Source organism: Amborella trichopoda, chromosome 8 (assembly GCF_054954075.1).
Source record: "Amborella trichopoda isolate Santa Cruz 75 chromosome 8, AtrichopodaSantaCruz75HAP2 v2.0, whole genome shotgun sequence".
Classification (NCBI taxonomy): Eukaryota; Viridiplantae; Streptophyta; class Magnoliopsida; order Amborellales; family Amborellaceae; genus Amborella; species Amborella trichopoda.
The window spans coordinates 42,410,090-42,554,268 of NC_142343.1; the positions used below are offsets into that span (position 1 = coordinate 42,410,090).

The following is a 144,179-nucleotide window of genomic DNA, read 5'->3' on the forward strand; positions in this document are numbered from 1 at the left end:
CCCAAAAGATTATGTACTCCCGGGGGATCATAGATTGGAGCTCTCTCTCAGGCAAAACCCTACTTAGAAGTAATCCTTTAAGACCTAAAATTTTAAATATGTATTCAATTACTTACGCACGCGATCCAAAACAAAATAGCATTTAAGATTAAATAACGGCTTTGGGACAATCAGGTTGGCATCGATTTTCTTTTTATGAAAATAATCATCAGTTCAATCTAAATTAGATTGTAAAATTTCAGCTCAGAAAAACTCTGCTCAATAGTCTTGTCCTGAGGGAGTAGATGTATAACATGCTTCGGATATAGCACAATCGCTTTCAAGATTTCAGCCACATGGATTGCACGTTCTCGTGGGGTCAGTCATAGGTTAGATAGAGAGAGGTTCGAACCAAAGTGATCCTCGTATATGAAGTAAAACAAGCCAATAAATAAATAAATAAATATATATATATATTTTTTGCAGCATGAAAAGTTCACCTGAAAAGTAAATTAAGAAGCTATTTACTTTTAATATCACAATCACTTCTATCTGATTTTAAATTACGTGATTGTGGGTGTATCATTGACTAGGTTTAAAGTTTAAAAAAAATATCGACCTCTACATCACCACCCAAATCATCCTATTTGACATCTAATAGCTAGTAGCAATTGTAACATCCTTGTATTGACATATAAATATTCTCATAATATGCAATCCCATTAATATTTTTCGTTTTTTAACAAGATTATAAATTTCAAATCATTATGTAAAATAGACATCTCTCACGAAATTCATATTATTAAAAAAACAGTGAAGTATATATTCTCTTTTTTTCAATTATCAAGTATCCAAAAAATAAAACATATACATATACATGGCAAAAGTTTATCTCATGGGCACAATAAATCATCCTGCTCCGGGCGTAAAATTTCAAAAGTACCCATGCCATGGAATCTTTGTGTAAGATGGGTCACCCCTGGTTCACGTAAACCATGTTATAAAATTACCAAAATGCCCCCAAGCTACCCGCCACCGTGTCCACTACCTCGACCTCATGTAGTGTTTTCGAGTTCGAAGGTAGAGGAAGAAACTGAGGATGGTTCCAAGAGAACACACAGAGCCCCAAACGATGAATGTGCCCCTGAAGCAATCGGCACCCATGCATCGGCCGGATACATGGGCTTTCCGGTCGTAAAAGATCGCAGACAGGTATCCGAAGAGGAACGAACCGATCGGGATGTTTGCAACGACAATGTTGTGATTTAGGCCAAAATTCTTTTGCCCAAAGAGATCCGACGTCGTCGAAACTGCGATCGAGCTGATGGCCCCACTTGATATGCCTACTATGGCTGTGCTCATGTATAGACATGTAGTGCTTGAACTCAGGAGTAAGAAGAATGCGCCAGTCATGGGCACCATGAATAGTGTGATGTAAGCTGGTCTTGAACTGTTTTTGCTGCATAAGAGAGAGAAAATTTATCAGTTTGGATTAAGTCTTGGGGTTTCTTGGTAGTAGATACAATTTGTATAGGGGAATTGGAATTAAATGACATGCAGTTTAAGGGATTTAGTATAAAATGACATGCCTGTTGATTTTTTGTAACTTGATTTTGTTTGGATCAGTGTCGTTCGTCAGTCTCTCTCTCTTGATTTTGTTTGGATCAGTGTTGTTGGTCTCTCTCTCTCTCTCTCGATTTTGTTTGTATCAGTATTGTTGGTCTCTCTCTCTCTCTCTTCCATTGAAAGGACGAAAAAGGAATGCACAAGTTGACTAGAATGTGTTCAATATGTGCTGAAAAAATACTCGATGGGACTAGAAGAAATTAAACTTGACCAATATAACACACATCAAATGAATAATATGATCTTACTGAGAAAACCAGTCCAGGATTGATGAGAAAATTCGCCCCAGGAAGCCGAAAGAAGACGCTAAAGAGACCAAGGCTGAAGTCTTGGTGTGACCGCGAGACTCTGCAATTTGCCCAAGATTATTCAAATACACCAACCCAACCGTTGCGCCACAAAAATAAACCCCCAGATACAACCAAAAATCAACACTCGACATCAGCTTTGTCACCCCATAGTCCTCCCTTATGCCACCACCACTTTCTCTCTCTTCCCCACTTTTCTCACCAAACCCACTTCCACTTTCTCTCTCTTCAACCCCCACTTCCTCTTCCCCCACTGTGAACACCTTCATCTCTCTTTGAAAGCACCATTTCTCCTTAAGAACTTCTTTCAAAGACGCCCACAAGGGAACCAGTAACAAAGAAAGCAACAGCAACACCAAACCTGTCGCATACAATCTCGGTCGAAGATACCCGAACTCGGGCCGAATACTACCCACTGTTGTGTATGCACCAGTAGCCACAGTGATAATAAAAATCACTGCTAATTTGCCCTTAATATCATGCACCGGACCCTCGATTACTCGCATAAACGGCATACTCACAATACTGAGCCCTATCGGAATTACGCTATTGAGAAGAAGATAAGTCTTGCTGGAAAATTTCCGTGGCGAAATCGCACCAGCCAAAGCAGTATATATATTTGCACTTAGGCCTTGATAACTAGTAGAAAGCCCAAGAACAATACCACTATAGTGAGAGAAGTTTTTCAAGATCACCAAGTAACATACTGTGTTGAGCCAACATATGCCATTACCTGCTAGCATAAACAGGAAGAAGATTTGGAAGTAAGAGAGAGAATAGATCTTATGTTCTAGTAAGAGGTATTGGAGGCCATAGCCAATTAGGCCGAGCGCCGAGCCTATAAAGATGACTAGAGAGAGAGGGAGGTGTTTTGCTGCTAAGCCTGAGATCCAACCAAAGAGTTTACCAGCATCTGAAGCAGCTGCAAGGTAGTTCAGTTGGACTTGAGAGATGGAGAGATGTTTTTTGAGGAGTGAGGAATAAGCTGGAAAATCTGAGTTTGTGCCATTAATGGATTGAAGCCAAATCGTACAAATTAAGCTGAAGAACTGGAGTGCAGAACCTGAGGACCTGGTAGAGAGAGGCATGGTAAACGAAGGAGACAGAGTGTTTGGGGTTTGTGGGGCTTGTGTTGTATTAATAGGCGGGTATCAAGTTATGGTTGCTGCACTGGAGATGTGGTTTATTGTTGGCCAACTCATTCAAGTAGGAAAAGACTATTTATCGAGCCCCCTCACCCTCTTTGTCTCTCTCTCTCAATATTTATACCTCCTCTCTCTCTCTCTCTCTCTCTCTCTCTAACGATACGTATACATCTCCCTCGACTTCTCTTTCTCAATATCTGAACGTCTCTCCTTCCTTTCCCTTAGTGTCAAACGGTTAAAAATCAATGTTGTCGAATTCGTTTTTGAGTCTTTTCGATTGGGCGAGAAAAATGAAGCAATTTAGTGCTTCGGCTTATGGTGGAGAACATTTCATATATATTTTTTATTTAATATAAATAAATTAAGTATTTATATATAAAATATATAAAAATAATAGGAAAATTAAAATAAAAATTTAAAAAAAATAATAAATAATAATAAATACTTTTATGTAGGTATTTTTTTCTAACTGAAGCAGCTCGAAGTTTCTGCCGAAACAGACCTGAAGCAAGCTGAAACAGCCCGAATCTGATCGAAGAGGCAGCACCACTCTTCTCTTCGCTTTGGTTATGCTTAAAATCCGAAATGAAGGGAATTTGATAATATTGGTTGAAATTTACTAGGTAAGGATGGGTATCTATGAGTAAGCTAACTCATATTGTACATATGTGGGCCTCCACTTAAACTTATCTTAGAGATAGATTTTTAATCTAAAATTAAGTTAGGAGGTACGATCTAGTTCAAGTAAAATGACTGAAAAGAGCAAAGGGTAAGCTCAAAAGAACGTGGTTGGAAGTAATTCGTAAATATATGAGGATTTATGACATCATTGAAGGTATGGCCTTTAATAGAGCAGAAGCGAACCATGATTGTGTAGCCAGCCCCAATTAATTAGAAAAAACTATGAAGATGTTGAAAGGATTCATCATCTAGGTTAAGATGATTGTAAAATTTGAATATATATATATATATATATATATATATATATATATATATATATATATATATATATATATATATATTAAACGTATTTAAAAAAAAACTTACATGGTTGAAATTCGCTTTAGCCGTTTTCTACAACGGCCATCTTAGAGATGGATGTTAGTGAGTCGGGTGGTCTTGCACATGCGGACTCACAGATAACTTTCCCTTTAGGTAAAGCGGGATGGAAAACTCATAGACAGTCATAATCTTGGAAATTACAGCTTTCTCATGGGTTCTGGAAATAAACACAGTTGTGGAATATTTAATATTGAACACAAGATGGTAAATACTAGAACTATAAAGAAACCTCCATCATTTACTAGTTGTTGTCACGGCAAAAGCATTACAGTTACAGTTGAGAGAGAGAGAGTTGTAGTGGTGGTTAAAAGTAGTTTTTGTTTGCTAGCATTAGCAAGGACCGTTTCTCAAAGATGCGTATATTAATTGTTTTGCTGCAAACACAAAGTTAAAATTGATGGTCCTGTAATCCATTTGTAACAACCTAAGTAAGACAAATTTGAGACAAAATTACGTACAGGCATCGTGGGGTTCAATTACAAAATGGGAACAATTGTGTTCCCAAATTACAGGTAGCACTGCCCCTCTGCGTTTTTTTTTTTTTTTTTTCTGTTTTTTCTAGTCCGGTAAACCAAATATCAGACTGGTTTTTTTGTATGTTTAATTGAAAAAAAAGTTGTCTGGTGTTCAAAACACTGGACAATTCTTCAAGTTTTTCTAGTTTTAAAGCTTGTTGTCCGGTTTTATAAATACCGGACAAAGTCTTTTTAACTTACAAAATGAAAACCCTTGTCTAGTGTTTGATATACCAGACAGTTATTTAGCTCCTTTTAAACGAAAAGAGCCCCAATTTCACTATGCTCTATTTGCTCAATAGTGAAGCCCAAGCCCAAGTCAAGCACTTATCGCAATCTGTATTTCTGAATCCAAGCCCTCTGTGTGACATTCGAGCTAGCTTCTCAAACCACAACCGAAGCAGATATGTTTCAGGAATATATTTTTTTTTTAGCCTAAATGAGATTCGGGGCATTAGGGTTTTGGGATAAAATAACCCCAAAATTTGTAAATGGCGGATTAGGGTTTTGGTTCACATATGAATGTTCATTTTCCTATTTGATTGTGATTGAAAATATACATTGTTAGGTCTTGTTGTACATTCAATTGAATCAATAATGAATATTTATTTATAGATAATAAAAAAAAAAAGGATCGGAATGCCTTGAATGTAGAGTTGGGTTACCTTATTTTAAATATATTATTTTATCAAATAATGAACTCAATCTTAGTGTTCAATGGATTTTTATTGATTGAATGTAGTAGGATACCTTCAGTCATGGTATATTATTTTACGTTATTAATAAAAAATATTTTATGCTCCTGTATGCGTGGAGTGTTGGTCATGAAAAAAAAACCCCAATACTGAAGGGTTTTTTGTTTTATCTAGAATATTAAGGGTATGCAATCTTGTAGGAAAAACCCCACATCTTAATTTTAGATTACTTTTATTCGATCTCAGTTATATTATAGCATATTATGTACAAATATTTTTTTTATGATTATGCTAGATCTATTTTATTTTTGCTCTTTATATTTGTTGGTTTTGTTGGAGCTTATGAAGTAAGAAATCTATACCAATTATGTGGACCTTATAATATTAATTCTGCTCACAAGATTCATCCATGGCCACTGATGAAGTTAGATTATTGGTTCACCATGGTGGTTATTTTGAGCGTAACGAGTATGGCAACAGACAATTTATAAAGATGGTAACTTAAAGACATTATTAGAAAGAAATGTATGCAGTAAAACTATTTACCAACCAATATTAATCATAAGATATGAAATTAGATGGCATGGGATATATCATTGACTAGAACAAAAGTCTAAAATACATTTCTTTGAATATTATAACACACCCCCATTCTATCAGATTTAATATCCAATGGCTAAGAATAAGTGTGATCTCTTGATAGGATCATATACATTAAAAAAAACCACCATCATCACATCATAAGCACCAGTGGAATAGAAAACGAACATAGAAGAATTAACTAAGATAAAATCGGTGAATCAGCTAAACACAGGTGAATCAGCTTTATAGATACACAAATATCACATCGTAAATTAATAAAGGGATTGTTTATATAGACATAAAGACATGAAATCAAGAATTACTAAAGTCAATGGCAATTTGTTGATATTAAACATCAATCCATACTTCCCAATGATTGTATACATAAAATCAAATCAAGAAAAATTCATCAATTATTGGAAAAAAAATGTAGGAAAAAAATCAAATAAAAAATACATAAGAGAAATACAACAAAAATTAAAGAAATTTCGAAAATAAATCTCTACTAAATACAACAACAAAAAACACTAATTAATACTTAACCATTTTGGAGATGTAACGTCTTCAACCTAGAGACCAATCTCAAAATATTAATTAATTAAAAAACAAAAATATCAAACCATTAACTTTATATGCTTGAAATAAAAAGCAATCCCAATATTGAATAGGGACTGCTTCATTTTTTGCAGGCAAGATCTTGTAGAGCTCAATATCCTACATTTTAAAAAAAATTGATTATCTAATTATTTTTAAGCAAATCCCAATATTTCATATGAAAAAAGCTTCATGCGGCTTTTTTGCCCAAGGGAGTTAATATACATCACGAGGACAATCTAGTTCCAATTTCCAAATGAAGGAACAAATGAATACTTGATACGAGGAATACCATGCCGCTGGAAACTAACATAACAAAGAACTAATATTACAAATATAATGAACAAAAAATCACCATTGGGTGTTCAGAAAAGAAAAAAAAAAACTCAATACACGATTTGGGGGTATTTTATCCAAAATACCTTAAACACCCAAATCCTATTTTCAAACCCAATCAAAATATCCAAAAATTCTAATCAGATTTTTCACCCATTTTGGGATTATTTTATCCCCAAAACCCTAATTCCTAAATCTTATTTTCCCCAGAAAAAAAATTCTGAAATATACCTGATTCGATTGAGAAGATTGTGCTATGAATTGAGAAGCTTGTGCTTCAAATTGACCAGAGATTGAGCAAAAACAGTGCTGAATTGGCAAAGAGAGAGCAAGAGAAAAAAAGAAAAGGGCACCCATGTCCGGTAGAGCACAGTGAAATGGAGTTTTTTCGGTTTAAAAGAGCCAAACCCCTATCCGGTGTTACGAACACCGGACAGATTCTTTTCAATTAAACGCACAAAAACACATGTCCGGTGTTCGATTTACCGGATAGAGAGTAAACTGGAAAGAAAATGCGGATAGGGAGTAAACTAAAAAAAAAATGCGGATCGGGAGTAAACTGGGAAAAAAAATGCGGGGGATCGGGTTCCCCGAGGCGTGTGAGTAATTTTCTCTGGATTTTAAGGGTCCGATTTTCGGTATGTAACCTCATAGACATAGGAAAGTTTGTAGATCGCACACATGAGAAAAATACCGTTCCAAGATTGTCTATTTTTTTGGACAGCAAGATCTAAGTGTTGAGTAACTAATTTTTTAAAAAAATAAAATAAAATGATTATCCACTGGTTTTCCGCTAGATCCCAAAATTTCAGGAAAAAAAATTCTCCCAAGTATCTTTTTGCTCAAGGAAGTTAATGTACATTGTACTCCTGAGGGAACAATGCTACACAGGTCAATAAAATATTTAGAAAACACCCTCCTCTTGATATGTGGAAAGCCCTAGGGTTTCTTATAAGGAGAAAGTAAAAATTCCAATTGTATTTGCTTCAAAAGGGCAAAGACGGAGATGCCAAAAGTTCATGGTTTCCGTACAGCAATGGACCTGGTCGCTTAGCCTTACTAGTGTTGTCACATTCGCTTCCCTTCGGCCGAAGCAGACCAAACCTTCGGATTTTAAGCCTACACTTAAGCAAAGCGAGGTTTGGTATTGTTGTTTCGGTCCGTTTTGTATTGCTTCCGACCAATTCGATGGAAGCAAAGAAATATATGTATAAAAGTTTTTTATTTTTTTGAATTTTTTTTTTTTATTTTTTATTATTTTTATCAGAAGCGATCTTACAAGACCCTTCTCCACCCATGCGTATAAGACCCTAACTGATCACTATTAAATTTAGCACGGATCTATAAAATAAGACCCTAACTGATCACTATTAAATTTGGTACGGATCTATAAAAAAATTAAGTCTCACACCCATATGATAACTTTTCTAAAGATACGTGTCAATTTTAATGTTATCTTTTGGGGTCCTACTTATATGGGTGGAGACGATCCTAAAATTACTCTATTTTTATATATAAATATCTAATTTATTTATATTAATTTTTTTAAAAAAATATGAAATCTTTTTCCAAAAACACCGAATTGTTTTATTTTTCTCGCCAAACCCATGAAAACTCCAAAGTGAATCTGAATCTTACCCTAAAAATTTTAGGCTTTGACCACAACGTGGGGCTAGAGGGCCTCGCCCTACTTTTCACTTTTATTTCTCTTTGATTGTGTTTGGCCCGGCCTAATGAGACCAAGGCCATTTCAGCTGAGTACAGACCGAGCTAGGGCCAATGCCCAGCCTGTTGCCAGTAATACAGTAGGTATCCAAACCAAATATATTGTTTAATATTTTGAAATTGAATATGCATTTCCTTCAAAACATGGCACAACTATCTTTTCTAGAGGACCTAAATTTAATTAAAACATGAGAAAAATTTCAATCATTTTGTACAAAGGGAGACTTTTTTTAATGATAATTAGGTCTATGTCATTTTTAAAATAAAATAACATATAACTTCAGCTGGAAAAAGGAAATCCCATTGTGATAGACCTCTTCATGTGTAAATTCCTGGCCAAAAAGGACAATGAAAAGCCATGCAGTTAAGAAGGTGGAATGGCCTTCTTGAAACGAACCCAACCTACAAAAGAAACACGATTGATTGTGCCTATATCAAGAAATACCCCATGTTTAAGTTTGCATTTCATTCAGTTGCCCTCTCAAAAAATATATATCATCAATTGTTCCCAATTTGTTTTGTTTAAGGTTGGGAATCCTAAATCACGGGAATTTTAGTAATGTGACCAACCTTTAATTGGCAAGATTTAACCCATAATTTGGTGGGGTATCTTGAGGCAGCAAAATTATTACAATGCCAATGCATGTTTTAGGTTTTCAACCCTGACTAGCACTAATTTTAATATTTTAAAATCTTTTTCAAGGAGGTATTTGAGTGATATGAAAATTGAAAAGCAAACTCTTTATTGTTAATTAAATGAATTCATCTTAGTAGGAAAAAAATGTTACTTAAGACTGTTGTGACCCCCTTACCGTTGAAATTGTTTTAGTTTTAATATATGCACCAATCACTCTCTCTTTTATTTGAATGAAACGTGTGTCTGTACTGTGTATATATATATATATATATATATATATATATATATATATATATATATATATATATATATATATATATTTCCTTCCCCCAACAAATACAAACATATATATATTTCCTTCCCCCAACAAATACAAATTGGAAATGTATACAATAAGATTATTTTTGTAATGCACTTGTCTCTCTGTTTTTTTATTTTAGTGATTAATGCATGCATCTCTCTCCTCTCCCCCAACCCAACTATTACAAATTGGAAATGTATAGAATAAAGTTATTTATGTTTAGTATTTCATAATCTTTATCAACCATTAGAATTGAATTTGGGTGGCAAGGGGTGTACGGTTTACTAACAAAGTTAAAAATAAAAAATTTTAAACTATGTGACACACTTTAACATGTCAGATTTTACACCTATATTTGGGTTGCGGGGAGTCATTGTGTCTCCCCATGTACCACAAATAAATAGTCTTGTAATAAATAATCCCAGACAAACTATAACAAAAAATTGTGGGGGTTATTGTGTCTCCCCATGTACCACAAATAAATAGTCTTATAATAAATAATCACATACAAACTATAACAAAAAAAATTTTCATGTGGCGGGGAACGCATTTCTACATTTGGTGGTCCCCGAGGTATAAAGCATCCATCTATAGGTGAACCATCTAAAAATAATTGAAACTAATGGTCCAAACGTTTTGTTAATTTTTTAAATTTATGTATTTTATCAAATTCATGATTTTCATATTAGAGATTACATGTCTTTAAAAATTAGCTCAAAAAATCCATCTCAAAAATATATTTTTAAGAGGTGACTCATTTCTACATGAACTCTTAGAAACTGGTTCTAACTATAAATACACAAGCTGCACTGCACATGTACACAGAGATTCATCTTAAATAACAGTTCCAAGTCATTTTCTCCTTAAAAATAAAAAAATAATAATAATAATCTGTAGTGAATAAGGCTATTTTTAGGGGCTCCAAATATTTCATATCAATAGACAAAATTGTCTCCGAGTAAAGTTGTTGGGGGTCCCATATTGAGAGTGAGAGAGAGAGAGAGAGTGGGGTTTAACAGAAGCAGTAGGCAAAGGTAGTAACCTATATTGATTTATTAAAAAGCCTGTATTTCTATATATGCGAGTTTAGCAGTAAAGAAACCCGATTCAATAATAAATTTTGTTTTTTAGGTATAATAAAAGAAACAATAAGCTCAATGGCCACGTGATCAAGATGGCAAGATGCCACAATGTCACATCTTTGGTTTCGTTACTACTATCGGTAGGAGACCGATCCCTACTGAATTACCGATAAAAATAAATAAATTAATAAATAATAATAATAATAATAATAAACTCAATATGGGGCCATTTCTTATCCTTCAACAGAGAACATCGTGATTAATACCCTTGCTCGATTCTACTAAGGTATAATGATTGTGTTTGAAAATACGAACACAAAACCATCTTACACACTAAATTAACTATTTAGATTCCCATTCAAGACGACGTTAGAGAGAAGAGGGAAAAAGAAGTAGAGAGAGAAACAAAAAGTAGAGATTTTTATGGAGAAGAGACGAATGACAACAACTCGGAGTGTCTCCTCTGAGTGCGTGCCACTGCTGCCTTTCCTTAACAGTTGCTATTGTTGACTCTTGCCTTCCTCCATGAGTACCATCGATGAAACCCAAAACGTAACCCAACGTTTTGGCGCTAAGTATTAACTGCGTTTACACTTTTGAGTATTGTCTCCATTATTTGAGATACAGTTAAGTTTTGGTCGACTTTTACGTTGGCTGTATACATAACATAACCCAACTCCTTTATCATCGGACCGACGGATTAAGAGAAAGTTTAAAATCTGCATCTAAAAAAAAGTTTAAGAAATTCACCCTTTCACAATATGTTTACGAGATAATATTTCAAAGAAAGGTTTCTAGATTACATATATGCTTCCCCCCCTCCCCCCCCCCTGTCCAATTTAGATCAAGTGAGTCGTTGAATATTTTATCTAGATCCGACGTTTTAGAGTATTTTATTTTTATGTTTTTTTTACAAATTATATGAATATAAAATTTAGTACGTACCATCATTTTAATAGGGCGTACCTAAAAAAATATTAAAAATATTTTTTAATAAATATAATAACCAAAATTTCCTTTGAAATTTTATTTTATTAATAATATTTTTTATATTTGTTTACATGTGCTACTTTAAGAGAGGAGTGGACACCCAAAATTCAGTGTCAAAAATAATTTGTAAAACAATATTTAAAATAAAATAGTGTAGAGACGTGACATTGCGATTGGAACTTTCTCAGCCGTCTATTTAAAATGGACAGTAGGATACAATGAATCATATAAGTCTTATGCACTAGAGGAAGCCTAGAAAGCCTTCCCAATATTCCACAATAAGTTTGCGTATATTTGTTTTTAAATTTGTTTAGAAAAGAGAAAATATCGAGTAAGATCATGTGCCCTTTGTACAGGTTTAGAATCACACTTAGCCATCGATTGTGAAATCGAGTGGCTGCGGTGTGCAAATGATTGGATTCATAATACAAACGATTTTTTCTAGAAATAAAGAAACACTCCGTCATAGTAAAGCTGATATGTAACCTTGAACCAAAATATGACACTCTTACGCTACATAACCTATTCAAAAAATGAGGGAAATAGTGACTCAAACACTTGTGCTCTCATTTCAAAAGTAAAGTAACATTAACCTCATTCCCATTTAATACTAGTCAAAATAGAGGCCGATGGTAGGCACTAGGCACATGCCAACCTATTAAGACTCGAACTAATTTATTCACAAGGCTAAATTGCAACTAAAAGATCAAGACAAGTTATCAAAATATACATAACTTTTCAACAATTCAACCATTTGCCCTTTTTCCACTATTTCAACTTATAGTATGTATTTTGATAATTATTTTAATATTAAATCAAAAAATACATGTTAAATTTAAAAGAAAAAATTTATATAAGATCGACACCTTAATATAGAATTACAGTACACCTCTAAAATCCTTTGGAAAACGTTGTTTTGATGATGAAGAAATATATAATTAATCATCATGACATAAAGATGTATAGATATGGAGAGAAAATCGATTATTATTATTTTTTACAATAATCCAAAATTTTATTGCTCAAAAGAGATTACGACGTTATTAAGCAAAAGCAAAATCAGAGACAAAAAGGATGGAAGAGACACTCCCATCTTCGAATAAGAATGAACAACATCATTATCCTCCCGAAGTACACGTCTAAAAGAAACATATAATTTATTTCCAATATCCATTGCTTCCAACCAATATGCTCTCAACCTCCAAAGTGGTCTCTAGACCTTAGAACACCAGCTAATCACATTCAAATAATCTCTTTCATTAATACAAGGACACTGAATATATTTTTCCTTCAAAAGTTTTAGTCCTTGAAGGACTACTAGCATCTCCGCTTAATTAGATATTGTTTCTCCATATGGTCCAGCAAAAAAAAATAGGATAGCACCATTAGAATCTCTCGCAACCCCCCCTATTCCGGTTGGTCCCGGGTTCCCATATGACCTACCATCAATATTGAGTTTCACATTTCCCACTCCTGGAGCTTCATGGAGAGAAAACGAGATTCCCAAACCTAGAAAATATATCTTGCATCACATTATTTGGACCATACATTTTCAAGACGTTCATATGTTTATAGATCCACTTTACTTGAACTATTTTTAAAGTTTAAAATTTTATAATTAAAAATAAAATAAATTCTTACACCATTATAAGAATTTTTTACTCCAAAAGTATATCTCATGACAAAATTAGGGGGTGCACCTTATTTGGATTGTTTAAGGTTGCAACCTTTTGCAAACCACACCCAAATTTAAAAATAAATAAATAAAAGTGTGTGTTAAGGTAAAAGTGTTTCTTTTGTTTTCCTTGTTGCTTTTTTATTTGTTTGCAAAAGTTTTATCCCAAGGTTTTGGGTTTATAAAAGTTTTGATATTAAGATAAGACCAAGAGGTAGATGGGAGGCACCGGGTATGGGAAATATAAACCTGAATACTGATGGCAACTCCTATAGTAATTCAAGACTGGTAGGCATTGGTGGACAAAATCTTGATTTTTTTTTATTTTTTTTTTTTTTGTCGTTTTTTTTTTTTTTTTTGAAATTGTGAATCAAAGATGATATGAAAATTTTGATATAAAAAAGTCCCCATCTATTATGGACATGAGATTATATCGATGGGGCAGTCTCATAGGACTGCCCTAGCAGCGCCAAATAAATTAACTCAAAAAACCCATTATAGATGATTGAGTAAGAAAGACAAATGCCCAAATCCTTAATAGACCATGGTAGAGAAAAAAGATAATTAAGCAATTGATTTGGAGTGCATTATATCATGAATTCATAATGTTTACGATAAAACTATCAAAAAAAAAAATACCCATGTGAGATGAACTATTTAACATTGTGATCTAATTTTAAAATACCCATAAAAACACACATGATCATGGGTTGGAATGTTATCAAATGTGTAAAATGCTAAATAGTACATCTTTCATGAGTATTTTGATCAGTTTCCATATATAACATAGAACAATATCATCAAATGAAGTTGGGTGTATAATATCCTCACACTATCAAAAATTAAACCGTATTCACTATTTTTTTTCCAAGAACTAGGGTGTATCTGTCTACACAAAAGCTAAAAACACTCCACATCATCCCCATCCCTAGAAAAGTATCACCTGCATGGACCACCCAACTACCAAATACAAAAAGGAAAGGCCCCACCAAAGTAACTAACCCACAAAATTCATTCAAAGAACTATCCCTTCGGCTAACCCTCAATGTATCTATCAAAAACTAGATCATGTAAAGGAAAACCTAGTCCCCAAACAAAATGATTACTAGCTCTTTCAAAAGTAGGGATGGTAACGGGTCAGGTCAACCAGGACCCAAATCCAATTTGAGCCGATTCAAAAATTAAAATATATTTCATATATTGGGATCCGAAAAATATTACCGGACCTAGATCCGATCAGACGATTGGACCCAGACTCAAATAGTGTTCGGTCTAAGATTTGGACCCGGACCCGGATCCGACGTACAGGGTCCAATTTTTGGACCCATACCCAAACCCGGATCGAGTCTACCTCTCGGATCCCAGGTCAGATCCGGGACAGGGTCCATTGGCAACCCTACTTTAGAATCAAAAGCCCTCAAAAGTATCTCCCTCTAATGTGAAACAAAATGCATAGATAATAGTCTCCCTTGTTTTAATGGGATCCATCCTTTAGGAAAATGACTTAACAAGCAATAAGTGCAATGTCTAAAAGTGAGATGTCAATTTATTGATTTGAACTAAGATTAAATTGTTGGGCGTGCCAATTTTCATCATCATCAGTCAAACTTAGAGTTGGGTGAAAAAATATCAAATAAAGCTTGGGTTGGTTGCACTTTTACCGTCCTATGGTGGGCCGGTTCCCCACCCTCACCGGCACGCACATAAATATCATAATTTATTGCCAAAGGGAGGGTACAGTTTGTTTTAAGTTCACGTTTCACATGGAACAACACCAGTTAAGAAGGATAATTTGATGTGAGTGGAAGGTTTTAAAAAGACGAAAAAAATACAAGAACATGAATAGAAGTAGTGAGAAGATATACGATAACCTATAGCTTGATTTAAGATACGGCCCTTGATAAAACGGAACGGTAAAATAGAATTTGTGCAGTCGATCCCAAATGGTAGGGAAGAGACTTGGATGATAGTAATGATGACATTTTAGGAATGTCAAAATAATAATGCCCTACGATTGAATAAAGATTTTCTGAAGTTAGGACGGTCAGAATTATGTGTTTAAGAACTTTAATTCAAAAATGTGTTTTATGAAAATACAAATCTCGTAATTCTAAAGTAGGTCCTAAATTTTCTTTAGCTTAAGAGCATAAATACATAATATGCTCCTGCAGGTACGTTGCACACACTAAGAAACCTCTTTTTCTTTCTTTTCTAGCGCGGTGACAATTCAAAATGAGAGGCCTCACGTGCACGCAAAGTCCAAAAAACACATTCAGAGACCACTATATCGATTTCTTCCTGAAACAAAATCAATGAAGTGTTTGGAAAGAGACCCACTCCCCTCCACCCCCAAAGACATTGTGGGACGGTAATAACTTCATACTCACGTCTGTTATGATCGATAGAGCAGTCGCTGTACCGACAAGGGGTTTGGTCCAGTTAAAATTAGTCTAAGCAGTGGTCGAATCAATTGAACTGGATTTTAACGAAAATAAAAAAAAAAACAAAAACAAATATCATAATTTAAAAAACTTACCAAAAATCATTTTGATGGTTGAATTAGTTAAAACCGGCTTATCTGAATGGCAAAACTATTCAAATATTGATTTTGACTGGTTTTTTTTTAATAGTTTTTATCTTGGACCAAACTGATTAAGGCACCAATCACAATTTGGTCTGATCTTGATAATTATAGTTTTATGGTGATTATATGGGTTGTATTATATATATTTGTTTCGAAAAACTAAGAGCCAGCAATTTTATCGATTTATGATCCTTATGAAGGTCATGTGCGACTTGCTAAACATGGCAACCATAGCAACTTACACTACATGACCACATGTCCATAAGGTCATGTCAACTGCAGAATAATTCTTTCATTTCTTTTACAATTTTGTTTTTTTATTAGGATAATTGCATCAAGCAATGTTTGAAAACACGGCTATTTCCCATCCATATTGCCGATACAAATGGAAATTATTCAAGACCGAATCAATTCTGGGATGGTATGGATCTTGGCCCGGTCTCCTGTAAAAACCTCCTCTTATATATATTTTTTTCCCTTTTTCTTAAGTTTATCTAATATTTTTTTAAGTCCCCACTAAATTCCACCCCATAAACTTAGATTTCATCATTTATTTTATTTCATTCTTTTTAGCATCTTAGGAATCACCAATTCAAACCGATCCAAACCCAATCTGAATCACCTATCCAACAATCTAACACGGATATGTAGGTGAAAGATCTGCCACTCTTATCTGGGTTTTAAAACACTGATATTAAGACTTATGGGCTCGCTTGGATGATAATTGATTTTATATTGAACAGACTATCGTATCTAAATTAATACACTATGAAAAATATTATTCTTTATAGCCGTTTGGTACGTGCCATACATTATTCCAACTACTTGCGATCAGCTACACAAATAATGTTCAGCAATTATTTGTCTATATTACCTTTTGACGATTTTCAGCTATTTTTGCACATGTGATCTTCAATCTTAGGATGAATGATCTCTATCCAGGCTTAGGATGTTATTTTTCTAAACGCATGTTGTTCTTTTTCCTAGCTTGGTATATTTGTATTATGTTTAGTTTCTCTCCTACATGTTGAAAAGCTAAGAGGGAGATCTGCAAGACTTGTAGCCATTATTTTATTTGAAAACAAGATAAAGTGAATAAATGGAAGAAAAAATGAAACTCCTTGTTTGATCCATATTCTCTAATTCTGTTGATTGTTTTTCTTGTACTATTTTTTTTCTATTTTTCTAATTGTCATGGTGAACTTATCAATTACCCTTCTGACCCATTATGTGCAGGCCCCATTCAAGCAGAGCGATGTTACTTGTACACTCCTAAAAGGAGTCTTCTAAATATTTTAGGCGAGTTTCTAAGCATTGCTACCATGTCACTTCCAATCATAAACCTAAATTAGAATCTATGCGAAAGTGTAATTTTGATCTTCTTAGGGATTTTATATTTAAAATCTTTGTTATGTAATGAGATGCAGTGTTATGGATATGATGTAATTTAAGAATAACTTAATATGGGTCGTGTAGGTAGAGAGAGAGGGAGAGAGTATCATAATTTGACCTATAAAACAATCAAAAAACATAATTAGAACCATATAATTTAATTATTGTATTGTTGATAACTTCTTCCCAAAAGATCTTTTTGAGATATCCAGGATTTGCATATCCGTGGACGCAAACGGCCCATAATGGATGATTTCTCCCTCGAGACCATACGATCTTCCAGCGAGAATCTTTTCTTCTGTTTTTGGCCCGGTATATAGTAAAGATTTGGCCTATATCCAATTAAAATTCCATAAAGCCAAGCAATTTTGGATAAAAATGATGACTTTTTTAGGACAACAATGGAATAACATAAGTAAATTTAAAGCGAAAATTGAAGAGATGATTGTCCACTGACATTTTCACTAGATAATGGTTTCTCTAATCGTCTTACAATTCTCTTTCCACAACTACGTACTAGTGTGTCGCTTGTAGAGAAAGGGCATAGGAGGGAGTGTGTGTTGGGAATTATCACGCAGCTGTCTCTAATGGATCTACCAAAAACTGGGATGTTACTTTGGAAGATTATTAGAGGAGTGATAATATGGGAGATCTGGAAGGAGCGTAACCGTGGAACTTTTGAAGGCGAGAGTCGCTTGAAAAAATAAAGCATATGTGGCGCTGGCTGCTTTCTTCTAGGGAGGGCAAGGATATTTCTGCTTGCTTCTAAGGAGGGCACGGGTATCCGAGGTGGATGTGATCATCAATCTTTAGAATATATTGACCTTGGGTTCAGTTAGATCTCGGATCACGAGTGTTTGGACAATGCCCATCTCAAGGTGGTCTTAAGCTGAATAGCTCTTTGGGTAATCCAGGTTTGACAGGTGTGGGAGGGGTAGTTCGAGGCTGGTCTAGCCGAGTTGTTTTTACATTTGCAAGACTCATTGGCGTAGCCACTCTGAATAAAAGTAAAATGCTTGCAATTCTCCATGGATTAAGGATTTTGTGTTTTTGCAATAAAAATCTAGGCAATGTTTATCATTGAAGGTATACTTGTATGCTATTAGATGGTATAACAAAGATTAAAGGGTTCTTTGGGAGTTGAAATCCATTTGGTTACAGATAATAGACTAAGCATTTGGGTTGTCGACTTCGTATCAGCGTGCCTACAGGGAAGCGTATAATATGGCAGAAAACTTGGCTAAAAGAGGTGCTTCTTTGTCTTCTTTTTCCATCCCTGATGAAGTAATCCCATTTGGGCAACTTCTTTCTCAATAATATTTATTAACATCTGTCAAAAAACCAAAAAACAGGGGGAGAGGGATAGAGACAGGGTTAGAGAAAGAGGAACTTGGAGATTAGAGAGTGAGGATAGAGGGGCAACAAACGATTCCTTATATCACATGAGCCTATACGCCTTCCTTATCGCAAAAGAGCCAAATCAAAATGGTCTCCAGCTATTTTTCAGTTAGAAAAACTGGCTTTTAGTTTTCAATTTTATCTTTGCTTCCCTCATTTTTACTAAAAAAAATTAACAGACGAAGACAATCTTCAGAGGGTTGTTAGCGTTCTCTGTGTTACTCGTACTACTGTTTTCCTGATCTTCCACTCTCCAATTTTGACTGAAATATTCACTGCACCCATAAGAAACACCCCCGTAATTGAGCTTTCAAACAAACTGCACGTCCTCCAATATTGGTCTCTCGCCTCTCTCCCACTCACTCCAGAATCTTCTTCCTATGAAAAACCCCCTATTCCTCTCCATTCCTTTTAAAGCCACGAACAATAGTATTGAAACTTGTTGCTCCCTGAAAGATGATCCATTCACCAAAGACATGGACATTAAGGGGTTTAATTCCTTGCCATTGCTACTCTTTAATTCTGTGTTGAGCGAGATGGCATTCAAAGGGCTTAGGCCTAACCTAGCCCTTGTCTCTATAGGGCCCACGCTGCCCCTATTAGGGTCGGGATAGCTGGGCCAAACAGGGCTGGTACAGGTCCGTGTCGAACCCCCGGGCCAAAGTTCAGGCCTACTTTTTTTGGGCCCTCGGCCTAATGCCAGCCCTAAAGGGCTTAGAGGCCTTCCAAAAGATACCCAAAAATCACCAATCATAGTTTTGTTATCCCATGATTACAGCTTAATCAAGTCTAGAGTTTCAAAAGATAAAAAGCACAGAAAATTACGATATTCCATAAGTACGGCCATTACATCTCCTGAATATATTCAAATAAACTCAATAACCAAGTACGACTCTCATATCCTCTCAAAATAATGCACCTACTTCCACAAAATTTTGAGATAACGCAAAATCACCTCACAATCTCAAGAGCAGTTCCTACGGAATACAAAACACCCATACTTTTAACTTGCTGGAAGGAAACAAGGAGAGGACAAAATTGAGACCTAAGCAGCAACCGAAGGCTTTGATGCAGCAGAGAGCCTGGATCTCTTCTTTGCCAAGCTCTCACTCCTCCTCTCCCTCTGCTCCTTGAGCCTCGAGGCAAGGAGCTTCTGATACTCTGCTGCCTCAGCCTTGGCCTTGGCAATCCTCTTCTTCTTCTCCGCCATCCTTGCTCGCTTCCTCTGAATGGTCAATGGGGTGACCAGCCTCTGAATCTTTGGAGCCTTACTAACCTTTTTGCCTGCAACCATAAAGACATTCAACATTGCATCAATTAGTGTCATTTAAAAAGATCAATAAGTAAAACATCATCATAAAAGTTGATCATAAAAATCATGATGTGTCATGATCCATACTGACAAATCTCCTTGAGAATTTCTCAGGACATTCTGATGACATTTCATATGTTTTTTCCTTGGGTAAATCTCAAATAAAAAATAAACAGTTGTGTAAATAGAAGAGAAAAGAAAATTTACTCAAAAAAACAGGAGCAAAGAAAAATTGATTGATGCAACTGTAGCTGCTACCAAAACAATGGAATCAATACCCATTTTCCTGAAAGGATAGGCAACTAAGCTCCAAAATCACACACGCTCTCTCTTCAAGCTCTATCTCCTTTCAAGGAAATAAATAAAAAAGGATTAGGAGCTCTAAAAAGGCTCCATGTCCAATGTGATCATAAAATATGATATGAACAGTCCACTTCAATGGACGGTAAATCAATTGAAGATTTTCGATCTCCAAATCCATTTTTCTGTGAAAGATAATGATCTGCAGATGTTTTCAAACTTTTTTGGATCCTCAATACTAAAAAAAAAAAAAAAGAATTTAAGGTGCAGCTGCATGGATCTGTTATGCAGCAATTGTTGCACCATAAACAGACCAAGAGAAGTAAGGAACGAAACACGTACAGTTTAAATTTTAAGTTTCTACAAGATAGTATTCTTCACAATCATATGACTTGCATGTTTTTATACATATCATTTTTCTTGCAGGCATAGAAAGCAAAGAGAACGCTATATTAAAAACTTGTATTTACATCTAAGCATTTAAATGCCTTCCAGAAAAGTGTCATAGAGGAAACTTTAAAAAGTAAATGAAGAGAAGAACTCGTAATATTTTGAATAAATTTTTCACAATTCATACAAAAAGTTCTTATGAGAATTATCAAGAAATGCCAAATTCAAAAGACCCACCAGCCTTTGTTGTAAAGGTACGTCGATATGTGTTGATATATTTGCGAACATCATCCTCCTTGGAGAGGTTGAAAAGCTTGCGGATCTTCGAAGCCCTCTTTGGACCCCTCATCCTTGGCTTCTCAGTGTCCGTGAGCCCGGGAAGATCGTTCTCACCCTTCTTCACAATCACCAAATTCAAAACCGATAAATCTTGGCTTACAATGCACCCACGCACTGACTTCCTCCTACGCTCCCCATCACGCCTCCCATAGCCACGAAAACAAGGGGTGCCTACTCAAGAAAACCCCAAAGAAGAAGCCTTAGCACCACACCACATAGCATGTAGTAAATACATACACAAACATGAATATAGCATGTAGCAAATACATACACAACCATGAATATGGTAAATCCTCATATCCATTCCAGTTATGACTACCCAAAGAACAATCGATAGACAGGTAAAGATGGGGATCCAGCGGAACAGGATATGAGCCTTATGGTGGGTGGCAATCTCTCGCCATAGGTGTCCCACATTTCAGTGGATGCTGATGGCCCCAATGGACCATTGACATTTTGTAATCGTTATGCTTTTTCAAAATGAAAAGTATATCAAAATGCAATGGATGATCGGCCTGTGGAATACAATACCAAAGGTGCGCCTACCATTCATTCCAATAACATATGGGTAAGATTAAGAGTTACTTGGGTGAATGTCATGGTAGTCCCCAATACAGCTAATCTCCATTACACCTCATCAGAAATGGATGGCAGATGTCCCTTTGGAATACCATATCTTTTACTCCATTGTACAATGGTATACTTGAAATAATTTGAAAACAACACAAAAAAAATCAAAGGATTAAAAAATGCAACCTCTGTGAAGTAGCAGGCGGACACGGCCAGGAGTTAGAACTCCCTGCTTCATTGGGAACCCCTGTTTATCACAGCCTCCCATTATCTTGAATACATAGCCATTGAATTCCTGACAGAAACAAATATACATGAGTGGTAGGATTCTAACAATAATAAGAAGCTTAACTATTAAAAGTTATTACAAATGAGGCTAAACAAAACAAGGTAATAAGGAAATATACCTCTCCCAAAGCATCTCCACTGACCTCCTGAGAGATCCTCTTGTCATAGAAGGCTCGCCTGTACAGATATATGAGATTTTAGTAAAGCACCATTTTTTTTTTTAGCTTCTTTTTTTTTGGGGGGGCTTTCATGATAAACCATGGTAATCTGAGAATGCTATGATAAGACCTCCAGTTGAAATCAACCCAACAAGTGAGTAACTAGCTTTCAAATATCCATTTCCTAAGTCATGATAAAACAAGTGGATACAAGAAAAGTGTAGGACTCTACAGAGTAGAATCATAGCCCCTAACAAACTAACCCGAGAGTGAAACCTTAGATCAAGGAAAATCAACCATTTTGATGTCAATCAAAGATCAGGATGCTTCAAAACCAAGACCTCCCATCACAGTGAACCAGCCAATTGAACCTCAATCAAAGTTCAGGATAAATCTACAGAGATAGAATACAAGCCCCACCCAACCAGAAAATTTATTTCATTAAAATAGGGTTGGAAACCAGCCACTTTCAGGTCAACCAAAGCTCAGGATAAATAAACCAAAATAAAGTACAAGCACCACCCAAACAAACAAAATGTATTTCCATTCACGAAATGATCAGTTCAGGCATTGAAATTAAGGCATGTCCAAACGTGCACTACGGTTAAAACCATAGTTACTAGAATCTTCCATGCCAGGGGGCAATTGCCCTTTGGAATGTTGCTTCAGCACTACAGACAAGGGAAGGATCCCCTTTTCTAATTTAGGATTCTCAATTCCCAAAATTAAAAAATCATGATCTTAAGTTATTTGGGATCCAGATCCACAGCATCAAATCCCAAAGTTCATTGGTGCACTGAACCGTGATTTGATCATCATGTGTTCAAACTTCAAAGTCTTGGCATGACAGAAACAATATTTAAATGCAAATATCTATAGTTAAAGAATTGCATAAAAGGGTTTATAGAATCATACAACAAAGAGGCCTATTTTATGGTTTTATTTAGCTGACCCCAAATACTTGGGAAAAGGCTATGATGATCATGATAATTGTTGCATAAATTAATACAAAGGGTCATAGAATGATAGCGATAATGATATGGAATTCTTGAATTTTTTTTCAAATTTTATTTGAAACATAGTATTGTTTACATTCTATTTTATGGTTTATTAAGGACATCAATAAGACCAGCCATGCATTATGGGATTGAGTGTTGTCGGTCTAGAAATAACATAATTATAGAATGTGTATTAATGAGATGAGGATGTTGAGATGGATGAGTGGAAAGACAAGAAAAGACTGTATTTGGATCAGTGTTCTAAATGCAGGATGCAGCCTCGATGCGGTGGGGGGCCGATGCGGCTTGATGCGGCCCGGATGCGGGTGCATCGCGATGATGCAGTCAATAAATGCAAAAAAATTCTAAAAAATTTAAAAAATAAGTTAATGCATAGAAAAAAATATGAAGGTGATATATGTGATAGTAGGTATTTTAGTTTACTGATTAACTTCAATACTATTAGCTGTCGAAGATTCTGTATCCAGTTATCCACCCATATAAGTATTTCCACAGAGCAAGCATATCACACAATTTCTATCTTTAGGATATTTTAGTTTAGCATATTTTCAAGCCGGATCCTTATTACTAGAAAATTGGGAAGACATTGCCCCCAAAAATATGTATAATAGTAATATTGTACAAGAAGGAAAAAAAATTTATCGACTCTGTGAAGTACTACTCGATTTTTTTGCGACCTCTGAAACCCCCGATTTCTTATCACAAATTCACCCTAACATCTCCAAATCAACAATCAAAGGCATCCAATGAACATCCAAGTATCAAACAACCACCAAATCGAAGATTTTGATGAAAAAAAAATTCAGGCGAAATTTTTTTTTACCTCGATTTGATGCAAAAAAAAAGCCACAAAAGTGGCTAAAAATCTTCGTTTAGGGCCCCTAATACCCCCCCAAACAGTTTCCCTAACATTTGGATGGTCAAAAAGACCATTTTTCCCCCCCGAGGGGCAAAACAGAAAAAAAATTCGGCAGATACTGTAGCAGTGGGATGCAGCCTATGGGGGATGCGGCTACGATACGGCCTGATTTGGCACATATGTGGCCGCATCTGTCAAAAGCGCATATGCGGCTGTTTCTGATGTGGATGCGAGCGCATCCCGCGTGATGTGGCCGCATATGCGGCGATGCGGCCGCATTTTAAAACATTGATTTGGAATGAATACATCCGATGGAACTAAGATACAATAGGCAATAATATGAGGGTAGACTTAGGTGGTCCGGCCATGTGCAGCGATGACCTAGAACATCACCAACTAGGAAGGGCAATTCAGTTCAAGTGGAAGGCTCTAAAGGGCAAAAGGAAAGCCCCAAAGGACAAAAGAGATATTTTGACTTATGATCTGACTAAGGGTATGACCATTGATAAAGCAGAATGACGGAAAAGGATCCATACAATAGATCCCAAATAGTTGGGATAAAGCTCAAAATGATGGTGATGATGATATTATTAAGTACGATAAAAACAGCACCTTCTTTTATTGAACAAAGAAGGATGGGCATCTAGAAACTCTACTTCACCTCAATCCTAAATTCCTAAGGGAACACAAAATAAATGTCTTGTTCTAAGAATGTATTATTAATTAATCAAATGGTTGCACTGTCTTTATTCAACAAAGAAGGATGGCATGTCTATAAACTCTAGTTAACTTCGATTCTTATACTTAGGAAACCCTATTTAAGGGCACTCAAAGACCTTGACTCCAATACTAGTGAGAAGCGCTCATCAAGGGCACTCAAACATTGATTCCAATACCTGGGGATCCCTTGTTTAGGGCAGTTGACGGCCTCAATTCCAACACTAGGGGGGGACCTGGCTAAGGACACTCAATACATCAATTCAAATACTAAGAGATTCTTGGTTAAGGTTACCCTAGAATCCTGAACGTTTTTCCATATAGAAATCACCCCTTTATAGTTTCTTGCTACGTCCAAAATGGTTGGGAGTTGGGAGCACAATTCCCAAAATACTGGGATCTTAATCCCCAAAGAGTTGGATCTCAATCCGTATGGAAGCACTTCCTACCGGGATTGTCTCTAATTGTGATTCCTGGCCTTCGATTCCCAAATCCCTCCCACATCCGCTTCCAACAACTATGAATCAAACTTTTCATAACCATCTAGATTTGAAGCATAAAATTTTCTTGATCAAATCCACTCCTATAGATGATAAAGTTATCATTCTGTATTATCATTTTGTGATCAGTTCCCAGCAAAACAGAAGTCCAAACCATAAAGAGGACAACAAAAATGAGTAAAGGACAAAGAACCAAGGAAAAACTGGTGAAATGCAACCAATTTGTGGGTGCTTGCTTATACATATGTATGTATGTATATATGGAAGCATCTACAAAACGCCTATAGGTGAAGTTCTACAGTAATTCACCGACACCTCATTACCGTCCAAAGTTCTTATCTAAATTTTAGGGCGTGTGTACATATGAACAAATGAACAAGTCACACCAAAATATAATATTAAAAAATTAATATACATAAAATAAAATGACAAAATTACGACTGAAACTTTATAGGGGTATTTTGCATAATTTTTATCATTCAAATTATTTGTTTTATATTTTATTCATGTGCATCTCACTAAGGCGCACACACCTACAAAATTTTAGATTTTTATGATTTGTAAAAAAAAAATTTAAAATTCAAACACTATCAGACATCTGTGACCGTGTGATAAGCTTTGAACGGTGATAAAGCCCCAGGTGAAGTACTGTAGAACTTCACATATAGGCATTTTGTAGTGTTTTCATAGGAATTATTTGTTTACATTTTATTCATGTGCATCTCGCTAAGGCGCACACACCTACAAATTTATTTTCAGATTATTATGATTTGTAAAAAAAAACATTTAAACTCAAACACTATCAGATATCTGTAACCGTGTGATAAGCTTTGACGGTGATAAAGCCGTAGGTGAAGTACTGTAGAACTTCACTTATAGGTGCCTATAGGTGAAGTTAGGTGAAGTTCTACAGTACTTCACCTACGGCTTTATCACCATTCAAAGCTTATCACACGGTCACAGATATCTTATAGTGTTTGAGTTTTAATATTTCTTTTTACAAATCATAATAATCTGAAAATTTGTAGGTGTGTGCGCCTTAGTGAGATGCACATGAATAAAATATAAAACAAATAATTTGAATGATAAAAATTACGCAAAATAACCCTATAAAGTTTTAGGGGTAATTTTGTCATTTTATTTTATGTATATTATTTTTTTTATATTTTATTTTGGTGCGACTTGTTCACATGTACACAATCCCCAAATTTTATATAAATCTGATTAGTACAATAATTATAAAAATTCAAATACTACCAGACAACTGTAACCGTATGATGAACTTTAGACGGTAATGAGGTGTAGATGAAGCCTCGTAAAACTTCACCTATAGGCGTTTTGTAGATGCTTCCATATATATAAAAACATATATATCCTATTCCGGGAGAACTATAGTCAATTGGAATATCGATGGTATGTCGGACCATCAAATTTTGGATACAATAAAACATATGACCATGTATGCCACTGCTTGTAAAGTAGCAGGAAACCATGATCAAGAGGTGGCTAAGGCCATTGTTTATGGTTTCACAGGATGGTTAAGAGGATGGTGGGATTTCCACATGAGTGAAACCGCTAAACAGCAGATATTAAATGCTACAAGACAGTGGACTATAAAAAATGAATATAATCAAGAAGTATCCCAAAGTGAAAGTGATGTCGTAAATACACTTATTTATACTATAACCCTACATTTTGTGAGCAGTACCTCTTTGTTAGATGCTAGGTCAGAAGACCTATTATCCAATCTAAGATGTCTGACTTTATCTCACTATAAATGGTATAAGGGTGTCTTCTTTTCTCGCCTTCTGTCAAGGGAAGACAGTAGTGCAAACCATTGGAAAGAGAAGTTTATAGCAGGCCTACCATACTTATTTGCAGAAAAAGTAAAGACTAGATTAAAGAATAAAATAATGGAATAATACCATATTCTCTTTACACTATAGGAGAACTTTCTGCAGAAATCTATGCAGAAGGACTTGCCCTGTGTACCGATCTAAAGCTTAGAAGACAATTAGACAAACAGAGAATGACGGGCAAGAAAGAACTTGGTGATTTCTGTGAACAGTTCGGTTATAATACTATTCCACTATCTAATAAAACTCATAAAAAGAAATATAAAAAACATAAATCTGGCCAGAAAAATAGTAAATTTAGCAAAAAAGAGAAATTTACTAGAAAGTTTGTCCCAAAAAATAACTTTAAGAAATCAAAGGGCAAAAGGAAACTACCGGTATGTTATAATTGTGGAAAAGTAGGACATTATAAAAATAGTTGTAATATAAAAAAGAAAATTAATACTTTGCAAATAGAAATGAAGTTAAAAATCAATTGTATCAAATTCTGCAATTAGATGAAACATCTGATATAAGCTCATCAAGTTCTGACTCGGAGCCTCTACTTGGAGAAATAGAAGACGAAAGTCTAATATTTAGTAGCTCAGACTCTGAAGAGAAAATGGAAATAGAGGATTGCTTCCGTCAGACTCTTACTGAGGAAGACAATCTAATTATAGACATAATAGATAAAATCACTGAGCCAGAAGCAAAGAAAGAAGCCTTAACCCAATTTATTCAAATAGAAAAAATAAAAAGAAAACCTCCCCCTCTTGTTAAAACTCAAGAAGACTATAGCCTAGCCGAAATACTGAAAAGGATTAATAAAAAAGATAATATCCAAAACGAGCCATCTGTTGCTGAACTTAAGCATGAATTAATAGAAGTAAAAAATGAATTAATAGTGCTTAAAAATAGAATAAGAGTCTTAGAATTAGCATCTAATATGCAAGATATCCCTGAAGAATCGGATGAAGAACTAGAATTTAATAGTATCATAAACAATTATAAAAACTCCCTATCTCCAATAATTGACATGCCAGAATCATCAGACTCAAAACAAGATATTATACAAACTGATGACAACATAAATCTTCTCAATAAAGACATTACACAAAAATGGTTTGTCTTGATAAGAATAGTTGTTGGAAATGAATATAGTTTTCAGTCCCTAGCCTTAATAGATTCAGGCGTTGATCTCAATTGCATAAATGAAAGATTAGTACCGACAAAATACTTTAGTAAGACAACACAAATATTAAATACTGCAGATGGTAGTAGACTGATAATAAATTATAAGTTGCCCAATGCTGCAATATGCAATAATGGTAATTGTCTTGAAATGCCTTTTATAATGGTCAAATGTTTAAGCCAAGCAGTGATCCTTGGAAGACCTTTTTTAAATTTATTATATCCAATAAAAATTGATAGTTCAGGAATTGAATCTAATTTTAATGGACATAATATTAAATTTGAATTTATTGATAAACCAAAAATAAAAGAAATACATAGTGTCAAACAAACCCTAGAAAATAAAGAAAAATTATTATACTATTTAAAAGAAGAAATAAGATATAAACAAATAGATGAGAAACTTGCTCTCCCAAAAAATATTAAAATAATTAATCAAATAAAGACAAAAATAGAAATCGAGATATCCACTTATTTGCCTAGTGCATTCTGGAATATAAAAAAACACATAGTAAGTTTGCCTTATGAAGAAAACTTTCATGAAAGAAATATTCCTACTAAGGCTAGACCCATTCAAATGAATCCGAGACTCCTCGAGATTTGCAAAAAGAAATCGATGAATTACTTGATAAGCAGCTAATCAAAAAGAGTTCGTCGTCGTGGAGTTGTTCTGCTTTTTATGTTGAAAAGGCTTCAGAGAAAGAAAGGGGAGTCCCCAGACTTGTGATAAACTATAAACCGCTAAATAAGGTACTGACATGGGTAAGGTATCCTATTCCAAATAAAAAGGATTTGTTAGATAGACTTGTCAATGCTTGTATATTTTCTAAATTCGATCTTAAGTCAGGATATTGGCAAATACAAATTTCTAAAAAGAATAGATATAAAATTGCTTTCAATGTCCCTTTTGGGCAATACGAATGGAACGTAATGCCCTTTGGGCTCAAAAATGCTCCTTCCGAATTTCAAAATATTATGAATGATGTTTTCAATCCCTATATAAAATTTATGATAGTTTATATAGATGATGTTTTAATATTCTCATAATCTTTTGAACAACACATCAAACACATAAACGCCTTCATAAATGCAATCAAAGCAACAGGCCTAGTAGTATCTGCTAAGAAAATTAGTCTATGCCAAACCAAGATAAGGTTCTTGGGTCACAATACATATCAAGGAAATATCATTCCCATTGATAGAGCTATAGAATTTGCTAGTAAATTTCCAGATATTATTTTAGACAAAACTGATTTACAAAGGTTTTTGGGATGCCTAAATTATATTTCAGATTTTTATAAAAATTTAGCTATTGATGCTAAACCCTTGTTTGATAGACTAAAAAAGAATCCACCTAAATGGACTGAGGAACATACTTCAGCAGTTCGAGAAATAAAAAATAAAGTTTCACTTTCCAATCCTAATGCTTTTAAAATAATAGAATGTGATGCCTCCGAAATTGGATTAGGAAGGATCCTAAAGCAACAACTTGATAAAACAGAACATTTGGTCCGCTATACTTCCAAAGCCTGGAATAAAACGCAGCAAAATTATTCCACGGTCATTGTGTTTCTAAATTCCAAAGTGATATTTTAAATAAAAAATTTCTCATTCGCACTGATTGCAAATCAGCCAAAGATATTTCGCTCAAAGATGTCAAAAATCTGGTTTCCAAACAAATCTTTGCGCGTTGGCAAGCAATTCTTTCTTCCTTTGAATTTGATGTGGAACACATCAAAGGAAACACTAATTTCCTTCCTGATTTTCTCACTCGTGAATTTTTGCAGGGGGGACAGGGACAGGAATAACAGAGACCGCCTTTTAATAATTCATACAAATACAAATACAAATACGAGTAAAACAAACGAGATAGTCCCTTTAAATATGGGAAAAGGGAAAGAAATAGTCCCATCTTTAATTGGAAGCCCTCTTATACACTCTCTTGTCACTCTTAACCACCTCATAACGAGGCAAGAACTCCAGCATCGAAAAAATCAATATTTATAGAAACCACTTTCTTGTTAGATTCAGTAATAGAAGATGAACATATGGACATGGATCCAATTAATTTGGCTAACGTATATTTAATAAACCATATGAGCCCTTCCAATAATAATAAGACTAGAGAATGGTATAAAGCCATTCTTCTTGAAACCGGCTCTATAACCCTAGTCCATTTTTGTCAAAAGAATACAAATACCATTGCTTATTCTAAGTTCCAAATAAGGAAAATTATTTCCTATAAAGAATGGGGAATGGACCCCACAAGAAGCAGAAAGCTCAATGCACCAGAATTCAATAGCAAATATTACAGGTATTCTGAGTACATAGACGCTTGGAACAAAGTATTATATCTCCAAAGCAATACTAATTCCCATACCTGGTTTATACAAATAAAACTTCCAGTGGTCTCTGAACTGCCAAATTGGTTCAAAATATGGTTCAAGATTTGGGAATCTGGATCTGATATATTACCACAAAAAATACTGCTTTCTCAACAAAAGTTTGCTGAATACAACAATAAAAACCCCAAGCTTGATATGCATCTATACTTCATGGCTTTTTACCAAATCCCATGAATAATGAAATGGACATATGCAATAACTGATGACTATACCCAAAATTGGGAATATATTCCTAAATTAGGAAAACAAGTTTATACTAAATGGTGGGACGTATATGAAAATAAAGTTGTAGACCCTGAGAATATAAAATTAAGAAAGATTTCTACTCCAGTCCACAAGAAAAAGGAAGATCATGTTTCTGAATACATAAATAAAATGAAGCAGCAAAACCCAACTGCTTCTAAAGAACAATTAAAAAGAAAGTTATTACAAATGTTTGAAGAAGAAGCTGAAGCCATGTCAACTTCAACAAATGAGGAAGATCTTACCCCTGAAGGAGAAGATTGAGCGCTTATACAACCACAGATCGATTTCCATGAAGGCCAGTTAGCCCGAAAGTAAGCCTGAATAAAAGCCCAAAAGCCGCAAGCTGCTACATTACTTTGTCAACATCAAAAGATACTACCCATCTGCCACCTGTCCATAGTCACTATTCTACCGACACAAAATACCAAAATATTACTATTGCAAGATGCCACCGTACTACCACCTGTCAGACTCACCGACAGAAGTTACTATTCCAAGATGCCACCGTACTACCCCCTGTCAGATTCACCGACAGAAGTTACTATTCTAGATGCCGTCGTACTGCCATTTGTCAGAATCATCAACAAAGGCTACTGTTCCCAGATGCCACCGTCCTACAGTGGCACCTTTTGGTCATCTCCAACCACTGTGCCTCACCTTTTGGTCATCTCCAACTACTGTGCCTCACCTTTGGTCATCTCCAATTACTGTGCCTCTCTTTTGAGCAGGCATCCTAATAATTGAGCCAAGGGTTCCTACATCTATAAAAGGGAGTCATTCCTTGGAAGGAAGGCATCCGGAGTGTGCCTAAGTCTTCTCTTCTTCTCTGCACTACCTCTCTTCTCTTCTTCTCTGCTCTACCTCTCTTCTCTTCTTCTCTGCTCTGCTCTAAGCTTTTCCTCTTTAAGTTACTCATCTTCCTTCTTACTCATCTTCCTTCGTGCCGTAACTCCTGTAAGTTTTTATGTTCTCTATCTCTGGGTGATTGTCTGTTTATTGTTCTATAACTCAGAGCGCTCCTACTCCGAGCGGTTAGCTTCTCGGAGCATTCCTGCTCTATCCGTTTAATCTTTTCGTAACCTCTCTTCTCTTAAACCATATGTTCTTCTTTAAGTCCTCTCTGAACATCTCTGAGCCCTGCTTCTCTCTCTCTTGCAAAAATACTATTCACTCTGATAACTCTGCCAATCTTACTCTACCTCTTTTATTTTCGGTTTTAAAACATGTATATCGGGTGGTGTTCATAATTAAAGCCACACCGACTTTGAGTGATTGTGAGGATTGCATGTGTGATTGTAATTTCGATAGCTTGCCGAGTCAGTGTCCTGAGGAGTGGAAGCTCTTCACCAGTCTTTGTATTTGTAGAAAGTAAGTACTCCTTTATGTTCTAATGATAGTTTGTTTCAATGCAATTAAAGTTTATTGTTAGCATAAAAGTTAGAACAGCTACTCTTATAAATTGAATTGTTATTGATATTTCTTTTCCATTATTATTATTTCTGATAATTGCCTGTCTTTACATTAGATTTATCAAGCCACTATTATCAATATAAGTTCTAAAATAACTTCAAAAATAGATCTTGGGTGTTATGGTATATATATATATATATATATATATATATATATATATATATGGGAAAATGGAAACAAAACTCAAGCCGCTTAATAGGGTAATTTCCAGAATCATAGAAACAATTATTTAATCATCAAGCCTGTTAACAGGAATCCTCATAGTATTCAGAATTTGATATTTTTTTACCAATTAAGGAACCCAAAAGTATGAAATCTATATACTCTAACCAAATCAATGAAAAACAATCACAGGTTTCAATCTCAAACTAAAAAATCAAACTCGCAACTCATCAAGAAGCAGAGCCTCTGAAAATCAATCAAAATCACATATGACAGAATCACATGCATAACGATCACAGCAAGAAATACCCTAAACCCTAGAGAAAGTCGAAACAAACAAATGAAAGGAGGCAAAAAAGGCAGATTTTAGAAAGAGAGAAGCTCACAGCTTCTGGTCATCGTCTATCTCCAGCTTCTTCTGGCAACCAGTGGTTGGGTTAGCGATGTTGAACTGCCAAAATGAAAAAAAAAAAAAAAAAGAGCATCAGAGAGAGAAACACTGCTTGAACTTAGGGCAATTATCTGTGAGAAAACTCGAAAAAAAATTGAACACTGGTTAAAGTTGATTTAGGGCACAAAACAAATACCTTCATTTTTGAAGAGCTTCAAAACCAGACGAGACGAAGCAAAGACAGAAAACAGAAGATGTTAGGGTTTCTCAGCTCAACATTAAAATCGCAATGGTCGGTCAGTGTATGGGGCTTTGCTTCTAAAGGGCTCGAGTCGTTTTCTATCTGCCCTTATGATTTTTGGTTTTCCAATCCAATCCTACGTAAATTTGCGTTACCCCAACTTTATGTTCGCAACGAGTTTGGTTTTTTGGTTTATTTGGTTTTGGGTGCGATTTGTACAGGATTCTAAACAATCAAAGTAAAGCTCACTTTGTCCATAAATGTAGTTCCTGATGAAAATATTTATAATTGTTTTTAAATATATTTTTATTTTTAATTATAAAATTTAAGTCTTAAAAAATAGTGTAGATCAAACATAACTATGAAATATTGAAAATTGATGGCCCAAAACTACATTACAAGATACACTATTTTTAATATTTAAAATCTATTTTCTTTTCATGTCCATGATCTTGACGTCGATATGATCAATTTAAGGAGATTTAGGAATCAAAACAACCTCTTTTAATAAATTTTTGAGGTGGGCTCTAATTTGATTGTTTAGAGCCTCAACTCTATATAAAAATTTTCCTTTAGTCCAATTTGGATAAGAATCGGGACTGAACCAATTTAGTTCTCCTTCAAAATCCCTCTCTCCTAATTTTTTTTTTTAATCTTGCTTGTCTAATATTTTGTTGGGCTTCCTTAAATCCCCCCTCTCGCCGTGCAAAAAAAAAACCCTTAAACCCCTCTTCTAACTTTTCATTTTATTTTAAATATTTTTTGGATCATCAATTTTAACGGATCCGAACCCGACCTAGGTCGCCAATCCAACAATATGATACGGATCTAGTTGAACGATCTGCTCCACTGATCCAAGTTTTAATACACTAGCATAAATCAATAGTATATCGACTACTACCAACATTCAATTGTTAAAAAAAACTACATTTTGAACTTTGAGAAAATATATTTTTAAATTTTTATTTGTAGATTGTTTATCACAATTTATATTCTTCATATATCATTAGGTCTTTTCTAGCTACAAATCATAGGCCTAAAGCACAAACAGATCTACAATTATTTAACAAAGGGAAAAGTTTATATAGAGCCGAAGGCTCTAAACAATCAAATTTGAGCCTATTTCAAAATTTTCACTAGAAGAGGTTGTTTTCATACCCAAATATCTTAAAATTGATCATCACGACACAAGATGCATGGACATGAGAAAAAAATAGATTTAAAGTTTTGAAAATTATGTATTTTGTAATACATTTTTTTATCGTTAATTTTTAATATTTTCAATTTTTCAAAGATCTATCGATCTATACTATTTTTAAAGCTTTATACTCTATAAATAAAGATAAAAATATATTTTAAGGCTATCACAAATATTTTCAGTATTTCTCGACACTATTTGAAAGTAGCTGTTTAGAGCCTAAGCTCTATACAAACCACACCCAATACTAGCAGTAGAACATGTGTGGCACATTTTCGCACATTTAAGCACGTGTACATTTTATAGATTCGAATAATATATTCTTAAAAGTTACTTTTAGATACATGCCTTTTCTTTGTTTAAACTCTAATGCCATGTAAAAATTTCATAAATACCACATACACTCATTAAGAGCATTGTACATAACATTTCATGAATATTTGATAGTCAAAATTTTCCTTGAATGCCTTACAAATATTTGTGTATTATTCTTGCAAATACAATCTCTATTACTTACTGATAAATTTACATATAGATTGAGAAAAAGATGTGGTTTTACTGTATGGTCCAAATTTCTTCCAACTTTTTTGAGTTGTTTTTTTATTTCCATTTTACCTGCTGAAAATATGAAAGAAATTATGTATTTAGGCAGCTTGAGAATCCAATGGTCCTAGTTTTTTGAGTTGTTTTTTTAGTTCCCTTTTACCTGCTGAAAACATGAAAAAAAATTATGTATTTAGGCAGTTTGAGAGTCCAACGCCCATTCCGCTTGAAACATAGGTTTTTTAATTGATTTATTCAGGTGGTTCTACCTAACTTGGTTTTTTTATATTTGGTTCTGGTCGTTTGAAAGTTGGACTATCATATTACCCAAATATGTTTAGTTTTTGTTTTAGAAGGTCCCAAAATCCGACTTTTGAACATGGCTTAAAATGAAAATAAAAAAACAACTCAAAAAAATCAAATATCAACATAAAATTTTGGACCATGGGGTGATACCGCATTTGTTCCCTAGTCTAAGGATAAATATCTCAAGCCTTTGGGATCCAAATGTGTAGATGTGATTAAATAGGTGAATTAAATCATAGTAATGTTAAAAAAAAATTAGTATTTGTTTATGCTTCTCCTCCATAAATAAGATGTAGGCTATAGTGAAGAAGAAATAAATAAACAGATGAGATGAGATTTTTGTAAATTAGTTAACTGTCCATATGCCGTCAAAAGGACTTTTATGGAAGAAATCATTAAATTTTAAGGAAAAAGTTTATAAAAATTTTAAACAGTAAAATTAAAGTGCACCTCAAATATATATTGAAAAAAATATTGTTTAGATGTCGAAAAACCCTTTAATTGATCATGTCGACATCGAGTTACATATAAAAATAGAAAAAAAAAAGGCTTTCGAGTCCCAAAAATAGTTTATTTTATTATATATTATCAAGACTATCTATTTCAAGATTTTTGAGTGTTTATAGATCTACTCGATTTGAATCATTGTTTAAGTTTAGAATTATATAATTAAAGATAAAAATAGATTATTAGGCTACTTGAAGAACTCTTTACACCAATATTACATCTTGTCATAAAAATTTGAGGTACAAACCACACCCTTTATATAATATAATACCTTGCCTGGAGAATATCGTGAAATCATAGGCTAAATTTTAAGGTCGAATTGGAAGTTTTGCCAAAAAAAAAAAAGGCCAACAAATAGTTCAACCCTTGAATGGTTGAACTACACGTCAACTCGATTAGCAGTTCAACCTTTGAAGAGACGAAGCTCAAGATCTGGTTCACTTAAAACCAATAGGAACCCTCTTCACTGTAGGGGCAGTAGGGCTAAAGAAGAGAACAGGAACCAAGGTTTCATTTGAGGTGGAAGAGAGAGACGCTGGCCTTGGGTAGAAGGGGTTAGGAGAGGGAGGGAGGGAGTGTGTGCATGCTGTTTGGAAGGAGTTAGGGGTGACAATGGACCCGACCAAGCCCAAGAGCCGACGGGTAGACCCGACCTCAGTCCAGGTATGGGTCCAAATTTTGGGCCCAAAAGGTCGGGTCCAGGTCCAAAACCTAGAACCGGATACTATTCGGGTCCGGGTCTGGGTCCGGGCCGGATCCGGATCCAACAGGACCAAACTGTTGCCACCCCTAGAAGGAGTAGGGGATATGACGCCTTCTCCCCCCTTAAGACGAAACTTTGTCAAACTTTAGGTGGTGTAGTGGTTTTGACCCTTGATGGGTCGAACTTATTTGGCAATTGTTTTTAAATAAATAATAATAGTTTGAAATTCTAGTTCGATCCTTAAAGGGTCCACTGGACTTTGTATATAATTTTTGGCCCATCGTAAGCTCATCTTAGTTCGACGCGGCATTTTGGTTAATAAAAAAAAAACTGGCGGAAAAAGATATTAGTTTGTATAATAAAACAATTAGAGGACCTCTTCAAAATATATATATATATATATATATATAAAAAGGATCCGTACGGAAACTTCCCTGGATTAAATTGCAGCAAAGACTATTACACACACTGTACAAAAATGAGCGGAAGATAGCCCACATTAGAGATTACAAGGACCAGAACAAGGATGCATTACACGTTATTATTACTACTATTATGTTCATGCTTAACACGCCCTTTCAGGATTCCAGGGACGGGATGTGATGTCGATGGCCTACCATAACTTGAAGTTTGGGGCATGGAATGATGGTGGTGCGTGAAGCCATGATGAAGCATGCTCGAACTTTCAGCCCCCTCAGAAACCCTAACACTTTCTTGGGAGACCGAGGCATTCCCATGTTGTTGTTGTTGTCCTCCCTCACAAAATCTCATTGCCTTGAGAACATATGCATCGTCGTGAAGCTCAAAAGGCGTACTGCCAAAATCATAATTTCAGGAGAAATTTATTAAATTACACCAAAGAAATAACTATTTTTAACATTGTACCTACTTTTGATTTAATTTCAAAACACCCATGACCATGAGTTGGAATAGTTGCAAAAGGATAAGCTGTTAAATTGTTGAAAATTTTCCCTAATTCGAGTGAAGAGTTGCCCCATGCTACATGTGAGTGGAAAGGGACAGAGAGGATTGTTTATGAGCGTGGCATATTGGTGGAGGGAGAGAGGGAGAGATGAGTGTGCAAATGAAAGAGAGATGTGTGCATGCCTGAGAGCGAGAGGAAGAGATGATCATGTGGTGAGAGAGAAAAGAGAGAGGGAGATTGTTCATGTACTTGAGAGAGAGCGGAGGGGTAAGAGTGTGTGCGAGAGAGAGAGAGGGTGAGGAAATGATTATTGCCTGTTAAAGTCAAAGTGCACAAACTGCATGTCTTCTGAAATTTCAACCTCAACAGTTGCATGTGGTCGAGTCTGTCACCCAGAAATATGCCAAAAAAATTATGTTAAAGCTATGAAAACTGATCCATTCAATAAAATACAAAATCTGAGTGGTGCAAATTGGGATCTAGGAAAGGCCCCAACGTACAAAATCAATACTTTGTGGAAAGAATATAGCCAGAGATGCCCACTTGTTTACAGTTCCCACTCAAAGGTTCACAAACAGAATTACTAGCACAGGAACAAGATATCACCGAGCCTCAAAAAACTGCAAAATAGATGACACAGTACAATGAAATGAATAAGGAATCATACCTGAACCAAGATGAATGGTAAAGCCACTCCACTTGAAGGAGCGTTTCCTGATTCATATAACTGCAGATTCCGACGAACCAAGTTTTGAAGACCTACGATCTTTAATACAAGATCAAAATAACAAGCGTGGTGTTGTTAGCTACAACTTCACGTGAGACAGAAAAGAATTAGCATGCCAATAATACCGCACGGCAATATTTGGTAGGAAAACATACTCATGTAAAAAGCTTTCAAAATTTATATAGTGAAATATCTAAATTTCAACCAATGCATAGGGAAGAAGGCCACAAACGATAGGAAGACTCACTTATTGGATTTTTTTGCAAATCTAGGTGGCTTCTATCTTATTTACCCACAACAAATAGTCGTTTCTTTCTTTTTCCTTGACAACTTATGTACTTCCTTCAGTAGATTTATATTTGTTATAAAAAAAAAACAAACAGAAGACAAGAAGCCTTACTTGTTCCTCGAGCTCCTGCAAATAAGCACCTTTCCTTTCTATCCTGCTTCGTAGCGCAATGCGTTCTGACTGCCAAAAGAATTATAAATCATTTACAACTTATAAAGAGTAAAAACTTAAGTTGTAGATAAAATAGAGATGTGTTTTATGGTTGTAGTTTCTCCAGGATACATAAAATAAATGTGTAGTTTAGGAATTTGGCTCCTAAATCAATAGGAACACAAAAGAAAAAGCATCACTAGTCCGAACCTTCAGCTCTTCAATGTCATTCAGGGTAGTACGGGGCAAACCCTTCCACTGTATCTCTTTCTTATCCTTTGATATAATATCCATTGCCATGAGAACATTTAGGGCATCATACACCCTCCTCCGAATATTTTTCTCATCATACTGTTGCTGTTAAAAATAAATAAATACTTACATGAAAAGATTACCACGTAACGCAAACCAGTTGTAATGACCAGGACATCAATAGTTATCAATTGCCATTTGGAAGCATCTTACCTGGTCTGGAGTTGCAAGACTACCACCAAGGTTAGTAAATTCAGCCACAAGTTCATCAGCAACCTGTGAAGGAGGCCCTTATCAGCAAAGAAGAATAGCATCACATAAAAAAAGACAACAACCAGCTTTTGATTTTATAAATGGATAACCAAATCAACGTAATCTACTTGTACCAGTATCACTACATAAAGATAATGAAATTCACATATAAACATCTGTTACTAAACCCAGGACGCCTTGCTAGGTGCTAAGGGCGATCCAATGTGCTGTGCACCTCAATGCGGGTACATCACTTCCAATACAGACAATAAATTTAAAAAATAAAATTAGGGTATTTCATAAATATCCTTTATAATTTGTGGTATTTAAAAAAAAATCCCCAATTGTTCATATTTTATGCTCATGTCCCTTTCTTTCCTAATTGTTTTTAATTTTTCAAATAACCCCAGTTCGAAAAAGTAATTTTTTTCTGCGTGACATACAGGCCTGCAACATTCAAGTTCGAACTAGGTCACTTTTATATTTCTTTTGTGAAAATATGAACTAGGTCACTTGTCTCTGTTTTTTTTTGAAGGAAAGGTCATTTGTCTCTGTTTTAGCGAAAGACCGGTTCGGAAATTGAAGTTCTAGATCAGGTCATTTGTATTTTTTTTTCTTTTTTTTGTGATACACTGGTTCACAACTTCAAGTTCCGCACAGGGTCATACGTTTTCTCTTAGTAAAAAATGGTTAGGAACTGTATCACCTGAATAAAAAATATAACACTTTAGAAAACAGAGAGTATAGAGTGCTCCAATGAGAGCATAGTGTAAACTTAATTCCACGAATAAAAGACTTGGATAGAAAATCCAAACTCCTCTTTTTTTAAATAATCATCTACTGATTCTAAAGTGGATTCTGAAATTTTTAAAAAAGAAAATACATTTTACCCGATGGAGCAAGTGTACAGTGTGAACTTACAATAGCACAATTTAACGAAAAGAAAAAGGAGAGAAGGGTGTGGATTTAGTGAGCCGGTGTCAGCTCACTAAATGCACACACATTCACCTTTTTCCTTAACTTATTCACTATCTCTTCCAGGTGCACACTATATACTTACTCTCTTGGGTAAAATGTTTTTCTAAAAGGGATTTGGATCCACTGTAGAATCACCACATGATTATTTTAGAAAAGAAAAAGTTGGACAGTAGATTTAAATAAGTCTTTTATTCAAGGGAATAAGTTTGCAATTTCCTCCAATAGGAGGACATCATACTTCCTCTTTTGTGAAGTGTTTATTTTTTACTTAGCTGAGACACTTCGAAATTTCAAGGTCCGAGGCGATCTTTGCTAAGAAAAATCTAGCATCTTTATGCCTGCATGTACTTTGGAGAGACATAACTTGTAGAAAATCAAATCATTCCTAGCCCCAAGATCTCACTCCTTTGTATATTCCCTCATCATGCTTATAACTAATGTAACTCGCATAATTTAAGATGAAATGAATTACTATCTTAGCTTTGCCAATTGCCCCTTTAACCCTACGCAATTTCCTAGATCATCAAGCATGATGTCTAGACAACAGCTTGCATAAGAAGTCCAAAACATATGTATACTCTTCAACGTCAATAGATAACCTGCTGCAAAATAATTGGCAACATTGTTTGTGATAATTTATACCATATGTTATGCCCAAACCTCATCAACAATCTAAATCAACAACTCAAACAAGTAATTTGCATCATGTGAATGGCCAGATGGATCAACAGGTTTCAAGAAAAAAGTCCCTAAGGGACAATTGAGCAAATAATATTAATAATTGAGCGAGTGCTTCCATTTGAACATCTGTCATAAAAAATTGTGATCTCATACTTATCCCACCCATCTCTGTGGGAATTCGGTATCTTCTTGGTATCCTTCACTGCATCTCTGAATAGGGGCTCCCTGAGCTCATGAAATGTAGGACGTTTGAGCCAGTGAGCAGTTGCCTTGATCATAAGTCCTAACCTTGACGCTATCAAGGTAGATGATATTGAATAGAATTACGGCTTGGTAAAACCATTGAGTAGTTGTAGACCTTGCTCCTTTCTTTCTTTTTTGAATACGTATCTATTTGTTGTTTGCTCAGGTTTCCATTGTCTATCCCCACCAAAACTTCAGGTTTGGGTTGCAAAATGCAGCCATCCCCTTTTGGCAAGGTCTCTTTTACAAAACACCAACAATACCGATCACTCTCCCCCTCATCATCCTACTAGTGTTCCAACTTCATCACCATCCTCATCTTCTTTTTTATGAGAATCACCATCCTCATCTTCTTTTTTACGAGTAATCATCATCCTCATCTCCATCATCATAGATAAGAACCTCACCCACAAATTATCAAATGCTTCAATGCTCTCTTTTCTTTTGTTTGTTTTTGGCTCTCAATATATGCTTAAATCTCTCTTTAATTTCATCGGTCACTTTTAAGCATGCCCTTACATTCCCTGGAACACCGGCAAGACGTTCCTTTTTCTAGTAAACCAACCCATATAAGTTTTTCCACAAAGTGTACAATAAATGCCATTTCAAGTTTGGAGAATTTCGCATATATCCATGCTGGATCTTTGTTACTTAAAGAAAATCAATACATTGTTTAAGAAGAAAATAAGACAATGGAATTTATCGAGAAAATTGATTTTGTATTCAATCTCAAATCCAAATTCGAAAGAAATTATGAATTCTTTGTTTGATCTTCTTCAAAGATGAAAGCCTCAATAACTCGATAAATCTCCGCCTGGAATTCTTCAAATGGTAGCCACAAAATCAGCCCCATATGTCGCTAGAAAAATCAATAAAGTTGGCTCGAAATTTTAAAATGGAAAAAAAAATTGAAATTTCAATCTTAAAATGGAAAAAAAATAAAAAACTCCCTCCTTTACCCATGCCCATGGGCAATTTAGTTGCCTCCTTTTATCCATTAGCATCGGTCTACTATAATTTGAAGAACATTTCTACTACCATCTCCACAAGTATGCACCCGCAACTCCAACAATTCAAAAATTGTTTACAGTGTTCGCAATATCAGCAGGTTCAACTCGGAACCGGCCGGTACCGGAACTGAGCACTAGCCGGTTCTTATTTTGGCCGGTTTTGGTGATCCATCCGGGTATTTTTTTTTAAAAAAAAAATTATACGAAATCCCAAAAAGTAAGGGATTTGTTTGTAATCCATTTTTTAATGTTTGGAAAAGATTGGAAAGTGCTTTGGCCATGAATACGTATTTTTACATTTTCCCATCTTTTTTGAAAATTTTCTAAAATAACCCTGAGAACAAATCAATTTTTTAAAATCTATCTTTGCACTAATTTTCAACTTCATTTGGATTTGGATTTGTTTTGTTTAATCATGATTTAAATATGCTTTTCATATTGTTTTAGATTTTTTTAAGACCTTTTTGATGAGTCGGGACTTGCCCGGTTCGGCCGGTTGCACCAACCAGTTTACCGGTTACTCAAAACCAACCCTTGGGTTTCCGAGGCCGGTTCAATTTTTTGAACACTGATTGTTTACTTGCAAGATGCATGAGCTGACTTACAAAAATTGTACTTTGAAGCTAACCTACAAAATCCTACCTCTTCACTAATCTAACCATGAAATGGTATGTTTACATCCACTAGTGACACAAGCTTTTGTTGTCCAAACACCCCCACGGAACCCCTTCCCCCTTCTTTCTACCTCCCTCACACCCCACCTCCCCCCCCCCCCCCTTCCCCCTTCTTTCTACCTCCCTCACACCCCACCTCCCCCCCCCCCTTCCTCCCCAACCCAAAAAAAAAAAAAACCCAAATTAGGCTTTTAGTAATATCAACTTCCATTTTGTGACTGCACATGAGAGGCTTATGGACAAAGTTATTGATTAATGATATGATGCATTACATATATTAAAAGCTGAATTAACTCACAACGGAATTGCACTAGAAGACGAGAGGACCTCTATTCCTCTACTTTTCCATGCGAAGTTTGCTATTATTTGTTTTATGAGTATATTCGCTCCTATTGGACCAGAAAATACTCGGATCATCTGCTGCACAGAACTTTAGTGCAGTAGCACCCAGTCAACAACTAGCTCATGTCCCAGTGTCTTTTGATCATAGAGACAGACAACAGGTGACTCCTCTGGAACCAAAATTGTTGCTCGAGGAGGCCTTGGTCATGCCAGTAGAATTTAGCCTTGAAGCTTGACAAAATATCTTAAGAAACATACATACTCGTGCCAGCATTGTGATTCTAGCATGGAATAAATTAGGGATAGCATTGCACTATGTGATTTCATGCCAATATAGGCATCTTCCGCCAATGTTTGTATACACAAAGAGTCAGTTATATAAAGAAAAGTATTTTGTAAAGCCACGGCTTCATATAGACACAAGTCAAATATCACTAGACCATGCAATTTCAACATTTGCAAACCTGCAAATCATTCATTTCCATCTCTATGATCATGGATCTCGGAAAAAAAAAAGGTGGATTTCAAGCCTTATACAATGGTCCATCTTGCAACACATTTTTTGGACCGCTCATTACAAGTTTTCGTAGATCTATTGGGATTTGCACCATTTCTGGAGCTTCAAATTATACCGATAAGGGGGAATGGATTTGCAAGCCATCACAAAGCTTTTTGATTCTTTATAAAAAAGGATTAAGTGCTATTTTATTCTATAAATAAGTCACTTACAGTTTTCCTAGATACTTGCATTTACATGTCACCCTACACACATAGTTGCATAGCATGTAGGAAAATGTAAATATTTAAAAAAAGAACTACAAGAGAGGAAATTAAAGTCGTGTTGAAGATTCTCTTTTATGAGTTGTCCACAAGATAGTGAGAACCTCCATGCACACATGTGCACACACGCATGTGCATGCATGCATAATACATGGACTCAATACATACATATACATTTACATGGACCAAAGAACTAAATATCCAGCTCTAATTGCAATGCATATAATTCAAGTTATTATCTTCCTACAAGTTACCAAGAAATACCAAAAAAAAATCATATTTTCGATATCTTGGGTCGATAATCTAAGAAAATGGGGAGATTGAGGAAAATGTCGCACATAGAATTAGAGTTGGGTTGGTGAAGTGGAGATGTGCAACCAGAGTTTTATGTGATCCCCGTATACCAATGAAGCTGAAGGGAAAGTTCAATAGGACAATTGTAAGGTCAATTTTACTTTATGAGACAGAATGTTGGGGCGGCTAAAAAACAACATACCCATAGAATGAGTGTAGCTAAGCTAAAGATGTTGAGATGGATGAGTGGCAAGACAAGAAGAGATACGATTCAAAATGAATACATTCGAGAGAATTTAACTATGGCACCAATAGGTGATAAGATGACAGAAAATAGACTTAAGTGGGTTGGCCATGTGTGGCGCAGACCCAGTACAACACCTGTTGGGAGGTGCGAGTTAATTCAAGTGTGAGGCTGAAAAAGGGCAAGGGGTAGGCCCAAAAGACCAATTTTACTTTATGAGACAGAATGTTGGGGCAGCCAAAAAACAACATACCCATAGAATAAGTGTAGCTAAGCTAAAGATGTTGAGATGGATGAGTGGCAAAACAAGAAGGGATAGAATTCAAAATGAATACATTCGGGAGAATTTAGGTGTGGCACCAATAGGTGATAAGATGACAAAAAATAGACTTAAGTGGGTTGGCCATGCGTGGCGCAGACCCAGTACAAAACCTGTTGGGAGGTGCAAGTTAGTTCAAGTGTGAGGCTGAAAAAAGGTAAGGGGTAGGCCCAAAAGAACATGATTGAAAGTAGTAAGAAAAGATATAAAGACTTATGGCCTCATTGAGGTTATAGCCCTTAATAGAGCAGAATGACGAACCAGGATTCGTGTAGCCGACCCCCAATTAGTTGGAAATATGCTTTGATGATGATGGTGAACTTTCTAGAAGTAATTATCAAAGGTAAAAAAGCTTCCTACACATGAATTTAAATTAAACCCCATTTGGATATCCTAGTAGCTATATCCAAGCCTTATCTTTAGTTACTACCTTTATGGGCTAGTGAAAATAGGCACTCATCAATGATCACAATCAAGTGGAACGATATCCCACATTTTTTGTGATGCTAACATTATAGAGATGGACGTCTTTTTTATTTCTTTCCCTTTAAGCCAAAACGGGGCCGACTAGAGGCATTTTCAGGATAAGCAGGTTCCATTTTTTATATTGCATCATGAATAGTGTAATACCACCCATTCAAGCTTTAAGAATCAGGCAATTTTAGTGCTATCGCCAAAAAAGTGGAGATCCAAATGGGCCTAAATACATATGTATGCTTGTATTACAAAATGGTAGCTGGACACACCATCTGGGTGGCAAAGCCTATACACATGATATGACAAGCCAGGTTCACTTAATAAAAAATAAAAGACAAAGCAAGCCTTGAACAATATAGAATAGAAACCAAACAAATGGCTTACCTCATTGTATGTGGTTCTGCCTTTGCTCTCTACCTTCTCACAGACTAAGAACAAATAAACTCCAGGTAAGATAATGCTTTCATTAATGATAAAACTCATCTATGAGCAATGCAAATGCCAAAAAAGAATAAGGCCAATTAATGATATGCACTATAGTGAGAAAAGGAATTTTTGTTTATCCAAAGTTTTCCATAGGAGACTAGATAATAGTATGGGGGTACCTAATTATGCAATAACAACATTAATGACTGAATTTACAATTTTTTATTATTCCAAAATTGAAAGTTATCACTACTACCAAGGGAGAAAGTATAGTTACACTAGAAGTAATGGTGATTATATTGTCACACTACCTCTCATGCTGAACTGGCGAAGGCCCCTGCCGGTTTTATCTGGGCCCACTGCTCTTGCACCTCTTTTTTTCTTCTTCCCACTGTTCATATGAAAACGATATATTAACCGCAATTGGTATGGAAAAGTGTGCTATCCCTTTATTTTAAAGGGAAACAAAGAGCTACAAATAGGGACAATTAAAAGTAACATCACTTCACCCTAAAGGCCCAGGAGACGCAACATCCTCTCCTTGAATATCCAGATGGTTTAATCTCATAAATGTGCTTTCAGTTGCAGGAGTGGCTATTGCTGGTTCACTTCGATTAGATGGAGAACCGGCACTTTCACTTGTCGAAAGAGATTGGCCATGACCACTGGAAAATGTTCCCCATGACCTAGTGGTGCCCCTCGAATTTGAAACTGGGGCTTTCTCCATATCCTCTTGAACCAGTGAATTGCTCTCACCAGTACCCATCCCTGCAACCATGATAGACACAGCAATCAAACTATTAAGTCTTCTTTTTATCTTTTCTAATAAGTAGAGAGTAGCAAATCATAAACACATGAAAATATAAGCAGTACAAACTCCAAAGCAGAATGAGGTCTTCAAGAAAGTTTGACTCATTTTGGAATTGCACATCGAAGCAAAGAAAAGTGACGAATAATAGGAAATCTATACAAAGATAAAATGGTGAAAGATGGGAAGCAAATGGTGAAAGATGGGAAGCAAATGGTGAAAGATGGGAAGCACTATGACAACAGTAACAGACCTTACAACGAATAGGCATGCTTTTCAAAGCAGGGGCCAGCAAGAAGAAATCTATTAAAAGTCAACCTAGGGATTTTATATCAGAAAATAAACCCCATAATCCAAGACAGACTCGCACGGAACATTAAAAAGTATGTTCATACACTATGGAGCATACTGACGAAGAACAAAAGATTAATAACATTTCAAGGCAAACTAGAGTAAAGGCTATTTCCCTCTTGCTTGAAAGATGTCCTGCCTAATCTAATCACCCAGACACAAGGAAGATTGCAAAGGCAAACAAAAGAGAGATGTGGCTTTCTTGTAGCATGAGACCTTAGATTCCAAAGCATAAAACAAAGTAAACAGCCTATTCTGCCAATGAAGTTGGACTAAACTAAGGCATCCACCAAAGATGTCGAACTGCGATATGGCATACAACCATATGAAGTTTGTGGAGCGGCCTGGGGCTTGTCTTTAGTGTCAAGGTTGAGAAATTTCAACAATACATTACTCGCTAAATTGGTATCAGCAAGGCAACTAATGTCCGAGAGGGGCTTTTCATCAGAATTGTTGCCATTCATCTTTCACCAAAAAGAAAGAAAATTTGCATCGACATGATCTTGCAAAAATAAATGACATAAGCATTGCCAAGACACATTGCCAAATTGCACGGACAAGATCCTGTAACTTGTTGCCATTTGGTAACTTATATCAAAAGGCGTATATATAAAAAAGGATACACCATTGGTTGCATATAAAAAAAAAGGAAGATTCACCTTCATTATACAAATTCTTCAGCATAAAAAGCTTGAAAATTGTTGCTATTCCCAGAATAAAATTTACAAGTCAAAAAGGAAAGAAAAAAAAGACAATACAAATCAAGAGTAAAATGAAAAATAAATAAAACCAAGCTACAATTTGGAAAAATGGAAAAAGAGTAAATATGCCAGCAATGGGAATAAAAGGAAAGTACATGGAAAAATAAGCAATAAGAGAATATAAAAATATCAAAAATGGCAATTCAAGGAAAAATTAAAAAGAAAAAATAGGAAAGGGCAGAATTATCCCAACAATATACAAATCACTAGCAAAACAAAATATGTTCACCTAGTAATTCAAAACAGAAACACGATAGACGGTAAGAAAAGAGAGAGAGAGAACTCGACCAGTTACCAACCCCAATTGCATAAAACATACAATTACCCCTATCAAGCACATTAAAGTTCAAAAAAATTGAGAATAAAACCAGTCAATCATCAAAACCTTGCGCCTATTTTAATTTCAGTAACAGCTTCAACATCACAATTAATGTCATATTCAACAGAAACAAAAACCTAAAACGAGCTCCAAACCTTAGAAACTAACAGGCACACGCAAATGAAACGCAGATGAAAGAGAACAGAGAATTAAAGCAAATTCTAGAGAGAGAAAGTGCTTCGGCTAAACAGTATTAGGGTTAGCAAATTTGAATTCCAAAAAAAAAACGGGAAACATCGATTTTTAGAGAGAGAAACACTGGGCAGAGTTAGAAATACGATCTGGGAGAAAATTCAAGAAGATTTTTCAGAATTGAGTCACAAATTCAAGCCAATTTAGGGCACAATACCTTCAAGGCCAGGAAACCAGAGCGAAGATTGCAAAACTAAATGGGTGGGAGGGACATTGGTGTTCAAATACATTGGCATGGGTCAATAAATTTCACATCAATGCGACAAATATACGAAAATACCAGCCTAATGGTCTTTCAATGAGGTAGTTAACTTACCTAATTAACCAAGAAATTACTTTTAGAAATTTCACTTACGTACCTCAATATCTTTTAACACTGTCACTTAGGCATCTCTTCTTTAAGATTGGCAATGGGCCGGATGGCTCGAGCTAACCGGAGGCCCAGCCCGGTTAGCCCGGTCCAAGAAAGTTGCTCAACCATGGTTCAAGGGTAGGTGCAGTGGGCCTAGGCCAAAGCCAGGACCCGCCCCAGTCCAACTCTCTTTGTTTTTGTTTTGTTTATATATTTTATTTTACTTGGCCCTACCTAGCCCTCGCCCTAGGTTGGGGCCGCTTTGGCCCAGTCAAGTCCTATAAAGACTAGGGCCATAGCTGGCTAGCCCTACTTTTCGACCATTTTGATAAAAATACCGAAACTTCTCTTGCTTCTGGTTCTTCGTGGTTTGGAATTAAAAAGACTTGTTTCGAGATTGGATGCCGAAATAAGTAGAGGTATTTAGGTCACTGTTGGAAATTCAGGATAAGTGTAATTTAGTAGAAGTTTTATGAGATATATAAAAGATAAAATGCTTTTCAGTAAATTTGTTGATTTAACCACCTCATTTATTTTTTAAGTAGTTTCTGCTAGTATTTTGAAAATTTTGAATTAAACTCAATCAATCACGTGGAGAACCGAGTGGGGTGCACAGTTTCCTGGTTGGATTGGGCAATTTGAGGTGATCCAACTCAAATTGATGCAAACGCAAAAAACTCAAAAAATTTACACTTATATTCCCAATATTGTAACTGAGTGCTTACTAGTGAATCTAATGGGATTGTATATACAGAACCACTCGATTTCACATCTAGTGGTCAATAATGATTGTGAAATTCTTGTATAAAAATAAATGGTCTCATTATATATACATTTCGAAATCTAATTTCAAAATCCTTGCTAGTAAGAAGCTCGTGGTCCATAAAATTTAAACTTTGCTGTTCTCCCTATTTTTTTTTGGTAATGATCCTTGTTATAAGCATGACTCTCCAAAAAAATGAGAAACAGTTATTAAAGAAAGGATTTAAGTTATTTTCCTAAATAGAATGAAGATTGAGTGCAGTTAATTTGAATGCAAAATTTATCAAAAAGTATCTAGTATATGAACTATTTAACATCTCACTTATTTCTTTTGATTTAATTTCAAAAACCATGAATTTGTTTTGATTTAATATAAATCCTACAAGTAAAATGTGACCCTTAGTTAGCATAATTGATATTTAGGTAAGACTTGACAAATATAATTTGATAAATTTCCCTATACCAAATTTTCAGAGTCAAGAAATTAGCAAAGATTTTGGAGCCCACTTCACAGAAAACCTGCATGCTCACAACTTCATAAAAAACGTTCAACTCTAGTAATGATTACCAGAGAGATGATGCGACGGGAGAAATTTGGGAAATCGCATAGGTACCAAGAAAACATGGAATAAAAATTCAAATTTGTGAGAGAGACATAGCCAAATATCTTGTAACTTACTAATCAAGGACTGGGTTTTGAAACCTAGAGGTCACTATAGAAAAAGTTTTCCCATTTACTTTAACTTAGGACATAGTAGAAATGGAACTAAGCATGTCATGTTGTGGCATCCTGCCACCCTGACCCGGATGGCTAGTTCCTTGAGCCGCACCTCCCTGACCACCTTTTCATGTTCCCTAATAGCAAAAAAAAAAAAAAGAAAAATATTTGCATCCTGTGTAGAATAGAGCCTAAAAGACAAAAACTTGATGTGGAAAATTTGAAATTCCAAAGAGAGAGATTGAGCCAAAGAGTGGAGTCTTTTTATTTTGTTGGGGTTGGGGGAGGCTGAAATCGATCTTGAAATATAGGGTTGCTAAAGATCAATTGCTAACCGCTCAAGCTCAAACTTGATTTCTAATACTGCTTCAACACAACCTTTGCGGCCATCTCCCGCCCCCGCCCCCTCCCCCTCCCCCTCGCCCTCGCTCTCGCCCTCGCCCTCCCCCTCCTCCTCCCCTCGACACCATCTCGTACACTTTCTTCCCCTACCTCCCCTCCAACTTCCCACGATCATCAACACCTCCACCAACAACCACCTCTGGTGCTACCACCTCTACTCCTTTGTTTTCACTCTCCTCCTTTGGAAACACCCAACAGATTAAAAAGTGCAATACAATCATCATTCTCTCCACAATTTACATCCTAGTCATATTTCGCCACAAAGTTTATCAAAAAGCACAAAGAGATGAACTATTATCACTCTTTTTTTTTCTTTAATTTCATATAAATCATTGAGTAAAATTATTGACATTTTAGATATATTTAATAAATGAGTAATGATCCTATAAGACCCTTCCCCACCGTATGTAGGACTTCAAAAGATCACTATTAAATTTGACACGGATATTTAGAAAAATTATCACATGGGTGTGAGACTTGATTTTTTTAAAAATCCATGCCAAATTTAATAGTGATCATTTGAGATCTTACACACACATGGGGGTGGGTCCTATGAGATCATTTCTCTTAATAAATATATAAAATGTTAAACAGTTGATACATTAAGTGTGTTTTTGATAAATTTCCTTATTTAACCGTTCACTCTTCTTCTAAGCACAAAATCGAAGCATGAACATCAGATTCTGGCCCAGTTCACATTTTCACCCTCTACTTTCTCTACTATTTCTTGGGAGTCGCATCTCCCTTAACAATTCAATTCCCCTTTCTCTCCCTCTATGAGAGAGAGATAGAGAGAGAGAGAGAGCTGTTCCTGCAAAAGGGTGTTGCGGGCCTAATGAGATGGAACCTCACTAGAAAGTTGGATAGGGAGACGGAGAGCTTGAGGAGTGAGAGTTTGTTTAAAAATATTTTTCATAATAGAGAGCATATTTTAGTCCATATTCCTTTTAAAACCAGTTGGGGGCAGTTTGTAATATTCAGAGTGAAACTTGAGTTTTGGGATTTAGTGCCAAAAATCTCGGGGGTTCAGGCGATGGGTTTGAGGTTCAATGTAAATTTCTTGTCCCTAGCATACAATGCTTTGAGGAAATAACATTGAGTTTGTGAAACAAGATGCCATTTTCGATTATTTGGAAACTAAAGTAGCCAGCTCTTATCTCTCTGCATAATTTGTAACACCAGATTTATTTTCTGCACTTAAAATTATATAGAGAGAGAAATACCCGACACGCTAGCTTAGAGAGAGAAAGGAAAACAGAGAATTAGGGTTGTCAAAGGGTACTTAATGGCTGGCAATCAAGTCCCCACCATGTATTTCAGAAGAATCATGGCAAAAATGATATAAACCATCATATAACATCCACAAATCACTGTACAACATTGGGCAAGCTCAGTCCCCACAAACAATTCCCAATGGCTTCTCCATATTACCCTTTCTTTTCACCATCTAATATTGTGTATCTGTTTTTCTGTTTCATTTTCTCCTTATCGTGACATTGCAATGAAGTTAAAAATCGTCAATTAGACTGTTATGCTACATACATACAATTTTCCATCCATATTGAAGTTTGAAGCAGTAAGCATGCTGAGAAGCACGACGATGAAGCTGTGGGCACCTTTTCGGGGTAATGAATCTTGGATGAAAGAATTTGGATACAGGAGACGGAATGCCATCTCTTGAAGTGTTGCTGAGAGAGGGAGCTCTCTTTGCATAAAAGTGGAGGAGAGAGGAGAGGACAAGAATTCATATTGAACAAGAAGATGAAGGAGATTTACACACATGTGCTGGTTCTATCACATAAGGCAGAGAGAGAGAGAGAGAGAGAGAGAGCAATCAACCTTGGGTAAAAGAATTTAGCTGCAGGAGAGAGTGGAATCTTTTTGAATATGAGAGAGAGAGAGAGAGAGAGAGAGCAATCAACCTTGGGTAAAAGAATTTAGCTGCAGGAGAGAGTGGAATCTTTTTGAATATGAAGCTAACCAATGCAGCACCAAGGAGAGAGGTTTGTAAATAAAATGCAGGATAGAACGTACTGCATCTTGTGTAAGAACAGAGAAGGAGAGAAGAAAAGGGGCGGGGGGTGTTTGGGGTGTTTGTTTACACATCCATTTGGTGGTTCTATTCCTTAATGGTCCTCTTATTTTCAAATCCATAACCATGCTTAAAAGCCAGGCATTGAAGTTGATCATAGCCAGCAAGAACTCCAGCCCCTGCAACTCCAACAAGCATGTTTGCTGTCACTCCTCTAAAAAGTGCACTCACACCCTCTTGCTGAACAATATGTTGCAGGGCATGAAAGGCATTTCGATACTTGAACGGCTGTCCTGAAGTTAGCATCATTCGACGACGCAGAGTATCGAATGGGTATGCACATACACCAGAAATAGTGGTCACACTCCACCCCAATGCAAAGCTAACCAAAAAATTACCCTGTAAAAATAAGGATTTCGTAAGCATGTTATTAGAAATATTTCTTACAATATAGGCATATGACTGGATCCTGACAGCATAGCACAGTCCGGAGCTTCTGACATACACACACAGATCTATACACGCATGTGCACAGAGGGAGAGAGAAGAGAGAGAGAGAGGGGAGAGAGAGAGAGAGAGGAGAGAGAGAGAGAGAGAGAGAGAGAGAGAGAGAGCTTTCCATAACAGGTTTGTTTTGCCTGAATGAGGGGAGATTTTGGCCACTTTGGAAAAGATTATACAATGAAAATTTTGGTTTTTAAAGGAATATCAAGCTTTAAAACTGGATATATGTTGGTAAACATTTTAAAAATGGGTGGCAGCATGATGTTCATTGTGGAAATGTGAAAGGATTTATACAGGAGAGTGATTGACAAGATGATTTCCTGTTGAGATAGCATAAATATTTGCTAGGCTGGTGTTTATTTTGGTGTAAGAATGCTCCACTACTATAAGGATCCTGCAGCAAAGGCTTCACTATCGAATTGAAGCCCAAGAAGAAAAACTCAAGTAACAAATAAGAATGAATACATCTAGACACAAATCCAACAAATCAAAATTAAATTGCAAACCAAAGGACCGGATTAGAGATAACTGCGGTAAACTGAAACCAAATGCCAATAATCGTAAGTTTTAAGGATCTTGTTGAGAGCTTCTTTTAAAGAATAAAAATAAGCTTACCTCTAAGTTTCCAACAAGTACAATGGGTTTCATGGTATCATAGATTCCAAAATACAAGCCTCTATAGAGAGTAATTCCAGCGATCGAAACCGTGAATCCTCTGTATAAACCCACGATTCCATCAGTTGCAAGGGTTTTTCGATACACATCTAACAGTCCTTTGAACTGGCGTTTGGTGTTGGCTTGAGGATCCTTTGAATCAGTGCCCAAACGAGTCCTTGCATAATCCAAATGGTATAACAAAAATGAGGTCATAGCCCCAGCTGCACTACCTGAAGCAAAATTGCTCACTATCCTTTTCTTCGACAGCCCATCTTTCTCTTTTGAGTTGCCAAAGTGTCTTTGGAAGTAACCCCTAAATGCAAAGTTAAAGGCCTGTCAAGAGACAACTTCTCTTCAGTAAAATTTTCAGCATCTTATGTAGACCTATTCTTACTTTCTTCTCAATTTATCTATGTAAACAATAAGGGGGGAAAAAACAGCATTAGAGTGAGAAACAAGGGAAGGTCATACAGTAGCTTCCTAGAACTTTAAAAATTCAATTGTGAAGTATATACTTTGTCATTTAATCAAGAACAGAATACCAGTGGCAAATGCAAAGTGAATCTCTATTGTGTGCCAACTGGGATAGATGTGTTCTACAGGTCTCACAGAACATATAAGGTACATGTTCTTAAGTATAAGATGCTTAGGTATAAGATGCCTCGGATAAGATGCAGATAAGATGCTTTGTGGCATCACAGGCCTTAGTATAAGATGCTTAGTCATTTGGAGCAAACTCTCACTGATTAAGATGGGAGAGTTTCTACACAATAGTAGACAAAATTTGTGCACCATTTGCTGAGTATAGGACAGTTAGTTGTTTGGAACAGGCTGTCACCACTTGAGAGAGAGAGGAGTTAAAAAATATTGCATCCAGCTCAAAAGGATCTAGTGAGAGTAAACCCCAATGCCTTGTTAAATAGGACTTCTCAATTAAATAGTATTTCTTAATTTGGAAATGAAATCGAATGAGGTAAAGTCCAAATTGGTTCCATGATCCTTAAGGAACCAATCCACTCAAAATTTGACATGCATTAAGTTAGCATTTTGGCCACCTTTTAACTTTTTTTATTAAAAAAAGAAGGAAAACAAGATTTTTGTTTTGGAGTAGATCAGCTGTAGGATTTGAACTTGGGATGTGGCATTGTAATACTCAACACTTCAACTAATCAGGGCCAAGCTCAAATCTTAACAACGGTATTTCTGAAATTCTTAATTTTATGTGTGAGAAAAGCTTCGGAAGCAGACATCAGTTCTTTACTTTAGAGTAGATGACTCCTTGTCTATATCGTGACAACATCATCAGTAACATATTTACCCACTTCATTTGCCCAATGCTTCATAGATCATTTCTTTTTAACTTATTTGAACTAGTAACCTGATTCCTCTTTGAAAATAGCATTCCTACCTAAAAATACAAATGACAGAAAGTTATAGTCTCAAGACGTCCTGATGCAAGAATGGGTCAAGCAATGTGTAAGTAGTGTTTGTTCTAACACCAAGTAAGAATTTATGTTAGAATCCATCACAACTTTTCCCTAAAAGAAATTTCATGGGAAGAACTCCTACACAGGACACTTGATAGATAGAAGTTTACAATTTACATAGAACGAATTTTTTGCTGTAACTTGCAAGGAATTCACTTATAGAACATAAAACAGTACAAATATAAAAATTAGATGGTATTCTAACATTCCAAGCAGAAAGCATATGGTTTGAATAATGAAAAATAATCAAGTATTCACCACTCGTGATAATCACATATGAAAATTAATAAAGAATAAAACACAGCAATAGAATCAATTTCTTTTCCTTTTTCCCCTTTCTTGTTCATCACATTAATGGGGGGGGATGGTTAATGTACACTTCAAAACGAACAGAACACCATTAAAGGAATGAGCTTGGAGTGCATTACCATTCCAAAATCCAAATGATAGTTACCCCAAACTGTATTCCCCAAGATCAAGAATGAAGAATTATAGTATTTCTACCCTGAAAACTAACTATCAAATGAAAGAAAGAAAAGAGCACATTTGAAGCAATATTATCAAGGACCTACTGTTTGATTCCAGAAGGAACATCAAAAGACATTAAATATCCAAGAAAAGAATACAAAAGATCATACTCCCAAAGAAAAATCATAATGCAATATGAAATCTAATTGCCATTTCAATGGTTATACAGATAATATTTCCAGTATAGAAACATAGGAAGATTTGCAATCGCCTCTCCGAACAAAAAGATTATTATAAGGAACACAAAGTCAACCAAATAGACTTTAAATATCAATAATCCAATAATTGCTACCATTTTAAGGTTGTGAACATCTGAATCAAAAGAACCCAAAAAAACAAAGAAAGCCATTCTCAAATTGCCGTTGAGAGCGAAAGAATTCGAAATATTCAAAGCCATAACAATGAAATTGGAGAGAGAGAGAGAGAGAGAGAGAGAGAGAGAGAGCATTAGCCTGAGTGGGAAAATAGCGAATGACATTGGCTTGATTCCCTCTCCACAGAGAGAGAAAGCCCTCCTCTCTCAACACTCTAGTGAAGCAATCTCCAATCCCAGTATATGGGGTCTTGAGAGAACCCCTTCTGAGCAATTCTCCCTGGTTTTGAAGCAAAAGCTTCACTCTTTCAATGGGAGCTGCAACGCTCTTAGAAATGGCAGCTGCAGCACCACCCATCACAAAATCAGCCACCATTCTCTCAGCTGGGCTGCGAAACGCAGCCCCCCTTGTGTTCTCAGAACCCATCTAAGACGCCCAACATGAGAGAACTAGAGAGAGAAAGTCTTGTGGGGTAGCAGAATTAGAGAGAGAAATAAACATAGATTTCTCAGAATCCGAGCACCCATATAAGCCCATTTAGAGAGAGGTCTTATGGGATAGAAAAACTAGAGAGAGAGCAATACAGGTGTGAAAGTTAGAGAGAGAAACTCTCACGTACACCAGTCCATAATAAATAGTTGATTGTGATTCATGTGAAAAGAGGTTGGGACTCCAGGAATCTGTGCCCGAAGAGATTGAGGTTCCATCTTTCATGTGTGGTTCATGAACCGCGTAGGGGATTGGAGAGAGGGCGAGAGAAAAGTACAGGCGAGGGGCTTAGAGAAAGAAGGGAGAAAGGACTGGACAAAGAGGACAGAGAAACATTAGCAAATATCACAAGTTTCCGATGATTTTGGGGAGTTGGATGAAAACCTTTTGGATCGAACATAACGAGAAAAATGGTCCAACCAGGTAACACAGAGAAAATCAGTGGTGAACTCTTTCAACAATTTTACCATTTTAAGTTAGGCCAAGATGAAGCTTAGGCCTATTGTTTTTTTTGGGTGCAGTTTGCATACGGATGCACCCATGTAATTGTAAGATGCACCTTCAAAATTTTTCGTGGCATATAATTTTGGAGTAATGATACGATTAGATCTTCCTACATCCATTCCAGGAGTAGTATTCAAAATGATCGCCGTCAAATTCAAGTCCACAGCCATATAATAACTTTTTTCAGAGATCTATGTTAAATTTAATAGTTATCTTTTAAAGTCCCATTCATATAGATGTGAAAGGGTCTCAGTGTTATTTTTCATAATTTTGATGTAAAAATGTTCTTCGGATTATCTCAAAATATATTTATATCTAATTAAAAATGAATAGTATAGATAATATGTTGTAACATGTACTATTTATGAGACTTAAAATCTTTTTATTTTTCATAGTCATATATCTCGATGTCGAGACGATTAATCAAAGGGTTTTTCAACATTAAAACTATCTTTTCTGATGGATTTTTAAGGGGCATCCGTAGTTCTACAAGGTAGCATCCTTATATAAATTTTTTTTTTTTTTTTTTAACAAAAGATGAAGCTCAGGCTTTGTAGGAAAAGACAAAGCCTTATCTTTAAAACTCATGGAAAATTGCAATTTTGGTGTCAAAAAACTTTCTACTCTGATCATCTTGACCTTGAACATTATAATTGTGAAAAAAAAATTAAGATTTGAAGCCTTAAAAATAATACATATTGTAACTTATGATCTGGATGGTCTATTTTCTAAATGTTCATGGATCCACAAAATTTATACTATTTTTTGAGTTGAAAGTTTTATAATCAAATATTAAATTTAGAGCTAGCATAGAGATTACTCACCTCCAAAGTATTTTTTAGATAAAATTTCGAGGTGAGACCTTATTATTATTATTTTTCATATGGCCTAGGTCTTAAAAATTGTATCCTTCAAAGAAATACCTAGTAAGACTTTATAAAACTTATCCAGATTGTCATTGTATAATCGGTGATTTGGCGAGTTGAATTTTAAAGTATATATTTTATTATAATTTAAAGAAATTCATGCGCATACCCCTCAAATTTTCATTTGAAAAAGTTTCACTTAAATTTATTTTTTAAATTTCATATCTTATCTTCAATTTTTCCTTTAGACCAGATTACTTTGGACCTTGACCGTGTAAAGTTTCGATATGGGACCTTCGAAATATTTCTAGATCGAGTTTTACACAAGTGAGTAAATGGACAGTCAACTCCCCTGCTAGAGCATGAATTGTTTTTGGCAAAAGAGTAATAAGGTAACGACGCGCCCTTAAATAGCTAAACAAACATGCAAAAGCGTTTATTTGGTACTCCTCAATCCAATGATCAGAGGAGTATATGTGCTAATTCGTGAATGATAGGACTGTCTAAATAGGAAGAGAGAAAAAAAAAACATAGGCTAAAGAGAGAGGAAGGGAAAATAATAGGGGTTTATAAGCCTAGACAGATATCACAGGCTTCGTCTTCTCTCCATTTCAGTTCGGGTACTCCTTTTTACAGTGAGAGAGGAAAAGAGAGGGGGAGAGAGAGAGAGAGAGAGATGGGGAAGAAGGCAAAGAGCTCTAGAAAGGGGAAGAAGGAATGGCGGAGCAATATTAGCAGCGCAGACGTTGATGAGTACTTTGAGAAGGCAACAAAGGATGCACTCAGTGGAGGCTCCCTCACCCATCTCCCTGACCAATCCCTTTTCTTCATCGACAAAGACAAAGGTACAAAAAAACCCTAATTTTCTCTCTCTAGAACACTTTTTTCTCTCTCTCTTCCCTTTTCTCTCTGAATCCTGTCCTTTTTTTTTTTTTAACCCTCCTGTAGACATGAATTTAAGTATCTTTTTTAAGACGATTTTCACTTTTTATCCTCTATTTGGATCGATCTCTATTTTCTGAATTAGATTTTGATTCTTTTTTAGTAATTAAATGTTGCCATTTTTATTTGCCTTGTACTTGTTTTTGCTGGGTACGGTTTGCCTTTTCGCTAACCGGTAGAATTTATCTATTTAATTTTTTTTCATTTATGAACTATTATTGCTTGACCTGTTTCTCATCAAATTGATTCATAAGATAAGCTGGTGATGTGTATCCAAAGCCATCGAAAGCGATTTCTTATTACTTATTTGGCGTATTATAATTTTCATTTCTTTTAGTGTAACTGTTAGAGGCTTTGCTTTTCAGTTTTTTATTTTTTATTTTTTCTGGATAATTTTTCATAAGTTCCCTGAAATTTCTGGTCTTAAATTTTTTCCTAAAGCTTAGACTTTTTTTTTAAAAGTCTTTCACAATATCTTTTTTCCCCTCTGGTACTCCTTTGAGTTAATCTCTAGGATTGTGCCACTTCTTGTTGACTTTGAACTGTTTTTATTCTTATATTTTGTATTTAAGATAGCTAACAATTTCAAAAAATTGTTTGCGTCAAGGAATAGGTAAATACAATCATAGTGCATAATAACATTGGCAAGAGAAAGATGAATAAAATAGAATGAACAAAATATAAGTTGGGAAGTAGGGATAAGTTTTCCCAGTTGAGAGAAGAGACTTATATATTTATTTTTTGACAGGTAATTCAGAGGAGAATGAAAGGCAAACCAAAATAATTTTCATGATCATAGGAACTCTGTGGTTGTGGTATAGTGGTGATGGAGAAAGAGTGGAACCCATCATCCAAAGAGCTCGCTGGATATCAGGGCATATTTTGGTTATTGATGTGTTTATCTGAGTCTCAAGCAAATCCATCTATGTGTTTCTGAAAATCCTAATGTTCCTTTCCCTTGTATTCATTGGAAACTGGCTAGGAGAGAGCACATGCTCTATAGTTAGCAAGCCTTATTCAGGCAGCCTTTCATGGGACCAGTGACTTGTGAGGTTCTCCAATGATCTAGGAATGATGAAAGAAACTTCAAACATTCTCCGAAAGTATTTCCATATTTTTAATATCAATGGACATCATATAGATGGTTGTAAGACCAGCTCCCTATATGATGTCCATTGATATTCCATGCTTTGTGGGACGGAATGTTGTGGGCCATACATATCAATGGACATCGTATATCGATTGACATCGTATAGTTGTGGGCCATAGTATTCTATGCTTTCCGGGAAAAGAAGCATGTATGGTTTACATTGTGAAAGATCTAGTATCTTAATGCATTTTATTTCTCCTTTACCTTTTTAAATTAGGAATTATTGCATTACTTTACAGCAGCTGTTAAAATTTTGTTATCTTTTCTACTCCTTCTACTTTTGTTTTATACGACTTATGATTCTATTCAGTCTTTGGTCCTCTTCCCCCTTTTGTCTCCTATAATTTTGTTTGAATTTACTTTTCCTTATTAATCATATTTCCCACGAGTTTTTGCCCTTTTTTAAATTGTTTTTTGTCCTTTCTCTCACTCTGCATTGATAATTGAAATGTGCCCTAGATTTCTCAATCAAGCGTAAAATTGAGAAGCACAGAGAGAAGGTCCTCCGATGTGACAGTATCTTACAGAGGAGCACCCTTGTGCAGAAAGTGCCGTCATCCAAGAGGAAGCCAAAAAAGTCGAAGGCCAAGGTTCTACCCAAGGAGAAGCTCAACACCATTAAAACAACTGAGGTGACTTTTTTTAAATTTCATTTCATTCAGGTCTTAATTTAAAACTCATGTACAACATTGATAAAGCCATGACAGGATTGGTTCTTCTATATGTAATGTGTATACTTCTAGTCATGATTATTTATGGATGGGGTATTTTTCCACACTTTTGTTTGCCACATCTTGGTATGCATTTTATATTAACCCAAAAAAAAAAGAGGAAACATTGTAAGGTTGAGTCAACTTCTAGTATGTATGATGTATTAATATAACGGTTGTGGGAAGTGCAATTAACCAAAATTTGAAGGTTAGCCCTATTAAAATCCGTGACACCTTTGAGAATGTGAAGAAAATTACCTTTTTTGTTGCTTTTAGAGGAAAATGTTTATACTAGTGAATGGTGAGAGAACTTAGAAATGTGTATTATACATCTCATGTCTGCACATGAGTTGTTTCATATGCAATTTCTTAATATTAGCTGTTTGTAACCATAATTGCAAACATTTTGATATTGGAGTAAGTCACTGTTATATTTTGGTAGTTTTCAAATTTGTCATCTAATCATGTTACTGAATTGAAGCATGCTTCTTTCTTTATTTAAAATGCTAGCTGTTTTTATAATGTTGCTTTCGCTCATGTTTATTTTCTCTATGATCAATTTGAACAGGCTGACCAAGATTCAAATGCTACAGTGCTTGACATATGGGATAACAAAGGTTCGGGAATACTAACCTTTTTTTATATTTCTGGTCAATTGAGTTGATGGACCTATTATTGAATGTTTTTTCCATGTACGTGCAGAAGGGGATACAAAGGCGAAAAAGGTGAAGAGCTTCAAAATTTACAACAAATTCTTTTCTATGATAGATATATAGAAAAAGCTCATGTCAGCCCATGGGCTGATGGAACAGTGTAAGCCCAACGGGCCAGATTGAATCTGGGCCGATCCAATAATCACAGTTGTATTTCATAATTGAATTTTAATTTTTTTTCTACAAATCCAAATCACTTGAAATTTGGAGCATCTATTCTTCGAAAATATTGGAATTGAATAAAAATATCAAAAAAATAATTCGCATAAAATAAGTTGACCAAAATAACCTTGAAAGTTTTCAGGGTATTTTGGTCAATTTATTTTATGTGAATTATTTTTTAATATTTTTATTAGGTGCGCCTTGAAGAGAAGAGTTGATGCTCCAAATTTCATATTATTTGGATTTATATAAAAAATATTAAAATTATACTCCCGAAATACATCCTTAACCGTCAGATCAGCTCAGATTTATGCTGGGCCGTTGGGTTTATACTATTCCATCAGCTAGTGGGCTGACTTTAGCAACTTCCATATATATATATATATATGAGCAATGATCCAATGCAACGGTTGTATCATTGTATAATGCAACGACACTTCTAGAAAACCATGTTTGTGGTATTTATATGACCCCAATTTTTGCACACACACTCTCTTCATCTCAATAATGCATCCCCCAAAAAAAAAGTTCAATTTGAACCTTAGATATAGTTAAATTGAGTCCCATCCAAAAACGAATTTAGACCATTCATTTTGTGAATTTCAAGATCTTAGCCTTTATAAACTCAAAATCATTTTTATTTTTATTTTTTAACATTGTTCATCTACTGATAATAAAGCCATCCAAAAAAATTGAAAATAAAAAAATTCTGTTAGGGCTTAGATCTAAGCATCTCACCAAAATGAACGGCCTATGTTAATTGGGCTAAAACAATACTTTCTAGGTTGTGTTTTCACTTTTTTCTTTTTTGTGATTGTTCATTAGAATGAAAAGAGTGTATATTTCAAAATTTGGATCAAACAAATGGCCATATAAGATGGTTTTTTAAGGTCGTTGCATCATATTACTATATGACGGTTGCATGAAATTGAGATGATCTATTAAAGGATTTTTCAGTATCAAAACAACATTCTCCAATGGATTTTTTAAGTGCATCTATAATTCTACATTTTAAGGTCGCAACCTTATATAATCATTGCAACATATTATCTAGACCATCCATTTTGAAGATTTCCATATGTTTATAGATCTACTTGATTTTCACCATTTTTGAAGTTCAAAATTTTAGAGATTTTTAGATAATCCTAAGAATTTTTTACATCAAAATTGCATGTTATGATAAAATTTGAAGGTGCGTCTTAATTGGATTGTTTAAGGTTGCAACCTTATAGAAACCACACCTATATATATATATATATATATATATATATATATATATATATATATATATAGGGAAATGTTAGCAGCTACATACGAGCCCAACGTGAATCTGGGCCGATCTGACGGACACGACCTCATTTCATATTTGAATTTTAATTTTTTTTCTACAAATCCAAATCACATGAAATTTTAGAAGTCTATTTTTCTCATCAAGGCGCACCTAATAAAAATATTTAAAAATAATTTGCAAGGTATAAATTGACCAAAATACCCCTGAAAAGTTTTGGGGCTATTTTGATCAATTTATTTCTCACGAAATATATTTTTGATATTTTTATTGGATTTTCCTAATTTTAAAGAACACGCGTCCCAAAATTTCAAGTGATTTGGATTTATAGAAAAAAATTAAAATTCAAATACGAAATGCAATTGTGATCATTAGATCGGCCCAGATTCAATCTGGGCCGTTGGGCTCATAAGTAGCTATAGGCCCACTGGCCTACGCTAGCCTTTCCCATATATATATATATATATATATATATATATGAGAAAACTGTCAATAGGTTGTCACCTGTGATGAACACTAATTTTTGTTATGCTTCTAGTCGTCAGATCTTTACAGACTTAAAGGGTTTATGTTACTATGTGAGTTAGATCGTCAGTTCGAGATGATTGAGTGTGCCTTATATATATGAGGATTTACGGAAAAAACTAGAACAAATATTTTATCAAAACTTCAAATGACCAAAATCCCCCTGGACTATGTCAGGGTGTTTTTTTTGTCATTTTACATTTTTTGAAATATATCTTTCATATTTTTTGCTAGTGTGTGATGTTGTCAAGTAGATACTCTTAAAATTTCTGCTTAATCTTATTTGCAGAAAAACGATTAAGATTCAAATAGTAATATGCATTCTCAACCCTCAGGTTAGGATCTGATGGTTGGAAGCATAACCGAAATTGCTATTTGTTTAGGTGCCAACACATTGGTAGATTTTTCCCTACACACCCACACACACACACACATACACATAAATGTAGAGTTTGCATTTACTTAGAAACCCCCTAAAAGTACAAGTGCTAATGTTAGAATGGGTTGTGATGGGTGTTTTCTTCTAAAAAGATATTGTCTTTTTGGTTAAAAATTGCTTTCTATTGGTGGTTTAACCATTAATTGTACATTCAAAATTTCCACATTACAATGGAATTTCAAAAGGAAATATCCTTGAACTTTATTAGTGCAGAATGCCCTTGGTCTCTAGTGAAAACTTCAAATATGGCCCTTTCAAGATGATAAAATTACCCCTCATGGAGGCTAATCTCTAAAAGTAATTTTTTAGTAAAGGAAACGATACATTTAGAGCCACCCTTCACAATCCATTCTCATATTAACTTTTGTATTTTAAAAGGTCTTTAGGTTGTTTCAATAAAAGATAGGGTTGGTTGCTAAGGATAGATTATCCGAGGATATTTGGAAAGGCAATTCTACACGTTAAATAAATTTGATGAACTTTGAGAAATTCTTGATGAGATGGATACCGTTAAGTATATTAAGACTCACTATATTCTGATTATGTCCTTTTAGAAGTCAAAGAGATCTGTTATTCCAGCAGTGGAGATAGAGCCACCAGGTTGCTCTTTCAATCCATCTACTGATGACCACCAGGTATGTGGCATTGACTGTGATGATCTTTCAAGTTATAAGTAAAGCAAATATGAGTTATATGTCACATTCATGCTTTGCTTTATTGCCAAACTAGGATTCTCTGGCTGTTGCTGTTGCTGATGAAATGCAAAAAGTGTACCGAGCTGAATTGGGTCCTCAACCTGTTCCTCGAAGGGTTCATGGGACCAAAATAGATGAAGAAGATGTAAGTATTTTATGTTTCGGTCATGTATGCTTCTCTTATTTTTTTCTATATCCTTTTCCTGACTTGGATAGAGTTATTTTAAGTCAAGAAACTAATTCTCAGACTTCTTACGATCTGCATTATTCACAAGGTCTTGTTAGTTTATCCTGACTATACCAATAAATAATTCGAATAATATATTTGTAATACACTGATTTCATGGTACTGTCAAAATATTGTATGACTTTCAAGTACCTTTGCATTATTGAAATGGTGTAAATATGCTCATCATGATGTCCTCCATAAAGGATGCTTCATACTTCTTTCCTGATATAAGTTACGCACATGATCTTCCACATATATAATCTGTGATGATGTCGAAAGCATGTCATGGATCCTTATCCATTCTACCCACAGCTTAGCATATATAAAGATGGAAAGGTATGCAATAAAACCATTTACTTTAAGTACTAGGAGGTCAAATAAACCGAGGCCTTTAGATGTAAAATTTGATGGTTAGGAAAGTGCTGTTTGCTGGTTTAGAAGTCCAAAAAAGTTTTTTTCAAACTTTGTGGCAAGCCACTAGCCACCTGATTTCAGATCTGACCACTAGGAGTAATTGTGACCTTCTTGTACCAATATGTTCTTATTGTATACAATTACTATGAAGATTACCCCATTGAATATCTGAATGGCAAGGTAATTCCATGTTTAGTACGTTTTTACTTTGTTGTATATTACTTGTTAGGCTCAAGATTCAGACTACCCTGTGAACTAGTTGCATCTAATGTTTATATAATAGCTGGATCATGATTTTCTTACCTGGAAAGAGAGAATAATATGCCTGATAGGATGGAACTATCCTTGTACCGGTTCTTTGATTATTTAGGAAAGCACAACAGAAGCAAGTTTGAACAAAAATTGTCTAAGGGATGCCCATACATGTGGGAAGGAGTGCCATCCTTGGAGAAGGTCTTAACTTCCAGGCTTGGAGCTCTGCTTAATCAGGGATTGTGTTTCTACGGCCTTGAGTGTTTCTTTTGGTTGGTTTTGTTGTGTGTGTTTTTTTTGCAACCATTGTTTGAAGTATTCCAAAACTATTTTTTTGCTACCATTGTTTGAAGTATTCCAAAACTATTTTCTTGCTACCATTGTTTGAAGTATTCCAAAACTATTTTTTTGCTACCATTGTTTAAAGTATTCCAAAACTATTCACTGAGTTTCCTTGTCTTTGATTAGTATCAATTTTGCTTCTTTTTTTTACCACTTTCTGTCGATACCATTTTCTTCATTTTTCCATCCTTAGCCATCCCAGCCCATTCTGAAATTTCATCTCTCAATTTAACTTAAATCTGCCCACCTTTTAACCCCCTTCTATCTGTAATTTCTAACCCAAAATTTTCCCATTTCTCAGCCGTTTTGAAATTTCATTTTTCTAAAGAAAAAATCTGTCAATCCTTGAAAACACCGTCTCCCTCCATTGAGGAACCCTCCCAATGCATATCCATACCCCACCTTTTCTATCTTTCTCTCTAGCCCTTGTCTTTTGTGTTTGGTGTAATCAAAGATTTAAGAAGATCCTTTCCTCAGACCTCTGTAAGAAAACTCAACCCAGTCAACTCGGACTTGGTCAAGTTCATAGTTATCGGAATCTCTCCACCGACCTCTCGTTTCTGGTTCCCAAACCTAATTTCGCGTTTCCGTTAAGGAATCTCTATGGAAACCATTTTTCGGAACCAAGGAAACTCGATTCTTTAATTTTGGAATCTCGATTCGACACATCTTTAGATACCATTTTTCGAAACCAAGGAAACTCGATTCGTTAATTTCAGAATCTCGATTCAACACATCTTTAGAAACCATTTATCGGAACGAAGAAAACTCGATTCCTTAATTTCAGAATCTTGATCCAACACATCTTTAGAAACTTGAACCCATTAACTGTGGGTAGACGTTCCCAAATATATCGATTTTGGATTCCAGCAAGGATTAAATCTTGATTCCACGTCAATTGGAGTAGAAATCTTCCTTTGAATGCTTCTAGTGGTTGCAGGGTTTCATTATTTTACTTGTGCCACCTTGGATGGCCTTTACTTTTAATTTAAAATATAACTGGTAAATACAATACATACAATTAAAGTAAAACCATGGTGTAGACATAATCCTATTTTATCTTTATAATAATGAAGTCAAAATCACAATTTAAAAGTACTTGTCTTTTCTATATAATGATCGTAAGTTCAATACTCAACACAATCACTTTAAAATTTGGGAAACCTTTTAATATGAGACATCCAATATAGGTTCTAAAGCCAATATAGGTTCTAAAGTTGATGTGGCTCAAGATGTGCTTGTGGCTTCCTTCTCCATAAAAATGAAATCTCGATTCCTGGTAAGGGTCGTCAAACACATTCCATAGTCCATATTATTGTAAATCTCGATCTCAAACTGGCATGGATCTTTGATCCATATACTTTAGAAACTTGATTCCAAATATGTTAGAATCACGATTCGAAACAACAACATATCTCTGTTCCACATATGTCAAAAACTCGATTCCGTAGATATCGGAAACTCGATTCCGCATATTAGTAAATCTTGACTCTTGGAGTGTCGAATCCAGGGGGATGGGAATCTCGATTCCTGGGAGGATGGAATCTCGATTTCATATGTAGATGAAACTTGGATTTATTTCGATCGAAACACGATTCTCAAAAACTAGGAATCTCGTTCCCAATTATTCCTATTGTACGGACAACGATTCCTAGGACATGAATCTTCTAGCCGGCCCGATTCCAGTTCCTAAAACGATTCGGGTTCCTAGGCGTTTCCAACAACTCAAGTCGCTTGCTGAGCCCTGAACAAGGTACATAGGTATACCCTGTAGTTTACTCAGGTGAATATTTTAGAGTCCTGAATATGGTGAAACTCAGTCTGACTTAAGCAAGTATTCTCGAGACCCAAATACTATGAAACTTTGGCTGACTCACCTAAGTAATGCAGTACTCAAGTGAGTTGGTACAATACACGTCAACTTTTTTTTTTTTGGTTTTTGTTTTTTTGGGGTAGGGATCGCGGTGGGGGTCGAGTAAATTTGTTTTGTCACCCCCAAAAAAGTAAATGTTAGGATTTGAAAGATTTCAAATTCGGATTTACTATTTATCCAAATCCTCAAGAGCTCGGATTACCTATATCTGAACTCAAAACTCAAATCTAGTTTGCGGATTATGATTGGCATTCTAGGAGGAAGCCTTTTACAAGGGTTTGAGGCATCCATTCGCACCAAGAGTGAAGATCAAGGGATAGGCCTTGAAATTTTGGGTTTCAGTATTTTCATTTAATTGATATGTTTTCACTATATCAATTACATCTGATTTATAATTATTTTTGTATAAGCTTTTTTTTTTTTTATTTACATTTTCTGTTTTTGGTTATTCTTTTTCCCACCCTTTTTTCAAGGCAATAACATCAATTGTTTTTCGTATTCCATGTTTTATATACTCTTTTTTAATTTTCAATAGTGTTTTGGATATTTTTTGGGGATTTTGCAAATTTTGCTTTTTTGTCGCAAGAGGAAGGGAGGGAGGTGGCCTATAGTTTATAGAGTATGGCCTATAGTTTATAGAGTATGGTAGACAGTGCTTATTATTGTGGGGGTGGAGGTTCAGCCCTAACAGGATTGAGTTTGGCCAATGGGCAAAACTAAAAATGGCAATGGGCAAAACTAAAAACTATAAGCAGTGGGGTTGGGTACTGCTTTGTAATTGTAGCATAAACAGACGGTGATTTTGGAATAATGAAACAAAGTGGCATTTATGAAAGATTACGAAGATAGTAGAAATTATGGAGGCAAAACAGAAGATTTCTCGTTTATTTTTCTACTATTTTTTTCTGCCCTTGGGTTGGATGCTACTTGGTTCTGTCCACTTTTAGGGAAGAGAATAGGGCAGCGGCATACTTTTTAGGAGTTTTTATCAGTTCTCTAAAAATGCTTTATGAAGTGCTACAGTTGCTTAATGCATTTTTTTATATAATTGCTACTTTGTTCATCTTCTTAGTCTCTTAGAGATTGCCTAGTTGTGACAGATTTAGAAGCCTTGCATTCTAAGATTGATATGCTCATCAATTTATTGCCAAAAAAATTGCTTACTGACTGCTGCCTGATTACTCGTAGCAACTGTCTCTTTATAGATGTATTTTCTTGATGTGGATGATACGAATGACGAGGATTTGAAGAATGATGAGGATTTGGAAAATGATGATAATGTTGCACATGAGCACAGGTTTGCTTCATTTTTTTTTGGCTGCTCAATATTATTTGCCTATCAGCTTAGGAAAAGTATGCATGTTCCAACAGGCATATAGAAAAATGATAGTCCTTGGGGTCTTCACCATCCATTGAAATGATGAACGGTGATGAAAAGAGAGTGGGACCCTGTATGGGGGGGTGATGTCTTGATTTGGTGTGTTCTGGCCTCTCTCTATCACCATTTATCTATTCAATGGATGGCAGTGATCCCTACAGTTTAAAAAGAAAAATAGAAAGGAAAAAAGGATGGCTGATGACCAATGGGCTATGGTTTCTCATAGTCTATTAGAATGTAACACACTTCTACCATTCGACGTTTAAGGATGATAATTGATTTCTCCAGAATATGTAATAAGAGAGATATTTATAACCTAGTGACATAGACAGATGTGCTGTCTTTTATACACATCATTTGCATATCATGTTACCGGTATTGTTTTCTCCTGTATTTTGAAGTTTAAACATTTTATGGTGGTTCAAATTTTAGAGGAATTCTCAGTTATTACTTGGTTTCTTGTTGCTTTTTAATCTTAAGAATAAGAACATGATTCGATATTGTTTTATATGCTGCTTCTGATGTTGATATTTGTTGCATGTAAAATAACCAGAGTAATTATAGAAGATTTACAAAAGCTACGGAATGCTTCTTCTAGCAGCTTTTGCATTTCTGCAATATTTGTAGTCTTTCTCCAAAAAGGGGAGCAAATTCATGTTATTTTCATCTGCTTAAAACTTTATGTTCTTTTGCATAAAAATTTTCATTTATATGGTATTTTTTTTATAAGTAAATATGAAAACTTTTATACTTCTATTTAGCAATTTTGAAAATTCAAATCTGACAGGTTCCGATGATTATAAATGACAGATGACATTATTTACTAATAATGTATGTGCTCATTTGCAGAAATACAACGGGATAAAGCATATAGAAACTAAGCTCTGGTTGGGTTGAGCTAAGGAAACATTGTATTGGTTGGTTAAGTTGTGCTCTCCCTTTGTTGAACTTTACTAAATAAAGCTTTAAGATTTGAGCAGTCCCATTGAGCTAAGGTGACCATCTTCTAAATTTTTGAGTTTAGAGTGGTGTGTAGTTTTTGGGCATTAGGAAACAATTGGTAGGGCCTGGCCTTAGGTATCTAAGTTCGTAGTCTGCAAGTGCAGTTCACAAGAAATCCAGTGGTTTGGAGTGCCTAGGTGCATCAGCCTTTTACTATTTTTATTATAATACAGTTTTTACATTTTTTGTCCTCCATCAGTTTGGGACTTGAATTCTTTATCAGAATTTATGTTGTATTTTAATTCTGGTGTGATCCTTTATTACGGGCTGCTTTTGTTGTTCTTTTTTTTTTGTGGATAGGTTTTATCCCGTCATCTACATCTTAGCAACTATTTACACCAGTCAGAATATTTTTCCTCCTCAATGTCTCTTGGGTCCAAGTAAAATTTTCCATTAGACAGTCCTGCCTAGATAGTTGAGCATGCTCTTTAATCACTTATTTGGGGATGCTCTGTTAATTTGGGAAATCGCTTGATGGTTGTGACATTTAGGATTTCGTTAGGGAATTGGCAGGGTAGATGTGTCAAATGGCATCTTATATTGCTCTGTGAAGGGTCTGATGTTATTGGACGATGATGGGAGAAGTAACAAGGGTTGCTTGTTTAATGCCAAGCTGAGTAGTAACTTTGCATTGTAGTGATATCTGGGTTTTGAACTTGTTGCAAGATTAACTGGCTTGTGATCTAAACATGATTTGTCTTTTTCTTGCTATTTTCCCAATAAAGTTGAGTACAATTCGCTCTGTAAGAGACTTCTTACTCTTCTCATACTTGCAAAGGTGCATGTTATATGGTACCATCTTATTGGTTGGGAACATATTTCTTTCAGCATTTCTGTTGTTTTTGAATTTCTTTTCCAAGCCTCTTTGTTAATGCATCTTTTCTTTTAACCAGGCCTTTAAAAAACAAAAGGCTGACACAGGTAGAGCTAAATCGAAGGGCTAGGCGAAAGGAGCAGCTGAAGGCTGAATCAGAAGCCAAAAAACAGGAGAACATCTCAAAGGAGATTGACTGGTAATGTCAGTGTGCTTCCTATTATTAGAGTTCCAATCTATATCTGGTAATTGGTTTTCTGATAATTGACATCTATGAAACTTTGAAAAAGTATAGTATATTTCATGGACTGTGTGGAAAACTGTATTCTATATTGGGATGTCCAATTTTATTGACATGTCTGTGATAGGACAGTCGTACCCACCAGATTAGAACACGGCCTCAATGGTTTGGCTCCCACTCTATCTCCATTACCATCCATCCTGTCAATGGGTGGTGATGACACAATGGACTGTGGTTTCTCTGCAGCCCACTGAGTTATATCATGGTTCTAATAATAAGCCCTCTTGTACATGAGTTAATAAGAGCATGATTTTTTTACTTAATCCCAGCTTGGCGTTGTAATGGTGGCAGCTTACCTGATATAATTAAAGAAATCACCAAAGAGGATGAAGAAAAGCACAAGAGACTTGTTAGGCGTACAGTGGCTCGGCTAGAAAGACTTAGAAAAGCACCCCCACGCTTGGGGAAGCACAAGTAAACTATTCCATCCTTGTATTAAAATATGTTGTTTTTTCTCTTCCTGTAGGCAAATTTACATGCATTATATTCACCAGTTACATTCTGCATACTTTCTATTGGGTAAACTATAAAATATGCCACTGAATTCTGGAAATATTCCAATTTATTGTTGTTTATGGAGTGTTCCTAAAATAATCAGATGTGCTGTATGTGTTGACATGTAGGACTTTGAAATTTTATGCAGATGAAGTGAAGTTTGTGTGTGTGTGTGTGTGTGTGTGTGAGAGAGAGAGAGAGAGAGAGAGAGAGAGAGAGATCTTATGCTATGTGATTTGTGACTCTGGAACTCCTTTGGACCAGAAAACGAATTAGAGCAAATGAACAATGGAGAATAAATCAGTTGCATAACAATGTACTTCATACCTACCCAGTTAATCAGGAGAACATTGTTACCAACAAAAATAACTGGGTTTCTGTTCTTTTATCTTTGTCCTTTTCCTATGGGGTGTGGTTTCTATAAGGTTGCAACCTTAAACTATCCAATTAAGGCACACCTCTAAATTTTATCATAACATGTAATTTTAGTGTAAAAAATTCTTAGGATTATCTGAAAATCTAATTTCATATCTAGCTATAAAATTTTGAACTCATAAATGGTTAAAATCAAGTAGATCTATAAACATATGGAAATCTTGAAAATGGACAGTCTAGATAATGTGTTGCAAGATGGACTATTTCTGGGACTCAAAATCGTTTCTCTTTTTTTGTTTCATATTCATACATCTCGATGTCGAGATGATCAATTAGAGGGTTTTTCAACATTAAAACAATATTTTCTGATGGATTGTTGCGGTGCATCTTAAATTCTACATTTTAAGGTTGCAACCTTATATAAACTTTTTCCTTTCCTATGTGATACACTTTTTCCTTTCCTATGTGATGAATGATTGGGTCTCTCTTTGTTACTACAGATTTGAGCCAGAGCCAGTTCAGGTTCTTTTAACTGAAGAACTCACAGGATCAATTAGAACCTTGAAGGTTGAAATCTCCTCTTTCACTCCCTTTTTGGATTGGTGTTTTTAGTTATAGTTTACTGATGAGATTCAGAAGAATCTGCATGCCCATAACTACTCTGTTGTTTCTAAAACTTCATAATATTCAGGGATGTTGCACTCTTGCAAGGGACCGGTTTAAGAGCCTTGAAAAGCGAGGACTAGTGGTTCCTGGAGGCAAGCGCAAAAGGTACTTACCTCATAACCTATTTTGATTAATTCAAGGGAAATCACCTGTATAGCAGTAGCTTTTGAAAAAGTTGTATCCCAGCTTGCGTATTTGGTGCAGTTGTTTGCCTCCTCCCTCTCTCCCTCCATGTGTGTGTGTATTTGGTCGCATTGGGTGCGGGCTTCAGAGTCAAATCCAATGCAAAGGGCATGGGGTGATGTTCGTGTTCTCTCTCTCTCTCACACACACGTACACACACACAAAATCTTTTTTAAGGCACTTCCTGTAATTTCATCTTGCATTTTACTACTTGCCTTCAACCCTGTGAGAGAGAGAGAGACTAAATCTTTTTTTGGGCACTTCCTGTAATTTCATCTTGCATTTTACTACTTGCATTCAATCCTGTCAAACAATTTAAGCGCCAAATTGATATTCTCAGGAGTAACAAGGCATGTCAATTGTGTTTCCAGTACAACTCTGCAATTTCTTCTAAACTAGTAACCGAGTCTGTAATTCCTTTTGAAGCAATGCTGTGATGGTATTTACCTTTCTATTTTATTGAGCAAATGTGGTTAACTGCTTATTGCTTTGCAATTCTTGACAGACGTTAAATGCTGCTTCATTCATCAAAAAGTCTGTGATCGTGAGGCTGAGGTTTTCCGGGGACATCAATGTCATAGATCCATGTATTACTATCTTTATTATACCAAGAGGATGTAATTTAGTAATTTAGATAGGAAAATCTTTTCTATCGAAAGCGTGCAGGTTTGGTATTGAAATATTTAGGCCAATTTTGGTAATTTCTTGGCTGAGAAACACGAACAGTCATGGGATTATGGATGTTGTGTTTGATAAACATATTTCTTTCATTTTTATCTTGATATGGAATCTGATTTTTCTTGATTTTAGAGAGCATGTCTTTTGTATACAAATGAACCCCTTTGAACTTCGGAGAAAAACCCGGAAATGCCAAAATAGAGGCACTGCTAGATATAATTGCCACCATGCAAATTTAACACAGCAGTTGCAAATATGTGGTATATGGTTTATTAAGCAAAAAAATATGGCAACGGTTGAGTCCATCTAGAAATGTGTACCCTATTAAAAATCTATTTTTTGAGATTGTTTTTGGACCCATTTTTAAGGACAAATAATCTCCAATATGGAGATCATGAACATGAAAAAATAACTAAAGAAATTAAAAATAGGGAAAAGTTTACATAGAGGCGAGGCTCTAAACAATAAAATTTGAGCCCACCTCAAAAGTTTCATTATAAGAGGTTGTTTTGATGCTTAAAAATCAAGTTGATCATTTGGGCGTCAAGATGCATGGATGTCAAGATGCATGGATATGAGAAAAAATGGATTTCAAGTTTTGAAAATAGTGTTTATTTTTTAGTTGTCATTTTTTCACTTTTTATAAATTTGTTGGATTTAGCACTATTTTTGAAACTTTAAATTTTATAATTAAAAATAAAAATATATTTCAAGGCTATAACAAAGCCTTTCAGTATTGAAACTATATTTCTTGATACTATTTGAAGGTTGGTTTTAATTTGATTGTTTAGAGTTTCGGCTCTATACAAACTGTACTTTTACAAATCGGAAAAATTTTGCATAGGTTTTTAATTCTTCATGTTATTTCACGGTAGACTCTTTTTATTTCTTTCAAGCAGCATAAGGAAATTTTAAAGGATTTCACCGTATTCTTTCATATCATATTTTTATTTTTTATTGACTTTTTTACTATAAAAATTAGTTCCAACAATTTTTTTTATATTATTTTAATTCAATTTTTTTTTTAAATGGGTGGAAAGAGAAAAAGATGGTTAAAAAGTTTTTGGGTTGAAATGGTATAAAAAGATTTATTGGGAGCTAGTTTTTATAGTCAAAGGTTAATAAAAAAAGGATAAGAAATGAGGGGGTATGATGAAATCTTTAATGGTTTCCTAATACTGCTTAAGAGAAAAACGAAAAGAGTGTCTACAATGAAATAATATGAGAAATTAGAGATCTATATAAAATTTTTCCTTAAAAATAATAGTTTCATAAAAAAAACATCTGGACCGTTTGAACTGTTTTTGGATGGATTGCTCATTTGCATCCATCTTTAAAATGGCTGCTCTATACCTCGGGGGATGCAAATATAGAAATGCGCCTCCGAATTCATGAAACAATTTTCTTAGGAATATACGTATCTATTACAATGTTCAATCCCATACGGGTGGCATTCGGGGGGAACTTCAGCACGAGCGGGTATGCAGTCGGACGCTATGTCGTCGTCTTACCCTTCTTAGCTCTCTGACAGTTTTTTTAATGAAATTTGTTTAGACATTCTATTGTTGATGCAATAGGTCAAGAAATTGGTTTGAAAGGTTGCTCAACTGGTATTATTGATGGTTAGTAAGATATTTTTTGTATCCCTAAATCCGTATTGTAACACTGATCGGTATAGTAAGTTTAGTTTGCTATGCTTTTGGATGTAGCTCTTTTAGAATGAATCACGTAAATCTTTGTGTTCTTGTGGTGTGTGTTTTATGTTTTATTTCTAATGCTCATATTGCAATTTATACTTTGGCATATTTATATTCTTAGCTATTAAGTACATGATCTTGATAAGAACCAAATTTTGCGGTACTTATTTCCCCACTTAAGAGAATTTGTAAATCCTAACAAAAAAAAATTACATGTAAATTACGCGGAAGAACTTGTTTTTTTATAGTTTTTTATCATCAACGCGAACAAGCAAAAATTGGAAGGCAAGGTATGGCTAGGATGTCTCACGCCCCTTACAGTCTACCTAAAATGGGCCAACGACCCACCCCAGCAGTGTGTTGCTAACATCTGATGACTCGGGTGTTGCTCAAAGCACTGTAGGAAACATAAGTGCTTGAACTGTATACAAAACCTAATGAATAAAAATAACTAATCAGAAAAAGGATAAAAAAATTAGTTCACCACCCTGTGACTCGTCAATAGTGATAAGTTTCCAAGCTCGAGTGCTGTAGATCCAGTAAGTGAAAAAATTTCGATCAAGTAGAGTAAGTGTACAGAAATTTAGATCCTTTGTTATTAACACAACTGGATAGACAATTTGTTTGATACATGTTTATGAAGGCCCCCATAATACTTGTGTGATTATGAGAAGGAAAAAGTTTATATCTCAATATATAAGAAGGTAAAAGTTTATATAAGGTTGCTATCTCATATTGTGGAAGCAAAGTGCACCTCAAAATATTTAGTAGAAAAAGGTGTTTTGAAGTTAGAAAATGTTCTAATCAATCATCTAGACTTGAGATACATGGATATAAAGAAAAAAAGAATTTCAAGTACTAAAAATAGCGCATCTAGTATAAGTTATCTGGGACATCTATTTTCGAGTGTTTATAAATATGTACAATCTACACCATCATTAAAATTTACAATTTTTATAATTTGGGTTGAATATAAATTTTCAAGCGATCGTAAGGTTTAAAAACTACCTCCCCAGACAAAATGTAAACGTATGCCTTACTTCTAGAGTATAGAGAGGCAACCTTATGTCAACCTCACCCTTAGAAGAAACCAACCAGTTCAAAACATCACCATAGAAATATTTTAAGTGATTACAATATTTTGGCCAAAAAAAAGAAGTTTTCCCTTTTACCCACAAGTTCTCCTATAATGAATGATATGCTGGTGATTAAAATTAATAATCTCATAAGAAACAATTTTATAAAAAATTTTAAACAATCATAGTTTCCCATTTTATTTTAAATTTTTTTTAATGAATTTGTGATTAAAATTAATAATCTCATAGGAAACAATTTGATGAAAATTTTTAAACAATCGAAGTTTGCCCTTTTATTTTTAATTTTTTTAATGATTTTTTTTTTTTTAAACTTGTGGTAGGAGAAAAAGATGTGAAGAGCACATGTCAAGAGAGTGGTTCATTTTTTTTTTTAAAAAATTTAATTTTATCATAAATATAATTTTGGTGGCAAAAAATTATAATTTTTCTCTTCCTTTTCCAATGGTGGCAAAAAATTTTAGGGTGGTTCGAGAATCTATTTTCATCTCTAGTTATAAAATTTTAAACTTTAAATCCGGTTCAAATCAACTAGATCTATAAACACATGAAAATCTTAAAAATGGACGGTCCAGATAATGTGTTGCAAGATACACTATTTCTCAAACTCAAAATCTTTTTTCCTTTCATATGAATACATATCAATGTCAAGATGATCAATTAAAAGGCAGGGGAACTGCAGCGTAGCAATCTTCGAGGTTAAAGACGGCATCAACTGTGAAAGGCCGGTAGTCGCCGACGTTAGGCATGTGCGAGGAGGTGCCACACTGGAGCTCCACAGTGCCTCGGAAAAGGTCCTTGAGGCCTGCTGCCGGAATCCCGTTGTTGCCGCAGTATACTCTTCCATTTGCTATAACTTACGAGATTTCGGTGCCGTGAGGCCGTAACCAGGAGGGGCAGCTGCCCGAAAGAAGATACAAATGAGAAGGAAAGGATGAGGGCATGTAGAGGTAGAGCAGAAGGGCGTGATACCCTCTTAAAATGGAGGACCAATTTATAGGAAAATATGGTGAATATAGTGGGGTCGATATGGCTTTTTTTTAAGGCCCATCTCATTGTGGAATTGGGCTTGAAGTGAAGAGCCCAAGTGGATGGAACTACTATGATGGCTCCCATAATTGTTAAATATTTGAAGGGAAAGTCTCATATCCAGTCCACTTGGATGGAACTATTATCCAGGTCAGGTGCATGGTGGAAGGGTATGCAACCTTTCCAACGGTTCACATATTTCTACTATTAGCAAAAACCCTCAAAAGCCAACAAGCAACGGCTGGCACGAAAATTGTTGCGTTAACACACAGCCGTTTTCTTGCTTGTCTTTTTTATTTATTTATAAAAAATCCACCATTACATTATACAAATCACGTCCATAAAATAATTTGATTTTTATTTTATTTTTTATTTTAAAAATAAATTTTACTTAAATTTTGGAACGTAAACTCATTTTTATTCATATAAATCACCATACAAATCCAACGGCAATGCCATTTTTTTTTGTTTAGATCAGAGGGGAATATTACCCATTTTAAAAATAGTTAGTGGTTTTCAAATGTAACCTAGTCCGGGGCCCTTACCCATTTTAAAAATAGTTAGTGGTTTTCAAATGTAACCTAGTCCTGTGGCTGAGGCTTTGGTGGTACTATCACGGCTTCAACTCCATTCCCAACGTCAATGCCTTTCATACATAGAAGAGACTTAACCCTCGCATCACCTTTCATCTCTCAATGTTCATCAAATCCTGAATCTATCTTTAAGGTATGATCTATGCTTCAAAATGGAAGCCCAGTTTATAGGAAAATAGGGAGACTAAACACAACACCGTTGCCCTCTCTGGTTCCCAATTTTCAAATACTTTTTATGCATTATTGGTATGAGCACTTAGCCCACTTTGGCAACGAAAAAGTGGAGCCATTCATTATTTAATTAGGGCCGAAGATTTTACAAGCTCTTATTTTGTTTTGGGATAATTTTGTGGGGAAAATACAGACCCCTACCCATTTTTTAAAGGGCAAGCTGTCTATGCTGCCCCTACAATATAAAACTTATATATTTCTCCAATGCCACGTCTTTACACTATTTTATTTTTATTTTTATAAATTATTTTGACACCAAATTTTGGATATCCATTCTTTTATTAAATTCGCACTAGCGAAAAATATAAAAAAATTATTTTCAATAAAATAAAATCACCAAAATACCCTTGAAGGTTTCAAGGTGTATTTTGGTCATTATATTTTATCAAAAAATTATTTTTAATATTTTTATAAGTGTGTCGCAATGAGAAGATGGCGCCTACCAAATTTCATATTCATACAATTTGCATAAAACAAATTAAAAATAAAATACTTTGAAACGTCGAATCTAAGATCAAACGGTGAGTGCCTCTCTTGATCAAAATTGGACAACTGGATAGTAGGGAGAGGATAGAACTTCCATGTTGTAAAAAAAACATAGAAACCTTTCCTTTTTTTAAATAGTTTGATTTTTGAAATTGTCAGTTAGATTTTTGCAGCTCTAAGTAGGAATGGAGACCACACCCTTTTCCCAATTGGCAAGCTCTTATGGAGGATAGCCATGAGAGCTTTCATGACAGATATGAGGTTCCCTATATAAGTTCAAAAGGTAGGATTAAAATTTTTTTTTTTTGAATTTTTTTTTTTTGAAATATGGGGTATCCGGAGCGCTAGGGTTCGGGCTAGAACCCAGCCCCATCATTATCTATTGAACAAAAGCAAAAGACTCTGTAACAGTTGACTATTCTAGTTTTTGTTGTCCTTTGCTGGTTCAAAATATTATTATCATGAATAAGTGGGTAAGCAAAGGGGTCTCAATGCTTATTTCAAAGAAAAAACAATAGAAATAGAACAAAGAACATAGGAACTAATTTCAAGGACTAATAAGAGTTCAATTTTTATTCATTTCCATTTTGTAGTGAGCAAATATCATTAAAATAAATTTTTATTCATTTCCATTTTGTAATGAGCAAATATCATTCAAATTTATTTTAAGGCGATCCTTCACCTCCGTGCTCATCATCTCGAACTGTCCTCTAATACATGTCACTGTAGAACAAATGAACAACGGAAAGAAAAATAGGCAGAGAAAGTGGAGTTAGCAATCAATAAAAAGAAGATCCAAAGATCAAAGAAACTATGAATAAGTCCACAGATTTCCCATTTGATAGCTTCAGATGTATCATAAAATTTGGAAGAAAAAATGACACTTTTGAGTCTAGTCAACAACAAATACCTCTACCTGCCCAATTTCAAATCTGACGGCACAAAATGTATCATGAAATTTTGAAAAAAAAGAATTGAAACTTTGAACCTATTCAATAAAGCACGTGTGGCGTCTAATTTCACATCCAATGGACTGAAAGTGATTATAACCTTTTTATACTAAAAATAAGTAATCTTTTTTAATCCTTCATCAAGAAAATATAAATACAAGTGTACAACTTCATTTATATCAATTAATTCTATATTTACTGAGGATATATATATGTAAGGGTGCGGTTTGTATAGAGCCTAGGCTTTGAACAATCAAATTAGAGCCTACCTTCAAATAGTATGGAGAAATGTGGTTTTAATATTGAAAATCTTTGTAATAGCCTTAAAATATATTTTCATATTTATTTATAAAGTTTAAATATTCAAAAATAGTATATATCGACAGATATATGAAAACTTGAAAATTGACAGTCCGAAGACGTGTTACAAAATACACTATTTTAAAAACTTGAAATCCATTTTTTTTCTCATGTCCAAGCATCTTAATGTCGAGATGACCAATTTGAAGATATTTGAGCATCAAAACTACCTCTTCTAGTGCAATTTTTGACGTAGGCTCAAATTTGATTGTTTAGAGCGTGGGCTTTATATAAACTTTTCCCTGTATGTAATGATATTTATATGATACTTTTCACACTGGAGTATTAATCAAAAAATTGATAGCTGACTTGACTGGGTGCATGGCTCAAATCAGCCATCCTTTGTTTGCAATGGACATGTGGTCTTACTTGCATCATACCACACAGTATATTACATCTATCACAGTAAATAAAAAGCCTTATAATAAAAACTTTGGAACTCCATCATTGCCATAAAATATTTTTTAATGATAGAATTTTGTCGTTTTAAAACCAAGTAATTATTCATTCCCTTGAACGGCATTATTAAATTTGTTTTCCTAAATAATAAATTTCATAATTCAAAAATTGAAAAAGATTAAAGTCTTGTGCTTTACTTAATAAAGGCAATTAAGGAAATTCAAAATTATTAAAGGAACGCATTTTTATAAGGATTCTAGAAAAGAAAGGAAACCTTGAATGTGGGGATGGTATTAATAAAGACTCCCATTTGTAAGGAGAGAAAAATAAATTAAAAGGTGTTTAAAATAATAGAAATTATTAATTCAAAATTCAAAAAATGAGGAAGGTGTCTTCTTAATCTGAAAAATTGAAAATAAATTGAACTCATAGAATTAGGTATTTATCTCATTTCTAAGCATATAAAGAAACTCATTTATCTCATTTCAAAAAATGAGGAAGGTCTCTTTTTAGCCTGAAAAATTGAAATTAAATTGAAATCATAGAATTAGGTATTTATCTCATTTCTAAGCATATAAAGAAACTCATTTGTCTCATTTCAAAAAATGAGTAAGGGGTCTTCATCTGTCTTATCTTAAATGCCTAAAACTTGTCTTGTGGAAAAACAAAAAAAGACAAATTAGAAGCAAATACCACTACCTTAAAATCTAGGAATTGGGCCACTCAACATGTTGTCTGAAACATTGCTGCACAATCAAACAACAGATATCAGTGATAAAATTACTTCTCAAACTTTTGATTCCTTACAGGAAAAGGTTTATGTAAGGCATCAACCTTTGAAATCCACTAGAAAAGTTTGTATTCCACAAGAAAAGTTTGTATTGAGATTAGAAAACCCTCCACACGAACCTTCGAGTTGTATGGTTATAAAAAACAAATTCAAGTCCTAAAAATAATCCATCATGTAACATACTATTTGGACAGTCCATTTTCAAGTATTTATAGATCTACTCGATCTGGATATCTTCAAGTTCATTTTAAGCACTGGAACTAAATTTTCTGGAGGATTACGAGGTGTGCCTTACGTTTATTGTTTAAAATTAACTCCTTACATAAACCATACCCTTCTTTATGTGGATAATGCAAAAACAACAGTGATTCATTGTCCATAGAGGAGGGAGATAAAGCAACTTTGTCAAAGCTCATAGATGTAACAAAGAGAGAGAGAGAGAGAGAGAGAGAGAGAGAGAGAGTGTGCAGGCTCTTGATAAAGGAAAATGCGAAATGATGCTTACAATACTTTCAACTTTCCACTGGATGCCGAATCTCGGAGCCCTTGAGGAACTCTTCCTGTAAGTTTATTTGAATTTAATCTCCTGCATTTTGGCAAAATCATTAATGTATACGAAGTAGTACATCTTAAATTGCATGTTATAAAATTTTTCTGCTACAACCTGAAGAAGTAGGGAAAGTAAATAAATTCCACCAAATTTTGATCCAAAAATTTTGAAGAACACTTAGAAAAATTTAAGGGATTGTCTACAAAGAGACTATTTATCTTTTGTATATAGATGTCGTAATCATTTCCACTCATTAGATGTCAAATTGGATAGCTTGGGGTGAGTCATGAAGTTGGAGAATTATTTTTTTAGAACTTTGTGTCTATTCAATGATACTTTTACAACCACCCATTTTAAAATTTAAAAGAGAAGGATGATGGTGACCTCTAAGTACAAAAGACAAATAGTCATTTTGTAGACAATCCTAAGATCTAATCATGACACATATATAGAAAAACATTTGGTCTCTATTTTGGAATAGGACATATCATTGATATACCAAAGGAATAAAACAAAAAGAGAAAATCACTTTGGCTAAGTTTAGTTCATATTTGGAAATTGCAACACAATTTACCAAAATTTCAAACCAAAATGAAATCAAAAGATTGGAGATCTTAGGTACCCACAAGAACAAAAGAGATTTTAGGTTGGTCAGAGATTGTGGAATGCAGCCCGTAAGCATGTTGTTAAAAAGATCCAAGTTTTGTAAGCTTGTCAATCCACCAAGTTCTTCAGGAATATTTCCTGTCAAGTTGTTCTTGTAGAGCTCCCTGCCATGGTGAAAAAAAGATGAGTACAATACGCATGGTAAGAATTTGAAGGTACCAGAGTAATTTTGAGCTTTAGTTTTTTTTTGGAAGTTTAACTATGGGATTTGCTTAAAGGATGTTTTAATTTTTAGCTGACCCCAATTAGTTGGGAAAAAGCTTTGATGATAATAATGATGATGATGTTGGTTTTATTTTTCTATAAAGCCCGTAAGAGATACTTTAAAGAAATATTTAACAAATTGCTTATGCAGAATGGGAATCACCAATCTGGATCTGAAATACTAATTCCAATATTGAATAGGTGAGTTGGCCAAAATATGTAGTTACATTTGGAGTGACTTAAATATATGTTCAAATTTATACTTTTTTATTTTAAAAATATTAATTCATCAATGAAACATACGAAAAAAAAATTCCTTTATTTCTTTATTTCATATTTCTTAGTTGACTGGATCACGCATTCGCTGGATCTTGATCGCCGATCCAAATAAGACAGTGGGTGGGAAATCTACTCCACCGGTTGATGTCAGAAAATTCAGAAATTTAGTGTGATAATTGTTTACTTCATTAGGATATGTAAGTATATACAATCATTTCTAGAGAAAAAGTATTCTAGAAAATTAAGAGACATAAATTTGTTGAATATTGTGACATCCAAGTGCTTGTAGTGATAAAAGGAACTATTATAACCATATGTAGAACGGTTTTGGTCACAATTTCAAACATGGATCCCTATGTCATTTTAATTTTGTGTTCTTGGGTGTGATTATAAAGAAAACGAATTGGGCACATTCATGTTACCACGACCTATGAGATTGAACATTCATTCCCTTTGTTTCTTAAGATTAATATTTTCCAAGAAGAATATATTGTTAACTAAGAAAGTCAATTCTCAGAATTGATATTTTTAATATGATATATCTATAAAAGGACTTTATATAAGGTGTCAATCTTATACTATAAAGTAAGAAAAAGGATTTAGCATTTAAAAAGTGTTATATATTGTAACACATTATCTGAACCATTTAATCAAGATTTTCAAGCATTATGGATAAGCTTTCTACATTATTTTTGAAATTTTAAATTTCATACTCATGAATATAAATGGAGTTTCACACTCTTGTAAAACTTTCTGATACCAAAATTGCATCTTTTGACAAGGTAAGGAAGCGTGCATTCCTTTAATTGCTTAAGGTGGCAACTTACATAAACCGGACCAAAAACCCTATAACCATATAGCATTTAAAGGATGGGGGAGGGGAGTTTACAAAAGAGATTCTTACCATAGTAACATTGTACAAAGAGCAATGATCCAATGTAACGGTGGTATCATAGTATAATGCAACGACACTTCTAGAAAATCATGTTTGTGGTATTTATATGACCTCAAATTTTGTATACACACTTTGAATCCTAGATATGGTCAAAATGAGTCCCCTTCAAAAATGAATCTAGACCGTTCATTTGTGATTTTCAAGATCTTAGCCTTTATAAACCCAAAACCATTTTTTTTCTATTTTAACATTGTTCATCTAATGATAATAAAGCCATCCAAAAAAATTGGAAATGAAAAAATCCTTTTAAGGCCTAGATCTAAACATCTCACCAAAATGAACGACCTATGTTAATTGGGTTAAAAAAATACTTTTTTGATTGTGTTTTCAATTTTTTATTTTTTTATAATTGTTCATTAGAATGAAAAGAGTATATATTTCAAAATTTGGATCAAACAAATAAGATGGTTTTTTAAGTGTTGTTGCATCATATTACTATACAACGGTTGTATGAAATCATTGCCCTAAAAAAAATGCCTAAGTTTCTAAATATGCCAAACACCATAGAAGCACATGTGCAAGTTCCATATATAAAAAACCATTCTTAGCGTAGTAACAATGTATAAAAACTTAAACAAAGTGCCTACATTTCTAAACATGCCAAAGACCATTGAGGCGCATGTGCATGTTCCATACCTTAAGGAGAAGTATACAAAAAGAACATTTATCTTTGACACTCTATTGCCGTTGGATGTGAATCCTGAAGATTAAGAGTGTGTGATTGAACCGGCTCAAAGTCTAAATAGAATTTTTTCACACTTTTTTACTCACTCTAAGCTTTCAATTTTCATGCATGGCAACTAGAAATGATTGCGCTTTCTTCATACCCCCTAGGTAAAAAAGTAAATGATATCCTAGTATCCAATTTCTATTTATAACTATAGGAGTTGAAAAGGACAAATGTTACATAACAGATTTTCCTTTGGAATGTTAGATCAGTAAGGATGCATGGAATGAAATTATTGAAAATATTAATATGGAAAGGTGATCTCGAAATTTGAGTTATGATGAAATTATCGAAATCCAAGTCGTTGATTTTCCAAATCCAATTTGTAAGCTATTTGGAGCAAGTCCAAGATTTGTTTCTAAAAATTGTCTTCAAAATAATCTTCTATCCAATATGATTATGATTAGATAGATACTATTCTTTTTATCAAAGTAAAAATGAAGATATCGTGATAATGTAAGTGATGTTATTGGCTGTAAATGTCACAAAAGTTACACTGTGGTTTGGTGGTCTTGTAGCGTGCTGTAGTGGGATCACATTGTACACCACATTGTACGGTTTCTCCCTCGAACAAAGAAGCTATGGCTGGGAAGGGGTCAGGCCTGGGTCGGGCCAACCCGCATTAGTTCCCATAGGGCCAGCCCTACCCCCAGGCAATCACAGCACAGCCCTGGCTGGGCCCTCGGACTACATTTGTGTCCCGAGCCTGAGTCTAGTTTTTTAGGCATATATATTGGTCAAAGATGTTACACCCCCAAAATTTGTAGTTATTTTACTCGAGTGAATGAACTATATGCTCCTACAGGAGCATACAATCTTTTGGTTTTCCTTATGCAAAGGAAGAAAACACAAAAGTTTTTTCATTTTGAAGATGAAAGTTATGTATAAAGTGCCCACCTTATAGTATAAAAGAAAAGCACATATTTAAATTTTGCCAGAAAATATAATTTCAGTATTGGAAGCATGATAGCTTGAAAATCCATCTTCAATCTTACTTATGAAATTTAAAAAATTAAAAAAACAGTAACGCTTTAAAATCTTAAAAGTAGACGGTCTAGACAACTTGCTACAATAACTATTTTTAGTACCTAAAGTTCTTTTTTCTCCTTTATACTATACATCTCAAGTTCAATATGATCGATTGGAAGGTTTTTTGATTTTGAAACATTACTTTCTACTAGATTTTAAAGGTGATCTTAAATTGCAACCTAAACATTTTCCAAATATAATAAGCAGTATAAAGTTCTTACAAATTTTGAAGCGATTTTAGTGATCCCAACTCCGGTGCCAAAGTTCCCGAAAGACTGTGCATTCCCAAGTCTCTGCCATATTAAACAATCATTCAATAAAACTTTAGTTGATGACATTAAAAAACAAACCTTAAAAGAACGTAATTAGATCAAGCAAAGGGATGAGAAGTAGAGAGAGAAAGAAGGAGAAAGAATGCAATCAAGATGAAGCCATGGAATGGAAAAATTTAGAGAGAGATTATGTAATTCGACAAAGCTAGGAGATGATAAATGGGGATGAATAAATGTAAAGAGAGGCAAGATGTAATTAGATTGAGCTAAGGATGGAATATATGTAGAGAGAGAGGATGATGCAATTAGAAAAAGCTAAGGGTTGAAAAATGTCGAGAGAGAGATGGAGATAGATGAAGTGAAGGGATGAAACGATGGGGGAGGGGGGAGAGACACTATTAAGAGAGAGAAAGAGACATATATAGGCGTGGCGTGGCAATGGACAGAACGGGTATGCTACACCTCGGGTCTTGGTATGGGTTTAAATTTTGAATCTGAAATGTTGGGTTTGAGTCCAAAACTTGAACCCGAATACTGTTCAGGTCTCGGTTCGAGTCTAGTCGGATCCGACCCAAATAATATGGGTATAAGTAGGTATTCGGTACTGTTTGCTCTAAACAATCCAATTAGAGCCTACCTTCAAATAGTATTGAGAAATGTGGTTTCAATATTGGAAATCTTTGTGATAGCTTTAAAATATATTTTTCATCTTTATTAATAAAGTTTAAAGCTTCAAAAATAGTGTAGATCGAGCATATTTAAAAAAATATTGAAAATTGACGGTGAGAAACTTCGATACAAAATACAATATATCTTGAAATCCATTTTTTCTCATGTCCATGCATCTTGATGTCGAGATCATCAATTTGAGGATATTTGGGCATCAAAACAATATTTTCTAGTGAAATTTTTTAGTTAGGCTCTAATTTGATTGTTTAGAGCCGCGGCTCTATATAAACTTTTCCCATTCATAAATGTTATGCAATATGTTAGTTGTTGTCAATAATACGGGCATATGATAATTAAAAAAGAGGCAAAAAAAAGGAAAGAAAAGAAAAAGAATTGACATTAGGGTGGCAGAGGACCCAACCAGAACCAGGACCGATTGGTTGACCTGACCTCATATCCGGTATGGGTCTAAAACCTGAACTTGAATATTATTGGGTCCGGGTCCAGGTCCAGCCCGATTCGACCCGTTGCCACCCCCAAAAAGAGAGAGAGAGAGATTACATCCTTATGATTTGGTTACTGTCATCACAAGTGATGTGAAACCAAGTGCAGTAATCCCACACATTTGGATCCCAGCTTCCAAGGACATTGGTTGGATCCACCAGTTTGGCTTTCGCAGCTAGAAGGGCATCGCCTGGTTTAGAGAGACAAAAAAGCGTTAAAAAAAAAAAAAAAACATGAAAGCTTTTCAGTGACTTCAACAAAGGAAACATGAGAGAGAGAGGATGAACAAAAGAAAATAACAATGAAGAAAGAACTTGAGCGTGAATATGGTGATGTCTCAATGTCTTCAACGCAGAGACACAGTTGAGATGAACAAGACAGAAGGAAAGCAAAAATAGAAGATAACACGAAGGCAAGAGCATAGTAACCTAACACAAGAACCATGAACATGAAGCTTATGGATTGTTACCATCAGTGTCTGCGATTACATTTGCAGAGAAGGCAAAAGAAATGAGAATCAAAGCCCAGTAATCCATTAGAGAGAGGGAGGTGATCAAAACAATTGGATATCACTCATAAAAAGTAGGGTTTAATAAAAGGGGGCCTATACACAAAAAAACTGGGGCGTGGCTTTAAAATTTCTGGTTGCCTTTATATTCCCCCTCCAAACATCCAAACAAGTAAATATTTTCGATATTTATTTTGTCCCAAAACATTAACATGCCAATTTATTCCAAGACCTTTCTAATTTGTTTTCATGTTTCCCTCCCGAATCCCCCTCTAACTCAATACTTTCCGGCTTCCGCTGAGCCAGAGGGGTCTCAAGCTCATTAGGTCAAAACCAGTCCAACTACTGGTTTAAAAAGATTTAAAAATATAATATATATATATAATAATCTAAATTTTGAAATATATTAGAAAATTTGTCCAACTCTGTTTGGCCGGTCAGAACATGCAGTTTTCACCCTCATTTTTTTACTTTGGACTTGACCAGCAAAAGTAAAAATTGGCGGCCCCAGGGCCGGCCCGCCCTAGCACTTGTACCCAAAGGGCCGGCTCAAGCCCAAGCCTTGCCCTAGCCCTATTATGACCGGGTCGGGCAGGAACAAATCAAATAAGATAAGGAAAATTGTTTCATGCGGGTTGAACCGCATTTCTACATATGCGGTCCATAAAGTATAAAGCATCTATCTTCACGATGGATGCAAGTAGGTGTTCCATCTAAAAATAATAGAAACTAACGGTCCAAATGTTTCTTATTCGATTTATTATTTTTAATTTTTAAAATTTATTTATTTTTTCATATTCATGATCTTCATGTTAAAAGATTACATGTCCTTAAAAATTAAGTCTTAAAATCCATCTGAAAAACATATTTATTAAGTGACCCGCATTTCTACATATGCAGGCTTGACCACATAGAAACCGATTCCATAAGATAAAATTAAAACAAAATAACAAACACAAAGAAAAAGAGGCCCAGATGAGGCCAACCTTGGCCAGGCCTGACCTTCGGGCCATAGTTTGTGGCCCATACCATAGTTTTTTAGGGCTGGACTGACCAGATCAAGCCACCTGGCTCATTGCCATCCCTAGGCTAGATAACTATCATATTTTCTATTATATATATCATTATTCCTATTTTTTATCTATCTAAATGCTCATAATTACATTTATTCCTAAATATATCTCATTTATTGACTAAATCCAAAAAAATCCATTGCTAGTGCTTCCAAAAAACGCTTGATTTCACAAGAACAGAAAATCTCCCTCATTTGCTATATAGAGAGCCCAAGTTTCTTAAAAGAATCATCTTTCCCTTAGACCCAAAGGATTTGTTTCTCAAATTTCGTTAGTAGTATATAATCGTCTTAATGAATTTGATGGCATATCTTTTAAGACAGTACCTAAATCTTGCGTTCTGTTTCCGTTTGTAGAGTAACATTTTCTTTATTTTTCCTTAAACTCCCTACATCATAAGGGGCACACATCTCTTTCGTGTTCTTCTTCCTTTCCTCTCCAGCAAGTATTGATACCTCCTAACATTGTTATTTGAGAAAAGTTTATATAGAGCCAGGACTCTAAACAATCAAATTTGAACCTACCTTAAAAAATTTAGGTTGTTTTGATGGTCAGATATCTTCAAATTGATCAACTGGACAGATGCATGGACATGAGAAAAAATAGATTTCAAGTTTTAAAAACAGTGTATTTTATAATGTATTTTTGGACGGTCAAGTTTCAAGATTTTCAAGTTTTCATAGATCTGTCGATCTACAATATTTTTGAAGCTTTAAATGTTATGAATAGATATCAAGATGCAGAAGGCTCGTAAAGGGGCCGCTTGGCTCTCATGGCTGGGGTTGGCAACATGCCGGCGTGGGCCGGGCCAGCCCTATCCCTAGTCCCCATAGGCCAGCCCAAGCCCAGCCTGGTCCGGTCAGACAGGCTCTAGTCCTATTAGGGTTGCCCAGGCCCAGACTGACCCGGCTCAAGCAAAACCGGTGGCCTAAAGTATTTGGAGAGCTAAAGTTAAAAATAAAATATCAAAAAGTTCGTTTCCTTGAGATTAACAACTCTAAAGGTTTTTCTCTTAAAGAGCCTCTTTTTTTTTCATATAAATGGAATCCCTTGGCACCAAATAAATCGTTTATTTGAGAGATTCAGTCCTCAATTGTTGTCTAATTCGGCAACAAGAGAGGCAGAGAGCCCCAAGTCCATTGACGTAGAAGCAAATTCAATCCCCAAGATTGGCCACGCAGTGGAAATTAAGCTGTAAGCAGAAATGTCCATTTACTTCCTCACCTAATTTTAATTTTAGTTCCCCAAATTTTGGGGTTGTAACGTCCAACCTCAATAAAAGATTTTCGAGATTGAATACACACTATCCAATTTTTAGATGGTGAGATCTAAGTGTTAAAAAACTAAAATTTCAAAAAAAAAAAAAAAAACAAAAATGAGAATATTAATCTATTAATTCATATGTGGCTCTCAAATTTTCAAATAAAAAAAATCCTTCCAAATAGGTCATCAAACCGAGGGAGTAGAAGTAAACTATGCTCTCGAGCATAGTATACGTGCTCAACTGTTTAATATTCTATCCATTCTCAACTACTACAACTTACGGTCATTCTTGTTGTAATTAAAATTTGAATTTATTAAATAAAAATGTATTAGTAACATATTAAATGGTTCATCTCAAGAGTGTATTTTGAAAAGTTTTCTTTAAAAAAAAGAAAAAAGTTTATATAAGGGTGAGGCCCTAAACAATTAAAGTAACGTGAATCTCAAAAATTCACCAGAAGAGGATGTTTTGATGCCCAAAAATTATCGAATCGAACATCTCGACATCATGATGTATGGACATAAGAAAAAATGGATTTCAAGTCTCGAAAATAAGAGATATGCTTGATATACATTGTTTTTGAAGTTTTAAGTTTTATAATTAGAAATGAAAATAAAGTTTCGAGCCATCACAAAGTTTTCTAGTACTGAAATAACATCTTTCGACACTATTTAAAGGTGCACCTTATGTTGATCGTTTGGGCCTCAGCCTTATACAAACCACACCCTTAAAAAACTAACGAAGTTGCCTGTGTAGACATCCGTTGATTTAAGTGGGACCACCAATTCTCGAGTCAGCTCATTGTTTCAGCCCTTAAAATTTCTTGATGGAACTATAAAAGAAAAATTAGGCTCCTATAGTGAGTGAACCACAGGGGTGGCAATAGACCCGAGATCCGATAGGTATACCCAACCTGGATCTAGGTCCAGGCGAACCCAACCCATAGGGTATATGATGGCAATCAAGTGTCTTTAGGCGGACGCTAGGTGTTCATATTGTCACAATATTAACAACATTTACATAAGTTTCCTATTTAATATTGATTTCTAATCTTATAAATAAGATGAAAGATGAGAGGATATATGTGACTTATTTGAGGCACATATGAGAAATGTAGCATCATTGAGAGTTATCAGCTTCTTACTTCCTATGGGAAATGTATCTTCATCTAAAATTTTTTGAGGTAAAAGAGGAAGAAAAGAATGGAGCTCCCATATCTGAAATTCTCTGTGGTGCGAGGAATGGCGTAAAATAACTTTGCCATGAGAAAAGTATTGTGGTCGCTCTCAAGGATTTCGATTCTTTAAGAAAGATGTGAAGCAATTTGCTGGATATGAACCCTACATTCTAAGAGAGAGGAGCAAGGTATTTTTGGTAGGTGCTCTCTCTCTCTCTCACCAATATTCGATTTTCATCTGTTGCTTCTCATCCTGTTTTTTGTTCTTCTACTCTATTCTGCTCTGCAAGTGATTAGGTGACTGTTGATCCCAATATAAGAAAATATAGGAACCCAAACAGAGCGTGAGAGAGGCTTCTGCACAAAACACGGGTAGACTTGGGACCTGACGGGTCTACGTACGGGTTCAAATTTTGGACCTGAGTGCTAGTTGGGTCCGGGTCCAACTGCACCCGACCCTCAGTTTCTCGCTTATAAGTTAGTAGTACAATAGCACGTGCCTTACACATGTTATGAGAGCATTACGCGTCTAATAGAATTTATTTAAAAGTATTTAAAAAGGATAATAACTATAACATAATGATTATTAGATTTATAGGATTTAAAATAAATTTAATTGAAGGCAAATTTACATGGTAAGGTGTTGGAAAACCAGTATAATTCACCTACTCATTAAGATAAATTATTTAAAAAATTAGCTATTGACAATATAAAACTAACAAACTATTAAATACAATTTAGGGATTACGTACACTATTTACTTTTGACACAAGGTGGTCACATTTTTTTACAACCATTTGATGTGATATTTGATAGCTTGGATGTGTTACAAAGTTCGAGAAAATTTCTTTTGAAGTTTGAGCTTGATCAATGGAATAATTGTAGCCACGCAATTTATCAAAAGTAAATACTTTCATTCTATACTTTCCCATATAATTAAAAATATTTATAAACCGGAAACATCAATATGTGGTTTACAAAATTTAAAAAGGGAAATAAAGATGGTGTCCTTTGCTTTTTCGAAAATGGGATATCACCTTTTATAATAATTAAACATTTGTAATTAATATATATAATTTTTTAAATATTATAATAAAATTTTGTATTTAAAATTTATTACAAGTTAAAAAAACAAGAGAATAAATAAAGCTACTTTTGTTGAAATGAAAATAGTTTTTAAAAATATTTCAAAGTTTGTAAGTAGGAAATAAAAAATGTCATAACAGTTGTTTAAAGCATAAAGATTTGTGGCTAAAATAAAATAAAGTCCTTAGAAATTGGTGTCTTTTTATATAGACAATACTACATAAGAATTATAAATTCAATTAAAAGTTCGACAAAAATTTTAGATATATAAAATTTCATATTCTAGAAGTGAACAAAAGATATACAAATTATAACCTCGATATAATTTTTCATATAGACATTTGTTTAAATATTTTTCACATAGATATATGTAATTTTTGCATGGGCTTCCTTCAAATTTGTCATACGTAACTTATGATGTTCTACGACTCTTTCCTCAATTCTTTTTTTTAATTCACTAACCATTTTTAGGATGTTGAACACAAATACATGAAAACCTTAATAGATTTCCACATATGATTTCCAAAAGAAGGTGCAGTTCCCACAAAATTATAAAAGAAAAAAAAAGATAAAAGAGCACATTACAAATTAAAAAAGGAAATCTATTTTTTTGATATTAAAGGGCAAAAGAGCCAAGGCAAATCTATGACCACTTAGTTAGGTCCAAAATTTACAACACCAGCATAAATTGGTGAGGTATTCTGCTAAAAGGTGTATGAGTTTTTCTTACCTTTTATGCCTCCGTATCAGTACAAAGAAAGGCTCACTGGATCCACCTGCAACATCACTTTCACATTCACTGGTGCATAGTATTCCAAGGTAATGGTGTCAAAGATGTAGCCTCTCTCATCCAGAATGCCACCGTACTTTAAACAAAGCATCCACCCTGCAACCATGCGCAAAAAATGCCACCCTACTTTAAACAAAGCATCCACCCTGCAACCATGAACTTAGTATATCAAGAGGCCAGTCGCTCATTTCCATCTCCGTCCTCGTCCATTGCTTCCTTCACATCAACGGTAAAGTTATACTCTTGGTCACATCTGAGATAAGAATCGCACATAAAATATAGTATATACTCCTTCTTCCCCACCTCAGAAAGCGCCGTGAACTCGAGCTTCACCTTGGATTTCCTCTGCATAAGAACCTTGTAATGGCAAGCAACTGATTGAGCTTGAAATCCCCAATTACCAACCACCACCCTTCCTCATTAGACTTTGAATATCTTGGGGCATCAACGGGCCCCACCTTCGATCTCCCATCAAGGTCTCTCTGTAGCGTAACTTGAAGAGTAACATTCTCTCCTGCTCTAACAACCTCTCCTTCCAAAATTTCATAGGACATGTCTATGTTAGGAAACCGATTGCCTAACTTGGAGATGTCTAAGAGTTGGGAATCCGATATTTGCAAGAGGTCACGTCTCTCTTCATCCTCCATTTCAAGGAGATCAAATATGGTCTCAATGCTCTTGCCTGGGTTTTCTTTGCATTTTTTAGCAAGTGCCCTTGTGAAGTGGGGCAGTTGCAAGAGCACTGTGTCCTTGTCCCATATGCCTTGGGTCACCATTTGGCTAAGCTCCATGGCTGAAAGAGTTAACACCAGCCACCCATCGGTCGATATGACATCGACCATGACTTGGAGGAGCCTGTTGGCTGATAGTAGAACCTCACGTTGGTCAGCTGCCAAGTTCCCTACCACCGTGTGCCTTGAAAAGTGAGCCTGTAACAGAGCATTCGCCTTCAAATGAGGGTCAGTGTACTGTGGCTTCTCAACCGAGAACCTTTGATGGTTGATGAGCTTCCTTATCATTTCCTCCTCGCCCGGTCGTATTGGAAGATCGGTATACTCGGGCGCTGAAGCCAATATTTCAATAAGCCCCTTAAGCTTCGTCTTTGCCGTGAGCAAAGAACTGAATCTCTCTGTGGTGGTGTAGCTGATAGAGTAGAAAGAAGCTATAATACCAAGGTTCAATGGGGAGAGGTACATGCCATCCTTTATGGCCACAATTGCTCGCGTCCAAGTTCGCAAGAGCATTCTCTACAAGCTCTGAAAGGTGGTCTGAGTGGTGCCTGCGGCTCACCCCTCGAAGGTTATAATAATTTGGGTTCTGAGAGAGCCTCCTATACATGAAGGTCCAAGTGAGATGATCAACTGCATCTTGCTTCCTCTTGATGGTCCCAACTACCACCTCGGCGTTAAGATTGTCATGCAGAAAGTGCTGCAAATGGCTCTCCACAGGGAAAAACTCATAAACAAACTTCTTATAGTATTCCTTTCGTGGAGCATGGCATAAGATCACGCACTTGCCAGAAATGTCTTTGAGTGGCCTATTAGCATTACCCATCATTTGTAAGAGGTCAGTAATGGGGTAATCAGTGTGCACATTTTCTCGGCCATCATAGTATTGGGTTCCCATAACCACAACCAAATGGGCCAATAATGGGGTCCCCCAACACATGGAGCTGCTTGATACACACACTTGGATGCAACCTGCACTAAAGAGGTGGGACACCACGTCTTGGTCTATGCTACTTAACCCCTCATGTATATAACCTACCCCATGTCTGAGGGCCGTACACAAGGCTGGCTCGCTAACCCTAGAAATACAGGGCTCCAAGACTTCTTTAGGTTGGAGCAAGAAGGATGACTTCTCTCCACTCTTTGCATTAGCATATGTTACCAAGTCATGGGCGGTTAGCCTCGCGTGCTTCCTTGCGGGAACATAAACAAGAGCAGGCATTTCCCCCTTTGCATGTTGAACTATGGCAGTGTATGTGGGCCTTGTCATGGCTTGCATTCTAGCTTTGAAATTGGCTATGTCTACCCCTTGAATGTGGATCTCAAGGGGCACAGGGCGAACACCAGGTGGGAAGTTAAAAAGGCCATGAGAGTTGGCTCCAATCCATTCTCCAAGATCTTTGCATTTGCTAGAGAGGTAGACAGAGCTACTATTCGAATCTTATTCTCAACTTGGCTTGAAATATACCTCATTCTTGAGATGATAACCTCCAAAACTGGCCCCCCTTGACCACCAATCAGGTGGAGCTCGTCGACTATAAAGAGGCTGACCTGTTGAACATGCTTCCACTGTTTCCATCTGCGAGATAGGGCATCCCATTTCTTAGGTGTGCTGATAATTATTTGGGCTTTTTCCAAGAGCTTGAGATAGGTTGCCGTCTCCCCAGTGAGCTTGACCACTCTCAAGCCCAAGCCCTTTCCAAACTTTTGCTCCCAATCCCTGTATCTTTCCTCGGCAAGAGCTTCCATTGGGGCTATATAAACGACTCTCATAATGCTATCAGGGCCTTTATGATGGTTCCTCAACAGAGCAAATTCTGCACACATGGTCTTCCCACTACACGTGGGTGCTGCAACCAAAACATTGTCATCTGAGTTGTAAAGAACAGTGAAAACTTGGGTTTGGATGGAGTTAAAATGCTTGAAATCTTGATAAAGAGCTTCATGAGAGGGCCGGAAGAGGTTGCAGGTCCAAAAGCTCAGTTGGAGGGGGGTATTTTTCTGGCAAAATAAGGTGTCTGAAAGACACAGGCAATACAGTCTGAGAACCCAACCACTTATCTGAGACAACACAAATGAAGTACTAGACAACACAAATGAAGTACTATGGAGGAAAGGGCTCATAGATTGGGACTGTGAAATTCAACGAGTGGTCTTCATCAATGTATTGCATCTTTAGCATGAAGTACTCATGGTGGAGTATGTATTCTCCATCATTGTCCTCAACAATTACCCAAAAGGGTTCGACATAGCCATGGACCTTCTCGTCCCATTGGAAATCAGGGGTTATACTGAGTTCAACCCTCAGAACAGTGTGTGTAATGGGCTGGACATTGGCTGCTAAGTTTAGCTTTGGGAACTGATGTATGAGTTTGTGAAGAGTTATGCCCATCTTTGGAAATCGAACAAGCTCCCCAATCTCTTGAGAAGAGAGGTCATAGTACCTCTCCCAGGCTAGATCCTTCTTCTCAATCTTCATCAGGATGTCATTTGGTATACCCTTAAACTGCCTTAGGGGTGTCTGGGCACGCCACATGCACTTTCCAACCATCTTGCACAAGTTGAGAGCCTTCTCAGCCAGTTGGGTCCATCCCCTTTTTAGCACAATCTCAAAGAGTGCACGTAATGGCTGCCCTGCACTCTGAGTTATATACACCATATCAGAAGCCAGAGAAAGCCCTTCGAGCTTCAGCTGACAAATACATGCCTGGAGCAGAACATTGATCTTTGCACTGGGTTCTTCCAAACTCTCCTTTACAGGTATAGGCACACAATCGAGGAGCTTTGCAAGCTCCATCTTCTCATCTTGCCTCACAATAACATATTTGAATTCTTCACTTAGGGAAAACAATCGGCAGAGTTCAATGTCACCCATTGTTGGCTTCAAATGTTCATTATATATAGATATTGTCCGATGAGATATATAATAGTAACTAGCAATACGACCCAAATCGGTCACCTGGAAGTACCCACTTTTTCTATCATATTTGATCAAATTATTTTTGTCAAGGATAGTTGCAGCAGAATGAGCCAAGTCAGCCCGTCACTCCAAGGTTTTATCATTTTCTATTGCATCAGCCGTCAAGCCATAAAGAACTGGATTCCAAATCATACGGATATACAAATATGTATACCCAAGCCAAGTGCACGCATCCCTTGCATTCTGAACAGTCCCGAGAACAATCTCAGCATTCAGCTGATCAGCCAGCTTGGACATAAACTGACTCTCAATGGGCAATTGCTCATTCATTAAAGAGAGATAATATTGCAGCTCACTGTGCCCAGTCAAGATTATTCCTTCTCCGTAAGTATCATACTGAGGCCTTCCAGCTCGACCAAGCATTTGATTAACATCCAATGGGCTCAGCTCAGTCCACGCCCATTTCTCAGGATTATAAATTTGGGTGCCCTTTATAATCACTGTATGAACAGGCAAGTTCACCCCCCATGCAAGAGTAGCAATTGAAACCAAAACTTGAATATTGCCATCAGAGAATAGTCCCTCAACAACTGTACGATCAACCCTGGTCATCCCGGCATGATGAGTGATGAACCCATGGGGCAAAAGGTCTTTGAGATCAGTGCTCTTGACATTTTCAGCTTCACACCAAAGAATCTCACGACTTGCACTGTCTTCCTTTTGTGAAAGGACCCAATGTGTCGTTCACTAAGGCTCTATCTCTTATGGCTCGAGCAGTTTTCACTGTTTCTTTCCTTGAATGGACAAAAATCAGAACCTGGTGCTTCCCAGCAATGGCCTCAACCTTCTTGTAACATATATCATTCATCAACTGTAACCTTTGGAGGGGTTTCCTCACCGTTATGCCAATATATTGTTGGGCAAGGGCGCAAGGCCGATAACCATTGAGAAAGTGAAATATCCCTTTATCCTTATGAACCCGTAAAAACAAAGCTACATCCTGGTAATTAGGAAGAGTTGCAGAGAGACCCACGGATGTGCTCCTTTGTGGTCTCAATTTGTCTAACTGTTCTGGAAACAATGCTTTCGAGCACAGGTCCCCTATTATCATGGAGAAGGTGAATCTCATCAATTATAAGCAGTTTAACGAGTTGGGTGTACATACCGTCACCTGATTTCCTAGTGATTATATCCCACTTCTCTGGAGTGGTAACAATTATTTGGGTCTCTTCTATTTGTTGACGAGAGAGTGTCTAGTCACCTGTAAGCTCCTTAACTGAGACCCCATGGGACTGCAACCTTTTCGACAAGTTACCAACCACCTCTGCAACCAAAGCTTTCATTGGAGCCACATAAACAATCTTGTAACTGCTTTTGTCAAAAGACCCATCAGCATTTCGGTGCAAACCAATGTGTTGTAGAATAGCGAGCATGGCCACATTGGTCTTTCCAGCCCCTGTAGGGGCACACAAGAGGATGTTCTCAGGGGTAAAAAGCGTAGTTTCATAGACCCGGCTTTGCACCTGATTGAGCTGCTTCATGTCACTGAAAGCTGGTTGAGCCCATTCCGGCAAAACTGATATCTTTATCAATTCTTCACCAGGAATCATGTGTGTTGGCTTCAAGGCAGGTACATGCACCTCCTCATAACCTTTTTTTGGGGTACGATAAGAACCAGTGGGGAGGTCACATTTCTTGTTCGCCATCAGAAGCAGAAGCCCACCTCTCTGAAATGCAAGGCTTTCTAAATCGAGCAATTGCCTTTGCCCTTTCAACCAGCTATTCTCCACCGGAAACCTATCTCTCTCAAGCCTTCTCTCTCTATCACCATCATCTTTCAACCTTTGAACTTCATCCCTAATGCTCTTCTCGAGATTCTTTTGCTGCTCCTTAGCTGTTGCCCTGGTAGCATGAAGCTGCTCCAATATTACCAGTCCAGGGCCCCCATCCATCATCTCCTCCTCAATTGATTTCCTCTGTTTTTGGCCCTCTGCCCTAGCCAAACGAGTGCACCAAACCACTTTAGGCCTATTCCTGAACAACAACTTTACCAGATTGAATTTGTCATAATCCAATAGCGTAACAAGCCTATTCTCCACATCTCTATCATCTCCTTCAGCGACCTCTTCAGCGAGCTTCTGGCTGTGCTGGAATCGATATCAGTATAAGCTTGGGTGATCTTCCTTTGAATCCAGTAAGCATCAATATCATGAACATTCAAGCCTTCATCTGCTTCCTCTACATCATCATCATCTAAGCCAGCCATTTGCATAGCTGAGGTATCATTATCCTTCTCCCCATCATCTTCCTCTTCATTATAAGTTTCTTCCCGAACTTGTTCCAAATCACTCTCTTCTTCTTCTTCATCCTCTTCAAATTCAACAGCCACCCCAATATTATCGTCCAAAGCCCCTCCATCCCCACCTGAACCAACCCGAGTTTCATCCCCATCATGGTAATCAGTGATCAATTTCCCCACTAAAACCAAATTCGTAAAAAGTTGGGGCGCTATGGGGTTCAAGAGCTTCTCAATCTCCTCCTTCTTATCTGGGTCTTTGATTTTTTCATTCTTGAGCACTGATACGACCTCATCAGCTGCTCCTCTAATAATCTCTTGGGGTTGGCCCCCAAATAGTTGCTGAATCAAGCTAAGTAAGATCTCATAAGCAGCTCTTGTATCGTTGGTTTTGGGTTGGTAGATTCCATCCTCCGATAGAGAGAGAACGCACTCTTCTTCAAGTCTCCTTCTTTTGGGGCTCTCTTCTCTGAGTCTCTGGAACCAGAGGGGGCTCCCGATCCTTCTTTTTCTTCGACTTCTTGAGCTTCTCTTCAAGCTCGGGTGGCTTTCCTCGAGCTGCTCTATCACCAAACGTTCTTGGGTCAATCTTTCCATAAAGAGACTCCAGTTCACCAGTCAGTTCATGAGTTTCTCTTGGCTTGTTATCGGTTGTTAAAACCATGTTTGAATTTGCTCTGTAATCATATTGCTTGAACCTAGAATGCGCTTCAGCTCCTCCTCCAAGATGAGCCATTGTAGGAAAACAAAAACCCTAATCCCAGCTAGATTAGGCCTTTCAGATTGCGAAGTTCTGCCTCCTCTTTCTCACCTTCGAGACTTCTTCTCGTTCTTGGTCCTCGAGCAAAAAAAATCCACTTTCTAATAAGATAACTGTCAACCAATGGTTTAAAAACCGGATCGGTGACCCGGATCGGGCTTTTTAAAAATCGATACGGATCGGAGAATCGGCCATCCGGATCTGCGAATCGGCGATTCGGATCGGAATCGAGTGAATCGGTCAGAATAAAGTTTCAAAAAAATCCGAAAAAATTATTAAAATTCATTATAAATATTGGTTTTTAGGAATTCAATAAAAAATGAGGGTACTCCATTAAGAATTTTCATGTTTTTGAATGAATATGCGAATATTGATATGTTCTTTCCCAGCATGAACCGCCATTCAGCATTTAATTTACAGTATTTCGTGCTCATCCCTACACTGTTGCTGTTGGGACTCGATATGTGAATAATATGGCTGGGATAGGGTGGCCTCAGAATCATCATCTCTCTCGTTTTCTCTTTGAATAATATGGATTAAAAAAAAAAAAAAACAAATTTTCAAAAAAATCTATCATGGATTAAAAAAAAAATCACAAATTTTCAAAAAATTCTATCATGGATTACAAAAAAAAATTCGATCATGGATTAAACAAAAAAAATCACAAATTTTCAAAAAATTCAATCATGGATTACATAAAATTCGATCATGGATTACATAAAATTCGATCATGGATTACAAAAAAAAACAAACAAAAAAAACAAAAAATTCAATCGTGGATTACAAAAAAAGAAAAAAATAGTTCGATCATGGATTACAAAAAATTCAATCATGGATTACAAAAAACTCTATCATGGGTTACAAAAAAAGCAAAAAACAAAAAATTCAATCATGGATTAAAAAAAAACAAACAAACATTTCAATAATGGATTACAAAAAAAAAACAAATATTTCGATCATATATTACAAAACATTCGATCATGGATTACAAAAAATTCTATCATGGGTTACGAAAAAAAAAAAAAAAACAAAAAAATCGATCATGGATTACAAGAAAAGAAAACAAACATTTCGATCATGGATTACAAAAAATTCTATTATGGGTTACAAAAAACCAAAAAATTCGATCATGGATTACAAAAAAAATCTATCATGGATTACCACAAAAAAAAAAAAAAAAAAAAAAAAAAAAAAAATTCCGTACGGAATCGCCGATTCACTGTTCGGACTCGCCGATTCCGTACAGTGAATCGGCGATTCACTGTACAGAATCGTCCGGTTCTCTCAAGAACCGGACGATTTCCGATTTTCGGGCGATCCGGTTCCTTTTTCACTATTTCCGAGTCGAACCGGGCGAGTCCGGTTCGACTCAGCGTTTTTTAAAACGCTGCTGTCAACTGTTAAAAGTGGATAAATCCAAATCCACTTTCTAGTAAGATAACTGTTAACTGTTAAAAGTGGACAAACCCTTGGCCGCATCGAGAGAGAATGTCTATATCGATCGGGATTAATAATAAGAAGTACTACACCGCCCAATCATATATCCTCATATTCCATGATATTATAAGATCTAATGGGACGATAATTCTAGAAAAAATTACTAAAAATCCTCCAAAATGTGCGCTTTAGACCTTCTACCCCTACTTTAACTTTTCTTACTAAAACTTCTAACTGAAAAGGGTCTTTTTTTTTTTTTTTTTTTTGCCAAAAATATTCCTTTCCGTGCTTTGAACATGCGATCAAAACCTACAAACGGACCCCAATTTCCATTAACACCGAACCGCGATTATTATTCACCGAAGTGCTTATGAAAAAACAATATGCCAGATCGAATATCTAAAACGCCAAACTGAAGTGCATGTGTATCCATGAAACATATCGCTGAAGTGCTTCTTAGTTTTGTAGGTGTGCATTTTTTAGATTCCGAACTAGCTATTAACAATGAATCAATCTCCGGAGTGAATTCAAGAACAGCCGGAGTACCTTTTAGTTTTACCAAAATACTTTTTATAGATGCCGGACTGCTTTTTTACAGTGAACTAATCTCCAGAGTGTTTCAGCAAATGCCGGAGTGCTTTCTAATGTTGCCGGAGTGCATTTTACAGATGTTGGAGTGCTTATTTAGCAATAAACATTATCCGAAGTGCATTCAGAAAACGCTGGAGTGCTTCTTAGTTTTGTCGGTGCGCATTTTCTAGATTCAGTGAATCAATCTCCGGAGTGGATTTAAAAAACGCTGGAGTGATTTTTAATTTTTCCGCAGTGCTTTATACAGGTGCCGGACTGATTTTTTACAGTGAACTAATCTCCGAAGTGCTTTCAGAAAATACCGGAGTGAGTTTTAGTTTTGTCGGAGCGCGTTTCATAAATGTCGGACGGTGATCTTTGGATGCATTCAAAAAATGCCTGGTCCCCCAAAAATGCTCCAAGTTTTTGGTTTGTTCCTTCATTCTTTGTTTGCTATAAATACTGGTTTTCTTTCACCAAACAACCTTCTTTCTCTCTCTAAAAAACATCTGTGCTGTTTGCAATCTCTCTCTCTCTCTAGAATACTTCTATTGTGCAAAATCTCCATCTTTCTCTCTCTAGAGTACCTGTATTATGCGAAATGTCCATATCTCTTTCTTTCTCTCTCTAGAATACCTCTATAATGTACAAACTCTCTTTCTATCTCTCTCAAACACATCGAGACACATTCTCTCTCCTCTCTTCTCTCTCTAGAATACTTCTATATTGGGTTGGAATTTGTTCTATATGTTATTTATGTTGCCTACAGAGATATTCGATTAGTGTGAGAAAGCCAATGGAGAGAGAAATAAATTCGTAGAAAGGGAAAACCGTGCGGAAGCTAATGGAGAGGGAAATTTGGTGGGAAGAAGAGGTGACGAAAAAGCCAAAGAAAATAGAGAAAACCGTGATGAAGAAGCTGTGGTGGTGAAGAAGAAAGCCGTGACGCCGTGAGCTCTGAGGAAGAAGCCATCAATATGACGAAAATAGAGGGACAAGGTAAAAACCAGGGTTCATGAGAAAAACAAAGTAAATGGATTATCGGGAGGGGTAAAAAGTAAATGTCAAAACGGGGGTAAAATTGTCTTTAACTCTTCTTGTTTTGGGTTGGGGGTTTTAGTAAAAAAAGTTGATTTTTTAAAAAGAAGAGTAAAGAAATGTTAAGGTAGGGGTAGAAAGTCCAAAATGCTCATTTTAGATGATTTTTAGTAATTTTCCCTTAATTCTAATCGTAAACATGTTGAGTAAGTTGGTATCCAACTAAGTGTTGTAAGCGGAAACTCTAAACCCAATTGGTCGATTTTGGCCAATAAAGTAAGAGAAAAAAAGAATCCACAAAAAAAACTAACAAGCAATAAAAAAAAACCTCAAAATAAATAACATAAAAATGACAAAGGGATTTAAGTGATTCGACTAATTGACGTTTTTCATTAAATCAAATAAATAAAATTACAATTCAACTTACTTTAGAGAACCAATACTCAATCTCCACAAAACCTTATTCTCTACCATTTTTTATTCTCTACCATTTTCTGTCTCTACAAAACCCCTCAAAACTTCCTTTTATTTGTCAAAACCCCCAAAAATTTCCTTTTATTTGTCTAGAGTTTTTTTGTCCATTGTAAAGAAAACACAAACCCCAAGAACCAATACTCAATCTCCACAAAACCTTATTCTCTACCATTTTCTGTCTCTATGAAACCGCCAAAAACTTCCTTTTATTTGTCAAAACCCACAAAAATTTCTTATTTGTCTCGATTTTTTTTCATTGTAAAAAAAAAAATAAACCCCAAAAAGGTGGTACGTGGGGTGGTGCGGTTCTATCTTTTCCTATAAAATAAAAAACTTTAACTATGGAGCTACGGCTCCATCCAAATATAATTTTAAGGGATTGGTTTCCGAGCCTCTTAAGAATATAGGATGGGGGAATATTGGAGTTGCCATGCTTGTGAGAGAAAAGAAAACCAAAGAACTTGTTGCTGTTAAATACATTGAGAGAGCGAAGAAGGTAATATGTGCTCTGTTGATGATTTCCTGTGCCACTGTTTCATGTTTATGCTTTTCTACTGCTGTACAGATGTTGTTTCAATGCTTCTAATGCAAAGAGCTTTTGTTTTGGGTTATTTTTTGTTGTCCGATATATGGGTTTCCTTCGTAAATTTTTATATATGTTGGATTTGGCCTTCAAATTCAATTTGAGGTTTTTTTTGGTTGGTATGGGATTGAATTTCAGTGTAATATTGTTGTTTAAGAATTGGTTGTTGGGTCTTATATCGAGTAGCGTGTGTGGTTTTCTGGTTCAGATCGATGAGAAGGTATAAAGGGAGATCATCAACCATTGGTTTCTGAGGCATCCCAATGTATAGAATGAGACTGGGTGGGGTTGATAGGTCGAGTTAATTTGGGGTCTTCAATTTTTCAGGACTGGTGGGATGAGATGCCAAACTTTTAAAGGTTTTAAGAGAGAGAGAGATGCAGAACTTTTGAGGCTATCAGAGAGATGGTGATGGAGAGAGAGCAGGGTTCATTCTGGCTGCCTCTTAAATTGTTGATGCACCATGCAAGTGGGCCTGAGGAACCAGGGATGGTGATTAAGATTGGGAAGAGAGAGAGAAGAGATATTTGGTTCTCGCATGTTACCTTTGCCTGCCCAATTTCTTGAAAGAGGGTTGGATTAGTGGTGTAAATGCAGTGAAAAATAATTCAGAAGCTTCAAAACGATTAAAAAACGGGGCTCTTTGCGAGGGACTCATCATCATTCTTTCCAAAAACACATATAGGGATAATTTATAATTCATGTATGCCATTCACTTTATTTAGATTTTAAAATTTTAAATATTCAGATTCTGTTTCCTCAACCATCCTTAATTTTCTCTCCACAACATCTCTCGTGTGTTCTCCTCTCTCTCTATCTCAAAGATCATGTCGCTCCTTGCTCTCCTCACTCTTCTCCATCCTCTCAAGGATCACGTTTCTATCTTCATCCCCATCCTCTTAAAATCATTGAAGGAAAAATCCAGTGGTTTAACCAGTAACGCTTCCTTAGATCGGAACCTGCAATGGCAGGTTTCCGTTGGTTTTGGTGACTGGCCTGATATTTTAAAAAAAAATTTAAAAAATTTATATAAAATCTCAAAAAATAAAAGATTTTCTTTATAATGTATTTTTTAATATTTTTCATCATTATGAAAAAAACTGTAAATTTTTTTTGCCATTAATACTTATTTTTACATTTTTCATCGTTTTAAAAAATTTCAAACATTTTCCATTGTTTCAAAAAATTTCAAAAATACCCCTAATAAAACCTTTTATATAAGGTTACAGAATTAAAGATGCACCTGAAAAATCCATAATAAAAAGTTATTTGAATATTGGAAAACCCTCTAATTGTTCATCTAGACATCAAGACACATGAATATGAAAAGAAAAAAAGATTTCTAATCCGTAAAATAGTGTATCTTGCAACACATTAACTGGACGGTCCATTTTCAAGATTTTCATGTGTTTATAGATTTATTTGATTTGAACTATTTTTTAGAATTTAAAATTTTATAATTAGAGATGAAAATAGATTCTCAACCCATCCAAAAAAAATTTTATATTAAAGTTATATTTATATGGTAAAATTTAGAGATGCGCCTTAATTGGATTGTTTAAGCTTTACGTGCAAGCTATAACCTTCTTTAAAATCCATGTTTTTTTATTTGGATATACTTTGTTTAATCATTATTTAAATATAATTTTCATATTTTATTAAGATTTTTTTACCACCCAAGACTTGTTAAGCTAGAATGGATGTATGGGCCGGTATACCAGTTAAGCCGATTTAACCGCCCGCTTTCGGGCCACATCCAGTTACCATTCCAATTCAATTTTTCCTACGCTACTTCAAATTTCACATCACTTTCTCCCTTTGCCCTTTAAATATCACCTTTGTCTCCCTTTCTTTCAAAGATCACCTCTCTTGTTGAAGGTCATGTGCTCTAAAATCTCTCTAGTCATAAGCTCCTTTCTTATTGTCGTCACCCTTCAACCTTGGCTTAATAACGTTAGCATAGATGACCCTCGGTTTATCTGAAGTCATTTCAAGCCGGCTTCATATTCCAAAAAAATATTATACCCAAGTAAAGAGTATACTGTTCATTTACTTCCTCAAGTAAAACCCTATTTAGTACTTAATTTCAAGACCCCAAGTTTCTTGAACTCATAGATTAACTTCAATTAGAAAATAAAAATAAAAATCTTATTTACATCCGCAATGCACTTGAAAAATAAATAACACCTCAAGATTGAATAAAGACTGCCCAATTTTAAAAGTTGAAATCTAAGTAGTAGAAAATTCAAATTTCAATTTTTTTTTCCCTTTGAGAATATTCAATTTCTAAAATTTAAGGTAATAAAAAATAAAAAATCCTCCCTTGCAGGTCTGTTAGCTGAGGTCGTAGATATACACTATGCTCAAGCGGGAGCATAGTATATAAGAAGGGGAGAGACAGAGAGAGACTCGTGTGCGTCCGTAAACTTCAAAAACCCAAAATCCCAACTAAGCCTCATTTCCCTCCACCATGATAATTTCCCACCTCTCAAATTCCCCTCATCCCTCCTCTCTTCCCCCAGCACCCACTCCAAAATCTCCAACCAAAATCCCCAAACAAAACCCTATCCCTAACGCTAGCCCCATCCCTAATTCACACACAGAGAGAGGCCTCAAATTCACTGTTGGTGACTCATTTTTCCGGCATGAGAGTTGCGCAGGTAGAGACCTTGGTGTTCTTGCTGCTGCTCTTTACAAGAAAACCAAGGGAAATCTCAGAGTTTTGGATGCTATGTGCGGTTGTGGAATTCGTTCTTTAAGGTATCTTTCTCAAGCAAATGCTGATTTTGTGTGGGCTAATGATGGTAATGAAGAGCAAAGGAACACAATTCTCTCCAATCTTAAGCAAGAACATAGGTTTTGGAAACATGGGTTTGATAGAGCTCACCAAAGTAGGGGTTATGGAGGAGATGGAAATGGTGGGTCAGATGGGTCTCTGAAAAATAGGGTTTTTGATAATGGGTCTCTTCAAATTGGGGTTTCTGATGATGGGTACGATGAATTTCAGAGAATTAGGGATTTTGGAGAAGATGGTTCTCAAGAATTTAACCTTTGCAATGATCATTCTCAAAGCAAGCCTTCTGGAGAAGATGGGTTTTCTCGGTCTCACGAAATTGGGGTTTTCAGAGAAGATGGTCACAATTGTTCTCAAGGTAGTGGGGTTTTAAGAGAAGATGGTAGAGATGGGTCTAGAGGATGTGACAATTTTAGTGAGAGAAACATTGGATTTGAAGATAGAAGGTGGGTTGTGACCCATTTTGATGCTACTAGGTTACTGGTTGAGAGGTATTTGCAGAGGGATTACTACGATCTTATTGATATTGATTCTTTTGGTAGCGATACTACATTTTTGCAATCAGCTTTCTCTTCAATGAAGCTTGGGGGTTTGATGTATATTACTTCTACGGATGGGTATTCATCTGGAGGCCATCGCCCTTATCAGTAAGTGAATTTACTAAATTCCTTTCAGAGCTGGATTTGTTAGCATTGGAATTTTTTATTATTAATTGGGATTCTATCGTCTTTTTTTTTTTGTTGAGATTTTTAGGAATCATTTCACCTTCTGGAGTGAGTAAAAGCAATATATTCCCCTGTTGAATAGTCAATTTTTTTGATAATTGACGATTCTCCCCTCCCTGATAAAGGATGAAAAGATTTATTTGCTTGCTAGTGTGAGTAGTGACCTACATGGGGAACTACAGGCAATATGGTGGCTTTGACCTTAGCGAGTAATTTTGATTTAGGATTGAATTCACCCTGGTCCCCACTAATGATGATTGAATAGTTAATAATATCAGATTGTGATTCTTAGATTCGATTTTCTTTTTCTGGTATATGACTATGTAAGATACCAAGGACAATGTCATTCACGTATCAATATTATCCGTAGATTCCTTTGGCTGCACCATACATCAAGACCAGGAAAATAGGAAAATGAAAGGAGGGAATGCCATTTCTCCAACTTGGTGTTCCAATTAGGCAAATGTCTCAATGGTCAAATAACTGTAAATTGTTAATTTGAAGATTTGATCGAATATCCTGTATCACATTTCATATTAAATTTGACCAAATATCTAGTATCAGATTTGATACTGACTTATAAGAATATCTAGTGTCACACTCAACATTGAAATGTATCACAGTTGGTATTAAAGAACTTATAGCAGTACCAGTACCAGTACCAAACCCTCAAACCTGGCATCAAGCTATAAGATTCATCTAAAAAGCAATAGGCCACATTTAATCTTGATGCAGTTACTTTTCCTTTGGGTATGATTGAATTACTTTATTTCTGATCAAGAAACGAATGATTTTAAATGATTGTGAATTTTGACTGTGACCTTCGTTGTGAGTTATTCTCCATTTTGGTTTTCTTTTCTCAGAAATTCTCCTCACTTTCCACCCCCCCCTTCCCTTTTTGGTTTGGTTTGCATACTTCATTCTTATCATGAGATGTGTAACTGCTGTTTTTTTCTTTAGCACTTTAGCTTCATATGGAGCATATGTTCGGCATTTTCCATATGCAAATGAGGTTGGTTTGCGAATGCTTATAGGTGGGGCTGTGAGGGAAGCTGCAACATTGGGCTTTTATATATTGCCTCTTTTCTCGTATTATTCTTACCATGGCCCCATATTCAGAGTTATGCTTCGAGTGCAGCGTGGAAAGCTTCCTGAGAGGTTAGACCATGGTTTAAAAAAGGCAAAAACAATGCTCATGTCCATTGTAATTGTTACTGTAAGAATAACTGCTCGGTCAATTATGATTGTTACTGTAAGAATAACAGTTCTGTCAATTATGGTTTATAATGGCAATGCCTTCATTTAAAAAAAAGGTCAGGCGTTTTCAAATAATGTCCTTTTTGTTTGAGTAAAATAAAGTTCTTCTATTTCAAGGAAAATGTCATTTCTCACTGTTTTCTGCTTTTTCTCCTTTTTTGTCTCATTATTACTGCCATTTCTGCTATATAACGGTATTGGATCCTGGCCATTACGGCTTGGGTGAGACTACGAGGCATCTTTTGAGTGGACCAAATTTGGTAAGAGGTTTGTTTTTTTACCCTTTTGAGTGGTCTCCATTTCAAGATATGAGATGCTTCCCTCCATGAACACAGTATGAATAAGAGGTCCCTAGTTTCTAGAGGCTTACAGTTTGCTGGATCAGTGGTCTTCCAGACCCTTGTAAGTTGTAACCATTCCTGGGGCCCTAAAAGATTAGCTTTGCTGGGCAACACCTTCGTACTAGTGTTGCCTGAATTAGATTGTTTCTCTCTCTTGTATATCTCTCACTCAACTTTGAGGATTACATTCTCACCCACAAGCTCTATTCACCTCTTTTGGTATTGGCCCTTAGTTTTTTCAGACCCATCTTCATTAACCTTCCATTCATTGGTAAGACTTGGACGCACAACACTCATAATATTCTACCTTGTCATCTTGGGTTATGCAATAATGGTGGGCTACCTGCAAGTTGTGGTCTCTGTAAAACCCATGGTCCTTGTATACCTCTCTCTCTCTCGTGGGAACCTCTTGATAGTGTATTTTTTAGTAACAGATAACTAATTTTCCTTCAGTATCTCAATGCTCTCATTCGATTTGTTGGGCCATCCAAGTGGGACCAAGTGTATATATCTATACATATTTTGGGCGGGCGTGCACACGCATACACATGTATACACACACACAAAAAAAAAAAAACAGAGAGAGAGAGAGAGAGCACCCATTGGGATATATAGTTAGAGCACCTAGAATGATTCATGCATCTATCAAAAATCTTTCTCTTGTCATCTTTCAGCCACTATGGATTCATCAGCTACTGCAACAAGTGTGGAGACTCTCAAGCATTTTCTTGGGATGACCTTGGGCAAATGTGTTGCGCTTGTAGCAACAATCATGTGAGACTGTCTTGTGTTTGTTACACAGTCATTTCACATGGGGACTCTCTCTCTCTCTCTCTCTCTCTCTCTCTCACTCATTGCAAGAGCTCTCATCCAGCATTTTCTTGGACTCTCTCAGGTTTCTCACTCACTGGTCGTTTCGGGGCCACTCTGGACGGGCCCCCTTCATGACCCAGTCACTATAAACAATATGCTAGATTTGGCCAATCAATGGGGGTGGATAGGCCCGGATTCTGGGGACACCCATTTAGAAAAGCTCATGAAAATGATGCTCGCTGAATGCGATCCCAGATTGCCATTTGGGTACATCAAGCTTGATGAGGTTAGCATTTCGTTACCTCAACCCAAGGTTTAAAGCTTCAATATTGCCTGAAATTTTATAAAAGAAAAGTATAAGTTTTAAAAGGTAAATAGGTAAAGATATTATCAAAATTCTAAATTTTTTTGATAGTTGGTTGTTCGTTACCTTTGGCTGCTTCCATACCCTCATTTTCAGGTGTCTCGTCGAGCAAAATTGAACACACCTGGGGTCAATGCCATGATGAATATACTCCACCAGGTATTTGGTGTCATCTGTTCTCCATCATTCTTCATTTTCGATTTGCATTTTGCATTACTTCTTTCTTTCAGTAACCAACGAGGATAGAATTAAGGTACCAGTTGCTATTATTCTGTATTAGCTGTACAGCAATTTTTTTTTTTTGCGAAAGGCCCCCAATTGCTTCTGGAGGATTAATAACCCAGCATTATCAAAATTTAGGTACCATGAGGTAGAGACATGAGAACATTACGGTAATGAATTTAAGAAGTTTGACCTACAATAATTTCTTACATTTCAGGAGGGCTTTGCAGTAAGCAGGTCACATATTGAAGCCAATGCTATCAAGACAAACTGCCCGATGACCACTTGTATTCAGTTTGCGAAACAACTCAAAGGACATTAAACCAAACCCAAAAACCCGAAGGTTCACTGCTACCTTGGATGCAGGCTCAGCTCGATTGTGCCATTCACATGAGAGAGGGAGAAAGAGAACTGAATATGGGCCTGCTTCATGTATTCTAGAAGACAGAACCTTGTCACCATATGTGAAAAGGAAGCAAAGGCAATCCATCGAGAAAGCAATGTTACTGATATGCAAGAGAGGCTCTTGAAGATAGGAAAAACATGTAACTGATATTTAAGAGAGTCTATAGAAAGAGGGAGAGAACATGACATCGCATTTTTGGATCAAATGGAAGAAAATGTGTAATCCTTTTGGGAAAAATGCTACTTTCTTTGGGGCAGAAGAAAACTAGAGCCTTTCAGATCTCGGATCCATTTCAACACGGAAAGTCAACAGGGAAAGTGGAACTTTCATGTTTCTTTTCTCTTTCCATTCTCCCTCAGTTCTCTCTCATTTTCTCAATCAGAACGGGGTATGAGGAAAAAGAAATCTCGTCTCTCCTTTAGCTCCCAATCCCTGTTTGCAAAACCAGCTGGGTCAACCTGGAATCGGCCACTAGCTGTGGCCGGTATTGGCTGGTTAGGGTGCTCAACTGGTTTGACCAACCTAACTTAAAAAATTAAAAAAACTCACAAAATGGGAAATTCTTTGAAATACGTTTTTTAAAATTTTTCTATTGTTTTGAAGGAGATTGAGAAGTATATTGGTTATAAATACTCATTTTTACATTGTCCTATTTTTTTTTAATTATTTTTAAAGAGTATCTTTTTTTAATTATTTTTAAAGTGTGGTTTGTAAAAGGCCGTGGCCTTAAACAATCAAAGTAAGATGCACCTTCAAATGGTATTGAAAGATGTTTCAGTATTGAAAATTTTTGCGATATCTTAAAATTTTGTTTTCATATTTAATTATAAATTTAAAGCTTCAGAAATTGACGGTCTAGAAAATGCAATTATAAGAAACACTATTTTTGAGACTTAAAATTTATTATTTTAATATCTATACATCTCTTGAAGTAGAGATGATTGATTTGAGGATTTTTGGGCATCAAAACAACTTCTAGTGATTGGGGCCACGTCTTTATATAAGTTTTTTTCATTTCTAAAATTACCCTTGATTTTTCAAAATCCATTTTTTCACTGCTTCTTTAATACCATTTGGATGTCTTTTATTTAATTATACTTCTAACATATTTTTTGGAATTTGTTGAGATTGTTATATTTTTTGGCCTTTTTTAGCCTGATCAAGACCTACCTAGTTATGGCCGGTTACCGGACTGGTTCTGGGTTACCTACCAGGGCCATGGCCGGGTTCTGCTTATTGTTCGTGTTCTCTAATGCTACTCCCAATCTAAATAGTGGATATCTTAAATCCAAAATTTAGTGACTTGTGACTTCTTTGTGATAGATGTCCCTTTGCCATTCTTCCTCACTGTTATTATTCTAGAATTCTTCCTCACTGACGTTGCCATTCTTCCTCGGTGTTAGAATTCTAGAATTCTTCCTCACTGTTAGAATTCTAGTATATGCAGACTAAAGATATCCCATAATTTAATTTCCATACCAAATATCTATTTGCCACCCTCTCCTCTCTAAATCCCATCATTTAATTCGCATTACAAATGTCTATTTTCCATCCTCTTTCTTAAACAACTCTTTACTGTCTGTAATCTCTAGGGAACGTGCTATTAATAAAGCATGATCAGCATCGGTCCAGTCACTACATTCGACCTAGGACGAATTAACCCTGTAATTTCAACCCTACTCCATGCGGAGCAAACAGAGCTCTTCTCACAAAATTTAGGCTCTTTTTGGAAGGTAGGGGGTGGAAGAGGAAGAGGCTAAAATGGCTCAAATTTAAAAGCGGTGGTTTCATGTGGCTTAAATTTAAAAGCGGTGGTTTCATGTCGGCTCTATACAAACTGCTCCCCAAAACAAAAAGGCAAAGAAAAATGTATTTTGATAGTTTGGCCATAAAGAGCATAAATATCCCTACTTACCATAAGTTGTTAGCCTAATACCTGTTTTCTTTATAAAATCCATAATTCCAGATTTTAAAACTTAAAAACGACTAGGGGAATAGTATTCATTTGGCTCAGCTCAAAAGACCCGAACCATAATAGAACCACCCCAACTCTGCCCTAGTTTCAGACCCAAAACACAACATTAAAATCTCTTGTTTTTAGCTCCACGCTTATTCAAGATTTGAACACATTGAACAAAGTTTTTTCTTGAACAATTTTAAAAATAATTGAGATAGAGTTAAATGACATCCTTAAAAGTAACCATTTTATGGTGAATTAGTTTATACACCATAGAGATTTTCTAGTTTGTTGCTTTGTAATTAGTATAATTTGGTTTAACCGTTTCAATGACATTTTCACATAAATATGTAACTCAAAAACCCACAAAAACCCAAAGGAATGATTTGGAAAAGATAGAAACGAAGGAATGATATGGAAAAGATTGAAATTCACAGCTGGTAGTTTTCAAGTCACATGCGTATAAATCCAAAAGCACATTAAATCCAAAGCTATCAAGACAATTCTTGAGAAAATAACATATAAGGACCCCTAACAACGACTTAAACAAAAATATGGTTTCTCATTGCAATGAAGAAGCCTAGAAAACTGATCAAATCCGAAGAGAGAGCAAACTCATCATGGTCGAGCAGCCGCAGCTCCTGCTGGACGAGGAGCTTGTCCAGGCTTGGGGGCATCATCCTGAAAAGACATCCCAAAAGAATGAGAAAATGAAGGAAAAGGCAAAGACAAACTATCAATGTCTTCAATACCTACACAAACGCTAAAATCACCAGCACGTAATTTCAACTAGTGGATTGCAGATGCAGTAAAATCCATAGAGATAAAATGCCCACTTAACTTCACCTTTGTTGACTTATGGCATGGAATTGTATTTCCAGTAAATAATGATATAAAAAGAATCCATAATTGGAAAAACAGCTTTTGGATGAATATATGCGGTTTTTTGTGGGTAAAAAAAAACTGCTCTTTGGGTTTCGATTTAAAAAAGACTGGCATTAGAGAGAGCATAGAAAGATGAAAATAGGATGTCCCTGATCAAGGAAGTTTGCCTTCACAAATTACAATTGGATTAGAGAGAAACCAGGACTAGAGAGAGACCACCTAAAACACTCACTCTACGAAGTCTTGCATTATAGATATACAACTCTCTCTAGGTAGGGTCCTATCCTATTCTAATTTAATGTCGACTCCTCATGGCTTAATAATGCAGAATAATTACAATCCCCATGATTATGTGTGAGCTTGTGTATGAATGCATGAGAGAGATGAACAAATGCATAACATGAGAACGAGTTAATGACCTTCGAGGTAACCATCAGTGTAAACACAAACATAACATTTCTCAAAAAAAAAGAAAAACAATTGGTGTAAACATGTCAGATCGACCTTGACCTGGCCTGCCATATCTGGTAGGGTCTAAGTCATAGAAAACACATTTCATATTTTCCAATTTATAAGTATTAGTTGGGCAACTAGGGTCAACCTCAAGCAGGACACAACCCGACCTAATTAGGTCCAGACCAGGTCCAGACCAAAGTAGACCTAAACCCAATTGGGCCCAGGTCAGGTGGACCCAGTCCCATCCCCCGATCAAACCCCCAGCCAGTCGATCAACCTACCATCCAGATCTGGACCTAGTGAGTTGGGTTTGGGTCCACTTGACCTGGACCTGACTAGGTATATCCAGTCCAACCCAAATCTACTGAAGTGAAGTTGGGTGCAATCGAGGTTAGACCAAACAAAGTCCACTCAAGATGTCTACGCAAAATATATGTAATATATTTATGTATGCTTAAAAAATAGAATTTACTAATATGTTTTGCATATTTCCTAATTTAATTTCAATCTAGACCACCCTACCAGACTTGGTGGATCAGGGTTGACCCAACCTGTTCACACCCCTAGAACTAATGCAGAACAAACAGCCTATTACATAAATCAATACCAGTTACCAAACAAGAACCACAAGGCCTCTACAAATCAAATTGGGTTGTTGATGGATGCTATTAATGCCTCAAAGCCTGGCATAGATATGCAAGATTGGAACTTTGTTTTTTGTTCTTGTATAAGAGAGAAAGTTCAAGTCAAATTATTTTTTATAAGTTAAAATAAGTGTGAGTAGTTGCAGAATTATACAAAAACATGTGCCCCAGTGCAGTCGCTTTCTATTCTCTCACAATTCTCCACTTTTTTTGTTTTGGAACACCCTTTTTTTTGGTTTTTTGAAAAGGTCTTTCGGAACACCTGATTACCAAGACCATCTTTTGGAGAAGACCAAAATCACAAATGATTTGCCTCTTGCAAGGTCTGGTCGGTGATCAGAGTGAATATGCGCCATGAAAATACTCGAAAACATATTTCCGAAGTATCAGTCATTTCCAATATCACTAATAGTCATGTTCAACTCCAATAAAGCAATGTTTGGTATAAGTTAACTAACAAGAAAGAGGATGACACCAATCACAACCTGCAGATTTAATACAAAAATCTGATCCATAGAAATGTATAAAGTTATAATCCGGATACATCAGCATACCAAACTAAGACATGGAGAGTAGATGAAAATATGAAGAGCAAAAGTTTGAAAACTATCTTAAGAAAATACAAACTACCCAAACAACTCAGTATCGCACCATTTTGAAAAAAAAAAGAATTATTTAACAATGATTTACTCCACATTGACATAACTAGTCTGCTAGCATAACGCCCCCTATTTAAGAGACCAATATAACACTAATCACATTTTTGTTTTAATATAAAAGGGGAATGTTAACTTGGGAACTGGTGAGAATGGAACTCTAACATTATATAGTGGCACCTACCACCCTCAAAACCTCTGCCTAGAGCCTATCCCCAATGCCAATCCCACTAAGTACATCAGCTATAGTAATGGTCATGTATTTGATCAAAGAAACTTTAAATTTATCATTCTCTACGTTTATCAGTATCATAAAGGCATAAATAGATTACTCCATTGCTAGAAATAAAAGGAAATATGAGAATCATGTACAAATAACCCATAATTCTTTTCATTATTAAATAAAATCAGTAAAGAGAAAGAAGGTAATTAAGGGCATACCCTGCGCCTGAATCGCTGAGGGGGCTCACGGTTACGTCTATCAGTGCGAGACCTCACACGAACCACATGCGAGTGGATGGCGCAAGAAACACAGTATTGCATTTTTGCATAGAGCTTTGGAAGAGTATAGCCTTCAAAGCAAAGTAAAATGACAAGCAGAAATAAATAAACAATTACATGAAAAAAATCTAAATCTACAAAGAAGAACGAGGGGATGAATAAGCAAGAAAATACCACTTGCAAAAACGATGGATGGAACATAAAAATAGTGCACATGATATAATGACTAAAGAAGCCAATATAATGGCTAAAGAAGCCAATTCTAGCAAATGGAGAAAGGCAGCAACAAACCACGGCCCCGAGTAGAAAAGCCAAAAGTAAAGAAAATGAGCTCAAATCAACAAAGTCACAAATTAAAAAACCCAAAAATAAAAAAAAAGAAAAGAGAGAAAAATGGCAAGGAATCAAAAAACAGAAAGAAAAATTCTTAGGTAATGAAGATTTATTTTTTCTTGTGTTGACATGTTCTTGTGCTTTTTCCTATATCTTATAAAAGAATAGAAGAAATCCTAAAGTACGAAAGAACACAATTACAACAATCAGTATCATCATCTTTATCATCATTTGAGCCTTATCTCAACTATTTGGGGTCGACAAAAAACACAACTACAATATGAAAAATAAATTAATTAATTAAAAAGGCATTCAATTTCCAAACCATCTTTAATTCAATACAAAAAAACAAGAAGAAAAATCAACCAAAAGGAGTAAAGAACAGAAAAAGGCTCTCATAAATGGGGATCCAAAGGAGAATCAAAAGTAGAAACAAAACCCAAATAAATAAATAAAAGTCAGATTCATCCAAGTGCTAACATCACACAGAATGGAAAAAATTACAGAATATCAGTCCATTTAAAAGAATATGATTTACCATCGTAAACGCATGCCTCTTGCACATCTCTAACAGCAGCTTGTTCGACTATGTTACGAACCAGAAACCTCTTTATGGCTTTGTCCTAAAACGAAGAAAATGAGGAATTTTTCAACAAGATCTAGAATGATTTCGTCAATTAATCAATATGCAATACAAATGAAAAAGAAAAAGGAATTTCTCAGACGGAATATATCACAAGTTCTTCAATCAATAAATCTCTTACAAGAAAACTAAGAGACAGAATAAAGAAATAGAAACTTTCAGAAGGATCTATCATGATTTCATCAGTAAATTAATAAAACTACGCAAAATAAATCAAATAAAAGGTCGGTCCAAATCACTAGCTCAAAGAAGGGGGTTTTAGGGTTTATGGTATGAACCTTAGGGCAGCACTTGCCGCAGTTTGAGCAGCGGATGAAGTTGACATGGCCACGTCCATGCTTGTTACGACCACCATTCCTCCTCTTGAACGTCTGCAAAAACAATAAAACTTCATTTCAGAGAGCGAGAGCGAGAGCGAGAGCGAGAGCGAGATAGAGAGGTAGGGAGGCAGGGGGAGCGGCTCACCATGGTTGGAGTGAATTAGGGTTTGCAGTAGCCGGTTCTCTCTCACTGGATGAGATGATTAAGGGAACCGTTCTAGGGCTTGGAGAGAGAGAGAGAGGCAGGGCTTAAATATGAACGTGGAAGGATGAGAGAGAGAGTGTCTTTCTAGGGTTTCCAAAGGAGAGAAGAGAGAGAGGCAGGGCTTAAATATGAACGTGGAAGGATGAGAGAGAGAGTGTCTTTCTAGGGTTTCCAAAGGAGAGAAGAGAGAGAGGCAGGGCTTAAATATGAACGTGGAAGGATGAGAGAGTGTCTTTCTAGGGTTTCCAAAGGATAGAAGAGAGAGAGGGGGATATAACTGATATTTATGCTCCGAAAAGGTCTAACAAATTATACAAGTTCAAATGACCATTATATCTCCGGTCTTTACAAAAAGGACACGGAGTATATGAGTCCAGCGGCTGACATGCATCCTCCCGCCATGATCCATGTTTGAGATGAATTCTAAATTTAATTGTCATCTTGTCGTATCAAAAGTAAATGGTATATATATATGTCTGATTAAAAATGTATAATCTATAGTATGATGATCATTAATATGTAAACTCAATTTTAAAAATTAATGATAATATTTTTGGAATAATTATTTTTTATTATTAATTTATTCTTTTGGTGAAACCACTATGTTTTTGTATTTGTCTTTAAGATGGATGCCTGGTGAGAGACGCTAATGTAGAGTTGCTTACCTTAAGCACAATACACTTTTCCTTACAAACATGTTTGTGATTTGTTTTTTAGGGAACTTATCAATATACACATTAGAGGCCAGTATTTTATATTTTACTCAATGTTTGATTCAAGGAAATTTTAGCAAAATATCATTAAGAGATGTATTTAATGTTATACTATTTGTAACCGCACTCCATTTTAATAAAATTTAGGATATTGTCAAAAAAAAAATGTATTTAATGTTAAATTTTTTATTAAAATACCTATGAGAGATGCACTATTTAATATTTTACTCGTACGGAATGATTTCATTCAACGGTTGTATAGTAGTATAATGCAACCATCTTCAAAAACCATGTTTGAAACATTTGTTTCATACAAATTTTTAAATGTACATTCTTTTAACTCTAAAGACCAATCACAAAAAATAAAATTTTGAAAAAATGCCGTAGATAGTGTTTTTCTAACCCAATTAATATAAGCCATCCATTTTAGTGAGATGGTTAGATATAGGACTCATAAAGATATTTTTATTCCCAAAATTTTTATATAGTGTTATCATCATTAGATTACTAATGCTAAAAAAGGAAAAAAGTGATTTTGAATTTGTCAATGCCTAGATCTTGAAATTCACCAAATGGACGGTTGAGATTCATTATTGGAAGGTACTAATTTTGACCATATCTAGGGTGCAAATTGATTTTTTTTTCGTAAGATTGATCATGAGGGTGAAAATAATGTGTAAGCAAAATTTGGGGTCATACAAATGACAAAAACATGGTTTTTAGATATGTGGTTGCTTCATACTAATATACAATCGTTGTATGAAATCATTCCTCTTTACTCATTTATCGCATTCCAACTCATGACTCATTTGTCTTTTGATGGGTACTTTGAAATTAAATCAAACTATATGAATAAAATGTTAAATACTTCATTCTTATATAGATATTTTACAAATTTCAAATTTCACTTTAATATTTTACATATCTGCAACAATTTCAACTCATGATGATATGTATTTTGATACATATTGTGAAACTAAATCAAACAATATGGGTAAAATGTTGGAACTGTTCTTCTCTCGTAGGCATTTCGATAAAATGCCCTTAATTTAATTCCAAAATACCTATTGACATGCACATGACTAAGTTGAAAACTTGGAAAGGAATAAACTGTTAAATTGTTGAAAAGTGTATTATGATATTTTTTGCCTAATTATGTATTTTATGTTGGGTTTATGTGGCTTTTAAGGGCGTTATGAGTCCTTGTAAAACGAAATAAGATAGTGGAACCTGAACTCAGTGGAAGTGTGATCCCTCGTGGATCATACCATGCAAACGATGTTTGTAGATATCAGACTGTACTTGACGATCTAGGCCAGTCGGTTTGAACAAACCCATGTTACCTTAGCATGAAGAACAAAATGATGAAGGTTCATGGGTTAGCCCTTGATGAGGTCGGAGAACATGCCCGGATGAGTGAGCTGAGGGACTATGTGATCCTTGTGTGTGATGGTGGCCTACAGAGAAGAGGGCCAAAACCTTATCCATTTGCCATTACACGGTATGCATATCGATAGATCATTTAGGAAAACCAGAAATCTACCTTTTAGGGTGAAGCGTATGTATGTATGAGAGATCCCCTTATGCGCCATAGAGTTGTGGTCGCATCAGGTCTTCGTGACCTGGACTCGTCTCTAGGGGAGGGCCTGAAATCTACAGACTGGGATTGCGACCTCTTGGCTCATCGATCAGACTTTGGTGACCCATTAATGAGCCCCTGTTTGGACTGTGGGTTATGGGAAACACTAGGTCAGTATGATAAAGCAAGTGTGGTCCGTAGTCCATAGTTGAAGGTGGAGTGCCCTATGATTGTTGATTCAATTCCTAAATCATATGGATCAATTTTCCATCAAATTAATTTAATTGTATTTGTTTTATGATAATGATTATTTGAGAATTATTATTTGAATTTTTATGAACATTTGGATATTTTATTTATAATTTTTTTATTTATAAAATTAAAGATATTGATTTTACAATGTTTTATTATTCACTAAAAAGTGTTTTGTTAATTTTAAATGCATAAAAAAATAATCATGGGGGCCCATTGTGCACATGGGCCCACCATGTTTTTAGAAGGTGGGGCCCACATGTGCCTCCCATGGGTGGCATGCTCCACCTCTTACTACTTTTTATCTTATGGGAAGTTTTGTTTTGTGGTCCATGTGACCTTATGTTTTGGTAACTTTAAATTTTTACATGTAGTCAAATTATAGATTGAGTATGTATTGACCATATATTGATTTAATATGGAAATAGATATTGACTTGACATATCTTTGATATATTTTATGGAAAATATGTGTAGAGATGTGTTATTTTATGGAATGCACAATATTTAATTAAAATTAATTTAACTTATTTTTCATTGATGGGAAAATAGTTTAAGAAATGGAGATAAGGGTTCATACACATTCCATAATGTTGATGGCCCATCTATGGAATAGATGTCTTAGATCTCTTACCCCACAAGTTACTCTTGATCGACGGTCTATGTTCAATCTCACAAGAAGAGGCAAGCCAAGGAAAACACTAAGAAACCGTAATCTTATTGAAGCCTATAAAAAATGGATTGTTTTTACCCAAAATCTCTACACCTTATCTTTCTATCTCTCTCATATTTGATCTTTCATTCCCATATTGTGAAAGAACCTAAGGGTTTAAGTCATGGAATTCTTTTCTGTCCTATATCTCAACTATGGATTTATGGCTAATGGTTTTTAGGGTTAGCAAAAAGAGAATATCTCTCTCTCAAACTAGGTTGCTAAGGGAATTCATATAGGGTTTGAGTTTGTGATCAAAGTGATTCATGTTCTAGTAGTGCGACTTGGACTAAACTTACTTTCCCAGTTTGAGATTGAAGCAAGATCGTCAATCCCGTGCCATCAGCTAGTAATGACTTGGTATAGGGTGTAATAAGCCCGGTTGAGGTAATCTTCGACATTCTTCTCTTTTATTTCTTGCAATCTTTTTTTTTTATTTTTTATTCTCAAGCATAATGCATAGTTATTTCAATGGCATCAAGTTTTAATATCTTGGTTTTATTGCGATGTTGATTTTATTTTAAGTATATGTTGTTATAATAAGACTACATGTAAGTGTAAGTGATCTTTTACCAAAACAAAAAAAATGATATAAAAAAATATATATAAATTATTTCCTGGGAAAAGATCATATAGGTCTTACTTTTTATTTTGTTACAAAGTTTAAAAGAATGGAAACAAGTGGACCAAATTTTTGAATCTTTAGATTTTTTCAATTAATTTGTACAGCTGATTTTGAGTTCATGACTTCCTTAGAGTGCATGCAGCTTACTTGACCCTGTAAGGATCAAGTTGTATCTTGGTTGGAATGTCAACTATGGGCATGGCTACAAGGATGAAATTGGAGGAACCAGCACAAAAGTGAAAATTAACCGGCGCAAACTTCCCTTATATTGACCAGTTGAACTCTACATTATCAGATCTCTAACCTCTAGGAAAGGGGTTGAAATGGTCGCGGTTTGCATATTGTGGTTTTCATTTTTATTGACAACTTCAAAACCCACTGACTAATTCAAACGGGTAGGGGCTTGTCATCCCACTGAATTACCTAAAAATAAAAAAGTAAAAATCTCTAACCCAAGTTTTCATCTGCAGCAAAGATAGCAAACACAAAATTACGAATTAACTTTTTGAAAATGATTTTGGTTGTGTTTCAAGTAGAATGTGGGCCAAGAGATTCTCTTTTGTCTTCAAGATATTAATCGCCCGCAACTAAGAATCTCCGACATCCAACCGAGTGTAGACAAGTAGACTTCTAGGATACAACTGAGTCAAGCGAAACACCGGAAAAAAATTTTCAAATAATTTAATGTAATTTTCCCTTTTGGATTGGGTATGGGACCCGATTTTCGAACTTAGGAAAACAAACTCAAAGAAAATTTAGTTGAGAAATTAAAGAAAAAATGTTGTTTCGTAGTTAATCTTGGTCAGAAATTGCAATTTCATTCTAAAAACTTAAAACGGCTTTCTGATACTCGGCCACATCCACTCGGCCTCGCCCTATGGGCGACTAGGCTGTACATCATGTTTATTAGTTTAATTATATTAATACCTCAAATTTAAACTAGATGTGCTTGAATGCCTTTCCAGTTAGCCCTAATGCATAAAGTTCAACCGTGTTAGGGTTTGAATTCGGATAGATTTGAATCCCATAGTACACCACTTTTAAAAAGTCATTTTTTTTTTAAGTTCCCAAAAAAATGTAGCTCTCACTAGAATGGAACTCAATCAGGATATCTATTTGCGTAGGGGATGCTAACCAACATGCCAATCTACTGTTTGGTTGATAAAAAGTTTCCCTCATGCTATATATAACCGCTTTTTATCTTCATTTTCTTCAAAAAAACGAATGAGCTGGACTTAGCGAGTTACTCGGACTCGCCCAAGTAAATCGCCTCGGCCAGGGCTCGAGCACCTTGGCTGAGTCGATTTTCTGAACACTGGCTTAAAAATTCTCTTTTCAATGTGAAGATCAAGGTATTCATAGACAAGAAATTCAATATTAGATTCATTGTTAACACAGCAAAGAAAGTAGAAGTGTTGAAGAATAAACGCGTGCACAAAATTTGTGAATTAAGCACGCATCGGAAGATAGGAGTGCTTGAGCTCAACTGCAACCAGAACTTGAGGTGACCCTGTTAACCGCAACAAATGAATTTGGGAAAAATAACTGAATAAAACCAGTTTAAAACGAAACGGATTTCAACCTTAAGCTCATGATATTGTTCTGATTAACTTTGGGTGTTGCTTAAACATATGAAATTATTAGCTATCAAAGCTACTTAAATTCGGTTGAAACAATAATTAAAAGCTGAAAAAAGAAACCCATTGCTTGTTGAGATAGCTTGCTATAAATTAAGTTGTGGCCAATACCATTTTGAGCCCTTATTGTCTAAGAAGGGTGATAACCTTAAATCTTTCTTTAACCGATCTCATTTCCGGATAAAGGGGTATAGTTGTGTTAAGTAGACAGTCAACGTAAACTTTTGCCAAAACCCATCATGAATCATGATAAACCTACACTATCTGCTTAAGGTAGGGCAACTCCCGAAAGCGACACAAGAGAACCAAGATTCATGTAGCCGACCCCAATTAATTGGAAAAAAACTAAATTGATGACGATGATGACCCTTTTGAGCCATTACTCAAGGATTAGGAGCATGGAAGGATCATTGCATGCCTTCAATGCGATCAAGAGTAAGAGATATTGCTTCATGGAATGCAGCTTCTGGAGTTATGCTCATGATGATTGAGTGAAGCCTTTGAGCTGAGAATGGGGGTTGGGGTATTGGTGTTAACATGACATCCCACTGTTAACATATGACCGCCAAAAAAAAAAAGAAAGGAAGAAAGAAAGAAAAAAAAAAAAAAAGGAAAAGAAAAAGAAGAAGAAAAAAAAAGAAGAAAGGAAAAAGTAAAGCATTTGAGCTTCACAATTGATTTACCTTGTGGTGGGATGGATCCTGATTCCAAAATCTCAGCTGGGTCATTTGCATGAGGTAAGGATAGTGCATGGCATTTTTTCTTAATGTCAACGGTAAATTTCATCAAACATATAGTTACAAAACAAGGTTTTGCACAAATTTGCAAAATAAAAATAAAAGTTTGAACCCAGCTTGAGCAGTGTCTGAGAAAATATTTTTGACATGTTCACAACCACCAGATTTGAAAATATTTTTGACATGTTCACAACCACCAGATTTGAGATCTAAAATCTAAAAGACAATAATAATTGTAACCTCCTAAAAATAAACAGCCCGTTTGTATACTTTTTATATATATCTAATTCGATTATCTTCATTTTTCTTTTGCCCTGTGAATTTTTGCATTTTTCGCTTGTAACGTACTTTTTTTTTATTGTGGATTTTATATCTAGTTTATGGGATTGTATACAATGAGACCATTTTATTTTTATATAAAAAAATCACAATTACTTATATCCGATGTGAAATTTAATAGCTTCGATGTGTCATAAAATTCGAGAAAATATCTTGAAATAAATGCACCGACCCAATTTCACATCCAATGATCAAAATTAATTCTGATCAAAGGTATACTTTCCCATAAGTTTAAGTATTGAAAATTGTTTTCTGACATGAATAGAACCTCAACCCGCCAAGGAATAGGGACTCGTGGTATGCCAGAGTAACATATTGAGTTTCATTCCCACCGTACCGATAAAAATCAAACCAAACAATAAAAATAAAACAAATAATCTAGCTGAATATAATGGAAACTAGAAAGCTTATCCAAAATTTGAAATTTTTAGGAGTTCAAAATCTTCTTTTATCACGAACGCCCCCAATATCCACCGCAATCGGTAAACATTATTTGAAACCTAAGATTCTTTATAGTAACATTATCTCATCAACTTTTGTGAAAACTTCACAGCACCCGTAATACGTGCAGTCTTATGTTTACATGGATTAGCGAAGTCCACATCTTTTTAGGTAATACAAATGCTCAGCTTACAGAGTATTCGATCCTACGGATCACCGTACAGGGCTTTCAATGCACGTTAAGCTTCGCTTCACCATAGATAATTTTGACTCAGGTACTTTGATCACCATCTCATACGCAAGAACATAATGGCCCCTTCTAACTTCGGAAGGTGTTTATAATATTCCGAGATTGTACATCATAAGACCATTTATTTTAGTCATAAAATGTGAAATCCAATAGATAAAAATGTACCATAGATCCACATATTCGAAAAATTTTATTTTGGACTTTGTACCTAAACAACGATACATTATTAATCACCCAATTTCAAATCTAAAGGTCAACAGACCTTATATCAAAATACACCATAAAAGCAACTATGCCACTCGGTCTCTTTAAGCAGTGATTTAAGAATTGTCGATCTAGATTGGAGTCCTGGATACCCAGAATGAATCTTGCCCAAAACCAGGAATCAGTTCTGTTAATAGGATGGGATGGGCAAGCCAGAGGGAAGAGCAATTCTGTGAAACAGTGTTTGCCCGCTCCCCACCCACTGTATATATCACTATTTGCTTTTCATTTAAAAAATTTAAAAATGTTATTTTAAAATTTTTTTAGATGATTCACACATAGTATAATCAGTCAGGATCTCCATAGACAAGTGATCTAGATCGATCCACCCGGTGACCAATCCCACCACCCGCTAAACAACCAGAGCCGTCTCCCACAGCCCAAACTCGATGTCAAATTATACAGCAAAAAATACAGCATTGCAATTCTAAGTCTCTTTTTTGATATACACTAACATGCTTAAACAAAGTAAAATTAAAACTTCATGCGCTGAAATGTTATGACTCTGCCAAGTGAAAATGGATGCACCAATGCAAAATGCTTTATTAATACACTGTTCACATCGACCATCTCTTTTCTACAAGGAAATCAAAAGATGCAGTGAAAAACATAAGCTTTACCTCAAGCTCCTCCTTTCTTAAAAACTTCACCTGCATACTCCCAATTTATAACATTCCATATGTTCTTGAGGTAGTCTGGCCTCACATTTTTGTACTGCACCATGAATACCAAACAAACACAGCAGCAAATCATCACAATCACTACCACAATGTGGGTGAAAGGGTTCATATCTAAAAGGTGTTTATAATCACCACCCACCTAATAAATGCTACTGCACCATCTAATAATGTCAACCACACTATTGTTTATCATAATTATTTCAAACATGTTAACAGATTTTTCTTTTGGGTGTGGTTCATATAAACGGGCAACCTTACTTGTAAAGGTAAGGTTCTACTGGTCTCAAAAAATCTATTTTATTTTTGACGCATAAAAAATGGGTGCGGTTTGTATGGAGCCTAAGCTCTAAACAATCAAATTAGAGCCAACCTTCAAATAGTATAGAGAAATGTAATTTCAATACTAAAAACCTTTGTGATCACCTTATATATTTCTATTTTTATTTATAAATTTAAAGCTTCAAAAATAGAGTAGATCAACATAACTATGAAAACTTGAAAATCTTGACAATTGATGGTCCAAAATTGTGTTACAAAATACATATTTCCAAAACTTGAAATCCTTTTTTTTCTCATGTCCATGCATCTTAAAATCGAGATGATCAAATTGAGAATATTTGGACATCAAAAAATCTCTTCTAGTAAAAGTTTCGTGGTAGGCTCCAAATTGATTGTTTAGAGCCTCGGCTCTATATAAACTTTTCCCATAAAAAATTGACCTGTCTGTTAAGAGATTAATAAATCTTCAACATTCAAGTAAAATTGATGTCTCAGATTATTGCAACCTTACTTCTACGAGTAAGGTTGCCACCTTATATAAACCTTTTTATTTTTTCTTTAGTAGACAATTGTTTGAACCACTCCATAGTAGTTATGGGACCACCCGGGCAGCCCACCTTACCAGAACCGAGACCAACGAAGCCCCCCCTTGCTCCATGTGGGCAATCTATGCAAACAAACTTTTTCCGAGGGGCACCCAAAAGCGCCAGCTTACCCTTCCCCATCCTGTAGGGTATTAGAAAGAGAGCCTCTTCCAATATAACAAGAAATAGATATTGTACAGTTCCAAGGGCCAACTGCTACAGAATTAGCCCACGGGACCACCTCGAGCTATTGAGATTAGAGTTCTTCATGGATAGTATGGATCTAATAGAACATAAGGGAGGTAATTTTCTCCTTTTCTAGGGACACATTTTTTATAGGTTTCAGCTTTTATTGAAGGGGAGATCCACATTGAGACTTGAGAGAGAGAGAGCAGCGAAGTTCCAATAAGAGAGTGCAAAGTATGAGAGAGCCCATGTTTAGGTGTTTTTAAGAGAGACCTTTTCCAGTGGACCCCAATTTTTTCGGAGAGAGAACCCCATCCTTGGCCTAATAGAAAGGAAGGGAAACTGACCTGGTCTAGTAGGTTTCAATTTAACTACTTAAGAGAGAAAGAGCGAGAGAGAGAGAGAGAGAGAGTATATCCTTGGGCTTCGGTACTCTCTCCCTCTCTCTCTCTCTAAACCAAAAGAAGGAAGCCCAAAACCATCAGAAACAAGTCACCCCCGTCCTCTCTATGCACACGTCTCCCTCTAAAGGACACTAAAAACGCAGTGTCACAGACCTCTCCCCCCTCTAGCCATCTTTGTTATGCTGAACAAAACACCATCATGCACGAACATGGAGGTCAACCTCTGTATGTAGCTGCAACTTTAACCGTAAGACTCCACTCAAAACCACATATGGTGTTTCTTTTACTTCAAGATTCATCAAGTAGGTCCCATATCTCTCTCACACTACTAGATCAAATCTTGCATTCACCCTAGACGATTAATCTCTAGAGATCAGTCAACAGGTAATATCTGCAAAGATTGAGCTCTAACTTTTCTACTCACTTTCTTTGAACGAATTCATTCCATTAATGATGAAGTTCTTGAACAATGTGCAGACTTTCCCAGCTATGAGAGCCAATAAAAGGGGACTTGCCTCAAATACAGACATTTTACCCATGACTGTAACTGAATTAAGGGAATTTCATTCAATAAAAATACATACTGTCAAGAAATCAACCAGCATGGAAGAGAACAAAAAACTACCTGCAAGTAGTAAGCATGCTCCCATACATCAATCCCTAACAATGGAACCAGGCTTGCTCCTTTGGTTACCAGTGGATCCTATCACAAAAACATTCGAGGAAAATCGTGCGCATTAGCTAAATGATACATGTAATATGAAGTAAAAAACCAAAACAAGAGACCATAAAAGTATATGCTGTTAAGTTTTACGCATAATTTATTTACCTTTCCCCTCCTTCCCCAAAACCCCCCATCCCCAATAAAATAATAATAACAATACTAATAATCATAATAGTAAATAGAAATAAAAAATAACAGTAAGTGTCAACACAACTATAAACGGACATCATAAGGGCATAGTCCAAGTGTGTTGAAAAAGTGATCTACGCGTCAAAAAGGCAGACCCCATTCCTTTTGAAATAATATTAACGTAGAAAGATTAATAATTTTAATATTAATATTGCCTAATATTATTAATATTTATATTATTATAAGATGAGGGAAAGTAGATTTAAGTCAGCTGGTCATGTTCAGCGTCGACCAAAAACAACACTGGTTAGGTGGAGCGATTTGATTCAAGCGGAATGGCGTAGCAGGGCTCGTATAGCTGACCCAAATATTTCGGATAAAGCTCGAACGATGAGGATGATGATGATGTTTATTGATATTAGTAATATTAACATTAATATGCAAAATTATATTGGAGAAATGAAAGCAACAATCCAAATTTCAATAGAAGCCGTTAATTACTTTATGAAGAAAGAAGGCACTTTAGCTGGAAACATTCAGATAAAGATATTATCTCACTTCTAAGCAGTAGGATATTGAAGCCCATGTCCACTATTGAAGTTCAAACTCAAGAACCCACCAAGGCAAAGGCTCCAGCATCAGGGATAAGGGCTTCCTTAAACGTAAATCCAATTTCTACGTACCAAGGGAAGCTTCTAGTGTGACTGATCTTGTTTCAACCCCGTATACAATAGTCATAGATTGCGTAATTTTATTAGGGCCAGTTTGGATGAACCACTAAACACCATTAATACCATTATCTTCCTCTGCTTGTACGGGGACACTACTGCAACCCGTTTATGTCCATATCTTTTGAAACACCGGTTCTGCAGAAAATGCCATTGAAAAATGGCTATCTGATTATAGCCAAAGGGAAAAGAAAAACACCTAGTTTTTCCTTATTCCATAATAGTAAAAGGAAGAATACCCCTGGGCATGATTCCTAAATTGGTCCTTAAGTTGTATCCATATGAAATAAAACCAAAGGGCAACAACAGTTCTCTTACAGAAACATATGAATAAACAATATCGTCCTGGGAAGTCCTTGAACTTGATGAAAGAAACAAATGAACGAATAACATGCAGATTGTGTAGTGAAAGTGCAACAAGAAAAGACAAAATATTGCCAAAGAATTACAGAACAATGAATGAAACCAATGCATTCTGAATCTCATAAGTCATATTTGAGCTTCAACCGCTTATCTGAATGGTGATGGTGTACCTCCACTGTTTTAGCCATACCTGTATCAGGGTATCAAGGGTCCAACGCCAGGCCTAGCTGGGGATGAGTAACACAATGTCAACATGATAATCGTAGGCTTACTTATGGTGGAGACTGGAGACTGCAAGACCCAAAGCCAAGGATATCCTTCTGGGCATGAGATATTTGTATGTTCGTTCTCTGTACCCTTGATTGTAGATGGGTTGGATAAGATGAATGCGTATGTGGAGGTTGGCAGATGTGATTAAGGAGATTTAACAGAATACATGACATTCAGACATCAACTTATAGATTGATAAATCATTGACATGGCATGTGCTCAGGCCCATCATGGAGCCTCAGGAAAACATTCTCATGCTTTGAGACAGCTGTAATATTTATTTTTCAGCAATAACATTTAACCATCAGAAAAATAAATCCTCAGTGACATTGGATTCACTATGATAGATATCAAATAATAAAACATATAATGCACCTTTTCCATGATATTTCAAAAGGCAGGTGAGCGAAAGTTTACTCGCAGTATTCTTGTAAAAAGTTTACCTGATTTGCTGTTGTTTCAACCGAAAGTGTCTTTGTTTCTTTATCAAGAGCTAGCCACTGTTAGGATGCACAAAGGAAATGAACAATTAGAAGGACATCAGAAAAATCTAAGTCCCCAATTTAACATGAAAACAAAAACATATAAAAAAAGGACAATGCCCTCTCATCCACAAATAGCTAGAGAGCCTAACAGGAGTGTGCTGAGCAACATGACCTACCACCCATCCAGAACCCTGTAAAGCAGCACCCTGAACATTCATTTTCTTTATCAATTCTTCAAGAGAGCCAAAATGTTCTTCAACCGCCAAACCAAGAGGACCTTTTGGAGGTTCACCCCCTCCTTCCTGCCAATAGTTTAAACACATGCACACGTTTATATTTCTCCAACAAAGATGAAAAAAACGAGAAAAAGCAAAACAGAAATAGGAGTTCACAAAGGAGAAAAAAGGAGCTTACATTAACAGGAGCAAGATTTTTCCAGAAAATTGAGTGGTTTATATGGCCTGCAAGAAGAATAAATTAGAAGCTTGAAGATGTGACCTAAGAAACATATATTGAATTAAAAGTTCCAGTTGAATAAAGGTAGTTTAACTAACACGCCCACACACAAATAGATATATCATCACTCAAGGACAAACACATGACTGGGGATATTTCTTTGACCTGAAATTTTCCAAATCCTCAATCCTTCACACTTAAGAAGGATTAGGGTGAAAAAAAAAAAACAATTTTGAGCACTTAAAGCCTAGATCGAGTATTGGCAAAAGGATGGTCTAGAGCTCTTCTTGATGCCGATTTTAGATCAAGCACTTTTTGAGCTCCAATTCCTTTTTTTTTTTTTTTTTTTGAAGATTCAATGTAAACATGAATAAACATGATACGAGGGTTTTTGGGTCAAACAAATCCCCCAAGCTAGGTGTTTAGCTCAAGGGCTTGCAAAATCCATTTCCCCCCAACCCCAATCCACATGAACAAACTCACTTCATGAAGCACAAATTTCAAGGGAGATTTGCCAGTTAGTCTCTATACAATCAAATTACGGGTCAACTTTTAAGATCAACAAACATAAATGTCAATTTAAATCACAAACAACCATTCATCGGTTATGTATAAAAAAAAGGTCTATGATCTACCATTCAACTAATTATTAGAAAGGACAGCCCCTTGGGCTCTGGGTCACTGGTAGACATATCAATTTGGATGATGGAAGTCAAGTGTCCAAACCATTGAGCTTCGTCCCAAAAATCCAAACAAGCTGACCTATCCATATTTAGAAAGGGCAGAAACCTTTATAAACTCTAATTGAAATGTAAGAATAGAAGGAAGAACAAGTGACGAGGTACACGAAATGGAAATAAACAACTGATCTTCTATTTGAAATGTAAAGAAAGCAGAAAAAAGCACGCAATAAGCACCATGACTCTCAAACCAACATTTTTTTTGATAATGTTAACTGATATATATTATAACAAGGTCATTGAATACAATGACCTGGAAACTCTCAAACCAACATTATGATTAAGATATATCGAATAAAACTTGTGAAAATGGAGGAGGGCAAGGGAACAAGTAAGAAGCGATGGTAATCTATGTAGAAAAGGCAGAGTAGCGACGGTAGTTTGTGACTTTGCGGACAGGAAGGGGAAAGGGTACCCAAAAATAAGGGATTGGAATCTTAAAAAAAGGAAGAGGACTAGCCACTGTGAAGAAACGGGGTAAGTTAAAACAAGATGAACGCATAAGAAGGAGATAAAGGAAGAGTGGGTTTCGAATAACAAAGAAACATAAGGTAATTTCAGCCAAAATCACTTCGGTATTTTAATCAACTTTTATCAGCTTCATACCACTAGGGTAGATTAGAGAATGAGAAGGTTTCAGTAGCTAAATAACATAGTTTGATATTTTGATCAGAAGTTCTGAACTTCACAACCTCACCTCCATTTCACTATGCAGCTTAGATTAGAAATAAAATCACAGTAGAAGTTGGGAAAGTATGAAGAACTCAGCAAAGGAATGAATTTTGAAATGCAAGCATCTACAAGGTGAAAGCAATTAAAATGCAAAAAAAATCAAAAAACAAATAGCAGAAGCACTCATCAAGAGTTCAGTAACTCTAATATACAAAACCCAAGGTCAAATTTCAGTTCCAAAAAGACGAATCCATTATAGCATTACAGAGAGAAATAAGGAAGAGTCATCAGCAGCATAAATTCAAGCTCTTCAACATGACGAGACTAAAAAACGCTAATACATCCCATTTATGTGAAAAGGATTTGGAGTCAATACATAATCGGCAAAAAAAAAGTCCAATGCTAAGGAAAAAAGATTCACCGGGCAATAGAAACCTAGAATTCAAGAAACCCTAGGTTCCTCCAAATTCAATAATAGCGGAAATGGTAAACATCAACCAGTAAGAACTTGAAAACTACTTATACCGCCAAATTTTGACGCGCTAAATCCATACCAACCATCCAAATGTAAAAACCCATGAATCAGAGCAATAACCGCCAAACACTAGCACAAACAAAAAATTATCAAATGAATACTGCTTTCCATCTACATTCTCACAACAACAAAAATACTACTTTCCATCTAAAGCCCTGACTCACTCCAACTACTACACAAACTGAGATTAAAACATAAAGAAAAATACAAAAGAAATTGAATAATCAGAATCCAATTCAGAAAACTAGCAACCTCCTCCATTAAATTTGATGGCACTCTGAAGCTGCACAGTCGAAGAGGCATCACCCTTAGCCAAGGCCTGATCGAGCAGCTCAAGGGCATTGTTAAAATTCGTGACATAGGCCTGGTGATGCTTTTGATGGTGAAGTTGCATGATCTCGCCATTGATGGCGGGCTCTAGGGCTCCATAGTCATAAGGGAGTTCTGGTAAACTGAAGGTCTTGAACTGACGGAGAGGCACAGTCGATCCATAGTGGCTTGGAATTGGGAAACAGGGTTTTTTGAAGAGAATCCTCAGCGCCATAACCGAACCACTGGAGCTCTGATGAACCAGAGGGATTAAATGGAGCTAAAAACAGAAGGGGGGTCGAGAAAAGGCCGAAAATGAGAGCTAGAGAGAGAAAAAAAAAGCTAGATAGAGAGAGAAAATGGAGAAGGCTTGTTTTCGTGAGCTCGGCTGTCTAGTTTAACCACCTCGTTTGTATGTAGTAAACTCACCCGAAACTATCACAACATAAGGTGGAATAACAAGAATTTTGGGTGTCTGGAAGAGATCGTCACGGAATAAAGCGTTTTTTAAGTATAAAATCGGTGACACGTGTGTGTCATGCACGTGGTACTCACACGTAGCAGAGGGTTTAATGGATGGCGTGTTTTTACATCTAGAAAGGTGTAGGTGGCACGACACTCCCTAGGCTCTCTCCATTCGAGACTGCACGACACACTTTGGGCATGCCATGTTTTTGACAAAATTGTGGCGCCCACATTGGCCGAGTAGAGATGTGCAATGGAAAATTTTAAACGCAAGCTCCATAAAATAATATTAACATTAGTTTTGCTATACGAGGTAAAATGTTGGGCGGTCAAAAAAATATTATATATTTATATAAAATGAGTGTAGCAAGGATAATGATGTTGAGATGGATTAGTAAAACAAAAAGAAATAGAATTTGAAATGAATACATTTAAAATAAAATGTAATACCAATAGACAATGAAATGAGAAAGAGAACTAATGAAGATTCATCATGTGTGGCATAAACCCAATACAACAATTATTAAGACCTGGTTCAAATGGAAGGTTCAATTTGTAACAATGATTAAGAATTGATTCAAGTGGAATGTTTAAAAAAAGCATGGAATAGACATAAAAGAACATCACTGAAAGTAGTGAGAAAATATATATAGACTTATGGCTTCATTGAAAGCATGCGTTTGATATAGTATAATGGCTAACTGGATTTTGTGTAGCCTATCTCAATTAATTAAATTTTTTTTTTTATGATGATAATGATATACTTTTCATGTATGTTTGACAATAAAATATTCTTTAATATATATATTTTTATGTATGTTTAGCAGTACAATATTTAACTGTGGAAACCATGAACTTACACTAGATCTCACAGGCCCCTCTCTCCCATCGGATGGAGAAGATCCTTGATATATATCACCATAGGTATAAGAGATCAACTATTTAATATGTTATTAGTACTTTTATTTAATTTTTAAAATATTTATCAAAATATGCATGATCATGAGTTGGCATAATTGAAAAATAATTAAATTATTGAAAAATTAGAGATATTAGCATAAATTTCTTTTTATCATTATAAGTGATTAGACAAAGAAGGCAATTGTTCAATAACTATGAGGATTGCCTATAAATAGACCATTTATTTTTTGTACATAAAGGTCACAATCATTATATCTCATTATTACATGTCAAATTGGATGTCTTAGGGTGAGTCTCAAAGTCTAAAGAATTTTTTTTTAAAAAAAAAAACTTTGTCTATTGAATAATAATCTTACAACCACCCATTTTGAAATGGACAATAATGATTGTGACCTTCATATACAAAAGATAAAAGGTCTCTTTCTAGACAATCCCATAATTATGTTAGGAGATGTAATTCAATAATTGTGTTCCCAAACCACTTCACGTATCTATCTTCAAGATGATTTGCAAAGGCATATAAGAAAGAATTTAAATTTGTATATGAATCCGGAATGCATGCTTTAATCCTATGTGCAAAAGCGTTATAGTTTTTATAGAAATCAAAACAGAAACTAACACAAACATTCATACCAACGAAACAAGCAGTTACAATACACGATCCAAACAAGTTTGTATAACTCAGAAGGCATGGAAAGAGAAATAATATTGTTTGGATCGCTCTGTTCGCTTAACATATAATGGGAAAAAGTAAAATTCATATCTTTTGGATGGGTAAATTGGTTCGAATAAAAACTAGAAAGTGATGTTAGTGCTATGTTGCAGGATGCAACCATTTGTGTTTCTTACCCTTTTTGGCCCCTCTTGAAGTTTTGATGTTAATAATGGATGGCCTGAGATGCATTGTTCCTCTTGTTTGATTTTTCGATAGATTTTAGGTAAAAAAATATGGGGGATTTATGGTCTTAATGAGGGAATGGCTTTTGATAGAGCATAATGACGGTTCAAGATGTGTGCGGAAGCGCTAAACTCGATGAGCTAATATTTGGCAAATAAAGTATGAAAAATAAAGAATAAAATATATAAAATAAGAACACAAAGATTTACGTGGTTCACCCCAAATGGGTTGCATCCACGGGCACGGCAAACAGAAATTCACTATACAAATGAAAGTTACATCAAAGATTTTGGAACAAACCTCGACAAAAACTAATTCGAACAAACCCTTTTAAACCATTCTCTCTTTCTTCTCTTTATTTTTGACAACCATTACCAACAACATTAGATACAGACGCGAGAGCAACGATAAACTGACTTTCTATGTAATTAAAAATAAAACAACCCAAAAACTCCAGGAAAACTATTTCTCTACAATAAATTAACCTCTCACTACAGGAATCTTCAGGAGGCAACATGTAATAATCCTAAAATTTCAAAAAAAAAAAAACTTTTAATAAGTGATGGTCCATATGAGCATGATGATCCTTAGGGACCATCATTACTTTCAAAAGCTTTTGATTTAAGTTTTTGCTGCATTGCCACGTCCTTTAGTGGACGTGGGCTTTAAACGTTCAGGTGTAATATAATTATTACACCTCATGTATGAGGTGTAACCTAATAAGATAATATAATAAGGTATCTTAAGAATTTAAATAAGAGAGGTGAGGACTCCCAACCTAAAAAATTTTTGAGATCTTTCTCTCTCTAGTCGAAACACAGTGAGCTCTTTCTCTTTCTAGCCGAATTTTTATCGGAAGCTCCATCTCAAATATTTTAGATAAGTGACTTCATTATTTTGAAAAATAATCCGTTCTTTTTAAAAATGAAATGAAATAATTACTTCTGCTTATTATCATGAATTTTAGGTGTGATAAATTTTTTGCGCAAGCGGCTTCATTATTTTGAAAAATAATATTTTTAATAAAATTGTGATATTTTATCTATATTAAAAAATTTAAATGCTGTAAATTTTTAGAAATAAATTTATTTATTTTTCTTGTCCATTATTAGAGAACTTTAGATACTGTAAAATTATTAGAAATAAATGTGATATTTCTGCTTTTAGTAAAATGCCTTTCACCCCCAAACTGATGGACAATCTGAGAGAACCATCCAAACCTTGAAAGACATGTTGAGGGCCTGTGTCATTGACTTTACAAGAAGCCGGGATAACCATTTACCCTGATTGAGTTTGTTTATAATAATAGCTTCCAAGCCAATATTCAGATGTCACCATATAGCTTCCAAGCATTGTATGGAAGGAAATGCAGGTCACCCATCTGTTGGGACGAGATTGGTGAAAGAAAGTTTTTGAGGCCAGAAATTGTCCAGGTAACCACAGATAAGATAGCATTAATTCGAGAAAGGCTTAGGACAGCTCAGAGTCAGCAAAAGAGTTATGCCGATAACCGACGGAGAGATCTTGAATTTGAGGAAGGTGATCTAATTTTTCTAAAGATCTCACCAATAAAAGGCATTATGAGATTCAGCAAGAAAGGAAAGCTGAGCCCACGTTACATCGGACCATTTGAAATCCTGGAAAGAATCGGAAGTGTCGCTTATAGACTTGCCTTACCACCCGAATTGGCAAACGTTAATAATGTCTTCCATATAGCATTACTACGAAAATATCAGTCCGACCCATCCCATATATTGAAATATGAACCTTTACCGATCAGGAAGGACCTATCCTTCATTGGGTAGCCAATTTTGATACTGGATAGAAGGGTTCAAGTGTTGCGCAACAAAGAGATTCCTTTGGTCCGTATATTATGGCAGTACCATTTAAGAGAGGAGTCGATTTGGGAACGAGAAGACGATATCAGAGAAAAATATCCCTATCTTTTTCAATAATCAGGCACGTAAATGTAGAAGACTAAATTTCTTCAAGGGAGAAGAATGTAATAATCCTAAATTTTTTTTTGAAAAAAAAAAAAAAAAAAAAAAAACTTTTAGTAAGTGATGGTCCATATGAGCATGATGGTTCTTAGGGACCATCACTGTTTTCAAAAGCTTTTGGTTTAAGTTTTTGCTGCCTTGCCACGTCCGTCCTTTAGTGGACGTGGGCTTTAAACGTTCAGGTGTAACATAATTGTTACATCTCATGTATGAGGTGTAACTTAATAAGATAATATAATAAGGTATCTTAAAAATTTAAATAGGAGATACGAGGACTCCCACTTTATAAAATTTTTGAGATCTTTCTCTCTCTAGTCGAAATGCAGGGAGCTCTTTCTCTCTCTAGCCGAATTTTATCGGAAGCTCCCTCTCAAATATTTTAGGTAAGTGACTTCATTATATTGAAAAATAATCCATTCTTTCTAAAAATGAAATGAAATAATTACTTCTGGTTATAATCATGAATTTTAGACGTGATAAATTTTATGCGCAAGCAACCTCATTATTTTGAAAAATAATATTTTTAATAAAATTGTGATATTTTATCTATGTTAGAAATTTTAAGTGCTGTAAATTCTTAGAAATAAATTTATTTATTTTTTTTTCTATTATTAGAGAAATTTAGATACTGTAAAATTATTAGAAATAAATGTGATATTTCTGCTTTTAGTAAAATTTTGAGATTTCTCTCTACTGTTTTTGAATATTTAGACATTGTAAATTTTATGTGCAAATGACTGCCTTATTATTTGAAAACTGACATTTTTACAATTGATTATAGCATTGTCTTTGAAATGTTTATTTATGAATTAGTATCCCATAAATTGTGATAATTCCGTATTTTTGAATTTCTATAAGAATCTTACTGCTACCTTTCTAAATTTGAGCCCAAAATATTGGACTGGTTATTTTTGAGATGTTATTGAAAGTGGTTGTTATTAATGGTTTCTGTGAAATTCATATTAATAATTTCAGTGATATGTTGAGTATATGTTATTGATGTTTTTGAATGTTTAAAGAGATTTAAAAATACTTTAAGTATGCAAGTGGACTCATCCGGTTCGTCGGTGAGGTAAAAGTGGACCTATTTGGTACATCGGTAGAGATTAAGTGGACTCATACAGTATATCAGTGAGGTATAAGTAGACCTGCAGGGATTAAGTGGACCTATCTGGGACGCTGATAGGGATTAAATAGACCTATCAAGTCGTTGATGAGGTATATAAATGATTTACTTAGGACACCAATAGAGTAATTTGTGAAATCCTTTTAATTATACAGTACAGTTAAAATATTACGTATTTTAATTATTCGGATTATATTTAATTATGCATTTTTTATTTACCCTTCGAATTTTTTTTTGCTTCAGCGTGTTTGTCACGTCTCTCTCTAACCCTCACGCTCTTCCCTCTCCTCCCTGCTTTTCCCTCATCTCCTTCCGCTCTCTTTTTCATACGCGAGAAAAAAACTCAAAGCTCTGCTCTGTCTCTCGTTTTTAAAAGCTATGCAAACATAGAGCTATGGTCTCTCTCTTTCAAAACCCAGAGCTCCGCTGCGTAGAAGCTCTTGCTCTCTCTCTCTCACTCAAAACCCAGAGCTCTGCTACTGTCAAGAACACCTCTCTCTCTCTCTCTCTCTCTCTCTCTCGAGATCAAGCCCTCTCTCTCGCTTAAAGCTCACAAGGCATCAAAGGCAGTTGTAGAAACAGGCACGCCATTTGTCTGGTTTTCTCAATGTCTTCCTCTCTAGGGAAGCTTAGGGCTTTTTCTTTAAGGAATCTGTATTCCTCAATCTCTCTTTGTTTCTCTATTTTTTGGCGTAGGTATGTCTCAATCTCTCTTTATCGAGATTTTAGGGCTTTTTCCTGTAGCCATTTAAATCAGATACAAGTGAGAAGATAAGTTATTTTGGAGAAGATTAAAATGATTAATGGCTTTAAGTTGATTGCTTTTGTTTTAGAGAAGAAAAGAAAAGTTATTGACGAACTTGGATTGATAGCAGTACCTGTATTTCACAGCTTTCTCTCTCTAAAAGTCACGATTGCAGTCTTCCCTCTTTCTCCCTTTCCTGCGCAATTGCAGTCCTCCCACTCTTTCACTCTCAAAGACACAGAAGCAGCCCTTCTCTCTCTCATTGTTATCTCTCTCATCAAACCTTTATCTTATCTATCCTCTCCATGCAATCTGACTTCACCTCCTCCCCCCTTTCTAAGTGTCAATCTTTATGTCTGCATCCTCGTACAATTTTCCAATCCCCTCTCTTCTCTCTCTAAATGCTCCCAATCCCCTGTTCTCTCTCTCTCTCTAAAACCTCACAAAGGCTTAAACCCACAGTTTGTCTCCTCTGTTCCGATTAATATTTCTCTCTCCCTGTATTTAATTTGTGTCCGCCATTAAAAATCCTCTCTCTCTACATGAAGAAAAAGTTGCCCCTCTTCCCTCGCTCCCTCTCAATTTCTTCCCTTGATCTAGCTCTTGTACGTTTACTTTTATCGCCCCGGTCCACATAGGTCCACAAGATTTTAATAAAATGGCAAATTTGAGAGTTTTTTTTTTTAAAGCAAATCCATGGAATTAAACCTCCAAACAGTTTACCAACATAGTAAAACAAGACAACAATATTTTTCAATTGAGGTAGAAAAGTTTACATTTTTTCTAGCCGTGAATATTTTTCCTTTCACATCCAAACTAGCCCTAAATCTTCAAACTAAATATAAAACATTACTAGTTCTTGTATGAACTATCAAATAGATTGACACTTGGAGTGGCGCCTTATTTATCTTTGCCAAACGACCACTGGCTCCCACCAAAGCATATACTTCTTGGGAAAAGTTTAGGAAAATTGTTTTATGCGGTCGGGACCGCATTTCTACATTTACAGAGGTATTAAACATCCACCTTAAAGATGGATGTAAATAAGTAGTTCATCTAAAAACAATTGAAACTAGCAGTTCAAATTGTTTTTAATAAAAATATTATTTTTAATTTTCAAATTTTATTTATCTTTTAGTATTCATGATCTCCATGTTAGAAATTACATATCCTTAAAAATTGTCCAAAAATCTGCCTCAAAAATAAATTTTTTAGACGTGACTCATTTCTTCGTGGACTCATAAAAACCATGTCCCAAAGTTTTATATCCAAAGTTTAGACATCTGCTTGGTACAAAGGAGTGGCGCCTCATTTATCATTGCCAAAATACTACATTTTTCATTTTCTTAAAGTTTATATATTTTCCTGGTACAAAGGAAAACGTTATATCGAAAGTTTATATATTTTGATTTATATCTCAGCTTGATCCACCCCAATATACAAATTCCCTTTATGGATGAAGTTTCTATAAGGCCAAGGTTTTATGAAAACAAAATAAATTTTCATCAAGAAAGCACTTTCGACAAATGAAATCTTCATGATGGCTCTAAAATCAATTTCCAACGTCAACAATAAAACTTGAAACGATACAATTTTGCAGATCTATGAACACTTATTTTAGGATGAAATAGACAGTCTAGATAATTTGTTATAATATAAACTATTTTTAGAGTTTGAAATCCTTTTTTTTTTTTCACAATCATAATGTTCAAATAAAAATGATCAATGTAAAGGTCTTCCAATGCTTGAATTATAATTTTGGATGAGTTATGCGGTTAGGCTCTACTTACTTTGATAGGACTGCAGCCCTATCAAACCATTTTCCTTTTACAAGCTCCCGTGAAAGCATATACTTATATAAACTTTTTCCTCTTCTAAGTGACATTTTTCCTTTAATTGTACGAGGACCCAAACCAAAATGTAGCCAGTAAGTAGAATCCATATACTTCCCAAAAGGTTCTCTTGCGAGTGTAACAGAGAATTCTTTAATCCCTTGGCTCAATTGTATCCTGGGCCTGTCAAAACCATAGTTAGCAAATCACTATTTAAAATGCGATTTATTAAAACAAAACGGTAAAGAAAAACGTTTAAAACTGAGTTGTTTTGAAAACTTTGGCAAAAAAACGTGTCTTTTTTCTATAACTACATAATACACAACTTTAACATAAACGACTTAATGAGGACCAAAAGAACATATCCCTTTCTTACCTATAAATTTTTGTTTGAAAAGATAAATTTTTTTTTTCTTGTTTTGTGTACTGCTATTTTCATACTTTCTAAAAAAACATATTATTTGTAATAAAAAAAAAATCCTAAAATAGAAGCTTACAAACAAACCATCGAGATTATTTGTTTCTAATTTTAAACTTGAAAGATGCAATCTCATGATAATTCCACCTCACAAATTAGAATAAAAATGTATGAAAGTCATTCAATTTAAAGTCCCCAATTTTTGGCTTGACAAAATTCCACCAAAAAATCCAATATATATTAGAGCTCAAAGACATTACCCAATTATTACAAAGGATTTTCTTTTTTTTTTTTTTTAAAGAAAAGCATATTAGGGCTCAATCCTCAAACCTAATCCTTTATCTTCTTTGAGATTTTGTCTTCATCAGCTGCTTCTCTCACACCCAATCCCTAAACCTAATCCTGTTGTGAAGAGGATGTTTTGCCACAAACTATGTGACTAACTGACTGATTGGTACTATTTTTTGTGGCTGTGGAGGCAAAGAGATTCTTCTGGGTTAAAAGCTAAGGTTGAGCAGAAGCTTTGATAGATAATGAACTTAGGTTGTATCCTTCTTGCTCTAGAAAATTACAGAAGGAAAGTTTGGACCCTCTTTATTTTCTTTCTTTAAAATAGGGTACCCAAGTTCCGTTTCTCTCTAAAAATAGAGTAAAGAAGCAAACCGTTTAGTTTGAGATAGGCGGATTTTTATGCCACAGGAGATAGAAAGAGTTAGAAAGAGTTCACAAAGAGATAGATGATAAGGGATGGATGCCACACCACGAGAAAGTGAGAGAGAGAGTGAAAGTAGATTTATCGAAAACATATTTTAGAGAAATAAAGGTAAAATCGAATTGACACTTGATGTTTTTGGAGTAGATTTATGGTGATCATATTTTAAAATGAAAATATTTTGGTTAGAAGGGGTTTGGTTCAACACTTGGTGTCTTTAGTCGTCATTCAGTTCACGCCTCATCAATTCATGTAGTGATGTTTTGAGTGACCTATCAACCCTAAAAAATCAATGGTAATGGTTTGGCATGAAATCGTGCTTTGAATCAGAGTTGTTGAAGGAGGGTCACCATACAAATATTTAATGAGAAAAAATTTGTGTATTTTTTTTTTGTATATACTTAAGTAAGTGTGATATTAAATTTATCAGATTTTTTGAGCCCAGTACGATATATTTGCGATATCTTTACATGAGGTATTTTTAACGATCTGTATTTTTGACCCCATTTTTTCATTGGACTTTTTTAAATAAAAACGATTTGTTTTTTATTTTATGGTGAGCCGATTTATTGATAGTCCCATACTTGCTAACTATGGTCAAAAACTCAAAACACATTTGCATATTTGGGTGTACCAAGGGCATGTAATACCTCAAAGAAAATAGATTGGCGTGTCTAAGTTGTTGAAGCCAAAATAGCTTTCGAAAACTCCGACTCGAGAACCAGTTCATGTTGTTGGCGTGCTTGCGGATAGTTCGAGTTTTAAGGAACGAGTGATATAGCAGAGAAAGGCTTCTCAGTGTTTCACACCCAGTTGAATCTGTTGCTCAAAGATCAGCTCTCTCTGATTTTCATTAAGTTGCATTGCATGTTAGTCCCAAGTTCCCAACTAACTCAGTATTCTCACTATTGTAATTCAACTTGCCCTTGCTTCAACATTGCTACTGTTTTGATGAGGTTCTTCTCTCAATCAATCAAGGCCTGAGAAACCGTACAAGGGAGATTCTCTCATGGGTTGTTCCGAACTTTGGATCCTAGGGGTATGCAAATTCATGTTTTGCATACCCTTGCTATTTCACATTTTTTTTTGTAAGTGAAAATGAGGGCGAAATATGGGTATTCAAAATAAAATAATATCTTATATTATGTTATATGGGTGTAGAGACGTGACATTGTGATTGGGACAATCTTAGCCCTCCATTCAAAATGGATGGTTGGATTAGGAGAAGTATATAAGTTAATACAATAGAATACACTACAGCATATTATAATTGATTATTTGTTTGGTCATTGTTATTATTATCTATCTATTATATATAGGAAAAAGTTTATATAAGTGTGAGGCTCTAAACAATCAAATTGAGGTGCACCTCAACAATTTCGCATTGTTTTGATGCTCAAAGATCCTCAAATTGATCATCACAACCTCAAGATGCATGAAGATGAGAAAAAAATGGATTTCAAGTTTTTAAAATAGTGTATCTTGTAATAATTTTTCGACCGTCAATTTCCAAGATTTTCATAGATTTGCTCTATCTACACTATTTTTTAAGCTTTAAATTTTATAATTAGATATGAAAATAAATTTTAGGGCTATCACAAAGATTTCCAATATTGAAACCATATTTCTCGACACTATTTAAAGGTGCGCTTTATTTGATTGTTGAGCCTCGGCCCTACACAAACCGCACCCTTTTAGGAAACCTCTAGCTTTTTGTCACTATTTTTCATTTGTACTATGTCTCTCTTGATTCATATATTTAAATTAACATTTAAAATTTATTGGTCCTCTAATTTATTTTATCACAAATAGTATATCCCAATTATTATTGTTTTTTCATGGTTTTAAGCAAATTCTATTCTTCTCAAGTTGTTGCAAATATTATATTAAAATAATATTTAATATCAAATCCATAATTATTTAATAAAATTATCTAATTGTGAGGATCAATACAATGATCTCTAAGACCAAGTTTTATTGAAAATATTTTTCAATGACAAATATGTTTCAGTGAGTAATATTAAATTAAATATCATGTACAACGTACGTGCATATTACTAGTATATATGTATATATAATGGGTGGGTAAGGCCATAAAAAAGAGAAGTGTCGAAAGAAGACAAACTAGTATGTATATATTACTATATTTAACTAATGTAGGAAAAATTGAACCGGAATGCCTAACCAGACATGGGGCCGGAAGCGGATCAACCAGCCTAGCCATTAAACCGACTGATTCAATCGGCCTAATCAGGCAAGTTCCGGATGGTCAAAAAAGTGTTAAAAAAATCTAATAAAATATAAAAAATATATTTAAAGCATTATTAGACAAAGCACATTCAAATGAAGTTGAAAATTAATGAAAAAAAGAAAAAAGGATTTTAAAGAATCAATTTGTGCCTAGGGGTATTTTTGAAATTTTTTAAAAGATGGGAAAGATATAAAAATAAGTATTAATGGCGAAAAATATTCCCAATCTTTGCCAAACTGATGAAAGACATTAAAAAAATGCATTACAAATAAATCCCTTTTTTTGGGATTTTTTATATATTTTTTAAAAATTGTTTTAATGTTTTTTAAATACCGGGGTCGTTCATCAAAACTGGCTGAAACCAGAACCGGCCAGTGGTCGGTTCCGACTAACTGCTCGATTTTTCCTACGTTGATATTAACCTTTATCAATTTATACATAAAAATATTATATAATATTTTAAAATAACCAGGCCGGGTGCGCGGTGGGTCCACTTGGAGCTACATTCGATCCAAGATTTGAACCTGGACCTAACCTGAAAACTTGGACCCAGGCAAATTCCCAGCCCTAACATTCAGAATTGAGGCAAAGGATGACATCAGAGGAGTGGCTCTCCTGTGATCTTGGGAGGAGTCCAGCTAGAAGGTAGGTTCTGGACATTATTTGTAGCGGGGGGTTTTTTATAAAGGGCATGAAGATGGTTGACATTGATCTTAAGCTAGTCATGGGACTCTTTATGAGACATTAGACCGAGCTAAACAAGCCATTAGCAAAAATTGCAAATTTTGTAGAAAGGTATGGGAGATAATCAATGGCAAGTCGGCTAACCAACCACATTGCCATATCCATACAGCAAGTATTTATAAATTTAAACTTTCATTTTTATGTTTTATTATCAATTTATTATTTTTGTTGGCATGTATCTAGGCTTTCTCTTT

The 144,179-nt window shown here is 35.4% G+C and overlaps 9 protein-coding genes and 1 pseudogene across 20 annotated transcripts; 2 read left to right on the top strand and 8 right to left on the bottom strand.

Moving 5' to 3' along the window:
• Positions 1–766: 766 nt before the first annotated feature.
• Positions 767–3,273, bottom strand: LOC18432260 (Major facilitator superfamily protein). Its single transcript, XM_020666041.2, has 2 exons — positions 1,854–3,273; positions 767–1,438 (listed from the first exon to the last, which is right to left on the bottom strand). Exons 1-2 carry the CDS (start codon positions 2,999–3,001, stop codon positions 1,024–1,026), a joined length of 1,563 nt encoding a protein of 520 aa, XP_020521700.1. The 5' UTR covers positions 3,002–3,273; the 3' UTR covers positions 767–1,023.
• A 16,148-nt stretch (positions 3,274–19,421) lies between these two features.
• Positions 19,422–33,069, bottom strand: LOC18432261 (small ribosomal subunit protein eS6). The gene is made up of 6 exons (XM_006842372.4): positions 32,975–33,069; positions 32,774–32,838; positions 21,945–22,002; positions 21,724–21,832; positions 20,866–21,138; positions 19,422–19,910 (listed from the first exon to the last, which is right to left on the bottom strand). Exons 1-6 carry the CDS (start codon positions 32,978–32,980, stop codon positions 19,672–19,674), a joined length of 750 nt encoding a protein of 249 aa, XP_006842435.1. The 5' UTR covers positions 32,981–33,069; the 3' UTR covers positions 19,422–19,671.
• Positions 33,070–36,697: 3,628 nt separating this feature from the next.
• On the bottom strand, positions 36,698–48,089 carry LOC18432262 (transcription factor-like protein DPB). 3 transcript variants are annotated; one of them, XM_006842373.4, is made up of 10 exons: positions 47,988–48,089; positions 45,849–46,107; positions 45,651–45,730; positions 45,298–45,341; positions 38,833–38,895; positions 38,578–38,724; positions 38,329–38,397; positions 37,869–37,967; positions 37,516–37,586; positions 36,698–37,090 (listed from the first exon to the last, which is right to left on the bottom strand). In XM_006842373.4, the coding sequence occupies exons 1-10, from the start codon at positions 48,064–48,066 to the stop codon at positions 36,808–36,810; spliced, it is 1,194 nt and encodes a 397-aa protein (XP_006842436.3). In that variant the 5' UTR covers positions 48,067–48,089; the 3' UTR covers positions 36,698–36,807. The 3 variants fall into 3 exon arrangements, with proteins under 3 accessions (XP_006842436.3, XP_088731208.1, XP_088731209.1); XM_088875082.1 differs by having other exon boundaries at positions 47,734–48,089; XM_088875083.1 differs by lacking the exon at positions 37,516–37,586.
• A 3,303-nt stretch (positions 48,090–51,392) lies between these two features.
• On the bottom strand, positions 51,393–56,719 carry ER-ANT1 (endoplasmic reticulum-adenine nucleotide transporter 1). Of its 2 annotated transcripts, none has more exons than XM_011624336.3 (3): positions 55,725–56,719; positions 53,216–53,590; positions 51,393–52,495 (listed from the first exon to the last, which is right to left on the bottom strand). In XM_011624336.3, exons 1-3 carry the CDS (start codon positions 56,010–56,012, stop codon positions 52,184–52,186), a joined length of 975 nt encoding a protein of 324 aa, XP_011622638.2. In that variant the 5' UTR covers positions 56,013–56,719; the 3' UTR covers positions 51,393–52,183. The 2 variants fall into 2 exon arrangements, with proteins under 2 accessions (XP_011622638.2, XP_088731210.1); XM_088875084.1 differs by having other exon boundaries at positions 56,206–56,676.
• Positions 56,720–58,042: 1,323 nt separating this feature from the next.
• LOC18432264 (Nop53 protein) lies at positions 58,043–73,202 on the top strand. 2 transcript variants are annotated; one of them, XM_011624337.3, is made up of 12 exons: positions 58,043–58,290; positions 59,997–60,169; positions 60,816–60,864; positions 60,950–60,972; positions 63,929–64,009; positions 64,104–64,214; positions 68,385–68,476; positions 70,453–70,572; positions 70,966–71,088; positions 72,045–72,111; positions 72,236–72,315; positions 72,899–73,202. In XM_011624337.3, the coding sequence occupies exons 1-12, from the start codon at positions 58,122–58,124 to the stop codon at positions 72,903–72,905; spliced, it is 1,095 nt and encodes a 364-aa protein (XP_011622639.1). In that variant the 5' UTR covers positions 58,043–58,121; the 3' UTR covers positions 72,906–73,202. The 2 variants fall into 2 exon arrangements, with proteins under 2 accessions (XP_011622639.1, XP_088731212.1); XM_088875086.1 differs by lacking the exon at positions 72,899–73,202 and having other exon boundaries at positions 72,236–72,355.
• A 5,544-nt stretch (positions 73,203–78,746) lies between these two features.
• On the bottom strand, positions 78,747–87,091 carry LOC105420502 (uncharacterized). The gene is made up of 8 exons (XM_088874724.1): positions 87,025–87,091; positions 86,870–86,983; positions 86,613–86,745; positions 85,332–85,403; positions 81,877–82,020; positions 81,206–81,286; positions 80,610–80,656; positions 78,747–78,924 (listed from the first exon to the last, which is right to left on the bottom strand). The coding sequence occupies exons 1-7, from the start codon at positions 87,089–87,091 to the stop codon at positions 80,611–80,613; spliced, it is 657 nt and encodes a 218-aa protein (XP_088730850.1). The 3' UTR covers positions 78,747–78,924; position 80,610.
• Positions 87,092–92,362: 5,271 nt separating this feature from the next.
• LOC148781114 (DExH-box ATP-dependent RNA helicase DExH12 pseudogene) lies at positions 92,363–99,217 on the bottom strand (annotated as a pseudogene).
• A 6,449-nt stretch (positions 99,218–105,666) lies between these two features.
• LOC18432268 (N2,N2-dimethylguanosine tRNA methyltransferase) lies at positions 105,667–110,516 on the top strand. 8 transcript variants are annotated; one of them, XM_020666168.2, is made up of 6 exons: positions 105,669–106,700; positions 107,739–107,936; positions 109,051–109,150; positions 109,272–109,475; positions 109,650–109,712; positions 109,993–110,516. In XM_020666168.2, the coding sequence occupies exons 1-6, from the start codon at positions 105,730–105,732 to the stop codon at positions 110,095–110,097; spliced, it is 1,641 nt and encodes a 546-aa protein (XP_020521827.2). In that variant the 5' UTR covers positions 105,669–105,729; the 3' UTR covers positions 110,098–110,516. The 8 variants fall into 8 exon arrangements, 5 of the variants coding, with proteins under 5 accessions (XP_088731214.1, XP_088731215.1, XP_020521827.2 ...); XM_088875090.1 differs by having other exon boundaries at positions 105,670–106,700; positions 107,813–107,936; XR_016061760.1 differs by lacking the exon at positions 109,051–109,150 and having other exon boundaries at positions 105,667–106,700.
• Positions 110,517–112,548: 2,032 nt separating this feature from the next.
• LOC18432269 (small ribosomal subunit protein eS26x) lies at positions 112,549–116,795 on the bottom strand. The gene is made up of 5 exons (XM_006842380.4): positions 116,722–116,795; positions 116,535–116,627; positions 116,152–116,236; positions 115,221–115,351; positions 112,549–112,819 (listed from the first exon to the last, which is right to left on the bottom strand). Exons 1-5 carry the CDS (start codon positions 116,722–116,724, stop codon positions 112,757–112,759), a joined length of 375 nt encoding a protein of 124 aa, XP_006842443.1. The 5' UTR covers positions 116,725–116,795; the 3' UTR covers positions 112,549–112,756.
• An 8,047-nt stretch (positions 116,796–124,842) lies between these two features.
• LOC18432270 (superoxide dismutase [Mn] 1, mitochondrial) lies at positions 124,843–132,113 on the bottom strand. The gene is made up of 6 exons (XM_011624339.3): positions 131,817–132,113; positions 129,576–129,622; positions 129,338–129,463; positions 129,120–129,176; positions 127,088–127,165; positions 124,843–125,043 (listed from the first exon to the last, which is right to left on the bottom strand). Exons 1-6 carry the CDS (start codon positions 132,106–132,108, stop codon positions 124,951–124,953), a joined length of 693 nt encoding a protein of 230 aa, XP_011622641.1. The 5' UTR covers positions 132,109–132,113; the 3' UTR covers positions 124,843–124,950.
• Between the last annotated feature and the right edge of the window lie 12,066 nt (positions 132,114–144,179).

Coding starts and splice junctions, on each gene's coding strand:
- LOC18432260 (XM_020666041.2), bottom strand. CDS start 3,001: ATGCCTCTCTCTACCAGGTCCTCAGGTTCTGCACTCCAGTTCTTCAGC. Junction 1,439..1,853: donor ATCCTGGACTGGTTTTCTCA/GTAAGATCATAT, acceptor TCTCTTATGCAG/CAAAAACAGTTCAAGACCAG.
- LOC18432261 (XM_006842372.4), bottom strand. Junction 21,833..21,944: donor GTGGAGATGCTTTGGGAGAG/GTATATTTCCTT, acceptor TGTTTCTGTCAG/GAATTCAATGGCTATGTATT. Junction 19,911..20,865: donor TACCTTTACAACAAAGGCTG/GTGGGTCTTTTG, acceptor TTATGGTTGCAG/GCAAAAAGGTTAGTAAGGCT.
- LOC18432262 (XM_006842373.4), bottom strand. CDS start 48,066: ATGCCAATGTATTTGAACACCAATGTCCCTCCCACCCATTTAGTTTTG. Junction 38,398..38,577: donor ATGACATTGAAGAGCTGAAG/GTTCGGACTAGT, acceptor TTCTTTTGGCAG/TCAGAACGCATTGCGCTACG. Junction 37,587..37,868: donor TACCATTCATCTTGGTTCAG/GTATGATTCCTT, acceptor TCTGGGTGACAG/ACTCGACCACATGCAACTGT.
- ER-ANT1 (XM_011624336.3), bottom strand. CDS start 56,012: ATGGGTTCTGAGAACACAAGGGGGGCTGCGTTTCGCAGCCCAGCTGAG. Junction 53,591..55,724: donor TTCGCTATTTTCCCACTCAG/GCTAATGCTCTC, acceptor GTCTCTTGACAG/GCCTTTAACTTTGCATTTAG. Junction 52,496..53,215: donor TACTTGTTGGAAACTTAGAG/GTAAGCTTATTT, acceptor TTATTTTTACAG/GGTAATTTTTTGGTTAGCTT.
- LOC18432264 (XM_088875086.1), top strand. CDS start 58,122: ATGGGGAAGAAGGCAAAGAGCTCTAGAAAGGGGAAGAAGGAATGGCGG. Junction 60,170..60,815: donor ACACCATTAAAACAACTGAG/GTGACTTTTTTT, acceptor CAATTTGAACAG/GCTGACCAAGATTCAAATGC. Junction 60,865..60,949: donor TGACATATGGGATAACAAAG/GTTCGGGAATAC, acceptor ATGTACGTGCAG/AAGGGGATACAAAGGCGAAA.
- LOC105420502 (XM_088874724.1), bottom strand. CDS start 87,091: ATGGATTACTGGGCTTTGATTCTCATTTCTTTTGCCTTCTCTGCAAAT. Junction 86,984..87,024: donor TGTAATCGCAGACACTGATG/GTAACAATCCAT, acceptor TTCTTGTGTTAG/GTTACTATGCTCTTGCCTTC. Junction 80,657..81,205: donor AGTGGAAAGTTGAAAGTATT/GTAAGCATCATT, acceptor TTGATTGTGCAG/CAATGTTTCAGACAACATGT.
- LOC18432268 (XM_020666168.2), top strand. CDS start 105,730: ATGATAATTTCCCACCTCTCAAATTCCCCTCATCCCTCCTCTCTTCCC. Junction 106,701..107,738: donor GGAGGCCATCGCCCTTATCA/GTAAGTGAATTT, acceptor TTTTTTCTTTAG/CACTTTAGCTTCATATGGAG. Junction 109,476..109,649: donor GGTACATCAAGCTTGATGAG/GTTAGCATTTCG, acceptor CCTCATTTTCAG/GTGTCTCGTCGAGCAAAATT.
- LOC18432269 (XM_006842380.4), bottom strand. Junction 116,237..116,534: donor GCGGCAAGTGCTGCCCTAAG/GTTCATACCATA, acceptor TCTTCGTTTTAG/GACAAAGCCATAAAGAGGTT. Junction 112,820..115,220: donor CTCAGCGATTCAGGCGCAGG/GTATGCCCTTAA, acceptor ATGTCTTTTCAG/GATGATGCCCCCAAGCCTGG.
- LOC18432270 (XM_011624339.3), bottom strand. CDS start 132,108: ATGGCGCTGAGGATTCTCTTCAAAAAACCCTGTTTCCCAATTCCAAGC. Junction 129,464..129,575: donor AAAATCTTGCTCCTGTTAAT/GTAAGCTCCTTT, acceptor AACTATTGGCAG/GAAGGAGGGGGTGAACCTCC. Junction 127,166..129,119: donor TTGAAACAACAGCAAATCAG/GTAAACTTTTTA, acceptor TTTTTGTGATAG/GATCCACTGGTAACCAAAGG.